Here is a 144,179-nt window from a genome sequence, read left to right on the forward strand (position 1 = left end):
ATTAACTTAGGAATTATCTTAAGAACCATAATCTTTCCACTTGACGAGATAATGCAGACCTGACCCACCTGGAATCAAGAATTCGCCTTACTTCATACTCCCAATACCCTTCCAAACCCACCTCAATTATGTCTTGAGGTCCCCTCAATTTTTTTTTAAAAGAGAAGAATGGAAAGAATTATTGATTTCCAGGCAATAAGAAGTTGCAACTTAACTTACAGGATTTAAAATTTTAATAATTTTATAAGGACCTACAAAAGGTTGTCCACTACTATTAACAATGACTCTATGGATTTAAACTGTGCCAACAAGTCTTTTTGTAAATACCTTGCTTGTTCTTTATTGCCTGTGAGCGGCGCTATTGCTGGCCGCTCACCAGGCATCACGTGACCCCGGCTGCTGCCGGCTCCGACATTCGCTGATGTCACATCAACTTCCGGCTGCAGTCGGACGTGAGCAAGTTACGCCCTCCCCATTGATTGATGGGCCGTGGTCGGGGTTTCACCGCACATCACAGCCCAGCATCCACCGCGTGCTTTCCTTCTCTGCTTTAGTTGGGAAAGAGCAATAAAAAATTGAATTGCACTCGGACCAATGTTAGTGAATGAATGACATCTCATCTGCGATTTGTTTTTTCTCAGCTGAAATCGGGCTGAGAAAAATTTCACAGCATGCTGCGATTTGCCACGTATCTCGGACGAGAAAAAATCGCACAGCGCTCAGACCATGCGAGTGCCCTCCGATTTTCACTCACCCGTCTCTTTAAAAGCCGCCAATTCATCAGCCGCATACAGTTACAATACATCGGTACCCGACAATTTAGAACAGAAAGAATAGCTATACACATAGAATAGATAGAAAGGTGTCAGTCATGTATATAATTAGTACAATGACAGTGCTGGTTACTGTACTTGTCATTTATTGTTAAATTAAAGGATTTATTTAAAAAAAAATTGGTGTGTCGTCCCCCGTAATTTTATAGTCTAACAGAGGTTAAGCAGACGGCTGGGGCAGATTTTTGAAGCCTGGGAAGGGGGTAATGCCCACGGAGCTTCCCAGGCTACTAATATCAGCCCCCCAGCTGAATACTTAGCCTTTACTAGCTATTAAAATGGTGGATCCCCAAAAAATGATTTGGGGTCCCCCTATTTAACAGCTAGCAAAGGCTAGGCAGACTGTTGGGGACTGATATTTCTAGCCTTGGAGGGGGCCAATATTCATGGCCCCTTCCTAGGCTATTAACAGCAGCCCTCAGCCGCTGCAGAAGTGGCACTTAGCCTCCGCTCTGCCCACTGCTCTGTAGCGGTGGCAGTGGGGTAATAGGGCTGGGGTTGATGTCAGCTTATAATGCCAGCTGACATCAAGCCCAGGTTAGTAATGGAGAGGCGTCTATAAGATGCCCCCATTACTAACACCATGGTGAAAGTGATATGTGAAATAACTACAACACCATGCATAAAATATTTTATTTGGAATAAACACAGAGACCTTCTATTGTTCTAAATTAAACCCTACTTACCATAATGCCCATTCCAGATGAAGCCAATGTCCCCTGCAATGAAAGTTAACTAATAAAGCAACCTCATCCTTACCTAACTAGAAACACTAGCGATCTTAGGCCACCGTCCCACTATCAGTATTTGGTCAGTATTCGGTCAGTATTTTTTCTCAGGAGTGGGAGCCAAAACCAGGTGAGGAACAATCAGAGAAAAGGTATAATGGAAACAAGTCACCAATTCCTGCATTTATCCCCCATTCCTGATAAAAAATACTGACCGAATACTGATAGTGGGGCCGGGGCGTTAGAATAAAAAACTGCATTGTATTGACATCAGGGGTATAGATTTGAGTAACTAACTCAAAACCAACGAGGAATAAAGTGCAGATTTTTGGAGGCACATGATACAATATATACAGTTGAAACCAGAAGTTTACATACACTATATAAAAAGACACATCTACATGTTTTTCTCAATATCTGACATGAAATCAGAATAAATCTTTCCCGCTTTAGGTCATTTAGAATTACCATCATTTTTTATATTTGCCAAATGCCAGAATAATGAGAGAGAGAGAATGTTTTAAGGCATTTTTATTATTTACTGCAAAGTCAAAAATTTCCATACATTTCATTAGTATTTGGTACCATAGACCTTAAACTGAATGACTTGGGTCAAACGTTTGGGGTATCCTTCCACAAGCTTCTCACAATAGTTGGTTGGAATTTGGGCCCATTCCTGCTGACAAAACTGATGTAACTGATCCAGGTTTGTAGGTCGCCTTGCTCGCACCTGCCTTTTCAGCATTGCCCATAAAATTTCAATAGGATTGAGATCAGGGCTTTGTGATGGCCACTCCAAAACATTGACTTTTTATCCTTAAGCCACTTTGTTACCATTTTGGCAGTATGCTTCGGGTCATTGTCCTTTTGGAAGACCCATTTCCACCCAAGCTTTAACTTCTTGGCTGATGTCTTGAGATGTTGCTTCAGTATTGCCACATAATCTTGTTTGCTAATGAAGCCATCTATTTTGTGAAGTGCACCAGTCCCTCCTGCAGCAAAACAACCCCACAACATGATGCTGTCCCCCCTATGTTTCACAGTTGGGATGGTGTTCTTAGTAGTGTTGAGCGAGTATGTTCTATTAACCCTTTTGCTGAATATGCTCGGGCCAAGCTCCGAGTATTTATAGCTGCTCGGTGATATGGTTGAATCGCTCCCGTGTGCATGATTTGCAACTGTTTAATAGTTTTATTACATATGAGGAATGACTATTTCTTACACATTCCTCACATGTAATAAAACTGTCAAACAGTTGCAAATCATGCACACGGGAGCGATTCAACCATATCACCGAGCAGCTATAAATACTCGGAGCTCGGCCCGAGCATACTCGGACAGAACATACTCGCTCAACACTAGTTCTTAGGCTTCCAAGCTTCTCCCTTTTTCCTCCCAACGTAACAATAGTCATTATGCCCAAAAAGTTGAATTTTAGTTTCATCAGACCACAGAACGTCTCCAGAAATTAAGGTCTTTGTTCCTGTGTGCATTTGCAAACATTAAACTGACTTTTTAATGTTTCTTTTGGAGTAATGGCTTCTTCCTGGCAGAGTGGCCTTTCAGCCCATGTTGATATAGTACTCGTTTCACTGTGATAATTGACACAATCTTACCAGCTTCTGCCATCCTTTTCACAAGGTCTTTTGCTTTTGTTCTTGGGTTGCATTGCACATGTCGAACCAAAGCACGTTCATCGCTGGGAAACAGAACCCATCTCCTTCCTGAGTGGTATGATGGCTGGACATTCCCATCTTGTTTGTACTTGCGTATAATTATTTGTACAGATGAACGAAGCACCTTCAGATATCTTGAAATTGTACCCAAGGATGAGCCAGACTTGTGAAAGTCCACAATTCTCTTTCTGATATCTTGGCTGATTTCTTTAGACTTTCCCATGATGCTGCACAAAGACGCAGTGTGTTTCAGGTGTGCATTAAAATACATCCACAGGTGTGTCTCAGAAGCTTCCAAACACATGACATCATCATATAGGCAGTCCAGAATTGTTTAAAGGCATAGTAATCTTAGTGTATGTAAACTTTTGACTTTGCAGTAAGTAATAAAAATGCCTTAAAACATTCTCTCTCATTATTCTGGCATTTGGCAAATATTAAAAATTATGGTAATTATGGTAATCCTAATTGACCTAAAACGGGAAAGGTTTATTCTGATTTCATGTCAGATATTGAGAAAAATATCATATGTCTTTTTATATAATGTATGTAAACTTCTGGTTTCAACTGTAAATACACCGACTCTGCTAAAGGACAATATGTCCCAGCAGTCCCAAAAAACGTCCACCAATGAGGACACAGCAAACATGGCCAGCAATGTAACTCAAGTACCACAACGTCACCATAAGTAAGAAATGATTATATCTGCCTAAAAAGCAAACTATACGGGCGGCCTGGATGAACGGATCTGCCGGCACCATACTGGAACAACTGGTCCCAGGAGTCCCAGCTGACGAACCATTGCTACCAGTGCAGCAGACATGGCAGGTGAGTGGAATGAATGGAAAGAATTGTAAAACAACAAAAGCCAACGATCCAATGGACCGGCCGTCTACACTACTGCGATAGATACAGATGGAAATATATACAATTGGAAAGAACAGATAGAAATATATAAAGCTTTCATAAAGGAGTTTTATCGTCTGTTACTAAACGCATTGCCAGATAATTATTAGGAGAAAATACAAGTGTGAATGGTGTATCAGATAGTGATTCACAGGAAGCAGATGCATCAATTACAAAAGAAAACTGAACGTGTGCACAGGGTGCGACTGGGAGATACATATAGTGAATCACAACTGATCATTAAACATTATGTAAATTGTATGTCCACATTCCTGAATAAGGAAACACATTGTTTTGATGTAAAATTGAAGTTAAACCTGCATCGCCAAGCCGAAAAACAAGGAAATATTAGTAGATGAAAAACATCATTTTTGAAGTTCACGCCATGGTGGTACTTTGTGTTTAGAGTCAGGATCCAATAGGCTTCCCTCAGGGCCGGCTGCTTTTGCCAGCTGTCACCACGGGCCACAAGATCAACCTTTTCGAGTCCGAAAAATGATTAACATGAAGTATCCTGTTTATATATTATGGTAACATGTTTGGCCGCACCAGAATACCCTGCGTTGTTGATGATATTGTTGATGTGTTCGGCGATCCTCTTCTTCAGTTTACGTGTGGTATAGCCAATATACTGAAGCTGACGGCTACTGCAGAATATACCGTATACCACGTGACTAGTCTCACAATTTATGTCTCCTCGCAAGATTTTGACCTTTTTCAAACAATAAGAGATGTAAATCGCTTTACACGGTTATTAACAGTTACAAAACATTTCTTCAATGAGTCTGAAGAGTCTTCCACTCCTAATTACATGACGGCAGAGATTATGGAGCATAATGATGCTACACTTAGTCGTTGAACAGACTGTCTTACTAACTTTGTCTTCGTTACAGGATCCAGATTTTTCTTTGAATAAACCACAAGATCGAGGAATTAACATCATCCCATCTAACCCTGCATACTATCCTCTGCAATCCAGGGTTCTATCTTTAGTTTTATTTCAAATGCTAGTTGAAAACAACCTTAAAAAAATTACATGGTGGTATCTGTAATATGAAGTATAATAGTAATTTTGATATGCTCCAGCGGTTAGAGAACTTCAACAAAATGTTAGTATAACCATCCAGCAATCAGACAAAGGTGGATATGTTGTGGTATTGGACACTGAATTGTATTGTAACATGGCTCTTTCCATCCTCAGTGACACAAACACCTACACCACCTTAAGATGTGATCCTACTAATGCATTTAAATCTGAGTTACCAGAATGTCTGTGTCAAGGATTCCACACGATCCCGTTTACTCATAGAGACCACCCACTGTGATCTCTGGAGTGAACAGTTCTCTGCAGCCCCCTATTGTCTGGACAATTGCACGATTGGCCGACAATCAATATAGGCTGCTGCAGGCTGTTCTCACTACGTAGGTATTGGCAAGCTAGCAGTGAGCGTACGGCGTACACACCACCTTCCAACACATGGAATATATGTATGCACCCTTGTACGATCGCTGTCGCCTCACAATAACCCAAGAAAGATTATTCTTTACCACCACCAATCTGTTTTTCCGGACGATTGGACGCCTTATAGTTAGCGTGTAGCTTCAGAGGAGGAACGAGTACAGAGCAAAAGAAACAGAACTATTAAATGTTATATTTAAAGAAGTTGTCCACTACCCGCACCCGGCACCCTTGCCAATCGACTGTGGTGACGGCGGCTGTCAGTGCTTGCCTGTGGTGCTTGGCCGTCCATCTGTAGTGGCCGCCGCAGGGTACTGCACATCCACCTCCCATTGAATTGAATAGGAGGCGGATGTGCAGTAACAAGCGCCAGCCACTACAGCTTGAAGGCCAAGCACCGCAGGTAAGCACTTCCTGCCCCTGGCACCGATCACAGCTGATTGGCGGGGGTGCCGGGTGCGGGACCCCTGCTGATCATACATTGATGCCCTATTCTAAGGATAGAGCTTCAATGTGAAAGTAGTGGACAACCCCTTTAAACCAAAGGGAGGCAATGTTTATGAAAAAAATCTACAAAATATTTTACAAAGGGGGACAATACCATACAGCATATACAGTTACACAAAATAAAAGGGATTAATAGAAGAACTTATTATACCAATCACAGAGACGATTCAGTTTAGCTGAAGGAGAGCACTTTGATTGATTTGGCCATTTCAGTGAACGTGATCCCTGCTTACATGAAAGTATGTATCTCCCAGCATGAGCATAGATCAATAATCAGCTTGATCTTTTATGCCAAAGTAGGCCCTGCCCACACACTCCCTGTGATGACATCATGTGGGCTGGTCGCCGCCCTTCATGGTTTTATTAAATCTCTAATTTCTGTGATATCTCCTCGCTCCATGATCGCAGAAGTTAGCGAATGATGCCATCTTTTTTATTGCGATTTTACCTTTCCTTAGAGATCAAACATGATGCTGTTGGTTATCTATGCACTGTTGAGTTACAGCTCACCGGCAGGGCTCACAGATATGGAAAAATGTGCATACTGTTCCTTATTTAGCCCCGCCACTAAAAATATATGTCCTATCACAATCGGAAATATAGAAATGCCGCTATTCCATATTTCATTTCAGTGCCTCAGAGTCTGGAGATCGAACTCATGTGCAGCTGGGACTGTCCCGGCTATTGTAAGGAGTGTGATAGATTCCCTTTGAAGCCTTAACGAGATATTTATTATCTCTTTCAGGTGTCATACTTGTTATTTCTGATCAAATGCACAACTCATTCAGTCTCTGGCCCATATGTTCAAAGGTGTCTTTTTGTCACACGTCTCCTTTACCAGGAGCTCCATTTAGTATGGTAATTAGCTTGGATAATTAAGTTTGTCACTTCTTTTGTACACTACTATTTTGCATAGAAGCAGCTTTTTAGATTGCAAGCTCTTCTTACTCCAAATGGGATAGGGGAGGTGGGGCGGCTGAACAGTTTGGAGGGAGAGATTTGAGAGATTTTTAATATTTCCTGACAGTCTGGATATAGCAGACTCGGTATTTTGAACCCTAAATTATGAAAACGGTTGATTCCTGAATACCCTATTATTCCTATTTTCCACGGGCTCCCTAAGGTTTACAAATGGTTTTCCTCCCTCCGCTCAGACCAATAGTTTCTGGTATTGGATCCCTGAACGAGAACCTTGGTGAGTGGTTGGATGGTCATCTCCAACTACTCATTATTAAAACTCCAGTTTTTTGAAGGACACTTCTACTGTCCTTAAGGTTTTCGATCATTTCAAATGCCATCCTAACTATTCGTTTGCTACATGTGATATGGTCAACTGATACTCATCCATACCTCACAATACAGCTATGGTGGCTATTGCATACCATTGGGAGAGGTATAGTGCCTATTCGCCAGTCCTCAAACATTTTATTTTATTATTATTGGATTACCTGTTAAAAACATATTTTTTTCATATTTGGTACTAAATTTTATTTACAGACATAGGGGGCACCGATGGGTCCCAAGTTCTCCCCATCTTTAGCAATACTTTTTATAGCCTGGTGGGAAGAAATTTACATTTTATTTCTATTAATAATACATTCTCTACTCATTTGGTTTGGTTTTCCATATATGTGGATGATGTACTCCTTGTCTACCAGGGAGACACATCCACATATTCTGAGTTTGTTTCTTACATCAATTCAAACAATTGTAACATCCGTTTTCCTTCTAGCCAGCTGTCCATCCATGTCTCGTTTTTGGATATTGAATTGCATGGTAACACAGTCACCGGTAGGGTTGATACTTCTTTACACCGTAAAGACACTGGTGGTAACACCATTCTGTTGGCATCCAGTTCTCAACCCAAGCACACGACCAATGCAATCCCCAGAGGCGAATATACCAGGGCCAGGAGAATCTGCTCCAATGATGACACTTTTACCAGTGAAGGAAAAATCATAACTGACAGGTTATTAGATAGAGGCGATGATAAATCTAACATCCGTCATACAGGTGAGGAACACTCCACGCAGGGATTTATTGTACGGCACCAATAATATTTGGAAACGGTCTTCTCCTTAGAATATTGTATTTTCCACTCAGAACAGTAGACAGTTTAACACTATAAAGAATATTATTCTGAAATACTTGCCGGTTATTAACCAGGACAAATGTCCCCGAACTATTTTGGATGGGGGGTGTCAAGTAGTTGCTAAGAGAGGAAGAACCCTTGGGAATATGTTGTCTCCAGTATGCTGCGTAATACCAGAACACCTTCTACATGGCTCTCGGTTTCCGGTTTCTTTAAATGTGCATTAAATAGATGCAGCGTATGTGGCTTTACTGACAATAGAGAACAGGAATTCCCCTCTATGTGCATTTCATCTCATTTATCCTATCCAATCAAATCCTTTATAAATAGTGAGACCAGTCACGTGGTATACGGTATATTCTGCTGTAGCTTCAGCTTCAGTATATTGGTTATACCACACGTAAACTGAAGAAGAGGATGGCCGAACACATCAACAATATCACCAACAACAACTCGGGGTATTCTGGTGCGGCCAAACATTTTACCATAATACATAAAGGGGACTCCTCGTGTTCATCATTTTTCAGACTCGAAAAGGTCAATTTTGCAGCCCGTGGTGGCAGCTGGAAAAAGCAGCCGGCCCTGAGGGAGGCGTATTGGATCTTGACTTTAAACACAAAGTACCACCATGGCGTGAACTTCAAAAATTATTTGTTTTCATCTATGAACATTTTCCTCATTTTTCGGCTTGGCGATGTATATTTAATTTCAATTTTACATCAAAATAATGTGTTTCCTTATTCAGGAATGTGGACATTTAATCTATATAATGTCTAATGATCATCTGTGATTCACTATATGTATCTCCCAGTCGCACCCTGTGCACACGTTCAGTTTTCTTCTGTAAATAATGTATCTGCTTCCTGTGAATCACTATCTGATTCACCATTCACACTTGTTTTTTCTCCTAATAATTATCTGGCAATGCGTTTAGTAAGAGACGATAAAACTCCCTTATGGACTTTGTATATATTTCCATCTGTGTCTGTCGCAGTAGTGTAGACGGCCGCTCCATTGGATCGTTGGCTTTTGTTGTTTTACAATTGTTCGCATTCATTCCACTCACCCGCGGCCAGGTTGCAGCATTCAGTTGTATTGTCAGCCATGTCTGCTGCATTGGTAGCAATGGTTCGTCAGTCAGGACTCCTGGGACCAGTTGTTCCTCAGAGGTTCCAGTAAGGTGCTGGCAGATCCGTTCATCCAGGCCGCCGGTATAGATTGCTATAATCATTTTACTTACTGGTGGTGACGTTGTGGTATCTGAGTTGCATCGCTGGCCATGCTCGTCGAGTCCGCATTGGTGGACGTTTTGCTGGGACATGTTGTCCTTTAATGTTTCCATCACAGAGTCGGTGTATTTGGATGTAGTATCATGTGCCCCTATAAACCGCACTTTATTCCTCGTTGGCTTGGAGTTAGTTACTCTAATCTATACCGCTGATGTCAATACAATGCAGTGTTTTCTTCTAACATTGCTGGTTCTTCTAGTTCATTCTTTGGTGTAACATGGCGTTTGGCACTTGTGTTGCAGTGTTGGCCGTGTCTGCTGTGTTCGTAGTTGTAGATGGCTTTCTGGGATTGCTGGGACATGTTGGTCCTCGGTGTCTTCGGCGGGATATCGGTGGTTTCGTGTGTGGTGGTATGTGCCTCTTTGAGCCGCACTGCTTCTCTTGGTAGTTGTGAGTTAGTCAGCTAGGACTCCTGGTGTTAATACAATCTGCCCTTTTTCTTTCCTAAGATCGCTGGTTTATTTAGTCCATTTTTGAGTGTGGCAGGGTGTTTGCTTTTCTTTGGTATCCAGTTGTGTGGTTTTTGGGCTGGTGTTAGATGGTGCTGTGTTTCCCTGCGGTAGTCTTTTTGTTTTTATTTAATATATCTATGTCATTCATGTCAGCTTATAACGCCATGTACTCACATTATGTGTATGCGAACACCTGATACCTCAGTATTGATTAATTAATTCATTATCCAGTCAATGGACATTGTTCTTTAAGATATATAGCAGCATTTATGTCTTACCTCTGACATCCTATGACTAAGGGTGCGTTCTGCACCTGAAACGCATCAGATTTCCTGAGGTTTCTGAATTTATTTCCATGATTTAACTTTTTTCTTCAAATATTTTTTTTTCCCTTTTATGAGTCCTGGTAAGATGTGCCGGTTCTACTTTTTTTTTCTCCATTCATGGTCTGTAATCACCGATGGGTGCGGCACCCACAGGATTTCTCCAGCTGAAGTCATTCCTTCTCTCAACATAGTAAGCCTCCACCTCCCCTCCTTCCCCATCCATTGTCTTTTCTCTCAGTCTATCATGCCGAGTCTAATGGTCAAACGGAAAGAATGAACCAGGAAATAGAGCAGTATTAGGGATGATTTGTCTCCTCTAATCAGGAAGAACGGGTGGAATTTCTGCCTCTTACCGAGCGTGCTCTAAATAAACATTCCTCTAAGGTTATCGGGACTTTGCCTTTTTTTTTAGCTGCGGTAGTTTTCATGCAGTGTTTGGGAATTTTTCAGGATTACAGTCCTCCATGCCAGAAGAGGAGAGATTTTGTTCCCAATTAATTAAAGAGGTTGTCCACTACTATTAACATTGCCCCTATGGATTTATATAGTGGCAACAAGTCTTTTTGTAAATACATTGCTTGTTCTTTATTGCCTGTAGGCGGCGCTATCACCAGGCATCACGTGACCCTGGCTGCAGCCGGCTCCGACATCCGCTGATGTCACGTCAAGTTCCGGCTGCAGTCGGGCGTGAGCAAGTGACACACTCCCCCTTGATTGATGAGCTGTGGACAGGATTTCACCGCACGTCACAGCCCAGAATCCACTGCGTGCTTTACCAACGAAAGCAGAGAGGGAAAATCCGTGACACCAGAACCACCACACCTATGAGGGGCAATTATTCTGCATGGAGGACTTTGTGGGGCCCATTATACTGTATGGAAAGCTATGTGGGGCCTATTATACTGTATGGAGGACTATGTGGGGCCCATTATTCTGTATGGAGGACTATGTAGGGCCCATTATCCTGTAAACTGGTTGTCCGACGACTTTGTCCACGTTTTTCATTTTGGCCCTCTGCATGTTTTGAGTTTTATATCCCTGATGTAGAGAGTCAGTCTGGGTAATGTACATGGAAATGGCAATAATGGAAAGCTGCTAATTGGAGTTTGCCACAAGCCTCCTAATATAGCTGAACATGAAGAGGATGATATGCTGCAACAAATTAAAAAGGCAACAAAAACAAGTCATGGTCAAAAGTGTTGGATCCCTTGAAATTGTTCCAGAAATGAAGTAATTCTCCCAGAAAATTATTGCAATTACACATTTTGTTATACTTGTTTATTTCCTTTGTGTGTATTGGAACAACACAAGAAAATAGAGAAAAAAGGCAAATTGAACATAATTTCACACAAAACCACATAAAATAGGCCGGACACAATTGTTGGCACCTTGCCAAACTTGTGGGTAAATAACTTAGTTTCAAGCATGTGAAGCTTCTTCAAATGCAATTGTGGCAAGTAACAGGTGTGGGCAATATGAAGATGACACCTAAAACCAGATAAAAAAGGGAGAAGTTGATTCAATCTTTGCATTGTGTGCATATGTGTGGCACACTAAGCATGGAGAAAACAGAAAAAGAAGAAGAGAACTGTCTGAGGAGTTAAGAACCAAAATTGTTGAAAAATATCAACAATTTCAAGGTCCATCTTCAGAGATCCAGATGTTCCTTTGTCCATGGTGCGCAACATAATTAATACATTTACAACCTATACAGTCAAATATGGTGGAGGTTCAAAGATGTTTAGGAATTGGTTTGCTGCCTATGGCACTAGGTGCCTTGACTATGTGCAGGGCATCATGAAATCTGAAGATTAGCAAAGGATTTTGGGTCACAATGTAGTGCCTAGTGTCAGAAAGCAGTGTTTGTGTGCTAGGTCATCAGTCTTACAGCATGACAATGACCCCAAACATACTTCAAGAAGCACCCAGAAATGGATGGAAACAAAGTGCTGGAGAGTTCTGACCCTCAATGAGCCAGGATCTAAATCCCATTGAACACCTGTGGAGAGATCTTAAAATTGCTGTTTGGAGAAAAATATTACAATTTGAGAGTCATCAGTGGTTGATACCATCTTTTCAGTTAGCCATTAAAAGGTAAGAAATTTCAAGCTTTCGAGACTACTCAAGTCGGTTCATCAGTCATAGTATAACACAAAATCTGAAGAGTCACATATTTATACACAAGTGGGCACAGGAATAATGCAATAGATGAGACAAGTGACATGAAGCAGAACTATCAGTATGGGAAACGGAGAAGCAGTTGTGGCCGTAAATATTGGAAAAATTCAAATATCAGGAGTATGAAAGTTTTATTGTCCTGTGATTGAGGTCTGGCCCATGATTGTGATGCCCTCAAACGGTCTGAGGAGCACATTCCTTAGTTGATGTAAAGACATAAATCCATGAGACACATTCATTCCTGCTCTGAGTGTGTCAAAGGTTGTCATAACTTTGTCTCTCTGAGATTTGAAGTTACCTTTTAATACAAGTAATTTCATGTCCATGAATGTTTGGCCACAAGTAGATCTATTCTTTTTTCTTTTATTGTGTGGCGATGAGAATTCATCCTTGTTCTAAGTTTTTGCCCTGTCTCCCCTACATACAGACCCCCAGTTGGACATTTGGTACACATAATTAAGTACACTACATTAGATTTGATGTAGCTGAAAGTACCTGGGATCTTGTGGTCCTGATGTGAGTTGGGAATCTTTATCTTGTCCATGGTCATTATAAATGGACAGGTTTTACAGTTACAGTTGGTGAGGATGAATGCTGTAAGTTTCACCACAAAGGTGAAACTATCCTCCCAGTCAGTTTGCTTTCCCTCCCAGTATCTTTTCATTCTAACAATGTTAGGTTTCTGGGAGATTATACTTGTTCCTTTTATTTTTGGTTCTCCTTAGCTTGCCTTCTTTGCCCTATATGAATGTGTTTTTGTTTCTCACTCAGGGTTTTCATATTTTACTTCATACTTTCCTTTCCCCTTGGTGACAGTGTGTTGCGGCCTCCCCTCTGGTTCCTCAGGAGGTACGAGAAACTCAACGGCCTATTAGGGAGTTAGGTCCGTGGTGGCATTTTTAGTTGTACAGCTAGTGCCTTTTAAGTCGGTACATAGACTAGTTGGGTGTAGTTGTGGCACTCTCCCCTATGTGGGTTCTCCAGTGGCTATCAAGATACGCTTTCTGGTTAAAACATTTCCCACATTTTGAACATGAAAAAGGCTTCTCCCCTGTGTGAGCTCTCTGATGTTTGATAAGAGTTGATTTCACTGTAAAACATTTCCCACATTCTGAACATGAAAAAGGCTTCTCTCCTGTGTGAGTTCTCTGATGTGTGATAAGAGTTGATTTCTCTGTAAAACATTTCCCACATTCTGAACATGAAAAAGGCTTCTCGCCTGTGTGAGTCCTCTGATGTGCGATAAGAGCTGATTTGTTTGTAAAAGATTTCCTACATTCTGAACAGGAAAATGGCTTCTCCCCTGTGTGAGTTCTCTGATGTATATTAAGTTGTGATTTCTGAACAAAACATTTCCCACAATCTGAACATGAAAATGGCTTCTCCCCTGTGTGAGTTCTCTGGTGCCTAACAAGATCTGATTTCTGATTAAAACATCTCCCACACTTGGAACAAGAAAATCTATTCTCTGCTGTGTGAATTTTTTGATGTTTAAGAAAAGACTTTTTGAGGGGAAAACTATTTGTATATTCTGGATGTGAAAATGGCTTCTTTGCTTTAGGAGCAATTTGTTTTTTAATGCTTATTTTGTGACTTTGATTTTCCTTAGTAGTCAGTAATGAATCAGAAGACAGGATCTGTTTCAAATGATCAGATGACAGATCTTTGCTGTGAAGGAATGATGGTTTATCTGGAGTAATGGCATTCAGTTCAATTGTATCCTGTGAGATCTCAAAATCATCTGATTTAAAAATTGAAGATGTCAGCTGTCCCTCTGATCTCCTGGTACAGTCATCTGCAAAGAATAAAACCAATTATTATTTATTAATAAAAAATCCTTGAATTTTATATTTTTGAACATTTGTACTTATACTGTCTGTAAAAAAGGCAAGTTATATAAAAAAAATTGAATTATTCACCAGGACAATAACAGTTCACAGTCTAATAGAAAACCTCATAGGATGAACCAGTGGATCGTAGTGTTCAACTGTTTGTTCATTCTGTCTCCAAAATATGGAATAAAAAGCCGCCAATGTTATGTAGGTGAAAATAATACCAATAAAAACTTCTAATCATCTCACAAAAAACAAGTCCCCACTCAGGTCCATCATCTGTCAATGGAAAACCAGAGGTTTCCACATTATTAGTGGCTCAAAGGCTCTTGAAAAGCAACATGGCTTCCATAAACCAATCCAGCAATATCCGCTCCCCCAAAGTCAGATCTCCCCCTCGCTTATGAGCTTTGCAGTAGTTTATGTGCCTAAATCACATTTAGCCTCCATGTATTTGGCATTACTATAGTGAGAAGAACCCACTTAATTGATGGTGTGTGTCTCCTGGAGCACAATCTGGGTACTATGTGTTCGATAATAAAATGGCATATTAGCAATTTTCACTCTCCAACATCCACTGCGTGCTAATTTCTGGAAAGTGGCTGTGGAGTCAAAATAGTCACTACTCCTATAGATTATTTCACCGAGTTTTATAATTTCCAAAATCGAGTCACTTTATGGGGATTTCTACTGCTCTGGTTTTCTGACATTTTGTCATATTAGGGCTTCTGCAAAAGGTGTATACCATCTCGTCTGGGACGTCTACTTCTCCTCCTGCTTCGACTTGTGTGACGTCTGCTTTTGTCACCAGGCGCCGCCTTATTCATTCTGCAGGCGGCGCTGGTGATGGAGGAGACGTCAGAACCAAAAGCTCTGGGCGGTGCAGGCTCTGTCCAGCCACTAAGATTAGAATTGCTGGGACCAGTAGTACCATCCAGTCTGGCAGTATGGGTGTGTGTGCTGTCCAGCTGGAGTAATCTGCTCCCTGCTTCAGCCATTTGGAAAGCACCGCACCCTACTAAAGCTGGAAGCATATTGCTGGAAGCTGCCAGATACAGCCTTGTTCTCCTCTGGTTCAATCCTCTGTGCTCAGCTCCCGGCTTGTGTATTTGTTTCCTGCTGTGACCCCGGCCCGTTTACTGACTACTCGTGTCTTCTAATTTTGGATTTTCTCTATCTTCTTGGTTCTGACCCGGCTACCTGACTATTTTTCTTCCCATCTCACTCCACAGAACAGCAGGTAACACCATGGCCCAAGCCTAGGGGTCTCTGTGTAAGTCCAGATCCATGTAGAGGGGTTAAACAAGTGTTTCCCAAACCCCATCCTCACGGCCCCCCACAGGTCATGTTTTCAGGATCTCCATAGTATTGCACTGGTGAGAGAAATCCTGATGCCTTGATGATACTTCAATCACCTGTGTAATACTAAGGAGATCCTGAAAACATGACCTGTGGGGGGCCGTGAGGATGAGGTTTGGGAAACAGTGGGTTAAACGGTGATGAGCAAAGTAATTTGTGAAATCTGTAAACAGGGTAGATAGTGCCAAGCCTATTCTTGGTGGCCATTTTTTGATCTTCCAGGTGACCATGAACAGTGCCCCCAATACATTGTGTCTGCGAACTATCCCAGCAAAATCTGCATTCAAATAGCTAAATGGCGCTCCTCCCCTTCTTAACCTGCCATGTGCCCAGATAATAGTGTACAACCGTATATAGGGGATTGTCAGATTCAAGAGAAGTTGGAAAATAATTTGTAAGGTCCATTTGTTTCCTATTATCCTTTGTGAAGAATTCCAAAGTTATCACCACATAAAGTGACACACGTCAGATTTGAAAAATGGCCCTGATTAGGAACACAAAACTGGCTGCAGTAAGGGGTTAAATCAGAGGATTACTGAAGTCAAAAACTGTGACTATAGACAATAACACATCTACTGAAATGATCAAACTCAACAGTCTTCATCAGAGAAAAATGGGTAACTAGTGGTGAAACCTCTCTGGGGTAATTAGAGTATGGAGCTCGGTGGCTCTTGGCAATCTAAACCAGGGCTGGAGCCAACACATCTCCTGCAGGCGTGAATAAATGTATATTACAGCCATCAGCCACGCACAGCTTAGAGATATATCATGGCACAGGTGTAATGTTTTCTGTATAGTTTATCACAATCCTGTTTGAAGTTAGTTGGTTTTAAAAGAAATTGAAAAGTCAGGATAAAGGGAAACTCTGTTGTTATTGTACAGAAATTCACACTTGGCCTCACTGCACATTTAATGTTGTAGATCATAAAAGTGAAGTTTGGCCAGAAAGACTGGGCCTGGTCTTGTAGGGACCATATGAGCACATTCAGCAGCACAGAAGGGAGAGAAGGTAGATTCATCCAATAAGATATCAGGGTTCTAGGAAGCCAACAGCATCATTACCCTCCACTTTCTCTTACAGGTCCATCATAGTATTTTTCTTCAAGTGATTTTCTAACTTGTCATCACATTCTACGTACGCTGTCATTTGGCTTTGTAGTTTACAGATCTGGGCAGGTAACGGTCAGCGTCTTCTAATCCCAGGGGGCAGGTGGATCCTCCAGGTTGTAAGTTGTATAAAAAAAAAAGGGCTTTTCACAATTTCTCAAAGTAAATTGAACATTTTCGGATGGAGGAGAATGTTATGCTCCAGCGGCAAAATGGTGATCACACGATTGTCATATGGCCGGACTACACAACCGATAAAGCAGCCACAGCTGGTGTCTGAGAAGAATCTGTGACTTCTCTGCATTTAGTGGTCACTACTCACCTGGGTAGTCATATGTAGGAATCTCCTCTTTACACTGCTCATCACCCCTCACATATATCTCTGTAGTATTAATATGGGTCAGATCTTCACCCTGAAACAAATATTGTAAAAGTCACAGACAGATGGAGAAGTCCCATCTATGATCAGCTCTAATCCTGCCATCTCCACCGTTCTCACTACACAAGTATAAAACACATAATACTGGTGGATAAAACAAGACTGAGCACAAGACCTTCACAAACGTCTACACATCATAGGGGAGATCTCATGACACCTTCTCTCCATCTACCTGATGATCCTGAGGAACATTGGGGTCTTCTTGTTTACAGTCCTGTGGAAGAGGACGGGGACATCTCTCTGGTGTTGTCCTCTTACTGGATAGATCTGGAGGAAACACATACAGGGACTGAATTCATTCTTTACATACAGATAATTATAGGTCGTGTGTATTTAGTCCTGTCTATTACCTGGTGATGTGAGGGGCTGGGGAACCTCCATCATGACGTCCTTGTACAGATCTTTGTGTCCTTCTAAATACTCCCACTCCTCCATGGAGAAATAGACAGCGACATCCTGACATCTTATAGGAACCTGACACATACAATGATACAGTCATCCCTCGATCCCGTCATAGCGTTACTGTATAATGTCCCAGCATTCCCAGCAGTGTCACCTCTCCAGTCAGCAGCTCAATCATCTTGTAGCTGAGTTCTAGGATCTTCTGGTCATTGATGTTCTCGTGTATCAGGGGGTGAGGTGGAGGCCCTGTGATTGGGCTCAGGGGTCTTCCCCATCCCTCAGACAAAGGGTCCTGACAGCGCTCACTAGAGGTCTTCTTCACTACTGTGTAATCCTGGTTATGGAGAGACACATTAATAAATCTCACTACAGACATTTCCAGAGTCCTCACCTCTCCAGTTCTGTTCATCTGTTATTCCCATAGATAAGAATGATGTAATGTGACGTCATCAGAATCTCTCACCTCTCCAGTAAGCCGGAAGAGGATCTCTAGGGTGAGGTGTAATATCCTCTCCGCCATCGTGTCTGTGTCCATAACTATCTTTGATGGGTAAATCAGGAAAATTCTCTTATATAGATCTTCACTGAGAGGATCCGATATTTTAGGGACCTGAATGAGAAGAAGATGAGCCGATGTAGCATCATAAAAGTCCTGTGTAATAATACAATTACTGGAGATAATAAGGGGAAACATATGAGGAGATTTATTATTTTACAGTATTTAGTTTTTGTCTTTACATCTACTAATAAAACCTATATCTTAGGCCATAGATAACAAGAAATTTCTTACTCGGAGTCAGTAGCTGAATAAGTTTCTCATAGACTCACTGTCAGGGAAATATTGAGAAAATATTAACAATTTCTCCCAAACCCCTCTTCCCTCTCACCCCTCCCTTATCCACCATTTGGACCAATTGTTTCCATGCAATTTAACACACACACAGCAGAAGTCACTTGTAGACAAATGAAGCACAAAAGGTGCTACTGACCCACTTAACATACGAATGCATCTCCTCTTAGCACAGACCTGGGATAGATTGACACTTTCCAGCAGGGGCAGAGATTGAAGGAAAACTCATTTAGGCTTAAAAGGGGTTTAACACAAACTCCAGGATATCCGGAGCTGATACGAAATAAGAAATATTGGAAGTTCCATAACTCCGCTAATAATGGGACACATATTTTTAGTGGCAGGGTCAGCCAAGGAACAATAGGCTTATTTTTTCGTAGTTGTGAGCCCCTCCGGGGTGCAAAAGTAACAAAATAACAGACTGCAACTATGTCATATGTGGTCTCTAAAGGAAGGTAAATTCATAACTGAAAAAATGGTATTACTTCCGGGCTTCTGCGATCAACCAACAATAAGTTATCGCAAAAGCCAGATATCCTAATAAAAATATGGAGGCTGGAGACCAGCCCATGTAATGTCATCCTAGGATCTGTGTGGGCATGTCTCCCCTTAGGCATAAAAGAATCCACGGAGGATGGATGAGTATTCATTGCCAGGGGGGTATGGAGACTATAATAAACAGATCTTGTTCGATAACAGTCAAATCAATAAGTGGGGCGTCCCCCTCCAGTTAAACGGAATTGTCTCTGCAATATGTTTATTAAGCAAGTCTTCTTTAATCCTGTTTATATTGTGTACCTGTATATTCAGTACTGTATTGTCTCCTTTGTAAAATCCTCTATATTTTTCATAACACTGCCTTCATTTTGGATTAAATATAAAATGTAATAGTCCTGTTTCTCTTGCTCTGTAATCGTTCCCTCCCCCGAAGCCATAAACGCTACCAGAGTGCAGGTGTCAAACCAGGCCTGTATTATATTTCAAATCTGGATGGTGGTGGCAGCGAATAATAATAATTGGGTTATCGTGAAGCTGACAGTGACTGTACGGGGGCGTATATACATATCCCGACAGAGTGACGGCAATGGTGAGAGATTGTGTGATCTTCCCGGTGTCGTCTCTTTGCGAGTTCCTGACACTCACCTTCCATAACGCTAATTCTCGTCTCATTTTCCGACACTGGAATTGGCATTCGCAATACTGCAGGAGATATTCATTACAAGTGACATGAGAAACAACTACTTCATGATGAGGCAACATCTTCTACTACGGCTCTAAAACCATATTTGGCCAGAGTCCGTCACTGACTACTGCACCACTGGCCGTCTATACGAATGTTTCCCGTCTTCCTCAGACTGTAATCTTTTAGCAAGTCAGATCTCATGTCTGATTCACACACAGAAGTTTGAGGCTTTTAAAAAAGCTGTTTTGCTTGCACAAACACCGCAGACAGAAATGATTTGATACTAAAGTCTCCATGTACAGTGTATTATGGGGTTTACTTCTGGCCTTAGGCTTTCCTATATTACAAGAAAAAACCCAGAAAAAAAGCAGAAATTAAAATGTTTCAAAAGAAAATTGGCACCAACAATTCTTGTAAAAAAAAAAAAAAAAAACATGCAAAAAGCAGAAGACACATTGTCACTTTTAAACATTCGTTTTTGTTCTCATACAAATTCTTTTGGGCACCAGAACATAGATGTACACCGCAGGGATGGCACAGCTGCAGCTGCAATAAAATCCCTGGCAGTTTAACCACTTGCTCCTGCAAAAAGCAAACATGGCATCTAAGAAGGTTTGACAGAGTTCGACTGATTGCCCCTCCTCCCCCAAGTGCTCAATAGTATGGGGCTGCCTAGTTCCTACAATACTAATGTCTAATAATGGTGTTTGGGCCTGCAATGTACGAATGTCTATTAGGCCGGGCCAAAGGAAGCATTCCATAAGTTACTTTTTAACGCCCCCAGACACATTAGACTAAAGCTGCATGATAGCACTGATTTCGAGGGGTTTGGTAAACTATACAATGTATTTGGAGGCCTCCCGACAGATGATGTCAGGGCAGAGAAGGATCTGGGATCCTGAATTTCAGAGGCTAAAATGTTTGTTCTTACTGTAGATAATCCTCCACTAGAAGAGTCTGGAGGTGACTCTCTCATACAGACCACAGGAAAGCTGGAATATTTCTGTGTATGGGAGAGTCTGGAGAGATAGCCGTCTGCCAAATGACCCTTCAGCCAACACTTATCTCATGTGTATGGGGCTGTTACTATTGCACAGGTAGTGATAGTACACAGCACTACAGTAGTACAGTGCATCATCTGAGCAATCAGAGGCTTCTGTGTTGTATGATCGCACTAAGGAGAGCTGTTTAAAAAAAGTTTATAAAAAAGGTTTAAAAAAGTTTTAAAGTGAAAATATCACAGTTTTAGCAAAAATAAATATTCATCACTATAGGGAAAATGGAGAGGGAGGTCAGCTCACTGTTTATTCAATGCACTTTGTCTGAAGATCACCGCATGGAGCCGCCCTGGTCAGGGACATTTCAAGGTTCAAGTAGAGAAAGGAGGAGAGATGGATTCTCCAGCATTGTCTATATTGTTAAAACTTCACATTTATTGTGAATTCATAAAACTGTTGTCTTCTAATACATGTTTATAGCGGATTTGACGTCCATCCCACATATTGCAGGTAACTCTCTATACACTCTATTAAATAGATGACCCCTATAGTGCTACAATTGATGAAATTGTGTATTGCAAATTGATGTCCCGTTAGGTTTTCTTCAAATGTGTCGGTTTTATTAACATAGTTGCATGTTTTACAGGATGTATGTCCACATTTATATATATACTAGCTATTGAGCCCGCTCCACGCCCGGGTGGCGAGCATTTTTATTGGTATATGGTCTCCCATGCTGGTATGTGCTGCCCCTATCCTTGTATTTGTGCTGCCCCTATCCTGTTCCCCCATCCTGTTATGTGCTGTCCTCATCCCAATCCTGGTATGCATGATACTCCTCATCCCCCAATCCTGGTGTGCACGGTACCCCTCATCCCCCAATGCTGGTATGCATGGTACCCCTCATCCCCCAATCCTGGTATGCATGGTACGCCTCATCCCCCAATCCTGGTATGCATGGTACCAATCATCCCCCAATCCTGGTATGCATGGTACCAATCATCCCCCAATCCTGGTATGCATGGCACCCCTCATCCCCAATCCTGGTATGCATAGCATCCCTCATCCCAATCCTGACATGCATGGCGCCCTTCATCCTGGTATGCATGGCTCCCTCATACCCAATCCTGGTATGCATGGTACCCCATCCCTCATCCCTATCCTGGTATGTATGGTACACCTCATCCTGATATGCATGGCACCCCTAATCCCTATCCTGGTATGCATGGTACCCCTCATCCCTATCCTGGTATACATGGCACCCCTCATCCGAATCCTGGTATACATGGCCCCCCAGATCCCTATCCTGGTATGCATGGTACCCCTTATCCCAAATCTCAGCCTCGGCCTGTCGCTCAGCAGCCTCTAGGTCAGCTTGGGCCTGTTGCTCAGCTCTCTCAGCCTCGGCCTGTCGCTCAGCATGTTAGAACTCTCCTGTTAGGTTTTTTTCTAGTTTGCTGATCACATGACCTTCTTTGCCTATTTAATTCTGCTCCACCCTTCTGGCCTTGCTGGACTTCATTGTAATTTCAACTCTTAAGCTAGCCTGGTGCTTTGTTACCTTACTCCGTCAGTTTAGCTAGGTCTCTTGACCTCTATTTTCTATGTTGTTTGTTTGTCCTTTTCTGCTACAATTTCTGCTAGGAGGTGTCCATCTTACTCCCAGTCCCTAGTTCTTGTAGGGATCCCTCCCTCACATCTATAGGTCTTCGTACAGACTAGCTGAGGACTTTAGCGGGTCTGATCGCAGGATCAGGTTCCCCGTTACATCGTAGGGATCAAGCTTAGTTCTATTGTAGGGACAGATCTCCTGTCTTTCCTTAGTGCTTGTAGCAGATCATAACACAGCAGCTTCTCGATCAGCTTGGGCCTGTTGCTCAGCTCTCTCAGCCTTGGCCTGTCGCTCAGCAGCTTCTCGATCAGCTTGGGCCTGTCGCTCAGCAGCTTCTCGATCAGCTTGGGCCTGTCGCTCAGCAGCTTCTCGATCAGCTTGGACCTGTCGCTCAGCAGCTTCTCGATCAGCTTGGGCCTGTCGCTCAGCAGCTTCTTGATCAGCTTGGGCCCGTCGCTCAGCAGCTTCTCGATCAGCTTGGGCCTGTCGCTCAGCAGCCTCTCGGTCAGCTTGGGCCTGTCGTTCAGCAGCTTCTTGATCAGCTTGGGCCTGTTGCTCAGCTCTCTCAGCCTCGGCCTGTCGCTCAGCAGCCTCTCGGTCAGCTTGGGCCTGTTGCTCAGCAGCCTCTCGGTCAGCTTGGGCCTGTTGCTCAGCTCTCTCAGCCTCGGCCTGTCGCTTAGCAGCTTCTCGATCAGCTTGGGCCTGTTGCTCAGCTCTCTCAGCCCGGCCTGTCGCTCAGCAGCTTCTCGATCAGCTTGGGCCTGTCGCTCAGCAGCTTCTCGATCAGCTTGGGCCTGTCGCTCAGCAGCTTCTCGATCAGCTTGGGCCTGTCGCTCAGCAGCTTCTCGATCAGCTTGGGCCTGTCGCTCAGCAGCTTCTCGATCAGCTTGGGCCTGTCGCTCAGCAGCTTCTCGATCAGCTTGGGCCTGTCGCTCAGCAGCTTCTCGATCAGCTTGGGCCTGTCGCTCAGCAGCTTCTCGATCAGCTTGGGCCTGTCGCTCAGCAGCTTCTCGATCAGCTTGGGCCTGTCGCTCAGCAGCCTCTCGATCAGCTTGGGCCTGTCGCTCAGCAGCCTTTCGGTCAGCTTGGGCCTGTTGCTCAGCTCTCTCAGCCTCGGCCTGTCGCTCAGCAGCTTCTTGATCAGCTTGGGCCTGTTGCTCAGCAGCTTCTTGATCAGCTTGGGCCTGTCGCTCAGCAGCTTCTCAATCAGCTTGGGCCTGTTGCTCAGCAGCCTCTCGGTCAGCTTGGGTTTGGGCCTGTTGCTCAGCTCTCTCAGCCTCGGCCTGTCACTCAGCAGCTTCTCGATCAGCTTGGGCCTGTTCCTCAGCTCTCTCAGCCTCAGCCTGTCGCTCAGCAGCTTCTCGATCAGCTTGGGCCTGTTGCTCAGCTCTCTCAGCCTCGGCCTGTTGCTCAGCAGCTTCTCGGTCAGCTTGGGCCTGTTGCTCAGCTCTCTCAGCCTCGGCCTGCCGCTCAGCAGCTTCTCGATCAGCTTGGGCCTGTTGCTCAGCTCTCTCAATCTCGGCCTGTCGCTCAGCAGCTTCTCGATCAGCTTGGGCCTGTTGCTCAGCTCTCTCAGCCTCGGCCTGTTGCTCAGCAGCTTCTCGATCAGCTTGGGCCTGTTGCTCAGCTCTCTCAGCCTCGGCCGGTCGCTCAGGAGCGTCTCGATCAGCCTCGGCCGGTTTCTTAGCAGCGTCTCGATCAGCTTGGGCCTGTCACTCAGCAGCCTCTCGGTCAGCTTGGGCCTGTTGCTCAGCTCTCTCAGCCTCGGCCTGTCACTCAGCAGCTTCTCGATCCCCTTGGGCCTGTCGCTCAGCTCTCTCTGCCTCGGCCTGTTGCTCAGCAGCCTCTCAGTCAGTTTGGGCCTGTCGCTCAGCTCTCTCAGCCTCGGCCTGTCACTCAGCAGCCTCTCAGTCAGCTTGGGCCTGTCGCTCAGCAGCAGCCTCTCGGTCAGCTTGGGCCCGTTGCTCTGCTCGTTCCTGGAATTTCAGGACCAGATGCAGTTATCCATCACAATCGTCTGCGGCGAGCAGCTCCAAGGTCATCTGCAGGTGCGGGTCCACACTACCCTGGCTGCGGGTCTGGCTGGCAATCACAGGTGGGACCCCTGCAGCAGCACCATCCGGGCCTTGGCTGGCCGCCCCCATCATCTGAGCTCTGCTGTCGGACGGGCTCTGTAGCACCTTGCAACAGTTCAGCAATCATTTGGTGCCTGGTCTTGCCCATGGGGTCAATCTGTCTCAGCTCACAGAGAGCAGTGAGAGTCTCCTTTGACTGTTGGTGATACCAGGGCTCTTCACGTGTAGCCATCATTGCTAAATAAAAGATAGGACAGAAAAATAAGAGAAGGGGAGGGGATGCAACTGCTACACGTACAGTAATGTCCCAAATAAAAAAATATTAAGATACTCACTCTTATTTCTTAAAAATCTGCACAGAATTCTCGCAAGAACCATGTAAGTTTTCAGTGACAGGAATGATTGCTCAGTCCAACCACTGATGTTCTGAAATATCCCACCGCTTGCCACCAATTTGTCAGGGTTCCGCAGTGACGACACAGGGGCGATCACACAATATATGACCGGTGTCGTCACTCTGTCAGGATTTCGTCAGGGAGTGGCGAGCACACGATCCCGACTACCCACTACGTAGGTATCGGCAAGAGACCAGTGAGCGTATGGCATCACACCGCCGGATTCCAATGCATGGAATATATGTATATGCCCCTGTACAGTCACTGTCAGCTTCACGATAGTCCAATTAATATTATTCGCTGCCAACACCGTCCAAATTTGAAATATAATACAGGCCTGGGCAGACGCCTGCATTCTGGTAGCGTATGGCTTTGTGGGAGGGAACAATTACAGCACAAAAGAGACAGAACTATTACATTTTATATTTAATCCAAAAGGGAGGCAGTGTTTTGAAATATATACAAGATTTCACAAAAGGGGACAATGCAATACATTACCAGTTACACAAAATAAACAGGATTAAAGAAGACTTATTATAACGATCGCTGAGATGATTCAATATGTAGGTGGAGGGGAGACACTCAGCAGGATCCGTTGCTATAATAAATATATACTCCTCCAATGAATACTACTCCAACCTCAGCAGATTCTTTTATGCTGCTGAAGGGAAAGACCAACCCACACACACACCCTGAGTTGACATCACGGGGGCTGGTCTGCAGCCTTCATAGTTTTATTATATATGTGTTTTTTGTGAGAACTTATCGTGGGTTGATCGTAGAGGCCCGAAAGTGATACAATTTTTTCTGTTATGATTTTACCTTTCTCCAGAGACCTCAAACGGTATAGCTGTGATCTGTTCTTTTGGGACTTTTGCGCCACAGCCCCCCAGAGGGGCCTACAGAGACAGGAAAATATCCATATCGCTCCCTAGCTGATCCTGTCACTAAAAATATGGGTCCCATGATTATCAGAATTATGAAACCTTAGTTATTCCATATTTTGTTTTGACTCCGAAATCCTGCAGTCTTTGTTAAACCCCTTTTGAGCCTAAACTAGCCATTTCCTCTTTCCTTCCATCTCTGCTCCTCTGCTGGAAGGTGTCAATCTATCCCAGGTCTGTGCTGAGAGGAGATGTATTCGTATGTAAAGTAGAATAGGCTACTGAGCTTCTTGTACTGTTATTTGCATACCAACAGCAGCGTGGAGTATCAGCTCTCCTCTGGTGACAAATGGTGGATAAGGGAAGGATGAAGAGGCGTTTCAGGGACAGAGAGAAATTCTTAATACTTTCTCAATATTTCCCTCACAGAAACTATGCACTAAATGGTCCCTAAGTGACCGACCCTTTCTGAAAGTTATTGTAGGAGTAGATCCTACAGCACCTTCAGGTCCGGTTCAGCAACAAGTATATCCCAGTGTTTTCTGAGGATATGAAAGATACAGTCACTCTGATTGTCATAAGTTTTTCTTACTCGTGTTGTCCAATCTTTTTCTTGGTCTCTTGGTTAGGTATGGAGGAGTGTCTGTCTCTCCCATTTTTCTGCAAACGATGATGCGGAATCCAACATGTACCAGGAGTACCCTTTTTTGATTAGTACATCCAGGAACGGCAACTGGTAATAATTAAACTCTGATATAAATCTCAGGCCCACTCTATAGATATTGAGTTCCCTGACAAATTCAAAAGATTGTTCACTTGTCCCTGACCAGATGATAAAAATGTAGTCAATATATTTGTACCATACCCCAATATATGGATGCCACCACTTATGATCATCCCTGAATATTGTGGATTCCTCCCATCAGTCCAGGGATAGGTTAGCGTACAAGGGGCACAGGGGCTCCCCATCGCAGTACCCTGAGCTGGTGGAACTACTTCCTGTCAGAAAGAAAGAAGTTATGAGTAATAGCGAATTTTAGAAGATCCTCCATGAAGTCATTATGTCTGATACACTCTATTGACCGAGGTTTCAAGAAATGTCTTACTCCTCTGATACCATCCTCATGTGGTCTATTACTGTACAAAGCCTCGATATCTAGTAATGCCTGCTCCCCTACATGCATGTACACATGCTCGAGGGTATACATGTAGGGGAGCAGGCAAAGGGAAAACCATTTTCCAGAGGGATTATTCCAACTGCAGGACCTCAGACGGTACTATGGGAGCATTATACTGTGTGGGGGGCATCATACATCCTGCATAAGGGGCATAATGGGAGCATTATACTGTGTGGGGGGCATCATACATCCTGCATAAGGGGCATAATGGGGGCATTACACTGTGTGGGGGCATCATACATCCTGCATAAGAGGCATAATGGGGGCATTACACTGTGTGGGGGCATCATACATCCTGCATAAGGGGCATAATAGGGGCATTACACTGTGTGGGGGCATCATACATCCTGTATAAGGGGCATAATGGGGGCATTACACTGTGTGGGGGCATCATACATACTGCATAAGGGGCATAATGGGGGCATTACACTGTGTGGGGGCATCATACATACTGCATAAGGGGCATAATGGGGGCATTACACTGTGTGGGGGCATCATACATACTGCATGTAACATACCTGGCGGCGTCCTTGCATAGTGGTCCATCTCCCACTGTGCAAGAGCGCGCACTTGATCTCCTGTCCAGAATGTCTCTCTGGCTTCCCTCCATGCTGTCTGTTTGTGTCTGTTTCTGCTGCTTAAGGGCGGCGCCCGATCACTTCCTGCTTTTTGTACCTGCTGTGGGTCACACCTCTTGTGCGTCCTCAGCCTATTGCTGTCTGTCACCTGGTATATAGCTCAGCTGCGGCCTTCTATCCCTGCCTGAGCATAGTGTTTCTTTCAGTGTGTGCTTGCACTCTGAAGGTGCCAGGTCCCGTTCTGTGTTCTCTTGTCTGCCTATCCTGGAGGCTGTATTTCCAGGCCTGTCTGAACACGCTCCTAGCCTGTTCCTCCTGCCTTCTAGGGGCCGATTACCTAGACCTGTTCCTGTATCTTGTCTGACCTGTCTGAACACGCTCCTAGCCTGTTCCTCTCGCCTTCTAGGGGCTGATTACCTAGACCCGCTCCTGTATCTTGTCTGTCCTGTCTGAACACGCTCCTTGCCTGTTCGTCCTGCCTCTCTGGGGGCCGTATTCCCAGACCCGCTCCTGTATCCCGCTGCAGTGTCGGTCTCCTCCGTACACTCAGTTCCAGTCTGAACTCTCTCCTATCCTTTACCTGTTTTGCCTCTATGTCCGTTCCCTTCCTTTTTCTGCAGAGTCTGAACTCGTACCTAACTCCTGCTTGTTGTCTCTGTACTCCCGTTTGTGAGTTTGTGGTCCACTCGCTACTTCACTGCAAGTACCCTGTGGGTGTCTGGCTCTGCCTTTCCCTTCCTGTCTGTTCCGTGTGAACAGAGCCCTGTCCCCCCTACTCAGCCTAGCCTGCTCTGACTCCTTTGCTCACCGCTCCGGCGGTTCTAGCCTGCTCTGACTCCTTTGCTCACCGCTCCGGCGGTTCTAGTCTGCTGTCTCCTTTGCTTACCGCTCCGGCGGTTCTAGCCTGCTCTGACTCCTTGCTCACTGCTCCGGCAGTCCTGTCCTGCCCTGCTTCTGCCCACTGCTCCGGCAGTCCTGTCCTGCCCTGCTTCTGCTCACTGCTCCGGCAGTCCTGTCCTGCCCTGCTTCTGCCCGCTGCTCCGGCAGTCCTGTCCTGCCCTGCTTCTGCCCGCTGCTCCGGCAGTCCTGTCCTGCCCTGCTTCTGCCCGCTGCTCCGGCAGTCCTGTCCTGCCCTGCTTCTGCCCGCTGCTCCGGCAGTCCTGTCCTGCCCTGCTTGTGCTCGCTGCTCCTGCAGCCCCGTCCTGCTCTGTTCTTGCCCACCGCTTCGGGCGTTCCCTCTCTGCTGTGGTTGTCTACCGCATCTGCGGTTCTGTGACCCAGTCTGCACTGGGTCTTAACCTTTCTGTGCTCCAGCCCGTCCTTTCGGCCAGTACCTCCCTGCCTGCATACTCGCCTATATCCACCAGTCTGTGCCAGCCTAACCTGCCTGTTCCTGAGTCCCAGTGTGTACTGGGTCCTATCCCGCCTGTGTTCCTACCTGCTAGTGCCTCCCTGTCTGCACTCTAGCTGTGCTTGCCTGTACCCCTCTACCTGTATTGTTCCTGAGTCCCAGTGTGTACTGGGTCCTATCCCGCCTGTGTTCCTACCTGCTAGTGCCTCCCTGTCTGCACTCTAGCTGCGCTTGCCTTTACCCGCCTGCCTGCATACCAGTCGTGCCTGCCTATACCCTCCAGTCTGTGCGCCAGCCTAACCAGCCTGATCCAGTAATCCCTGTGTGGGTCAACCCCCGTGTCCGGAGTTTGACCTGGAGTAGCACCTGGTCCCTCTGCCCGGTTTCTCCCTGGTGCACTGGCGTCGTATGCCGTCGTGCCATCTTGGTCGGATCGGCCAGATACTTAGTCACGCCCCTCCAGGCACTCTCCGGTTCATGGTCCAGTGGAATCACTACAATCACACGCACACGCCGCTCAGCCCGGGCGTGTGCATAACACTGCATAAGGGGCATAATGGGGGCATTACACTGTGTGGGGGCATCATACATCCTGCATAAGGGGCATAATGGGGGCATCATACATACTACATAAGGGGCATAATGGGGGCATTACACTGTGTGGGGTCATCATACATCCTGCATAAGGGGCATAATGGGGGCATTACACTGTGTGGGAGCATCATACATACTGAATAAGGGGCATAATGGAGGCATTACACTGTGTGGGAGCATCATACTGCATAAGGGGCATAATGGGGGCATTACACTGTGTGGGGGCATCATATATACTGGATAAGGGGCATAACTGGGGCATTACACTGTGTGGGGGCATCATACATACTGCATAAGGGGCATAACGGGGGCATTACACTGTGTGGAGGCATCATACATACTGCATAAGGGGCATAATGGGGGCATTACACTGTGTGGAGGCATCATACATACTGCATAAGGGGCATAATGGGGGCATTACACTGTGTGGGGGCATCATACATACTGCATAAGGGGCATAATGGGGGCATTACACTATGGGGGCATCATACATACTACATAAGGGGCATAATGGGGGCATTACATTGTATGGGGGCATCATACATCCTGCATAAGGGGCATAATGGGGGCATTACACTGTGTGGGGGCTTCATACATACTGAATAAGGGGCATAATGGAGGCATTACACTGTGTGGGGGGCATCATACATCCTGCATAAGGGGCATAATGGGGGCATTACACTGTGGGGGCATAATGGGGGCATTACACTGTGTGGGGGCATCATACATCCTGCATAAGGGGCATTACACTGTGTGGGGGGCATCATACATCCTGCATAAGGGGCATAATGGGGGCATCATACATACTACATAAGGGGCATAATGGGGGCATTACACTGTGTGGGGTCATCATACATCCTGCATAAGGGGCATAATGGGGGCATTCCACTGTGGGGGGCATCATACATACTGCATAAGGGGCATAATGGGGGCATTACACTGTGGGGGGCATCATACATACTGCATAAGGGGTATAATGGGGGCATTACACTGTGGGGCCAGTAAAGGGGTCCTGTACTATGAGAACAATACGTTTCCTCCCTTCCTGTCTCCATAGTTGGGTCGTATGTATCTATTACAGGAAACAGAACAAAAACCTTATGATTCTTATAAAGGGGCAACACAAGACCCCAAAAGAGTCTCGGTGCTGAAGGGGTTAATGCCCCCTGTGCCCAGTAATGGGGTCTCCACATACCTCCACCTGCAGAGCCGCCACCACATATATGGCTGCTCTGTGCGCACAGGAGCTGTGATGAGGTCACAGGAGGGGAGGAGTCAGGGGTCACATGATCAGGGCCTCAGTGGATGCAGGATAGTTATGGGCAGTCTGGCTCTTTTTGGCTCAATAAACGTCTCTTCTTGCAAATAGTGCTGCTTTTCCCATGGCTATTACTCCAGTCATTTCACTTTAAAGCCTGTGCCCCATTATACACCTGTACAGGTGTCTAGTGAAGCATTAACCCCTTAAGCCCCGAGGGTGGTTTGCACGTTAATGACCAGGCCAATTTTTACAATTTTGACCACTGTCACTTTATGAGGTAATTACTCTGGAACGCTTCAACGGATCCCCCTGAATCTGAGACTGTTTTTTCGTGACATATTGTACTTCATGATTGTGGAAAAATTTCTTCGATATCACTTGCGTTTATTTGTGAAAAAAATGGAAATTTGGCAAAAATTTTGAAAATTTTGCAATTTTCAAAATTTGAATTTTTATACCCTTAAATCAGAGAGATATGTCACATAAAAGAGTTAATAAATAACATTTCCCACATGTCTACTTTACATCAGCACAATTCTGGAACCAAAATTTTTTTTTGTTAGGGAGCTATAAGGGTTAAAAGTTGACCAGCGATTTCTCATTTATCCAACAAAATTTACAAAACCATTTTTTTAGGGACCACATCACATTTGAAGTCACTTTGAGGGGTCTTTATGACAGAAAATACCCAAAAGTGACACCATTCTAAAAACTGCACTCCTCAAGGTCCTCAAAACCACATTCAAGAACTTTATTAACCCTTCAGGTGCTTCACAGGAGTTTTTTGAATGTGGAAGAAAAAAATGAACATTTAACTTTTTTCACAAAAATGTTACTTTAGACCCAATTTTTTTTATTTTCACAGCGGTAACAAGAAAAAATGGACCCCAAAACTTGTTGTGCAATTTCCCCTGGGCACGCAGATACCAATATTTGGGGAAAAAACACTGTTTGGGCGCACGGCAGGGCTCGGAAGGGAAGGAGCGCCATTTGACTTTTTGATTGTAAAATTTGCTTGAATAATTAGCGGACGCCATGTTGTGTTTGGAGAGCCCCTGTGTGCCCAAACTTTGGAGCTCCACCACAAGTGACCCCATTTTGGAAACTAGACCCCCCAAGGCACCTTTCTAGATGCATAGTGAGCACTTGGAACCCCCAGGTGCTTCACAAATTGAATGGAAAATCGGCTCAAATTGTTAGCGGACACCACGTTGCGTTTGGAGAGTCCCTGTGTGCCCAAACATTGGAACTCCCCCACAAGTGTCCCCATTTTGGAAACTAGACCCCCCAAGGCACCTATCTAGATGCATAGTGAGCACTTGGAACCCCCAGGTGCTTCACAAATTGATTCGTAAAAATGAAAAAGTGAAAAAAAACACACTTTTTCATTTTTATGAATCAATTTGTGAAGCACCTGGGGTTCCAAGTGCTCACTATGAATCTAGATAGGTGCCTTGGGGGGTCTAGTTTCCAAAATGGGGTCACTTGTGGGGGAGCTCCAAAGTTTGGGCACACAGGGGCTCTCCAAACGCAACATGGCGTCCGCTAACAATTTGAGCCGATTTTCCATTCAATTTGTTAGCGGACACCATGTCGCGTTTGGAGAGCCCGTGATGTGCCTAAACAGTGGAGCTCCCCCACAAGTGTCCCCATTTTGGAAACTATACCCCGCAAGGATTTTATTAAGGTGTATAGTGAACATTTTGAACCCAGAGGTACTGCACAGAATTTGTTTACATTAGGTCATCATATTGAATAAGTTGTCATTATTCTTGAGCGCAAGTGCTCGCTACTTGAGTTTGCATCGGGTACTCAGGTATGCACCATGTACAGCGTGTGCTCGAGTGACATGCTCGAGTCCCTGCTCCGCATGTTTCACGGTTATTAGACACCCAAAAAAAAACATGCGGGGATCGCTCGTGCATGGCAGGCAATCCCCGTAAAGTTTTTTTGGCCGCGAAGCATATGGGGCAGAGACTCGAGCATGTCACTCAAATACCCACGATACTGAATGCATACCAGAGCACCCGATGCAAACTCAAGTAGCGAGCACTTGCGCTCAACACTAGTCGCCATATCGTCATCTTTTTTTCTTACTTTTGAAAAAAATCCCAACCCCAGCCCTAACCCTAGCCCTAACCATAGCACAACCCTAGCCCTAGCACAACCCTAGCCCCAGGACAACCCTAGCCCCAGCACAACCCTAGCCCCAGCACAACCCTAGCCCCAAACCCAGCCCTAACCCTAGCCCAATCCTAACCCAAGAGTTTATTTTTGACGCCGTTCCTTGTACGGTATAAGTGATTAGACGACTTTATTCTTCAGGTCGGTGTGATTACAGCAATGCCAGAATCATATGGAGTTTTTATGACTGACAGCTGTCACACACTAAAAGATGCATTTTTTGTAAAATCTAGTTTTTGCATCGCCATATTTTGAGAGCTATAATTTTTCCAGATTTTGGCAGACAGTCATGTGACGGCTCGTTTTTCGCGGGATGACTTGACGTTGTTATTGGTGCCATTTTCAGGCACGTGACATTTTTTGATCGCTTTCTATTCCGATTTTTGGGAGGCAGAATAAACAAAAACCAACAATTCAGGAATTGTTTTTTTTTTTTTTTTTATTCTTTTCCGCGTGTGGTAAAATTGATGAGGTAGCTTTATTCTTCGGGTCAGTACGTTTACAGCGGTACCACATTTGTATCATTTTTCTATGTTTTGGCGCTTATACACAATATTTTTTAGCATCGCTTTATTCTGAGAGCTATAACTTTTTTATTTTTCGGCTGATGGAGCTGTATGGCGGCTTGTTTTTTGCGGGACGAGATGACGTTTTCAGCGGTACAATTTTTATTTATATGCGTCTTTTTGATCGCGTGTTATTCCACTTTTTGTTTGGCGGTATGGTGATAAAGCATTGTTTTTTGCTTCGTTTTTTTTTTTTTTTACCGTGTTCACTGAAGGGGTTAACTAGTTGGACAGTTTTATAGGTCAGGTTGTTCCGGACGCGGCGATACCAAATATGTGTACTTTTATTTATTTATTTATTTTTTTATAATAATATTTATTGATGGGTACATTATATTTTTATTTTTGGTGGATTATTTTTTTTATTTTATTTTATTTTTTTTCCACTTTCAGACAGTTTATACACTTTATTACTTTGTCCCACTCTGGGACTTTCACTTTTTTTTCTCTGATCGCCTGCATGGCACAGGAATGCAGCACCATCCCTATGCCATGCAAGCTGTCAGCGGTGCACAGTGTGAAGATTGTTTGGAGATGCACTGCGCATGTCCAAACAATCTTCCTGCTGTCTGGTGACCCGGATGTTGTCATGACGACATCGGGTCGTCATGGCAACACCCGGGAAGCCTTTGCAGACTGCGCTGGAAGCCGGAAGAGGAGGTGAGTATCGGCGATCACCTCCCCTTGCCCCCGCAATGCCGCGATCGGCTGCGATCGAGTTCGATCGCAGCATCGCGGGGGTTAATGTGCTGGGAGCGGTGCAGGACCGCTCCCTGCACATAGTACCGGGTGTCAGCTGTGACAATCAGCTGACACCCGGCGGCGATCGCGCCCGCACAGCCTGAGTGCGCGCGTGATCGCCATGACGTACTAATACGGGTCTAGCTCTTAAGTCCCAGGGCACAGACGCGTATTAGTACGTCAGATGTTGTTAAGGGGTTAAAGACTGCTTTTTAGTATTGCCATTTTCTCAGATTGTAAGCTTCTGTGAACAGTAACTCACCCCTAGTCGGTATTGCTGACTTGTATTATTTTCTAATATCTGATATTTGTACATTTCATTTCCACATTAGTCGGTGCTGTGACATCTGCCGGTGTTGGAGAAGATTTGAATTCTTAAAAGTAAATACTTGGAGACCTGTTACAGGCTCTTACAGAGTAAGGCAATGTGCCCATGTGGCACCCCAGGTCTGGTCGCCACAGTGGCAGCAATGTCATGTCTGAGAGCAGGTGGGAGGTTCACTGGTTGAGGACAATTAGCATGCAGCACCTCCTGCCTCAGTCCAGGGAGGGGAGAAACCTGCCCTTTATGAACTGGATCTGGGGCGGGGTTAGACGCACAAGTGCCAGACAAGTTCCAGTAAGGTTGCAGTTAGGGACAGGTCAGCTGCAGGCTGAGGAGTCCCTGTAGGCAGAGGAGGAACACGAGGCCAGGAGGGGAGCTAGAAGAGCTCATCCTGGATAGAGACTTAGAAAGCCAGACACTGGAGTCCGAGGCTGTGAGGGTTATAAGCCCAGCAGCAGAAAACCACCACGCAGGGGACTTCAAGTCCTCTGGCCCAAGGAAGTTAGGAGGCTCAGCCACACGAGAGGGACCACTACTGCCCCAGAGGGGTGAGAAGTACGGAAGGCACGAGTCGCCAGTCATACGGGTGAGAATAACATGGTACACTCAGAGACGTGGGCTACCACCACACTACAGCAGGATAGCCAAGAAAGAGTGAAGTCAGCAAGGTAGGCCTACAAACTCCCCCTGACCAGCGGGATTTACCAGTTGCTCTCAGACTGACCAGGCCTCCATTGTTAACCTGTATTCCGGATGGGTCCCTTAATACCACCAGCAGTAAAGACCCTGAATTGCATGACAGACTCTGTGTGGTTACTGCTGCTCCCGTGCACCATCACCCCCAACATCCCTATTTACTGCCCTGAGGCTATACTCCTCCCGTGGGGAGTTATACTATTCTCTGCTGCACTCACAACACCAGCCTCAGCGGTCTGCCCTGCAGCGGCGGTTCACTCTGACTGCAATCCACGGGTGGTGTAGTCGGACATTCAACATATAGACTGCCATTTGGGTTGACCACCCTGAGCCACGGGACCGGGTCCCCGCCACACGAGGACTATAACCCCCAGCACCCGCAATGGGTCCGGTTCTGGGTATCCCCACACACACACGGCCCAGGGGGTGCGTCACCCACGACGCAGAAATGCTCAGGATTTTTTCCTGAGCGTTTCTGCATCTCCGTGGCAGAAAAAAACGCATGCAGATTGTACATGCGTTTTCCTGCCAGGGACAAGCGGAAGTGAAGCGTTCTTTACATGCGTTTTCCGCATGCGGGTTGACAAGCGCTTTCCAAACGATTTTAGCATCACTTGGAAAGTGTTTAACTTGGTCACACTATATAAATCCATGCAAACAGCATGGATTTATATAGTGTGACCCGAGAGAATGTAAAAAAATAAATATATACTTACGCTCCGATGGCAAGCGCTGGCTTGCTTCACCGTCCCGGCTGCCGACAGCGGTGGATTGAAGGACCTGCCGACGTCAGCGCAGGTCCTTCATTACATCGCGAAGTGCCAGGAAACAAGAAGGAGTGCACCGCGGGCCGCCAGAAGGTAAGTATATATTTATTTTTTATTTTATTCTTTTTTAACAGATTTTTTAATGGTACCTGGGTGTGGATGAGACTCTCCTCTACTCTACACCCGGGTACCATCCGCACATTAAAACGCGCCAATTACGCAAGTACAGATGCAGTCTTGCGGAATTGGCGCGTTCTAATGCAAGTCAATGGCAGCGAAAACGCAGCACTTCCGCAAAATAATTGGTAGTGCTGCGTTTTTTCCGCAATGATAATCCGCAGCGGAAATTTCTGCACCATGTGCACAGCAATGCGGATTATCATTGAGGAACATGGCATGCCTTCTACCATGTGTTTTTTAAGCGTTTCTGCAGCAATTTTGCCGTTGCGGAAATGCTTAAAAAACGCATCGTAGGCACAAAGCCTAACTGATATCTGCACCGCACACATACAGATTAGTATGGAAGCAAAGCTTATTAAATAGTAAAATTAGTTTATTTCAACGTCGTGAAACAAAAATGTCTAAATGCTACAAACTTTTAATGCTGGTTCTGCACAACACTACAATTCCCAGCAAGTCAAACAATCTAGCTGCAACACTGGTTACATACTAACTTTAGTTACAGTAATAATCATGGAGGTAGTATTGCAGGTAGAACTGGTTTATAGAGGTGTCCACGACTTTAACATTGAAAGCCTTAGGATCAATGTCTGTTCTGTGGTGACGCGAAACCTGGCACCCGATCAGCTGTTCTGGAGGGAACTGAAACCTATTTGTATTAGGCAGGAATTAGTGGCGCGATGGACGATACAGCGCTATGGCGTAAATCAATAGGAGTGTATAGGATCAGCAGCGGGGGGGGGGGGGGGGGGTACGGGAAGAGAATACACACCTTAATGGGGTAAGGACTACTGAAATTAAAGGTGATTCGTTATATGACGGGATGTAATAAATGATACAGCTCCCCTATATACTGTCTAGATCAATTCCTAAAAGTTTTCAAGATCTCTGCTTTTCGTCAGTGAATAGGACCCTTCATTGTTGCCCCGCACCTGTCCGGACAGGGCACAAAGGGGTTAAACAAGCCCCCACCGACATCCAACTCTGGGCTGGGAGGGGACACGTGATGTATGGATATCCTCCCTCTACCTGCAATCATCTTAGTAGAACTACAGATCCCAGCAATTATATAAAGAACTACAGATCCCAGCAATTATATAAAGAACTACAGATCCCAGCAATTATATAAAGAACTACAGATCCTAGCAATTATATAAAGAACTACAGATCCCAGCAATTATATAAAGAACTACAGATCCTAGCAATTATATAAAGAACTACAGATCCCAGCAATTATATAAAGAACTACAGATCCTAGCAATTATATAAAGAACTACAGATCCCAGCAATCGTACAGATACAGAAGTACAGATCCCAGCAATTATATAAAGAACTACAGATCCCAGCAATTATAAAAAGAACTATAGATCCCAGCAATTATAAAAAGATCTACAGATCCCAGCAATTATAAAAAGATCTACAGATCCCAGCAAGTATATAGAGAACTACAGATCCCAGCAACCATACAGATACAGAACTACAGATTCCAAAAATTATTTGGCTGTAGAACTACAGATCCCGGCAAATCCTGCCACTTTAAGGCTCGTGAAACTACAACTCCCAGCATGTCCTTTCCTGACAACTATGCTGGGAGTTGTAGTTTCGCCCCACAGATGCCAGTAGCTCAGCTGTGGGACCCGTGTGAGGCACATGCCCAGTGCCAGCCACAAAGCAGAGAGCATAGTGGTGGGGGTCTCTGGGGGTCTTGTCATCCTCTTGTACAGTAGCCGCAGGCTATGGGGCAGTGGGTGAGTCAGAGCCCCGCCTCCATCTCCGGGTGCAGTGTCAGTGTGCAGTGCGGGGGCCGCAGCTGTCAGTTTCCGGGGGTCAGGCGGATCCAGGACACAAGACACTTCTCCACCTGCAGGAGGCCAGACTTCAATCACCTGTGCTCATGTGGGAGGAGCCCAGTCACAAAGCATCATGGTAACCCGGCTCTCCTCCTCCTCCTCCTCCTCCTCCCAGTCCACAGTCAGGAAGAAGCGAAGCAGCTGAAAAGCAATAAAGCGGGAAAAAACAATCTGTCTCTGTGGCTCAGCTCCCAGTGGTGAGCGGCTCTGTGCCTCTGATCGTTCACGAACAACACATCACTAATGTGGAGTCTCCATTACTCCCTATCAGAATTCACACTGTGCGTCTATTTTGTGTCTGTTTTTCTTGCTCCATACACCTCGTACACGCGCGGCTCCGCTCCGTACACCTCGTACACGCGCGGCTCCGCTCCGTACGCCTCGTACACGCGCGGCTCCGCTCCGTACACCTCGTACACGCGCGGCTCCGTACACACGCGGCTCCGCTCCATACACCTCGTACACACACGGCTCTGCTCCGTACACCTCGTACACACACGGCTCTGCTCCGTACACCTCGTACACGCGCGGCTCTGCTCCGTACACCTCGTACAGGCGCGGCTCCGCTCCGCACACCTCGTACACGCGCGGCTCCGCTCCGCACGCCTCGTACACGCGCGGCTCCGCTCCGTACGCCTCGTACACGCGCGGCTCCGCTCCGTACGCCTCGTACACGCGCGGCTCCGCACACCTCGTACACGCGTGGCTCTGCTCCGTACACCTCGTACACGCGCGGTTCTGCTCCGTACACCTCGTACACGCGCGGCTCTGCTCCGTACACCTCGTACACGCGCGGCTCTGCTCCGTACACCTCGTACACGTGCGGCTCTGCTCCGTACACGCACGACTCTGCTCCGTACACCTCGTACACGCGCGACTCTGCTCCGTACACCTCGTACACGCGCGACTCTGCTCCGTACACCTCGTACACGCGCGACTCTGCTCCGTACACCTCGTACACGCGCGACTCTGCTCCGTACACGCGCGACTCTGCTCCGTACACGCGCGACTCTGCTCCGTACACGCGCGACTCTGCTCCGTACACGCGCGACTCTGCTCCGTACACGCGCGACTCTGCTCCGTACACGCGCGACTCTGCTCCGTACACGCGCGACTCTGCTCCGTACACGCGCGACTCTGCTCCGTACACGCGCGACTCTGCTCCGTACACGCGCGACTCTGCTCCGTACACGCGCGACTCTGCTCCGTACACGCGCGACTCTGCTCCGTACACGCGCGACTCTGCTCCGTACACGCGCGACTCTGCTCCGTACACGCGCGACTCTGCTCCGTACACGCGCGACTCTGCTCCGTACACGCGCGACTCTGCTCCGTACACGCGCGACTCTGCTCCGTACACGCGCGACTCTGCTCCGTACACGCGCGACTCTGCTCCGTACACGCGCGACTCTGCTCCGTACACGCGCGACTCTGCTCCGTACACGCGCGACTCTGCTCCGTACACGCGCGACTCTGCTCCGTACACGCGCGACTCTGCTCCGTACACGCGCGACTCTGCTCCGTACACGCGCGACTCTGCTCCGTACACGCGCGACTCTGCTCCGTACACGCGCGACTCTGCTCCGTACACGCGCGACTCTGCTCCGTACACGCGCGACTCTGCTCCGTACACGCGCGACTCTGCTCCGTACACGCGCGACTCTGCTCTGTACACCTCGTACACGCGCGACTCTGCTCTGTACACCTCGTACACGCGCGACTCTGCTCTGTACACCTCGTACACGCGCGACTCTGCTCCGTACACCTCGTACACGCGCGACTCTGCTCCGTACACCTCGTACACGCGCGACTCTGCTCCGTACACCTCGTACACGCGCGACTCTGCTCCGTACACCTCGTACACGCGCGACTCTGCTCCGTACACCTCGTACACGCGCGACTCTGCTCCGTACACCTCGTACACGCGCGACTCTGCTCCGTACACCTCGTACACGCGCGACTCTGCTCCGTACACCTCGTACACGCGCGACTCTGCTCCGTACACCTCGTACACGCGCGACTCTGCTCCGTACACCTGCGACTCTGCTCCGTACACCTCGTACACGCGCGACTCTGCTCCGTACACGCGCGACTCTGCTCCGTACACCTCGTACACGCGCGACTCTGCTCCGTACACGCGCGACTCTGCTCCGTACACCTCGTACACGCGCGACTCTGCTCCGTACACCTCGTACACGCGCGGCTCTGCTCCGTACACCTCGTACACGCGCGGCTCTGCTCCGTACACGCGCGGCTCTGCTCCGTACACGCGCGGCTCTGCTCCGTACACGCGCGGCTCTGCTCCGTACACCTCGTACACGCGCGGCTCTGCTCCGTACACCTCGTACACGCGCGGCTCTGCTCCGTACACCTCGTACACGCGCGGCTCTGCTCCGTACACCTCGTACACGCGCGACTCTGCTCCGTACACCTCGTACACGCGCGACTCTGCTCCGTACACCTCGTACACGCGCGGCTCCGCTCCGTACACCTCGTACACGCGCGGCTCCGCTCCGTACACCTCGTACACGCGCGGCTCCGCTCCGTACACCTCGTACACGCGCGGCTCCGCTCCGTACGCCTCGTACACGCGCGGCTCCGCTCCGTACGCCTCGTACACACGCGGCTCCGCTCCGTACGCCTCGTACACACGCGGCTCCGCTCCGTACGCCTCGTACACACGCGGCTCCGTACGCCTCGTACACGCGCGGCTCTGCTCCGTACGCCTCGTACACGCGCGGCTCTGCTCCGTACGCCTCGTACACGCGCGGCTCTGCTCCGTACGCCTCGTACACGCGCGGCTCTGCTCCGTACGCCTCGTACACGCGCGGCTCTGCTCCGTACGCCTCGTACACGCGCGGCTCCGCTCCGTACGCCTCGTACAGGCGCGGCTCCGCTCCGCACGCCTCGTACAGGCGCGGCTCCGCTCCGTACGCCTCGTACACGCGCGGCTCCGCTCCGTACGCCTCGTACACGCGCGGCTCCGCTCCGTACGCCTCGTACACGCGCGGCTCCGCTCCGTACACCTCGTACACGCGTGGCTCCGCTCCGTACACCTCGTACACGCGCGGCTCCGCTCCGTACACCTCGTACACGCGCGGCTCCGCTCCGTACACCTCGTACACGCGCGGCTCCGCTCCGTACACCTCGTACACGCGCGGCTCCGCTCCGTACACCTCGTACACGCGCGGCTCCGCTCCGTACACCTCGTACACACGCGGCTCCGCTCCGTACACCTCGTACACACGCGGCTCCGTACACCTCGTACACACACAGCTCTGCTCCGTACGCCTCGTACACGCGCGGCTCTGCTCCGTACGCCTCGTACACGCGCGGCTCTGCTCCGTACGCCTCGTACACGCGCGGCTCTGCTCCGTACGCCTCGTACACGCGCGGCTCTGCTCCGTACGCCTCGTACACGCGCGGCTCCGCTCCGTACACCTCGTACAGGCGCGGCTCCGCTCCGCACACCTCGTACACGCGCGGCTCCGCTCCGTACGCCTCGTACACGCGCGGCTCCGCTCCGTACGCCTCGTACACGCGCGGCTCCGCTCCGTACACCTTGTACACGCGCGGCTCCGCTCCGTACACCTCGTACACGCGCGGCTCCGCTCCATACACCTCGTACACACGCGGCTCCGCTCCGTACACCTCGTACACACGCGGCTCCGTACACCTCGTACACACACAGCTCTGCTCCGTACGCCTCGTACACACGCGGCTCTGCTCCGTACGCCTCGTACACGCGCGGCTCTGCTCCGTACGCCTCGTACATGCGCGGCTCTGCTCCGTACGCCTCGTACACGCGCGGCTCTGCTCCGTACGCCTCGTACACGCGCGGCTCTGCTCCGTACACCTCGTACACGCGCGGCTCCGCTCCGTACACCTCGTACAGGCGCGGCTCCGCTCCGCACACCTCGTACACGCGCGGCTCCGCTCCGCACGCCTCGTACACGCGCGGCTCCGCTCCGTACACCTCGTACACGCGCGGCTCCGCTCCGTACACCTCGTACACGCGCGGCTCCGCTCCGTACACCTCGTACACGCGCGGCTCTGCTCCGTACACCTCGTACACGCGCGGCTCTGCTCCGTGCACCTCGTACACGCGCGGCTCTGCTCCGTACACCTCGTACACGCGCGGCTCTGCTCCGTACACCTCGTACACGCGCGACTCTGCTCCGTACACCTCGTACACGCGCGACTCTGCTCCGTACACCTCGTACACGCGCGACTCTGCTCCGTACACCTCGTACACGCGCGACTCTGCTCCGTACACCTCGTACACGCGCGACTCTGCTCCGTACACCTCGTACACGCGCGACTCTGCTCCGTACACCTCGTACACGCGCGACTCTGCTCCGTACACCTCGTACACGCGCGACTCCGCTCCGTACACCTCGTACACGCGCGGCTCCGCTCCATACACCTCGTACACACGCGGCTCCGCTCCGTACACCTCGTACACACGCGGCTCCGTACACCTCGTACACACACAGCTCTGCTCCGTACGCCTCGTACACACACGGCTCTGCTCCGTACGCCTCGTACACGCGCGGCTCTGCTCCGTATGCCTCGTACACGCGCGGCTCTGCTCCGTACGCCTCGTACACGCGCGGCTCTGCTCCGTACGCCTCGTACACGCGCGGCTCTGCTCCGTACGCCTCGTACACGCGCGGCTCTGCTCCGTACACCTCGTACACGCGCGGCTCCGCTCCGTACACCTCGTACAAACGCGGCTCCGCTCCGTACACCTCGTACAAACGCGGCTCTGCTCCGTACGCCTCGTACACACACGGCTCCGTACACCTCGTACACACGCGGCTCTGCTCCGTACGCCTCGTACACGCGCGTCTCTGCTCCGTACGCCTCGTACACGCGCGGCTCCGCTCCGTACGCCTCGTACACGCGCGGCTCCGCTCCGTACGCCTCGTACACGCGCGGCTCCGCTCCGTACGCCTCGTACACGCGCGGCTCCGCTCCGTACGCCTCGTACACGCGCGGCTCCGCTCCGTACGCCTCGTACACGCGCGGCTCCGCTGCGTACGCCTCGTACACGCGCGGTTCCGCTCCGTACGCCTCGTACACGCGCGGCTCCGCTCCGTACGCCTCGTACACGCGCGGCTCCGCTCCGTACGCCTCGTACACGCGCGGCTCCGCTCCGTACGCCTCGTACACGCGCGGCTCCGCTCCGTACGCCTCGTACACGCGCGGCTCCGCTCCGTACGCCTCGTACACACGCAGCTCCGGACACCTCGTACACACAAGGCTCTGCTCCGTACACCTCGTACACACGCGGCTCTGCTCCGTACACCTCGTACACGCGCGGCTCTGCTCCGTACACCTCGTACACACGCGGCTCTGCTCTGTACACCTCGTACACGCGCGGCTCTGCTCTGTACACCTCGTACACGCGCGGCTCTGCTCCGTACACCTCGTACACGCGCGGCTCCGTACACACGCGGCTCCGCTCCATACACCTCGTACACACACGGCTCTGCTCCGTACACCTCGTACACACGCGGCTCTGCACCATACACCTCGTACACACGCGGCTCTGCTCCGTACACCTCGTACACACGCGGCTCCGCTCCGCACACCTCGTACACGTGCGGCTCCGCTCCGTATGCCTCGTACACGCGCGGCTCCGCTCCGTACGCCTCGTACACGCGCGGCTCCGCTCCGTACACCTCGTACAAACGCGGCTCTGCTCCGTACGCCTCGTACACACACGGCTCCGTACACCTCGTACACACGCGGCTCTGCTCCGTACGCCTCGTACACGCGCGGCTCTGCTCCGTACGCCTCGTACACGCGCGGCTCCGCTCCGTACGCCTCGTACACGCGCGGCTCCGCTCCGTACGCCTCGTACACGCGCGGCTCCGCTCCGTACGCCTCGTACACGCGCGACTCCGCTCCGTACGCCTCGTACACGCGCGGCTCCGCTGCGTACGCCTCGTACACGCGCGATTCCGCTCCGTACGCCTCGTACACGCGCGGTTCCGCTCCGTACGCCTCGTACACGCGCGGCTCCGCTCCGTACGCCTCGTACACGCGCGGCTCCGCTCCGTACGCCTCGTACACGCGCGGCTCCGCTCCGTACGCCTCGTACACGCGCGGCTCCGCTCCGTACGCCTCGTACACGCGCGGCTCCGCTCCGTACGCCTCGTACACGCGCGGCTCCGCTCCGTACGCCTCGTACACGCGCGGCTCCGCTCCGTACGCCTCGTACACACGCAGCTCCGGACACCTCGTACACACAAGGCTCTGCTCCGTACACACGCGGCTCTGCTCCGTACACCTCGTACACGCGCGGCTCTGCTCCGTACACCTCGTACACACGCGGCTCTGCTCTGTACACCTCGTACACGCGCGGCTCTGCTCTGTACACCTCGTACACGCGCGGCTCTGCTCCGTACACCTCGTACACGCGCGGCTCCGTACACACGCGGCTCCGCTCCATACACCTCGTACACACACGGCTCTGCTCCGTACACCTCGTACACACGCGGCTCTGCTCCGTACGCCTCGTACACACGCGGCTCCATACACCTCGTACACGCGCGGCTCTGCTCCGTACGCCTCGTACACGCGCGGCTCCGCTCCGTACGCCTCGTACACGCGCGGCTCCGCTCCGTACGCCTCGTACACGCGCGGCTCCGCTCCGTACGCCTCGTACACGCGCGGCTCCGCTCCCTACGCCTCGTACACGCGCGGCTCCGCTCCCTACGCCTCGTACACGCGCGGCTCCGCTCCCTACGCCTCGTACACGCGCGGCTCCGCTCCCTACGCCTCGTACACGCGCGGCTCCGCTCCCTACGCCTCGTACACGCGCGGCTCCGCTCCCTACGCCTCGTACACGCGCGGCTCCGCTCCCTACGCCTCGTACACGCGCGGCTCTGCAGGTGGAGGTATGTGGAGATCCCCCATTACTGGGCGCAGGGGGCATTAACCCCTTCAGCACGGAGACTCTTTTGGGGTCTCTGTGTGGTGTGAACAGTGAGGTAACAGCTGTGGACAGAATGCGGCTTAGCTGGTTCCCGTCCACATTAGATCCATTCAGACAACTGCAGGATGAAGGACAGAAGCCCAGAGAAGTCCTCACACAACACCATTATTCCTCTCCTAGTTCCGTCCAACACAATAATTGCTGCTGGTACGCAGCCACTAAACATGCTTGGATTGCGCGCCATACACAGTAATGCGGTAGCCATGTTGGATACTGGCATTACTGTGATTGGCCGGTCGTATTGGGTCTTACAGCAGTGTTCCCCAACTCCAGTCCTCAAGGCCCACCAACAGGTCATGTTTTCAGGATTTCACTGGTGATAATTACATCACCTGAGCAATACTAAGGAAATCCTGAAAACATAACCTGTTGGTGGGCCTTGAGGACTGGAGTTGGGGAACACTGTCTTATAGAACCTCTTCTAACACCGACAATTGCACATCAGAACTTTTATCTCCGAGAAATGTCTGGTCACGGTGGTCTCACCAAACTTCTGCTCTTTTTCAATTTTTTTTTGCAGCGGCCGCAATGGATTTCATCCTAGACTCATAGAGCTGAATAGAGGACGATGTTCCTTCAGTCTGATTGTAATTGATCGTGATGTTTGTCCAGCGTCCACTTTACCACAAGAGCACTTTAACGAGTAAGGCTGCGTTCACACATTGTGTATTTTTGTGCGCGCTTTTTGAAAATACGCAATGTGCTTTGTGTCTGCCAGCAAAGTGAATGGGAAATTCACTTTGCCGTTCAGACACTGTAATTTTACGCAGCGGGAAAGCGCAGCTGCGTAAAGAATTGGCATGTCAATTCTTTACGCAGCTGCGTCCTGCGCTTTCTCACTATTGTGCCCTTTATAAGCGATGGAATTACGCAGTGGTGTTCACACACTGCGTAATTCCATCTCTTTTTTACGGAGGCGCAGGATGGATACTCACCTACCTGATGTCAGGGGAGAGGCGTCCGGTCCGCTCCAATCCCGCGCTTCCAGCATCTGCCGGTGAGCCGATCAGCTGTTAGCTAACCGGCTTGTAACCGGCTGATTGTCACGTGACCTGCTTGTAATCAGCTGATCGCTTCACGGCAGATGCTGCAAGCGCGGGACGGAGCAGACGCGTCTCTCATCCATCGGGTAGGTGAGTATCCATAGGCTGTACATACACTGCTAGGGTCACACACACGACACATAGACACACACGGCACACAGACACAGACAGTACACACACGACACACAGACACAGACAGTACACTGAAATGAAGTGTGACATTACACGTGTCACCCTTCATTTTCACACTGCGTTTTTTGCTGCGCTTTTTTACGCAGTGTGTGAATGGAGGTGCTTTTTTTACCTGCGTAAAAAAACGCAGGTAAAAAAAGCAGGAAAATACGCAGCGTAAAAAAACAGGGAAATACGTAATGTGTGAACGCAGCCTAAATCCCACCAGAACTGTAGCAGGTAAAAAACCACCAATATCCACAGGTGTCCCATCTAATTGGTGGGAAAACTATCACCTTTAATAATCCTCCAACAGTTCTGGCATAACAAGCACAGAAAAGTGCATGAAGGAGATGTCATAGTCAGCAATTCAACTTGTGTTCCATCCATACAAGACTAGAGAATACAACATCTACACATTCTATCTCCTGATATGTTTTCCCTCATTGTCTTCAGTAATTGTATTATTACACAGGATTTTTATGATGTTACATTGGCTCATCGTCTTCCTATTCAGGTCTCTACAATATCGGATCCTCTCAGTGGAGATCTTCTATATAACAGAATTTTTCTGAATCATCCATCCCATCAAGGATGGATATGGACAGAGACAAGATGGCGGAGAGGATATTACACCTCACCCTAGAGATCCGCTACCAGCTTACTGGAGAGGTGAGAGATTCTGATGACGTCACATTACATCATTCTTATCTATGGGAATAACAGATGAACAGAACTGGAGAGGTGAGGACTCTGGAAATGTCTGTAGTGAGATTTATTAATGTGTCTCTCCATAACCAGGATTACACAGTAGTGAAGAAGACCTCTAGTGAGCGCTGTCAGGACCCTGTGTCTGAGGGGTGGGGAAGACCCCTGAGCCCAATCACAGGGCCTCCACCTCACCCACTGATACATGAGGACATCAATGACCAAAAGATCCTAGAACTCATCTACAAGATGATTGAGCTGCTGACTGGAGAGGTGACACTACTGGGAATGCTGGGACATTATACAGTAACGCTATGAAGGGATCGGGGGGATGACTGTATCATTGTATGTGTCAGGTTCCTATAAGATGTCAGGATGTCGCTCTCTATTTCTCTATGGAGGAGTGGGAGTATTTAGAAGGACACAAAGATCTGTACAAGGACGTCATGATGGACGGCTGTGAAGGTCTTGTGCTCAGTCTTGTTTTATCCACCAGTATTATGTGTTTTATACTTGTGTAATGAGAACGGTGGAGATGGCAGGATTAGAGCTGATCATAGATGTGACTTCTCCATCTGTCTGTGACTTTTACAATATTTGTTTCAGGGTGAAGATCTGACCCATATTAATACTACAGAGACATATGTGAGGGATGATGAGCGGTGTAAAGAGGAGATTTCTACATTTGACTACCCAGGTGAGTAGTGACCACTAAATGCTGAGAAGTCACAGATTCTTCTCAGAAACCGGCTGTGGCTGCTTTATCGGTGGTGTAGTCCGGCCGTATCACAATCATGTGATCACCATTTTGCCTCCAGACCACAACTTTCTCCTCCACCCAAAACTGTTCAAATGACTTTGGGCATTGAAAGCCCTTTTCTGTAGAACTTACAAGCTGGAGGATCCACCTCCCCCCGGGATTAGAAGATGCTGACCGTTACCTGCCCAAGTTTGTGAACTATAAAGCCAAATGACACCGCACGTAGAATGTGCTGACAAGTTAAAAAATCACTTGAAGAAAAACATTATGATGGGCCTGTAAGAGAAAGCGGTGGGTAATGATCTATTGGCTTCCTAGAATCCTGATATCTTCTAGGATGAATCTACCTTCTCTCCCTTCTGTGCTGCTGAATGTGCTCATATGGTCCCTACAAGACCAGGTCCAGTCTTTATGACCAAACTTCACTTTTATGATTTGTTATTGTCTATAGTCACAGTTTTTGACTACAGTATTTTGTGCCCAAAATACTCTGCTTTAACCCCTTCCTGCAGCCAGTTTTGTGTTCCTATCTGGGCCCATTTTTCGAATCTGACGTGTGTCACTTTATATGGTGATAACTTTGGAATTCTTCACAAAAGATAATAGGAAACAAATGGACCTTACAAATTATTTTCCAACTTCTCTTGAATCCAACAATACCCTATATACAGTTGTACACTACTGTCTGGGCACATGGCAGGTTAAGAAGGGAAGGAGCGACATTTAGCTATATGAATGCAAATCTTGCTGGAATAGTGTGCAGACACAATGTATTGGGGGCACTGTTCATGGTCACCTGGCAGCTCAAAAGATGGTCACCAGGCTTGGTGCTATCTACTCCATTTTCTTAGTGTTATCTTACGCTCTATTCTTAGTGGCTGGATAGAGCCTGCGTCGCCCAGAGCTTCTGGTTCTGACTTCTCCACCATTACCAGCGACGCCTGCAGAATGAATAAGGTGTCTGGTGACAGAAGCAGACTTCACGGGAGCAGATCCCAGAGAAGATGGGACACCCCATTTGCAGAATCCCTAATATGACAAAATGGCAGAAAACCAGAGCAGTAGAAATCCCCATAAAGTGACTCCATTTTTTAAACTATAACCCTCAATGAATTAATCTATAGAAGTAGTGACTATTTTGACTCCACATGCACTTTACAGAAATTATCTCGCAGTGGATGTTGGAGAATGAATCTTGTACATTTGCCATTTTATTACCCAACACATAGTGCCCAGATTGTGCTCCAGGAGACACACACCGTAAATTAAGTGGGTTCTTCTCACTATACTAATGCCAAATACATGGATCCTAAATGTGGTTTGGGCACACTGCAAGGCTTTGAAGTGAGGGGGAGATTTGACTTTGGTAGAGCGGATATTGCTGGATTGGTTTATGGAAGCCATGTTGCTTTTCAAGAGCCTTTGAGATACTATTAATGTGGAAACCTGTTTTTTCACCGACAGATGAATGACTTGAGTGGGGACTTGTTTTTTATGAGATGAGTAGAAGTTTTTATTGGCATTATTTTAGCTTACATAATATTGGTGGCTTTTTATTCCATATTTGGGAGGCAGAATGAACAAATAGTTGAACACTACGCTTTACTGGTTCATTATATGAGGTTTTCTATTAAACTGTGATCTGTCAGTGTCTTAGTGAATAATTCCATATTTTTGCATAACTTGCTGTTTTTACGGACAGTTTAAGTAGAAATGTCATAATATATAAAATTCAACGATATTTTATTCTAAAATAATAATTGGTTTTATTCTTGGCAGATGACTGCACCAGGAGATCAGAGGAACAGCCGACATCTTCAATTTTTAAATCAGATGATCTTAAGATCCCACAATATACAATTGAAGTGAATGCCATTACTCCAGATATACCATCATCGCTTCACAGCAAAGATTTGTCATCTGATCGTTTGAAACAGGTCCTGTCTTCTGATTCATTACCGACTACTAAGGAAAATCAAAGTCACAAAATAAGCATTAAAAAACGAACTGATCATAAAGCAAATAAGTCATTTTCAAGTTCAGAATATGGAAATAGTTTTCCCTTCGAAACGTCCTTTCTTAAACTTGAACAATTTCACACAGCAGAGAATAGATTTTTTTGTTCCAAGTGTGAGAAATGTTATAACCAGAAATCAGATCTTGTAAGACACCAGAAAACTCACACAGGGGAGAAGCCATTTTCATGTTCAGAATGTGGGAAATGGTTTAACCAAAAATCAAATCTTAATTGCCATCAGAGAACCCACACAGGGGAGAAGCCTTTTTCATGTTCAGAATGTGGGAAATGTTTTAATGATAAATCAGCTTTGGCTAAGCACCAGAGAACCCACACCGGAGAGAAGCCTTTTTCATGTTCAGAATGTGGGAAATGTTTTAGCAATAACTCATATTTTGTTAAACACCAGAGAATTCACACAGGGGAGAAGCCTTTTTCATGTTCTCAATGTGGGAAATGGTTTACACGGAAATCAACTCTTAATAAACATCGGAGAAGTCACACAGGGGAGAAGGCTTTTTCATGATCAGAATGTTGGATATGTTTTAATATAAAAATGTAAAAAAACTTTTTAAAGGGGTTGCCCACTACTAGGACAATCTCTTGTCATTCCTCATGTTTAACCTCGTTAACATAAAAACACTAATACTCACCTTCCTTGCCAGCTCCGTTGCGGCGGTGTCGGTATTCGTGTTCCCGGGGTTCGTAAGGTTGTTACATCACACGAGCCCTGTGCCCAATCAGCGCCAGCTTCACTGTCCCCAACTTGGACGTATTGAACATCAACAGGAAGCCAGGGGTTTGACTGCTCTCCGATTCCCTCTTAATGTTCGATTTGTCTGAAGTTGGGGACAGTGATGTCATCTTTTACTTTTTAAAAATTACAAAAAGTAAGATAGGCCCATGCAAAAGTTTGGGCACTGTGCATGGTTACTACCTAGTAGCCAGCCAAGAGTCTTTCAATTCTTGTTTGAGGGATTTTCATCCATTTTTCCTTGGAAAATTCTTCCAGTTCTGTGAGATTCCTGGGTCGTCTTGCATGCTCTGCGATTGTGAGGTCTAGGCACATATGTTCAATGGTGTTCATATCAGGGCAGTTGTGAAACCTTTATCTTGCGCCTTTTGAGGGGCAGTCTATTGTGGATTTTGAGTTCTATTTTAACCTCATCGTTCCACAGGACTTGTTTCCAAAATGCATCAGGCTTGTTTTATATGTTCTTTTGCATACTTCTGATGCTGAATTTTATGGCGAGGATGCAGGACAGGTTTTCTTCTGATGAATCTTCCTTGAAGGTGATATTTGTGCATGCGTCTCTGAACAGTAGAACAATGAACCACAACTCCTGAGCCTGCTAAATCTTTAGGAAGGTCTTTTGCAGTCAATCCGGGGTTCTGATTTGCCTTTCTAGCAATACTACTAGTAGTTCTTACTGTAATGTTGCTTGGTCTTTCAGACTTTATCTTGACCACCACTGTTCCTGTTAACTGTCATTTCTTAAGTGAGAAAAGGGCAACTAGAAAACACTATGCTATCTTCTTAAAGCCTCCTGCTTTGTGCGCCTCCACCATTTTCATTTTTGGTGTACTAGGCAGGTGCTTAGAAGTACCCATGGCTGATGTTTTTTAGCACAAGGTTAGAAAAGGCTGGGTTTTTATAAAGCTGTGAAATTTGCGTCTCCTGGCCTTTCCTAATGACGATAGTGAACAAGCTATAACTCTGACAGTCTAATTAAGGTCTGAAACCTTGGTCAAAGTTATCTGAGCACACAAATTTTCAAGGGTGCCCAAACTTTTGCATCAACGAATTTTCATTTTTGTAATTGTTAAATTGAAAAAAAATGACTATATACAGTATATATATTTTTGCCTAAAACACAAAGGAAATCTGTCATCTTTTACTTTAGCCCTTTAAGAGATTAGAATAAGTCATTTTGACCAGGGGTGCACAAACTTTTGCATGCCACTGTATAGAAGTCTTTATATGGTAGATTATATTTCATTGTACATGAAGAGAAGGAGGTTGATTCCTCCTTTTCATACAAATCTCCAATTGATTTAATACCCAAAAGTTACCAATTTTTAAGTTCAAGATCTGGATTGCATTGCTCTAAAGTTTCTATAGGCGCTTTTATAGAGCGCGGTTAGCATAGAACTTATTTTGTTAGTCAGTACACCCCATACCTCTAATGCTGCATCTACCTTCAGTGATATACAGATTTTGTTTGTTGAGGTTCAAGATGTATGAATAAAAGGAAGATGGGATATTGAATGTTCCTACTAAGTGTCTTTCAATTGTTAAGTAATATAAGGGATTTCATATAGCATGCACACAAACAGTTGTCTTCACATGAGTATGATCAGCTCACCCGCCAAAGGACCCGACACGTGTTTCACCACAGCTTCGTCTGTGGTGAAACACGTGTCGGGTCCCTTGGTAAGTGACCTGATCATACTCATGTGAAGATAACTTTGTGCATGCTAAAAAGAAAAGAGATGCACTGCAAACCACTCAAAATACCAAAAGAGTGATTCCTACCTGTCGTAGAGAAAATGGTAGTCCAAATGAAGGATATACGCGTGCAGCTTCCAGGGGTCCTTTGAAGAAGTCACAACTGCAACTAGAGGTGATGGACAAGGGCCAAAGTCTGTAGAACAAGCCGTGAGTGTTGCAGAAAATGGGTTCAAACAGCGTATTAATGCCGGAAATAGAGGGGTGCAAAGACTCTCAGAGACTCGGGCTTTCAGGTACATGCAGCCGTTGCACTAGCTGGATACAGGGATGAAGATCATGGGTGAAATCCCTGACGAAGGAGGCCGTGACATCGGAAACGCGTTGGATAAGCGCTGGATGTTTTCCCCTCAGTGGAATCCCCCAGCTGTTGTGACGTCACACAAATACCAAGCGCTCACATCCTTGTTTATCAGCGGTCCTGCAGGTGTGACCGGCCGGCACACTGATCAGGCTGTCTGCAGTCCTTCTCACCCATGATCTTCATCCCTGTATCCACCTAGTGCAACAGCTGCAAGTACCTGAAAGCCCGAGTCTCTGAGAGTCTTTGCAGCCCTCTATCTCGCAGCCCTCTATAATACGCTGTTTGAACCCATTTTCTGCAGCACTCACGGCTCGTTGTACAGACTCCGGCCCTTGTCCATCACCTCTAGTTGCAGTTGTGACTTCTTCAAAGGACCCCTGGAAGCTGCACGCGTATATCTTCATTTGGACTACCATTTTCTCTATGACGGGTAGGAATCACTCTCTTGGTATTTTATGAGTGGTTTGCAGCACATCTCTTTTCTTTTTATCATTTCATTATTATTTGCACCCGGGCATACGGTGCTTTGAGATTGCGGCTCTTTGCCTATCTGATCGTACTATAGTACTGTTTGTGCATGCTATATGAAATCCCTTATATCACTTAAAGGGGTTTTCCAACAAACAAAAGTTCATTTTAGAAATTGTCTGTGTCTGACCGTGTACGGAACATACCTCAGCTCCTGGGCGGGGGAGGAAGGAAAAGACAATACAGACATTACAGCAGGGGATCACAGAGGATTCATTTTGTGAGGTAAAATATTGTTTAAAAGCACTCAGTGAACTGTTTTACCTCACAAAATGAATCCTCTGCGATCCCCTGCTGTAATGTCTGTATAGTCTTTTCCTTCCTCCCCCACCCGGGAGATGTGGTATGCTCCGTTCACGGTCAGACAATTTTTAAAATGAACTTTTGTTTGTGGGAAAACCCCTTTAAGACATCGTTAATCACTATGGACCACTAATTGGTTTGCTCTGCCTAAATACGTTTTTATCTTTTACTACTGAAGAAAAGTTATTTTTGAGCATTAATAGACTTGCACATTGACCTGTACGTTATGGTTACCTACACTTGTTGGCTCCATGCACACTTGTACTTATATTTACTTTGGCTCGCTCACTCACCCATTATTGCTTTTTGTTGTTTGCCCCTTTCTGTGCCTGGATTTCTTTGAATTGTATTGTATTATGATTTTCTTTCAACTTTATCTAATAAAATCCATGTTTTGATTACAGACATTGTTGCACCTTTGTTCCTGGCACATTCCCTTTTTTCTTTGGGGTTATATTCTTGCTTTGTGCCTATGGGAACCCCTAACTCAACTATTATATTCGGGTTAGATGAGACCTATCCGATTTATTCTATTCAATGGTATCACCATCATATGTGTACTTTTATTGTTTTTATTTTCATAATATTTATTTATGAGTACAGTATATTTTTATTTTTTGGGCATTATTTTTCTTCATTTTTTTTCTTCACTTTTTGACACTTTTTTTTTTACTTGTTCACTATGTCCCACTATGGGACTTTCACTTTTGGCAGCCTGATTGCTTATATAGCATATAGATGCAGCAGCATCTCTGCTATATACAGTAAAGCCTGTTAGTGCTGCATGCAGAAGTTACTTTGGTCACGCACTGCGCATGACCAAGGTAATTTCTTGTCTTCTGGTGACCTGGATGTTGTCATGACAACACCGGATCACTATGACAACATCCGGGACCCAGCAGAGACGGCGCAGGACGTGGGAGAGGAGGTAAGTAATGGTGCTTGCTCCCGGAATGCTGCGATTGACTTTGATTGCAGCATTTCGGGGGTTAACGTGACAGCAGTAATGTTTGACCGCTCCTGGCACATAGCACCGGGTGTCAGCTGTGACAATCAGCTGACACACGGCGGCGATCGCCCCGCAGCGCTTGAGCGCGGGCGCGATCGCATTATGCGTATTAGTACGTAGCTGGTCCATAAGTCCCAGGGCGCAGCTAGGTACTATTACTGACGTCGTTGGAAAGGGGTTAAAGAACAGTAACTGCCAGTTGGATCATTATCAGGGTGCGTTCACACAGTGTGATTTGTTGCAGAAAAGTCCCTACCAGTAGACCTGCACTAAGTCGTTCAGATCTTGCTGACAATTGTTCTGTCTTCAGCAGTACCTGTTAAAAACAACAACAAAAACATCCATGATATTCGCTTATTATACAGCCAAGGTGTTAGGTCCTTCCAGTCCTCCGTGTTTTCCGGCCTTCCATGTGCCCCATGCAGCCTGATTAATTGCAGAGATCATATGGGATGAAACATTTTTTACAGTTTTATTGTAAAGTGACATAAGTTTCTTTTGGCTGAGGGTCTGACTGGTGGTACCCCCACTGTTCCATAGGGCAGGCTCTGGAAGAGGTCATGCTACATATTTTACAGAGGGGTAAAAATACTCCTCTTAGCAATTTTGATGAGTATGTTTAGCCAACATGATTTGCAGTAACTCAAATCTATAGTACATGGATAGGTATACATAATACTAAGATCTCACTATTAAGGGAAACCGTATCGTATAAACAAAGCTTACAAATGGTCCTCATTAAATATTTCAATTTGCAACCCATCCTTTTCACGTGTCAGGGTGGGTTGCAGACTTAAGAAACAGCTCAAGAAATGCAACAATTGTCAGAGGAGCAGCGCGGGGTAATTGTTGAACAACCATACGTCACTCGGCCACTGGGCAGGGCTGTGACATGAGAACAAATATAACCTCCCCGCTGACTGAGCACAACAGGGTTTTTTTCTCTCCAGACTCAGTTCTACATGCGCAGTCCGTCGCCATTCCCTGTTGTAACGCCATCAGGCAGACAGAGCAGAACGGGTATACAGTTAAGCATAGAGGAGGATGAAGCAGAAGAAAAACCCCTGTTGTGCTCAGTCAGCGGGAGGATTTATTTTTTCTCATGTCACAGCTCTTTGGCTGTGTGAGGTTTGTTTGTTCATGACGCAGCTTCTCTGAAAGTTGAGACACTTCTCAAGCTGTGTTTCTTCATTCTGCAACCCATCCTGACACGTGGCTAGGACAGACTGCACTTTGAAATATGTGACAAAGGCCATCTTTATGACATTGCTGGAGAACCCCTGGAGAACAGTTTTATTGTTTTGGCATATTTGAATGCTGTATCACCCCATGCATTAAAAGGAGAACAAAGAACTAGTTTGAAGCTGCGATTAGTTATCACCTAATCCTTAACCCCGTCATGACATTTGACGTACCTATACATCATGGTCGGATGGGGTTCCCGACTGATGTTGTATAGGTACGACATGGCTATCATGCGTGGCACAGAAGCTGTGACAGCGTGATCGCTGCCGGGGTCTTGGCTACATGATAGCCAAGCCACAATTCTCATAGCCAGGTGCAGTGCCTGCACCTAGTGGTTTAACCCACTAAATGCTGCGATCGATATCAATCGCAATATTTAGTAGGCTAGGAGAGGTAAGGGATTCCCTCTCCTGTCCAATTATTGCCCCCAGAATGTCATCGAGAGGGCCCTATGGTTATCAATCAACCCGAGGTCGTCATGATGACATCCAGTCTGCCAGCAACAGTGGTCTGCTTAGATGATGCCAGTAGCATGGGTAACTATCCTCCTAAACGTGCCTCTCTTGGGCTATAAGCCTACAATTTTAAGTGGGCAGGTAGAAACCAACACTAATTAAAAGCACCCTTGGGCTGATGGGTGGAGTGCAGAGTCAGAAAAGGAGGCAGTCAAAACCTCCATGGTAAACTGCAAGAAAACAAAAAACCTGACCAGCACCTCCATAGAGTGTGAACAGGTGCACGCTGCATTGACTGCATAACATATAATAAGAAAGCACAGCAGCACACTGTAAGGGTCAAGACATATGCAAACACTGAGAACAGAAGAGCTAAACTGCATTATTGCTAAATAAAATGTACTTACAAAAAGGTTCTTAGGCTTATAGCCCAAAAGAAGCATGTTTAGGAGGATAGTTACCCATCATGCGGAGGTCACCTTGCAGTGGTTGATGGGCATACATAAATTTGCCAATTTATGTGCCAAGAACCTTCATTTTTTTGTAAGATACCAGTAGCATGGTCTAAGAGACTTATGTCAGTGTAACCCTGGTGTGATGCATTGCAGTGATGGTGCATAAAATTCTGTGACACACCTCTGGTGTCAATATGATCACTGCACCCATAGATGTCTTCATTGAGAGTTGTCGTTTATAAATGGGATCACTTTAGGGAGGGGGGGGGGGTCTATGAAAGAGTTAAGCTAGCACCAGGACACGTTCATCCAGGGCAGACATCCTCAGGAGAGATTTGCTGCAGGATCAGCGGTGCCAATACCCAGAGTCCATGTATATGCAGTAAGTGAATAGAAGAATGGTAGCACTCACCATAGGTATGTGGGATCTGCAATCTTTATTTGGATAAAGACATAAAGGAGAAGTGGTGCAGGAGGAGTGTGGAGGAGAACGTTACTGGACTACGGCCATTTCACGTTTGATTGTGCTCCTACAGGTCCACTGTACATTATACGGATGTAGACCCGTAGAAGCAAAATCAAGCGTGAAACGTCCGTAGTCCAGTAACGTTCTCCCCCGCACTCCTCCTGCACCACTGTTCCTTTATGTCTTTATCCAAATAAATATTGCAGATCCCGCATACTTATGGTGAGTGCTACCATTCTTCTATTCACTTAAGGGGGATTCTGCTGTTCTGGGACCTCAGGGGCTCTGCCAATGTGAGATGACACCCACAAACCATAACAGAAAAATCTGCACTGTAAAATGGCGTTCCTTCACTTCTGAGCTATGCACTGTGCCTCAAAAGTAGTTTTCGACCACGTATGGGGTATTGACGTATTCAGGAGAAATTGCATAATAAATTGTATTGTTTGTTTTCTCCCATTACAAACTTAGGGCCAAAGTAACATTTTAGTGGAAAAATGGTAATATTTCTTTTGCTCAGCTCAATGTTATACAATTCTGTGAATCGCCTGAGAGTTAAAAATGCTCACTACTCCCTTAGATGAATTCCTCTAGAGGTGTAGTTTACAAAATGGGGTCACCTGAGGGGGTTTCTGCTGTTTTGGAATGTCAGGGGCTCTTCAAATGAGACATGGCGTCTACTACCTATTCCAGCCAAAATGGCGTTCCTTCCCTTCCGAGCCAATGCATTAGTTTTCCACCACATATGGGTTAACAGCTTACTCAGAAGAAATTGCACAAACAATTTTGGAGTCAATTTTCTCCTGTAACTTTTGTGAAAATAAAAAAATTGGGGCTAAAAACCTTTTAAGTGGGGAAAATTAGTTTTTTTTTTATCACGCCTCATGAAGCACATTGGGGTTCAAGGTGCTCACCACACATTGGAAAAATGAGAAATTGATGATAAACTTTTAACCCTTCTAACTTCCTAACATAAAAAATTATGTTTCAATAATGGTGTTGATGGAAAGTAGACATGTGGGATATGTTATTTAATTAACTATTTTGTGTCGCAGAACTCTTAGGTTTAATGGCATAAAAATTAAAAGTTTGAAAATTGTGAAACTTTCTCCAAATTTCTGATATTTTCACAAATAAAAGCAAAAAATGTCGTCCTAAATTTACCACTAACATGAAGAACAATTTGTCAAGAAAAATCAATCTCAGAATCAATGGGATCCGCTGAAGCTCCAGAGCTATTACCTCATAAAGTGATACTGCTCAGGAAGGTGAACAAACAGGCTCTGGGGAGAAAGGGTTAATAGGACTTACAGGAGGAACCGGTCCAGAAAGCAGAAGATCCATCAAGTACCTGCCACATACAATATTCTGTGATAGAACTAGAAGAGAAATAATGGCGTTGTGTGAGGACTTCTCTGGGCTTCTGTCCTTCATCCTGCAGTCGTCTGAATGGATCTAATGTGGACGGGAACCAGCTAAGCCGCATTCTGCCCACAGCTGTTATCTCACTGTTCACACCACACAGAGACCCCAAAAGAGTCTCCGTGCTGAAGGGGTTAATGCCCCCCTGCGCCCAGTAATGGGGAATCTCCACATACCTCCACCTGCAGAGCCGGTGGAGAAACTTCTCCGCAGTCAGTGACATTTCCGGCATTATTTGCCCCTCACTACTGGCACAATTACCCCGCGCCGCCTTTTCTACAGTTTTATGTGCGGAATGTAACGTGGGATTTTCCTGCTTGGAGACAAACAGATGACACATGAGGTGATTATTACCAGTTACCGGATGTCTACTATATGGCGGCATATGATTGTGCTATCGACTTCATACCAGGAGCTAAAAGGCAAAAATATCGTTTGTTTAACCTCTTCCAGGGAGGGAGGCCTTGAAAAACTATATTCAGAAGAGTCCGGCTAAGGGCTCATACCCATATGTGTGAAAAAAAAATTCTGTATTCTGGACCGATATACGCAGTATGCTGCGATTTTTTTCTCAGTCCGATTTCAGCTGAGAAAAAAAACACAGATGAGATGTACCTCACAGATTAACATTGGTCAGAGTGCAATCCGATTTATTATCGGATTGCTCTCGTCCGTTTTTCTTGCATAGGGCTCATACTCATCTCGTGAAAAATGGATGAGTGAAATCAGATAAAAAATCGGATTGCACTCTGACCAATGTTAATCTACGAGTCCCTGCTCATCTATGATTTTTTTCTCAGCTGGAATCTGGATGAGAAATAAATCGAAGCATGCTGCGTTTTGCCACATATATCGGACAAGACTCGCCAATGCAAGTCAATGAGTGCGAGAAAAAAAAAATGGCACACGGACCATCCATATGGCATCCAATTTTTACGGATACATTACCATTCTGTACCACAGAACACTGTAAATGGTCCTGTAAATGATTGTAGAATAATAGTTGCAGAGAAATAAAATGCATTGCATACGGATGTCATACGGATGCTAGGTGTGAAAAATCGCATTGTCCTCTCATGAAAATCGCATGACACATCCTATTTTTCGGTCCAGATATCGAAACGTTTTTTTCACACATATGGGTATGAGCCCTAAGGGTCATATACGGCCATCCACCTCTCCAGTCACAGAGGGGTGGGTGAAGATCTTAGGCAGCGCATTCAGGATGCTAAGGAAGGTTTACTTATGAACAAGCTTTATGTACTGCCCTCTTTACGTGTAGATCTTCTTAATGAAGAACAGGATTCCGTTTTAGCTGGGCACGCGGGTTCGTCTGCCACTTGGAGATCTCTTTCTAGGTCCTTTCGGTGGCAGAATGCTCTTAAGAATATTGGAGAGTATGTTTGGAAATGCAAAGTCTGTTCCAAGGCTAAAGCCTCTCATCAAGCTCAGTAGGTTATCTCTTCCCTAACGATGTTTCGTTGCAGCCCTGGACCCACTTGTCCATGGACTTTGTCAATGATTTGCTTAACTCTGGTGGTATTACTGTCGTGTGGGTGGTGGTGGAACGTTTGAGCAAAAAGGTTCTTTTGGTCCCGCTTCAAAAGTTGCCAACTGCTAGGATCTTAGCAACTTTGTTCATTTCTCATATCGTTAAATTTCATGGTGTTCCCAAAAACATAATTTTGGATTGAGGGGTTCAGTTTCTGGCTAGTTTTTGATCCAGATTTGATAGCATGCTGTTTTTTTCTCTCAGTCTATCATACCGAGACTAATGGTCAACCAGAAGGATGAACCAGGAAATAGAGCAGTATTAGTGATGTTTTGTCTCCTCTAATCAGGAAGACTGGGTGGAATTTCTGCCCCTTATAGAGTGTGCTCTAAATAACCGTTCCTCAAAAGCTACCGGGACCTTGCCCTTTTTTTTAGCTGCTGTAGTTTTAATCCAGTGTTTGGGAATATTTCAGGATTACAATAATCCCTGGCAGAGGAGGAGAGATTTTGTCCCCAACTAATTAAGGTCTGGAGGGAAGACAAAGGGTATTTTTTGGTAGCTAGTGGCCAGGCCAAAAGTGGTGCTAACCACAGACGTAGGAATGCTTCTATCTTTAGGGTGGGGGATTTTGTGTGGTTGTCCTCAAAATATCTGCGCTTAAAGTTCACATCTAGAAAGTTTGAACTTAAATTTCTGAGGTTCTTATAAAATTATTACAAATTTAAATCCAGTGACAGTTAAGTTGCAACTTCTTATTACCTGAAAAATCATAATTCTTTCCACTCTTCTCTTTTAAAAAAAATTGAGGAGACCTCAAGACATAAATGAGGTTGATTTGGAAGGGTGTCAGGAGTATGAGGTAGAGCGAGTTCTTAGTTCCAGGTGGGTCAGGCGCTGTCTGCACTATCTCGTTAAGTGAAAAGATTATGGTCCTTACGGTTGCTCCCACATTAATATAGGGGATCTTCCTGCGATCAGATAAACAGATTATTGGGTGGGGCTGGGGAAAACCCAGCAGTCATGGTACACATTGGTTCCAATGACAAACTTAGAGGAAGGTGGAAGGTCACAGGGAATTAGGAGAGAAGCTGAAGTACAGGACCTCTAAGGTAGTGTTTGCAGAAATACAGCCGATTCCATTAGCGTCACTAGAAAGTTAGCGGGAACTTAAGGAGATAAATAAGTGGCAGGATAAAGGGTTTGGGTTCATGGAGAACTGGGCCTACTTCTGTCGGCTACAGGCTCTACGATAGGGACAGGCTTCACCTCAACTGGGAGGGTGCAGATGTGCTGCAGTGAAAAAATGGTCAGATGGATGGAGGAGCTTTTAAACTAGGATCTGGGGGGAGGGAGGGCAGTTGTGCAAATAAGGGGATAGACTAGACAGAAAGAGAGAGACAGTAGGGGTCAATGAGGATTTAGGGGGCTGGGACATTCAAGGAAAGTAAGGAGGCAAGTAGGAGTAATAAATAGTTAATAGTATTAATAGTATTAAATGTCTGCTGGCAAATGCAAGAGGTCTTGCAAACAAAATTAATGAATTAAGAGACTCTAATGTCAGCCACAGATTACGATGTGGTGGGCATTATGGAAACCTGTCTGGAAAGTCATGACTGAGTGACAAACATAGAGGATTACACTACATTCAAAAGGTTAGGAAAGAAAAAAAGGTAGAGGGGTGGGTATTTTCATTAAATCCAACTTAAGACCTCAAACTCAATGATGACATGGGGGGGAGCTTAGACAATGTAGAGTCAGTATGGGTAAATGTATATGGAAATGCCAATAATGTAACGCTGCTAATTGGAGTTTGCTACAAGCCTTCTAATATAACTGAACATGAAAAGGATGAAATGCTGCAACAAAAACAAGTCATGGTCAAAGTGTTGGCTCCCTTGAAATTGATCCAGAAAATGAAGTAATTCTCCCAGAAAATTATTGCAATTACACATATTTTGTTATACATGTTTATTTCCTTTATATGTATGGGAACAACACAAAAAAAAACAGATAAAAAAAAAGGCTAAGTGAACATAATTTCACACAAAACCACCAAAACTGGGCCGGTCAAAATTGTTGGCATCTTTTGTCAAAATTGTGGGGTGTGGGTAAACAACTTCATTTCAAGCATGTGAAACTCATTCAAACTCAATTGTGGCAAGTAACAGGTGTGGGCAACATGAAAATCACACCTGAAACCAGATAAAAAGGGAGAAGCTGATTCAATCTTTGCATTGTGTTCATGCTTGTGCCACACTAAGCACGGAGAACAGAAAGAGAAGAAGAGAACTGTTTGAGGACTTGAGAACTAAAATTGTTCTAATCTTGAAATTCTTGATATTTTTCAAGTCCATCTCCAGAGATCCGGATGTTTCTTTGGCCATGGTGCACAACATAATCAATACATTTACAACCCATGTTACTGTAGCTAATCTCCCTGGATGTGGACAGAAGAGAAAAATTGACGAAAGGTTGCAATGCAGGATAGTCCAGATGGTGAATAAGTAGCCCCACCAAAGTTCCAAAAAAATTCAAGCTGTCTTGCATGCTCAGGGTGCATCAGTGCCAACATGAACTAACCGCTAACATTTGAATTAAATGAAACGCTATGGCAGGAGAATAAGGAGGACCCCACTGCTGACACAGAGGCATAAAAAAGCTACACTGCAGTTTGCCAAAATGTACATGAGTAAGCCGAAACCCTTCTGGGGAAGCGTCTTGTGGACAGAGGAGACCAATATAGAGCTTTTCGGTAAAGCACATCGTTCTACTGTTTAAACAGAATGAAGCATACAAAGAAAAGATCACAGTAACTACAGTGGAATATGGTGGAGGTTCAAAGATGTTTTGGAGTTGTTTTGCGGCCTCTGGCATTGGGTGCCTTCACTGTGTGCAAGTCATCATGAAATCTGAAGATTACCAAAGGATTTTGCGTGGCAATGTAGTGCCTAGTGTCAGAAAGCTGGGTTTGCGTTCTAGGTCATGGGTTGCCAGCATGGCAATGACCCCAAACATACATCAAGAAGCACCCAGAAATGGATGGAAACAAAGTGCTGGAGAGTTGTGAAGTGACCGCAAATGAGCTTGGATCTAAATCCCATTGAACACCTGTGGAGAAATCTTAAAATTGCTGTTTGGAGAAAAATATTAAAATTTGAGAGTCTCCAGTAGTTGATACCTTTGGCTAACTGAAAAGATGGTAACAAGTTGCAAAATTTCAAGACTACTCAGGTCTCTTCTTCAGACATAGTATAACACATCATCTGAAGTGTCACATATTTATACACAACAGGGCACAGGAATAATGCAATAGATAAGACAAGTGGCGTGAAGCAGAACTATTAGTATGGGAGAGGGAGAAGCAGTTGTGTCCATGAATATTGGAACAGTTCATTGATAAGGAGTGTGAAAGTTTTATTGTCCTGTGATTGAGGTCTGGTCCATGATTGCGATGCCCCAAAACGGTCTGAGGAGCACACTCCTTAGTTAATGTAGAAAGACATAAATCCATGCGACACATTAACTCCTGCTCTGTGAGTGTGTCAAAGATTGTCATAAGTTTGTAATTCCACATTTTTCTGTCTCTCTGAGATTTGAAGTTACCTTTTAATACAAGTAATTTCATGTCCATGATGCTGTGATCAGGGATAAAAAATGTTTGGCCACAGGTAGATCTAATCTTTTTTCTTTTATTATGTGGCGATGAGAATTCATCCTTGTTCTAAGTTTTTGCCCTGTCTGCCCTACGTACAGACCCCCAGCTGGACATTTGGTACATATAATTAAGTACACTACATTAGATGTGATGCAGCTGAAAGTGCCTGGGATCTTGTGGTTGTCTCCTGATTTGAGTTGGGAATCTTTATCTTGTCAGTGGTCATTATAAATAGACAGGTTTTACATTTTTTCTGGCTGCAGGGAAAAGTTCCTGTAGCTGTTGGAGAGGACAGGGAGTTTCTGATGATGATGCTTCTTAGATTTGTGGGCTGCCTAAATCACAGAAGTGGGGGGTCTGGAAATACAGATTGTAATCGGCATCTTTTTGTAATAATGGTTGTAATTTCCATGCAGCTCCCATTAGCATCTCCAGATTTGGATTGTAGGCGACTACTAGAGACTCCAGATTGCTTTCTTGTTTAGTTTTGAAATGTAGGAGATGATTCCTAGATATTCTGGTGGCTCTTGCAATCTGGTTTACAATTGTTCTTGTATGGTAGTCCTCATTCAAAAAGGCCTTTCTGAGGCCACCAAGGTGTTAATTTCAGTACAGGAGTAGTTGAGTGTTAAGTTGATGGTGAGATGAAATTGATTAAAGTGTTCATGGAACGTCTTAAGCTGTTGCTGAGATTCTGTCCAGATGATTAAAATATCGTCAATGTAACAGTAGTAGGCAAGAGGCCTGATGGGACATGAGGACAAGAAGTCACTATAAAGCTTGGCCACAAAAAGATTTGCATACTGTGGAGCCATTTTACTTCCCATTTCTGTACCAGTCTCCTATAGATAAATGTTATCAAATTCAAATAATTGTGGGTGAGGATGAATTTTGTAAGTTTCACCGCAAAGGTGAAACAATCCTCCTTGTCTGTTTTCTTTCCCTCCCAGTACCTTTTCTTTCTACCACGGTTAGGTTTCTGGGAAGTTATACTTGTTCCTTTTATTTTTGGTTCTCATTAGCTTGCCTTCTGTGCCCTATATGAATGTGTCTTAGTTTCTCACTCAGGGTTTTCATATCTTCACACTTTTCTTTCCCCTTGTTGACAGTGTGTTGCGGCCTCCCCTCTGATTCCTTAGGAGGTAAGAGAAACTCCTCAACGACTTATTAGGGAGTTAGGTCTGAGGTGTTATTTTTAGTTGTGCAGCTAGGGCCTGTCTGTACAGAGACTAATTGGGTGTAGTTGCTGCATTCTTCCCTGTGTGGGTTCTCTGGTGGCTATCAAGATGTGCTTTCTGGTTAAAACATTTCCCAAATTTTGAACATGAAAAATGCTTCTCTGCCCGACTCTCCTGAATCTCTTTTGCTCTTTATGATCCCAACTAGTCTCACCAAATACAAAAGGTCTTTAGTAAGCTACCTTATACAGGCTGCTAAGAATATCATTCCTCGTCACTGGAAAAGTACTTCTCCACCTACTCTGGAGGAGTGGTTCTGTGACATAGCTCTTCTAAATAGGATGGAACATTTGATTGCCCGATCCCCCACTGGTTGTGATAGATACTGTGAGACTTGGAGAGACTGGATTGAATTCCAGGAATCCGATGCCTACCGTCTTACATCACACTGATGTGACCCAACCTTTTCTCTGGTGCGTTTCTTCTCTGTCCGGATTGTGCTCTGCATTGGTTCTTGCCTGGCTGCACTACGTATGGTTTCCATTGGATTTTAGTAATAATTGTAATACTGATGGCCTAAAATGTTCCCAGCCTTCCCTTTTCTTCCTATAACTTGATGTTTTATTGGACATTATACTTATATTCTATGATATACTGATGCAGATATTGTCCTGGTTATTCTCTTTTTTTTTGTATTTTTGTAATTGAAAATTATTTAACCTTTCAATAAAAATTGAATTTTGAAAAAGGCTTCTCCCCTGTGTGACTTCTCTGATGTTTATTAAGAGTTGCTTTCCGCGTAAAATATTTCCCACATTCTGAACATGAAAAAGGCTTCTCCCCTGTGTGAGTTCTGTAGTGTTCAACAAGATTGCATTTCTGTTTAAAATGTTTACCACATTCTGAACATGAAAAAGGCTTATCCCCTGTGTGAGTTCTCTGGTGTATAACAAGACTGTATTTCTGTATAAAATGTTTACCACATTCTGAACATGAAAAAGGCTTCTCCCCTGTGTGAGTTCTCTGGTGTATAACAAAACTGTATTTCTGTTTAAAATGTTTACCACATTCTGAACATGAAAAAGGCTTCTCCCCTGTGTGACTTCTCTGATGTTTATTAAGAGTTGCTTTTCGTGTAAAATATTTCCCACATTCTGAACATGAAAAAGGCTTCTCCTCTGTATGAGTTATCTGGTGTATAACAAGACCGTATTTCTGTTTAAAATGTTTACCACATTCTGAACATGAAAAAGGCTTCTCCCCTGTGTGACTTCTCTGATGTTTATTAAGAGCTGCTTTTCGTGTAAAACATTTCCCACATTCTGAACATGAAAAAGGCTTCTCCCCTGTGTGGGTTCCCTGGTGTTTAACAAGATCTGATTTCTTGTTAAAATATTTCCTACACTTGGAACAAGAAAATCTATTCTCGGCTGTGTGAATTTTTTGATGGTTAGGAAAAGATTTTTCGAGAGGAAAACTATTTCCATATTCTAAAAATGTCTTCTTTGCTTTAGGAGCAGTTTGTTTTTTAATGCTTAATTTGTGACTATAATTTTCCTTAGTAGTTGGTAATGAATCAGAAGACAGGACCTGTTTCAAAGGATCAGATGACAAATCTTTGCTGTGAAGAGATGATGGTATATCTGGAGTAATGGCATTCAATTCAATTGTATCCTGTGGGATCTCAAGATCTTCTGATTTAAAAATTGAAGATGTCAGCATTACCTCTGATCTCCAGGTACAGTTATCTGCTAAGATAAAAATCTATTATTTTTCAATAAAATATCCTTGGATTTTATTTTTTTACATTTCTACTTAAACTGTCTATAATAATGGCAAGTTATGTACCGTATTTTTCGGACTATAAGACGCAACGGACCATAAGACGCACCTAGGTTTTAGAGGAGGAAAATAAAAAAATAAAAATTTAAGCATAAAATGTGGTCATGATGCACTTTTAAGGGGGAGGGGGGTCTTCTGCTGACACTGGTACAGGGGTAATGTCCCCCAATTCTGACAATATCCCCCATCCTGGTATATATGCCGCCCCTTCCTTTTATACGTGGTCCCCATCCCCATCCTGGTATGCCTGGCATCCCTCCATCCTGGTATGCATGGCACCCCTCATCCTTATCCTGGTATGCATGGCACCCCTCATCCCTATCCTGATATGCATGGCACCCCTCATCCCTGTCCTAGTATGCATGGTACCCCTCATCCCTGTCCTGGTATGCAAGGCACCCCTCATCCCTGTCCTGGTATGCATGGCACCCATCATCCCTATCCTGGTATGCATGGCACCCATCATCCCTATCCTGGTATGCATGGCACCCTTCATCCCGGTCCTGGTATGCATGGCACCCCTCATCCCTGTCCTGGTATGCATGGCACCCCTCATCCCTGTCTTGGCATGCATGGCACCCCTCATCCCTGTCCTAGTATGCATGGAACCCCTCATCCCTGTCCTGGTATGCATGGCACCCCTAATCCCTATCCTGGTATGCATGGCACCCCTCATCCCTGTCCTGGTATGCATGGCACCCCTCATCCCTGTCCTGGTATGCATGGCACCCCTCATCCCTGTCCTGGTATGCATGGCACCCCTCATCCCTGTCCTGGTATGCATGGCACCCCCAATCCCTGTCCAGGTATGCATGGCACCCTTAATCCCTGCCCAAATATGCATGGCACCCCTAATCCCCATCATGCTGCACATTAAAAAAAAATAAACACTCCTACTCACCTCTCTTCTCTCTCCTCCAGCGCTGCGTCCTGTCTGCCTGCACTGATCTCTCCATGTGAGCCGTGCATGACGTCACTGCCATGCACGGCTCACAAGGAGAGATTAGCTGCTGGAAGTCACTGCTTCCCACGCCGGGACTGTGTGCACGGGGAGCAGTGAATTCACTCTCCTTCATAGCCGGCACATAGCGGAACCGCGCTGCGGCTGCTGGCTATCTCCTGTGCCCGCTCATTAAAGGGAATGAATATTCACCCCTTCCCCATGCCCATGGGCGTGGAGAGAGGTTGAATATTCATGCCCTTTAACAGCGGGCATAGGAGAAAAAAAGGAGGAAAAAAGTGCGTCTTATAGTCCGAAAAATACATTGAATTAATTATTCACCAAGACACTGACATTTCAAAATCTAATAGAAAACCTCATAGGATGAACCAGTAGAGCGTGGTTTTCAACTGTTTGTTCATTCTGCCTCCCAAATATGGAATAAAAAGCCACCAAGTTATGTAGGCAACAATAATACCAATTAAAACTTCTACTCATCTCACAAACAACAAGCCCCACTCAGGTCCATCGTCTGTAAATGGAAAAAAAATCATAGTTACCGGTAACAGGATTTTACAGAGCCCATGATAGCACCACCTGAGAGATGGTATCCGCCCACCCAGGACAGGAAACCTGCTGAATAAAAAAGGCGGTACCTCTCCTCCACATCAGTTTTGTTTTAGAGCATGAGAGAACCTCCAGACAGTCTGTTAGTACACAACTACCACCAATAAAACATTTCTCACTATACACCCATATATAGAGAACACCATAAGTGATAAAAAAAGGGGGGGCATATAAGGGTGCTGTTATGGGCTCTGTAAAATCCCGTTACCGGTAGGTAACTATGATTTTTTTCCCCTTCTCCTATGATAGCACCACCTGAGAGATTTATATAGAACAGACACCTTAGGGATGGATCACCACTTGCAACACCTTTCTCCCAAAGGATAGATCAGCAGATGAAGAAAGATCAAGCCGGTAATGGTTATAAAAGGTAGAAGGAGATTACCATGTTGCTGCCTTACATATGTTATCAATGGACACTTCTGCCTTCTCAGCCCAGGAGGCTGCACCAGCTCTGTGGAATGGCCCTTCAGGTTCTCTGAAACTGGCACATTACTAGGGAAATATGCTAAGCTAACGGCGTCCCTGATCCAGCTAACTATAGTTCCCCTTGTAACTTTAAGCTCCCTGGAAGGAGACAAATAAGGCATCACTTCTCCAAGGCCTTGTTACCTCCAAATACTGAACCAAAACCAGTCTAACATCTAGAGTATGAAGCCTCTGTTCCCCTAAATCTGTTGGGTTAGGATACAATGAGGGGAGAATGATCTCCTGTGTTCTGTGGAATTTGGAGGCCACCTTCGGAAAATAGGCTGGGTCTGGTATTAATGTAACTCCATCTACAGTGACCTGTGTAAAAGGATGATTTACTGACAGAGCTTGTAAGTCACTAACTCTACGGGCTGATGTTAGCGCTATCAGTATCACTGTGTTCAGAGTGAGAGTTCTTTCTGTCACGCTTCCTAAGTGCTCAAAAAGGAGACTTAGTCAGGGCTTCCAGGACCAGGTTTAGATCCCAGGGAGGCATTCTCGGGGTAGCAATAGGTCTGGATCTATTGCACGCCTTTTTAAACCTGATAACCCATCTATCTGCTGCCAAATTATAGTTATATAAAGCTCTAAGCGCTGATACTTGCACCTAAAGGGTACTGGTAGCCAACCCCATATCTAAGACCCTTTGAAGAAATTCCAGAATAGCTTTATAGGAATTTTAACCTTAGCTGACTGCGCCGAAATAGATAGGAATTTTGACCATGTCCTACAATAGATCTTAGTCGTCACACTGCTTTTGAGCAGAGTAGTTACTAGACCTAGGGAAAACCTTCCTGGATTAGTAACGACCTTTCAAACTCCAGGCCATCAAATGCCCAACCTCTGATGATGGAAGCTTGGGCCTTGCTTGAGGAGATCTGGAGTATCTGGAAGGACCCATGGATCTGACTGGGACATCCTCTTTATCCAGGTGAACCAGGGTCTCTTGGGCCAGAATGGGGCGATTAGTATGACCCTTGCCTGCTCCTCTCGGATCTTCCTCAAAATCGTTGGCATTAACATTAGTGGGGGGAAAGCATAGGCTAGGCCAAAGCTCCAGGGTATTTGTAATGCATCTAATGCATAGGGTCTTTCTTTTGGATTTAAGGAGCAGAAGATCCTTGTTTTTCTGTTTCGTTTGTTTGCGAAAAGATCTATTTCTGATTGACCCCAGCGATCCACAATTTGCTGGAATACTGTTGGATTCAGCTCCCATTCGCCCTGATTCAGTATATTCTGACTCAGAAAATCTGATCTTTAGTTTTCTTTGCCTCTTATATGCAGAGCCGAGAGCATAAATTGATGTTGTTCTGCAAACTACAGAATCTGCTCTTTCACTAACAGGAGAGGTCGGGATCTCGTGCCCCCCTGATGATTTACATAAGCGACTGTTGTACTGTTGTCTGACATAATTAGGATATGTTGTCCCTGTAGTTGGGAACTGAACTTCATCACTGCATTCTTTATCGCCGACAGCTACTTCATGTTTTGAGAAGGCTTTCTCACTGTCCGACCAGATTCCTTGTATTACACGATCTCCCAGATGTGCTCCCAGTCATCTGAGCTTGAGTCCGCTGTAATTATGTCCCTGACCTGATACGACCAGGGAACTCTCTGTGACAGGTTCTCCCGATCCAGCCACCATGCGATTGAGCTGATGGCTGTATTGGAAAGTGTCATCTTCCTGTCCAAGTGTCCCCCTGAGTTGTTTCTCCGCTGCTAGGATATCTTGCTGCAGATATCGGGAGTGTATCTGAGCCCACTGGACTGCTGGGATACATGATGTCATTGTACCTAAAAGAGACATTGCTTTCCTTAGGGTCATGGATGGATTCCTGACTACTCCTTAGTCTAAGGACATAATTCTGTTTTTCTTGTCTTCTGGTAGCAGACAAGTCTATCCCTCTGAGTCCAAGATAAGCCCTAAAAAAGACGGAACCTTCCGACGCTCCAGGCTTGACTTCTCTAGATTCAGTATCCATCCAAGATTGATCAGGCTGACTCTGACTCTTGTCAATGTGAGTTTTCAATGCTCTCTTGATCTGCATACTACCAGGAAGTCGTCCAGATAAGGGACATTCTGGAGGTCATGCGCCATGACCTCCAGAATGATCTTCGTAAAGATTCTCGGCGCCATGGAGAGGCCAAAGGGCAGAGCTGTGAACTGAAATTGCCTCACACGATTGATGATATATACAGCTACTCTCAGATACTGCTGGTATCCTGTATGGATTGGGAAGTGGTAATAGGCGTCCTTCAGGTCGAGGACACTCATAACAACCCGGGAACAACACCTTTATGGCTAATATTATAGATTCCATTTTGAAGGGTCTGTAGATTAGAAAGTTGTTTAGGCCCTTCAAGTTGATTATGGTTCTAAAGGAGCCATCCGGCTTCTTTATCAGAAACAGGGGCGAATAGAATCCTTTCCCCTGCTTGCTTATCAGTCTCTCTCAGAACCTTCTTTTCCACTGGTTTTAATACCTCTTGCTCCAGGGATGTTTGCTCTCTGGGCCTCCTGGGAGACGAAATCTCTGGGCCTCCTGGGAGACGAAAGGTCTGCAGGGGAATGGATCTGAATTCCAGTCTCAGTCCTGTCTTTATAATCCCTAATATCCAGGCACTGGATGTAATTTTTTCCCAGGTAGGCAGGAAGTGGGACAGTCTTCCTCCTACCTGGGGAGGCCCATCACTTAGGGGTTTTTCTGTTCTCAGAGGAAGGACCTCCGAACATGAAGCCTTCACTCCTTGTCCTTCCATCTGCCCTGGTCTCTGAAAAATTTACCTATGCTATACCTCCTTTTACAAAAGGAAGTCTTGTACTGAGGCATCAACACACTGGAAAACCTGTGTTTCTTATCTGGCTTTATCCAGTATGTCATCCAGAGCTTTGCCAAAAAGAAACTCCCCTTCACACGGGATTGAACAGTTTCATCTTAGACTGTACATCACCTGACCAGCTCTTGAGCCACAGAGCTCTGCGAGCTGCGATGGATAAATTCGCTGATCTGGCGGCCAGCCTTACTGAATCTGCCGACGCGTCCGCGAGGAAAGCAGCCGCCCCCTGCATTAGCGGAAGACTGGCCAGGATTTTTTCCCTTGGAATGTCCCCTTTAATCTGGTCTTCTAGATGCTGAAACCAGACCATCATTGACCTGGCTGTGCAAGTGGCTGCGACTTCCGGTTTCAATGCTCCCGCTGGTCCCTCCCAGGTTTGTTTTAATAAGGTTTCCGCTTTTTTTATCAAGAGGATCCTTGAAAGCTCCTAAATCCTCAAACGGCAGGGTGGATTTTTTTTAGAGAATTTTGATACTGTCACGTCAATTTTTGGGGTTTTATCTCACCTGGTTGATTCTTCTTCCTCAAACGGGTATCTTCTCTTTGAAGGTGATGGTAACTGCCCTCTCCCATCAGGTCTTTTCTATTCCCTGTCGATAAACGATCCTCTCATTGACAGGGAATGTGCGCCTCTTCTTCTGATCCAGACCCCCAATCATGATGTCCTGAACAGTACTAGGGGTCTTGGTATCGGCTATGCCCATAGTTGTTCTGATGGCTTTAATCAGCTTATCCGTGGTTTGCACTGGAAAACATGGCCTACGTCCTGTATTGCTATCTGAGGAAGATGATGATGATGAGGATGACGAGTAGGTAGGAGAGGAAACAGACTTCCCCTTGCCCTGGAATACTACAGAATTTCTGAGTCTGATGTATGACATCTCAGCTTCCTACTCTTTTTACGTATAACCAACGTCTTTAGGGAGTCCCTAACCTCCGTCTGGATTAAAGATTTTAAATCCATAGCAAAATTAGGTGTTTCCTCTGATATGGTTTCTTGGATACAACTCGGGCTAAGCTTTTTAGTATAAGTGTTGGGAAAATTAACCCTGCACAGCGCACACTCCATGTTATTCCTCTTGGCACTACACTTTTTGGGTTTTTCCTAGTAGAAAAAATACATAGAAAAAAGGGACCCATCTACTATGGTGAACTTTCACATAGATCACTCACTACTCTGCCGTTCAGGGTACCGGAGATTGAGGCTGGATCAATTCATATGATCGCTCCCGGCTGGAGGTGGTGGACTCGCGACCTGCCCTGCTCCTCTGGCTGGTCTTGCTGCCGCTTGTCTGACTGACACTGCTGTGGCCTTGATGGAGCTGCTGTTGCTGCTGAGGCTGCTTTGGTGGCTTCTGCTGCTTCTGCTCTGGTGACTGCGGCTCTTGCCGCAGGGCGCTTCACTTCCTGACACACGCCCTGCGTGTGCGCAGCCCCATGGACCAGCATTCCGGCGCGCAACGTCAGCAGGGTGCGCCGGAAACTAACATGCGCTCTGCGTGTGTGTAGTCCTGGTCCCGGCACGCTACGTTAGCAGGGCGCCTCGGAACCTCTTGACACGTGCCCTGCATGTGCACAACCCCGGAAGTCCCACTTGCCAGCGCGCTTAGCCACAGGGTGCATAATACCACTGCACTCCCGCGTGTACCCTTGGTGGGCGGATACCCTCTCTCAGGTGGTGAAAAAGGGAAAAAAAACAGAGGTTTCCATAAAGGCTCTTGAAAAGCAACATGGCTTCCATAACCCAATCCAGCAATATCCGATCTCCCAAAGTCAAATCTCCCCCTTGCTTCTGAGCCTTGCAGTGCGCCCAAACCACATTTAGCATCTATGTATTTGACATTACTATAGTGAGAAGAACCCACTTAATTTACGGTGTGTGTCTCCTGGAGCACAATCTGGGCACTATGTGTTGGGCAATAAAATGGCATAATTGCAATTTTCACTCTCCAACATCCACTGCATTCTAATATCCGGAAAGTGCCAGTAGAATCAAAATAGTCACTACCCCTTTAGATTAATTCCCTGAGGGTTAAAAATTACACAATGGAGCAATGGAGTCACTTTATGTGGATTTCACTGTGCTGCCCTGCTTAGTACTGCAGCCTGGGGTCCTGGGCTCAAATGCCACCAAGGACAACATCTGCAAGGAGTTTGTATGTTCTCCCCGTGTTTCTCTGGTTTCCTCCCACACTTCAAAGACATACTACTGATAGGGAATTTAGATTGTGAGCCCCAATGGGGACAGCGATGATAATGTATGTAAATCGCTGAGGAATATGTTGGCGCTATATATATATATATATATATATAAAGAAAATAAAGATTATTACTGCTCTGGTTTTCTGTTATTACGTCATATTAGGGCTTCTGCAAATGGTGGGTCCCATCTCCTCTGGGATCTGCTCCCCGACGTCTGCTTCTCTCACCAGAAGCCGCCTTATTCATCCTGCAGGCGGCGCTGGTGATGGAGGAGACGTCAGAACCAGAAGCTCTGTATGGCGAAGGCTCTGTCCAGCCACTAAGATTAGGGTGCCTGGGACCTGTAGTACCATCCAGTCTGGCAGTATGGGTGTGTGCTGTCCAGCTGGAGTAATCTGCTCCCTGCTTCAGCCAACTGGAGAGCACCGCACCCTACTAAAGCTGGAAGCATATTGCTGGAAGCTGCCAGATACAGCCTTGTTCTCCTCTGGGTCAGTCCTCTGTGCTCAGCTCCCGGCTTGTGTATTTGTTTCCTGTTGTGACCTCGGCCCGTTTACTGACTACTCTTGTGTCTTCTGATTTTGTATTTTCTCTGCTCTCCTGGTTCTGACCCGAATACCTGACTATTCTTCATCCCATCTCACTCCACAGAACAGCAGGTAACACTGTGGCCCAAGCCTAGGGGTCTCTGTGTAACGCCAGATCCATGTAGAGGGGGTTAAAGGGTGATGAGCAAAACTGTGAGTATAGACAATAACACATCTCCTGAAATGATCAAACTCAAGAGTCTTCATCAGTAAAAAATGAGTAACTAATGGTGAAACCTCTCTGGGGTAATTATAGTATGCGGCTTGGTGGCTCTTGGCAATCTAAATTATTGTAAGGTCTAATAAATATTTTCTATCACATGAGATTAAAGAAAAAAATATACTTTTATTAAAGAGAACTATTTATAATAGTGCAGAGCTGAAAATGTCTTAATTTTAGATCTCGGGCATCTGGGAGAGTCAATGGAGACCTTTTTTTTAAAGGCTACCAAGGAGTTACAGAGTCACATAAGTGAGGCCGGCCGATCCAAACACAATCAAACTATCATACAGAATGAACCTGGAAAAAATAACTTATTTTTTTATTCTATGTTACATCCTCAACAACAACATATGTATGAGAGGAGAACTACAAACTAAATAGGAGTTGCACTCATTTGTGGTGGACCATTGGAGCTACTATGAGTCCTGACCAGAAGAGTAGAGAAAGTATTAGCGCCCCAATTTCAGGAGAGATTGTGCAGTAATCTGAATTCCTTAGGATTGAAAATATAATGTAATTTATGACGTGGAGTGAATCCATGAAACCAGGACTCGAGCCAACACATCTCCTGCAGGCAGGAATAAATGTATATTACAGCCATCAGCCACGCACAGCTTAGAGATATATCATGGCACAGGTGTAATGTTTTCTGTATAGTTTATCACAATCCTGTTTGAAGTTAGTCGGTTTTAGAAGAAATTGAAAACTCAATATAAAGGGAGACTCTACTGTTATTGTACAGAAATTCACACTTGGCCTCACTGCACATTTAATGTTGTAGATCATAAAAGTGACGTTTGGCCAGAAAGACTGAACCTGGTCTTGTAGGAACCATATGAGCATATTCAGCAGAACAGAAGGGAGAGAAGGTAGATTCATCCAATAAGATATCAGGGATCTAGGAAGCCAACACCATCATTACCCTCCGCTTTCTCTTACAGGCTCATCATAATATTTTTCTTCAAGTGATTTTCTAACTTGTCAGCACATTCTTCATATGCTGTCATTTGGCTTTGTAGTTAATAATAATAATCTTTTTATTTATTTATTTTTTGTAGTTTACAGATCTGCGCAGGTCACGGTCAGCGTCTCCTAATCCCAGGGGGTAGGTGGATTGTCGAGGTTGTAAGTTCTATAGAAAAGGGCTTTCAATGTCCAAAATGATTTGAATAGTTTTGGGTGGAGGAGAATGTTGTGGCCTAGAGGCAAAATGATGATCACACGATTGTGATACGGCCGGACTACACCACTGATAAAGCTGCCACAGCCGGTGACTGAGAAGAATCTGTGACTTCTCTGCATTTAGTGGTTACTACTCACCTGGGTAGTCATATGTAGGAATCTCCTCTTTACACCGCTCATCACCCCTCACATATGTCTCTGTAGTATTAATATGGGTCAGATCTTCACCCTGAAACAAATATTGTAAAAGTCAAAGACAGATGGAGAAGTCCCATCTATGATCAGCTCTAATCCTGCCATCTCCACCGTTCTCATTACAATAGTCTATAATATAACCGGGGATGCGTATCTCTGTCTTAAGCCTCGATAGACTGCGCATGCGCGACGCGCAGTCTGGCTCCAGACAGAATCAGGCATCCAGCCGTTACAGGTAAGAGGAGTGTATGGCTCCGGAGATCGCGATATGCGTAGGCACTGAACACATACCACAATCTCCGGCGCCATACTTACCTGATCGGGAGGAGCGTTGCTGCAGCGCCTCTCTTCTTCGGAGATGGGGCTGGAGTGAGGCGTCGGATTGGCGCATGAGCGTAGTGCTATCCGGCGCCATTTTACTGAAGACACATTTACAGTGTGCGTTCAGCAAAATGGCGCCAGACAACGCAGTGCTCCGGTGACACACTCCTTCCCCGGCCTCCGGCAGAACAGGGCGCAGAAGAGCTGGAGCACAGAGAAGAAAGGTGAGTATAACTGTTTATTTTTTTGTATGTGTGTACAGTGTGAAAGGAATGAGGGGGCCACAAATATCAGGATTGGGGGGTGAGGGGGCCACACATATCAGGATTGGGGGGTGAGGGGACCTTGCATACCAGGATGAGGGGTACCACACATACCAGGATTGCAGGGTGAGGGGACCATGCATACCAGGATTGGGGGGTGAGGGGTACCACGCATACCAGGATGTGGGGGTGAGGGGTGCCATGCATACAAGGATTTGTGGGTGAGGGGTGCCATGCGTACCAGGATAGGATGGTGGGGACAGGATGGGGGCAGCACAAATACCAAGAGGGGGGCAGCACATACCAGCATGGGAGACCATATACCAATAAAAATGCTCACCACCTGGGCGTAGAATGGGTTCAATAGCTAGTATAAAACATATAATACTGGTGGATAAAACAAGACTGAGCACAAGACCTTCACAGCAGTCTACACATCATAGGGGAGATCTCATGACACCTTCTCTCCATCTACCTGATGATCCTGAGGAACATTGGGGTCTTCTTGTTTACAGTCCTGTGGAAGAAGAGGACGGGGACATCTCTCTGGTGTTGTTCTCTTACTGGATAAATCTGGAGGAAACACATACAGGGACTGAATTCATTCTTTACATACAGATAATTATAGGCCGTGTGTATTTAGTCCTGTCTATTACCTGGTGATGTGAGGGGCTGGGGAACCTCCATCATGACGTCCTTGTACAGATCTTTGTGTCCTTCTAAATACTCCCACTCCTCCATGGAAAAATAGACAGCGACATCCTGACATCTTAAAGGAACCTGACACATACAATGATAATGTCATCCCCCGATCCCTTCATATTGTTACTGTATAATGTCCCAGCATTCCCAGCAGTGTCACCTCTCCAGTCAGCAGCTCAATCATCTTGTAGGCGAGTTCTAGGATCTTCTGGTCATTGATGTCCTCATGTATCAGGGGGTGAGATGGAGGTCCTGTGATTGGGCTCAGGGGTCTTTTCCATCCCTCAGACACAGGGTCCTGACAGCGCTCACTAGAGGTCTTCTTCACTACTGTGTAATCCTGGTTATGGAGAGACACATTAATAAATCTCCCTCCAGACATTTCCAGAGTCCTCACCTCTCCAGTTCTGTCCATCTGTTATTCCCATAGATAAGAATGATGTAATGGGACGTCATCAGAATCTCTCACCTCTCCAGTAATCCGGAAGAGGATCTCTAGGGTGAGGTGTAATATCCTCTCTGCCATCTTGTCTCTGTCCATATCCATCTTTGATGGGTCAATAAGGATAATTCTCTTATATAGAAGATCTTCACTGAGAGGATCCGATATTGTAGGGACCTGAATGAGAAGATGATGAGCCGATGTAACATCATAAAAATCCTGTGTAATAATACAATTACTGGAGATAATAAGTGGAAATGTGGTGGGCCACTGGGGAGGCGCCAGATGTTGCAGAAGGGCCAGCTGGGGTATGTAGTCTCAAAGGCAGCAGATAATGATGTCACAGTAGTTGAAGTGGGTCGCTGGACCCCTAAACACTTCCCTAGTGTCCACAAAAATTGTCAAAAGCGGGAGGTGGCACTTGTGGATGGTATAGGACCCCCAGGGGGCACTCCTGTAGTTGTGGTGTCTGGGTGCAAGTTTGGAGTGCCCGTGATGTTTGTGCAATCACAAGCAGCCAGACACGCAGGTGAACTTGTAAACATAACAATTTTACTGAAGGAGGTAACGGGGTACAGTCTCTCTTGAAGGCAAAGTTTACAGTATTTTGTGCATATGAAAGTAATGGTTCTCTCCTCATGAGACAAGCGAGGTTATGGCCTCTCAGGGCGGCTGGAGCAGAGTCCTCTTCACTTGCTAGTAGAGGAAATGCTATGCGCAGTCTAAGAAATATTACACTGATGGAGGGACCTTCACAGATTGGCTCTCCGTGGAAACACACTAAAGTCTGGGTGTGCTCACAGTTTTTAGCCCACCGTTCCCTTTCGCAGGGGGTAGGTTTAAACAAAAAGTCGGTGGTGTGGCAGCCACGTGGATCTAGTCCCGGCTAGAAGCAAACAGGATAACCAGCGTGCAGGAGAGCACACGAACAAAGTTATCTCTCCTGACTGGAAAACGCTTGTCGTCTTTTTGGGAAGGAGATTTTGTGGAGAAAATGTCCCGCCAGCGTGGACTGGCATGGAAACTCTTCTGTGAGAAATAGTGTCTGTCTCCTGTATCTTCATTAGGCAGCTTGAACCCCCCACTACTGATTTGTACCAGTGCTCAGTCAGTGTGTGAGCCCTGAGCTGGGAGACTCCTCACAGCCATTTCTATGGCAGCTTATTGTGAGGAGAATCACTTAACTTTCATATACACACATTGGCCAGTAGATGGCAGGAAAGTCCAATTTACAATGCAATGTATTATATCTGCTAACTCACAGTGCCCACACTGGAACAAGTCTACTATCACACTACAACTGTCTCATTTAGCAGCAGAACGTGTACCGGGATGCCACAGAAACATATGAGGAGATATATTATTTTACAGTACCGTATTTTTCGGACTATAAGATGCACCTAGGTTTTAGAGGAAGAAAATAGAAAAAAAAATGTAAGCAAAAAATGTGTTGACATTGCTGACACTGGTATAGGGGTAATGTCCCCCAATTCTAACAATATCCCCCATCTTGGTATATATGCCCCCCTTCCTTTTATACGTGGCCCCCATCCACATCCTGGTATGCATGGCACCCCTCCATCCTGGTATGCATGGCACCCCTCATCCCTATCCTGGCATGCATGGCACCCCCCATCCCTGTCCTGGCATGCATGGCACCCCCCATCCCTGTCCTGGCATGCATGGCACCCTCCATCCCTGTCCTGGCATGCATGATACCCCCCATCCCTATTCTGGCATGCATGGCATCCCCCATCCCTGTCCTGGCATGCATGGCACCCCCCATCCCTGTCCTGGTATGCATGGCACCCCCCTCATCCCTGTCCTGGTATGAATGGCACCCCCCTCATCCCTGTCCTGGTATGCATGGCACCCCTCATCCCTGTCCTGATATGCATGGCACCCCTCATCCCTGTCCTGCCATGCATGGCACCCTCCATTCCTTTCCTGCCATGCATGGCACCCCTCATCCTTATCCTGGAATGTATAGCCCCTCATCCTTATCCTGGTAAGTATGGCCCCCTCATCCTTATCCTGGTAAGTATGGCCCCCTCATCCTTATCCTGGTATGTATGGCCCCCTCAGCCTTATCTTGTTATGTATGGCCCCCTCATCTTAATCCTGTTATGTATGGCCCCCTCATCTTAATCCTGTTATGTATGGCCCCCTCATCTTAATCCTGTTATGTATGGCTCCCTCATCTTAATCCTGTTATGTATGGCTCCCTCATCTTTATCCTGTTATGTATGGCCCCCTCATCTTTATCCTGTTATGTATGGCCAACTCATCTTTATCCTGTTATGTATGGCCCCCTCATCTTTATCCTGTTATGTATGGCCCCCTCATATTTATCCTGTTATGTATGGCCCCCTCATCTTTATCCTGTTATGTATGGCCCCCTCATCCTTATCCTGGTATGTATGGCCCCCTCATCCTTATCCTGGTATGTATGGCCCCCTCATCCTTATCCTGGTATGTATGGCCCCCTCATCCTTATCCTGGTATGTATGGCCCCCTCATCCTTATCCTGGTATGTATGGCCCCCTCATCCTTATCCTGGTATGTATGGCCCCCTCATCCTTATCCTGGTATGCATGGTCCCCCTAATCCCCATCATGCTGCACATAAAAAAATAAAATAAAACACTCCTACTCACCTTTCTTCTCTCCTCCAGCGCTGTGTCCTGTCTGCCCCACTGATCTTACCATGTGAGCCACGCCTGCCATCACTACCATGCACGGCTCACAAGGAGACATCAGCTGCCGGAAGTCACTGCTCCCCATGCCAGGACTGTGTGAGCGAGGAGCAGTGACTTCATGCTCCTTAATAGCCGGCACACAGCTGCAGCGCGGCTCCTGCTGGGAGATCGCGAGTGCCCACTATTAAAGGGCATGAATATTCACCCCCTCTCCACGACCATGAGCATAGAGAGAGGTTAAATATTCATTTATGCTCCCATGGGCGTGGGGAGCACTGAATATTCATTTTCTTTAGCAGCGGGGACAGTGTAGGCTGCAGCAGGCGGCTGCTGCCTCCTGTGCCCCACTCCTCCGCCGCTACCGCTCCCCCCCACACATCATATATATGCCCCCCTCATCCCCCAACATTCGGACTATAAGACGCACCTTTCATTTTCCTCCAAAACTTTGGAGGAAAAAAGTGCATCTTATAGTCCGAAAAATACGGTATTTAGTTTTCTTCTTTACGTCTAGTAAAAAAACCTATATATTTTAGGCCACAGACAACAAGTAGTTTCTTCATCGGAGTCTGCAGCTGAACACGTTTCTCAAAGACTCATCTTCCATAAAGCTAATTCTCGTCTCATTTACCGACACTGGAATGGACATTATCAATACTGCAGGAGATATTCATTACACGTGACATGAGAAATAACTACTTCATGATGAGGATGACATCTTCATCTTCTGCTACAGCTCTAGAAACATATTTAGCCAGAGTGCTTCACTGACTACATCACCACCGGTCGTCTATATGAATGTTTCCCGTCTTCCCTGCACTGTAATCTTCCATCACATTAGATCTCACGTATGATTCACACACAGAAGTTTGAGGCTTTGACACATGGTAAAGTTTTTAATATTAGACAAAGTAGGACTATCCCGAATAGGTTCACCTTGCCATGGTAGCTTTCATGCTATTTTTGATCATCAAATACAGTGTTACTAAGAACCCTATTTTATTTAAATGCACTTTTGCTTTTTATTTATTTATTTCTTTACAGCAGGGTTTATGATCATTTTTCTTCTTGTAGTTTTTTTCTGATTAATGTCTATTGTAAACATGCATTTTTTATGTGCTGCATGTATACCAATTTAAACCAAGCTCAAATTCTTGTTTTTCTCATGGGCACAATAGTGGCCGGGTGGGCTGCCGCTATGGATAATACGCCTCTAACTATACAACTACGATGTAGTAAAAATCTCAAAGGTTCTGGATTTATTAGTATCTGCACCAAGAATGGGGCTAAGTGAATATTTATTAATCAGCCCTGGGGTAGTCAGTGGAGTGGATGAAACAATATTGTGGGTGTAGGGGGCAGTACTGTGGGAAAACCTCCCTAAAGTAAAATCTTAAACATTTATTAAATATATTCATTAAAAACTGGACTAACAGCACATATGTTCTTAAAACTAGCAAAATTACAAGCTGAATGGCTTGTTGTGGATGTATATAAACAGATCTAAACAATGATGCTGCTGAATAATTGATACAGTCACTACCTAACCCTATCCTGTACCTAAACTAAGCTTATACTGCCTAGCTGACGAGGTTGGCACCCTCAACAATGGTGACCCCGCTCACTGGTGACTGTACCACAGAAGCCCTTGTGATCACTTGCTGTTTTTGTAAGTTTGCCCACTGACAAAGACATGAACAGTCTATAATTTTAAGGGTAGGTTAATTTTAACATTGACAGATAGAATATCCAAAAAAAAGTCAAGAAAATCACATTGTATAAATTAGATAAATTTATTTGCATTTTGCAGTGAGAAATAAGTATTTGATCCCCTACAAACCATTATGAGTTCTGGCTCCTACAGGCCAGTTAGACGCTCCTAATCAACTCGTTACCTGCATTAAAAACAGCTGTCTAACATAGTCACATGTATAAAAGACTCCTGTCCACAGACTCAATCAGTCAGACTCTAACCTCTACAACATGGGCAAGACCAACGAGCTTTCTAAGGATGTCAGGGACAAGATCATAGACCTGCAGAAAGCTGGAATGGGCTACAAAACCGTAAGTAAGATGCTGGGTGAGAAGGAGACAACTGTTGGTGCAATAGTAAGAAAATGGAAGAAATACAAAATGACTCTCAATCGACATCTATCTGGGGCACCATTCAAAATCTCACCTCGTGGGGTATCCTTGATCATGAGGAAGGTGAGAAATCATCCTAAAACTACACAGGTGAACTTGTTAATGATCTCCAAGAAAACCATTGGTAACACATTACGCCTTAAAGGTTTAAAATCTAGCAGCGCCCGCAAGGTCCCCCTGCTCAAGGAGGCACATGGCAAACTTCAGACAGGCCTGCACAATGAACACCTGGATGATTCTGAGTTATTGGGAGAAGGTGCTGTGGTCAGATGAGACAAAAATTGAGCTCCTTGGCATTAACTCAACTCGGTGTGTTTGGAGGAAGAGAAATTCTGCCTATGACCCAAAGAACACCGTCCCCACTGTCAAGCATGGAGGTGTTTTGGGGGTGTTTCTCTGCTAAGGGCACAGGACGACTTCACCGCATCAATGGGAGAATGGATGAAGCCATGTGCCATAAAATCCTGAGTGACAACCTCTTTCCCTCTGCCAGGACATTAAAAATGGGTCGTGGCTGGGTCTTCCATCAAGACAATGACCCAAAACATACAGCCAAGGCAACAAAGGAGTGGCTTAAAAAGAAGCACATTAAGGTCATGGAGTGGCCTAGCCAGTCTCCAGACCTTAATCTCATTGAGAACTTATGGAGGGAGTTGACGCTCCGAGTTGCCAAGTGACAGCCTCAAAATCTGAATGATTTAGAGATGATCTAGAAAGAGGAGTGGACCAAAATTCCTCCTTACATGTGCGCAAACCTCATCATCAACTACAAAAAAAGTATGACTGCTGTGCTTGCCAACAAGGGTTTTGCCACCAAGTACTAAGTGTTGTTTGCAAGAGGAACCAAATACTTATTTGTCACTACAAAATGAAAATAAATGTTTCTAATTTATACAATGTGATTTTTATTGGATATTCTATCTCTCAATGTTAAAATTAACCTACCCTTAAAATTACAGACTGTTCATGTCTTTGTCAGTGGGCAAACTTACAAAAACAGCAAGGGATCAAATAATTATTTCCTTCTCTGTATGCATGTTTTTCTCAATATCTGAAATGAAATCAGAATAAACCTTTCCTGTTTTAGGTCAATTAGTATTACCATAATTTTTAATATTTGTTAAATGCCAGAATAATGAGAGAGAATGTTTTAAGGCATAATTATTACTTGCTGCAAAGTCAAAAGTTTACATACACTAATATTACTATGCCTTTAAACAATTCTGGACTGCCCATATGATCATATTGTTACGGGTCCAGGTGGTGGAACCTCTGTGCTGAGATACGAGGAGGGACCAGAGGGGCGTAACTAAGTGCCTAACCGGACCGACCCTGGCTACACGGTGGCTTAATCGACTCCGTGAACCAAGGAGGGACCAGGAAGGTGGACCAGGTGCCACACTGGGACCGACCTCGAGTGAGAGCAGGCAACTCCCACGGGACTGATAGCCAAAGCCGACAGGCACGAGAGAGGAGCATGGCTGACATACAATGCAGGTAAATGGGCAGGCTTGGCTGGCAGACTGACAGGCGGACACGGCTGATAGGCAGGCAGCACTGGGATCTGAGGGCTGGAGAGAGTGTTTAGAACACAAACCACAACTTTGCACAGGCACGTCCATTTTGGAGGAGGTGCCTTAAATAGGGGCAGTCTTCTGGCCATTGGCCGGGGACTTTTTAGGACGGGGCATGCGGCCCCTTTCAGAGGGAGGGAGCAGGGGGCACCGGACTGTAGCCGCGGTGGTGAGTGGATCGACGTCTCTGCCGGGCAGGAACCAGAGATGCCGATGCTACATATATCATGTGTTTGGAAGCTTCCAATAGGTTTTTTGGCAACATCTTAGTTATTTAGAGACACACCCGTGGATGTATTTTAATGCACACCTGAAACACACTGCTTCTTTGTGTAGCATCATGAGCCAAGATATCAGGAAGAGAATTGTGGACTTGCACAAGTCCAGCTCGTCCTTGGGTACAATTTCAAGATACCTGAGGGTGCCTCGTTCATCTGTACAAACAAATATACGCAAGTACAAACAAGATGGGAATGTCCAGCCATCATACCGCTCAGGAAGTAGGCGGGTTCTGTGTCCCAGAGATGAACGTGCTTTTGGTCTGATATGTGCATATCAACCAAAGGACAAAAGCAAGCGACCTTGTGAAGATGATGGCGGAAGCTGGTATGACTGTGTCAATATCCACAGTGAAACGAGTGCTGTATCAACATTGGCTGAAAGGCCACTCTGCCAGGAAGAAGCCATTACTCCAAAAGAAACATAAAAAAGACATATTAATGTTGGCAAATGCACACAGGAACAAATACCTTAATTTTTGGAGGCATGTCCTGTGATTTGATTAAACTAAAATTTGGGCATAATTACCATTGTTACATTTGGAGGAAAAAGGGAGAAGCTGAGAAGCCTAAGAACACCATCCCAACTGTGAAACACGGGGGTGACAGCATCATGTTGTGGAGTTGTTTTGCTGCAGGAGGGACTGATGAACATCACAAAATAGATGGCATCATGAGAACAAAATATAATTTGACAATACTGAAGCAACATCTCAAGACATTAGCCAGGAAGTTAAAGCTTGGGCGAAAAAGGGTCTTCCAAATGGACAATGACCCGAAGCATACTGCCAAAATGGTAACAAAGTGGCTGCCAAAGTCAATGTTTTGGAGTAGCCATCACAAACCCTGATCTCAATCCTATTGAAAATTTATGGGCAAAGCTGAAAAGGCAGGTGCGAGCAAGGCGACCTCCAATCTGGATCAGTTACACCAGTTTTGTCAGGAGGAAAGGGCCCAAATTCCAACCGAACTAATGTAAGAAGCTTGTGCAAGGATATCCCAAATGCTTGACCCAAATCATTCAGTTTAACCCCTATACCTTCCAGGGTGGTTTGCACGTTAATGACCAGGCCAATTTTTACAATTCTGACCACTGTCACTTTATGAGGTAAGAACTCCCTGATTAAGAGATTGTTTTTTCATGACATATTGTACTTCATGACAGTGGTAAAATTTCTTCTATATCACTTGCGTTTATTTGTGAAAAAAAATGGAAATTTGGGGAAAGTTTTGAAAATTTCACAATTTTCAAACTTTGAATTTTCATGCCCTTACATCAGAGAGATATGTTACACAAAATAGTTAATAAATAACATTTCCCATATGTCTACTTTACATCAGCACGATTTTGGAAACAATTTTTTTTTTTGTTAGGGAGCTATAAGGGTTAAAAGTTGACCAGCGATTTCTCATTTTTACAATAAAATTTACAAAACCATTTTTTAGGGGCCACATCACATTTGAAGTCACTTTGAGGGGTCTTTATGACAGAAAATACCCAAAAGTGACACCATTCTAAAAACTACATCCCTCAAGGTGCTCAAAACCACATTCAAGAACTTTATTAACCCTTCACGTGCTTCACAGCAATTAATTGAACGTGAAAGGAAAAAATGAACATTTAACTCTTTTTCACTAAAATTTGAGTTTAACCCCCAATTTTTTTTTATTTTCACACGTGTACCAGGAGAAATTGGAAACCAAAAGTTATTGTGCAATTTCTCCCGAGTACGCTGATACCCCATGTGTTGGAGAAAACTACTGTTTGGGTGCACTGCAGGGCTCGGAAGGGAAGGAGTGACACTTTGGAATGCAGACTTTGATGGAATGGTCTGAGGGCGTCATGTCACGTTCTCAGAGCCCCTGATGTGCCTAAACAGTGGAAATGGCCAACAAGTGCCCCCTTTTGGAACGGATACCCGATATGTGAATGTTATAATGTAGTGTCATACGTCAGTTGTGTAGGACAACCTGACGAACACTACACAACTGATGTATGACAACCTGACGAACTCTGTCAGTTGTGTAGTGTTTGTCAGGTTGTCATACGTCAGAAATTAATTTAGTAGTCCATGGAAGTATGGTACCTTTTGAAGCATTTTTTCATGCACAGGCCAGGTTTGTCGGGGAAGGTGTCACATTGATAAATGGTGTCCTTGCGTATTCACCTTTTATAAACACACTCAGCACTTCTTTTTTTACTTCCCTCACAGAGGAAAAAAAGGTATCTGCCCCGGGACATGCTGGTCTGATACAATTCTAGGACCTTCAGTTCCGGAAGTACTGGGGCCCGCTCCGTCACCAGTGCAAAATATCAGGGCCTTGATAACTACCTCCTGGAACTGAAGGTACAACGTAGAAGTCTGGCCTGCACATTGTGACAGAAGGAAAGCGTTGTGCATTGCCATCTGTACAATGTGCACGGCCAACTTCCTGTACCACACCTTGGCCTTTCTTAAAGTACTACTGTACGGCTGGAGGACTTGATCAGAGAGATCAACTCCCCCCCATGTACTTGTTGTACCCCACTACACAGTCTGGTTTGACGACCTGTGTAGTGGAACCTTGTACAGTGCTGAGGGTGCTGCCATCACCATGTATGGTGGTCAAGAAAAGGACATCCCTCTTGTCCTTGACCACCAGAGGTTGGTCGAAACATTGGGAACTGCTCTCACCCCTTCTGAGCAGCTTCCCAATTAGCATCTTTGGGAGGCCTCTCTATTTTTGCAGACAGTATTGGAGGCTGCGGTACGTCGTGCAGAGAGGGACTTGAAGAGAGGGACACTGGTATAAAAGTTATCCACGTACAAGTGATAACCTTTATCCAGCAGTGGGTGCACCAAGTCCCACACAATTTTCCCACTCACTCCCAGAACAGGGGGGCATTCAGGGGATTCAATCCGAGAGTCCTTCCGTTCATAAACGCTAAACTTGTGAGTGTACCCTGAGGTACTCTCACAAAGTTTATACAGCTTGATTCCATACCTGGCCTTCTTACTGGGCAGGTACTGCCGGAATCCAAGCCGCTCCATAAAAGCCATTAAGGACTCATCCACGCAGATGTCCCAAGCAAACTTGTTGTTGAAGTGGACGATGACCGGTCGAACTTTGAAAAGATGATCAAAGTTCGGGTCATTGCGTGCCGGACACCTTGCATTATCGATGTAATGCAAGAACTTGTGGATGGCCTGAAAACGTTTCCGGGTCATGACCATTTGTAACACTGGAGTGTTATAGAAAACGTCAAACTCCAATATCGCCAAAGTTCTGGCTTCTTCAGGATCCCCATATGAAGACCAGGCCCCAAAACGTCATTATTTCTACTGCATCTACAGGAGACCAGTTAGAAAATGATGAAGAGGGGTTTTGTTCCAAAAATTGATGAGTGTATATTTAGTTTGGCCCACCAAGAGGTTTACAAGATCCTCAGAGAAAAAGACTTTGAAAAAGTCTAGTTCTGTGAGGCCGGTGGTGTCAAACTTGATTCCTGATTCCGCCACAAAATCAGGAATCAGTGGCTCATAATTTTTGGGGGCCGAGATCCACATGGGGTCAGTAGTGGGGGGGGCACTGGTTCATCTTTTCTCCTGGGTCGTCTGAGTGGCGGTTCAGCAGAACCTGAAGGACTCCCGCTTTCCCGACTCCATGTTTTAAAATTGTGAATAAAGAATAAAGGATCTTCACATTCAATGGCTGGCTGGAGTGCCACCTTCTGTCTGATAACAGGATATCAAAGGAAAAATCTTTCTTTGGGCAGAGCACCTGCTGATTAGCGATCCCTGGCTATTTGTGACTGACGCTCACTGGACTGCACAAAGGTATGCGATTGGAATAAGTGCTGGTTTTTCATTTTCTATTTATTTGACCTGAGAAGGAAGTGGAAGAGGAGGAGGAAGAGGAGGATAATGAGGAGTCAGAAAAATAAAGAAAGGTGGGATCCTCGCCCTCGCTGTCAGTGTCGGAGGCAAGAAAAGGGTATTTTCCTCCTCCGCTGAATAGTGAGTTTGGGATGAGCGGGACATTTTTTTTTTAGTTATGTATGTGGTGCCTGTGTGTCAGTACTTTATTTAGAGTGTGTGTATGTGTGTCAATGTGCTTGGTGTGAACTTTTTTTTCTGAAAAAAAAAAGAGAAAAAAGGAACTACCGTAGGTGGTGCAAACAGCGAGCACTAGTGTGGATAGGTGAACTATGTCACCAATCAACTCTCGGCAGCTGCTGGGTGTGCGCGCGGATGTGGTGCAAAGGACGAGGTTGCGTAAAACACCGAGCACGAGTGCTGATCAGTGATCTGTGGTCACTGATCAGCGCTCGGCTGCTGCAGGAAGCGCAAAAAAAAAACAAAAACGGACAACAGTCGAGCGATGAAGTGATGATCAGCACTTGGTGGCAGAAAGGGGGATGGGAAGGGTGACAGGGGGATTGGGGTGGATGAGAAGGGATCAAAAAATCCTACTTACAGTTGTCGACTTTCAGATGTCGTCTATCAGATGTCTTCTGTAAGATGTCTTCTGGAGCAGGAGCGGCGATTGTGGTGTCACAGGCTTCTGTGGCCCAGCACGGCGCAAAATCGGACAGCGCGACCGCCCTCTAGAAAAGAAAAAAGGTTAGTTGAAAAAAAGGCAAAGTAGGGAGCACGAGTGCTGATCAGTGAATTGCGTCACCGATCAACTCTCGGTGGCTGCTGGATGTACGCACAGAGGTGGTACAAAGTGAGGGGGGGGGGGGGCGGAGAAAGAATTGACAGGGATGAAAAAAATTAATTGAAAAGCAGCAAGCACGACATTGATCAGTGACGTAGTCACTGGTCAGCGCTCGGCCGCTGCAGAACGCACAAAAAATAAAAAAATGGGGGCAGGGTGGGTAAAAAGGGGGAGGGGGGTTGGGGTGGATGAGGGGAGAACAGGGATGGACTTACCAAAGTCTTCTCTGTTCTTCTTTCAGCAGCAGGTTCTGGAGCAAGATCTGCAGCAGCAGGAGACCCAGGACGCAGGAGACCCAGGACCCAGGAGACCGCAGCAGAACGCCGGAGCAGCTGCAACTGGAGCAGGTGAGAAGAAGGTCTTGTGGTGTCACAGGTGCTCCTGTGGTAACACAAGGCCCAGCACAGAGGTGATCAAACGTGACCGCTCTGTATGTCACCAGCCGGTCACCTCCCGGTCAGGCACTCTGGTTGGCGCGATCGATGATGACATTGATCGCACCAATCAGAGATGGCTAAGGCCTGGGCAGCATCACAGGGGGTCACAGGGAGGTGACAGGCAGGTGACAAGCCGGTCACCGCCCTGTGACCGCCTTTTCACCTGTGTTCAGGTACTCTGATTGAAGCGATCGATGTCATCAACGATCGCTCCAATCAGAGCTCTCTGGGGCCTCTGCTGACATCACAAGGGGTCATGGGGCGGTGACAGGTAGATCACAAGCTGGTCACCGCCCCGTGACCGCCCAGTCACCGCACGGTCGCGGTATGATCGGTGCGATCGATGTGACTGGCGATCACACCGATCATAGCGGGTTGGGGAGAGGGCTGGGGTCTCTTAGCAACAGCCTAGGATCGATGCTCTTATGAACACCGATCCTAGGCTGCACATCACTGTTTCCAGCAATCTGATTGCCGGAAACAGTGAGAAATGCTGTGATTGGCTGTTCAATTCTGAACAGCCAATCACAGCGATCGTGTGTGGGTGGGGGGGGGGGCGGCGCAAACACCCCGGGATGAGGGCGCCATATACCCTGAAGTAAGATGGCGCCGGAGATTTAATGCGATCACCGCGACTTTGGTCGAGGGACCGCATTAAAGCTAGGACATACTAATATGTATTAGGCTCTTAAGTCCCAGGGCACAGATACGTATTAGTATACCTTGGGCTACAAAGGGGTTAACGGCAATGGTACCAAATACTAATTAAATGTATGTAAACTTTTGACTTTGCAGTAAGTAATAAAGATGCCTTAAAACATTCTCTCTCTCTCATTATTTTGGCATTTGGCAAATATTAAAAATTATGATAATCCTAATTGACCTAAAACGGGAAAGGTTTATTCTGATTTCATGTCAGATATTGAGAAAAACATGCAGATGTGTCTTTTTATATAGTGTATGTAAACTTGTGGTTTCAACTGTATATAATACACTGATACATTAAATAGAACCAGATACGTATCAAGGTATATATAAAGGAAATGGTATGGTACACAGAATGTTTCAATAATCCGCCTCAACGCGTTTCCCCAACAGGTTCATCAGGAGGCTTAATACAGGGATGATAATTCATGATGTTCAGCATAGTGTGCCTAATAGCCAGGTGTCCATGTATAAATATCCCAATTCATCCAAAACACCTCCCAGACTAGGAGACCCATTCCCATTCCTAGAGGTGAATTGTCATAGGATATATAGAATGGAGTCTGGCAACAATAATGTACTGCGCCTGCGCTACTTCTCATGCACTAGAGGTCCGATAATGTCCATCCCCTAGTGTGCATGTCGGGAAGTGACGTGCTTTACACTGAAACACCAAATAAACTGATTGCCACCGCCCCACTGGCATCTGTGACTGCGCATTCCCATAGTTATGCGTTCTATGCCGGAACATATCTAGGATCATTGTCTGCGATTGCGTATGCCCGGATGTCTGCGTTCCACACCGGAGCACATATGGTATTGGACTGTATTCCATCTCTGAAAAATCCTCTGTCTGAGATCATCATCATGGGAGACTAAAAACAAGTTGCGAAGACACTGGTGGGTCCCTCCTGCCAACACCAAACAATATATCCATGGGGCCAGGTGATTTCTTTGTCCTCTCCTGGTCTCCCCAAAATGTATCCATGGTCTCTCTGATGGTCAAATGGAGGAGATCTGTATCTTTCCAGTCAGGGCCGATACCGTTAGAATAGAATCATTTAGAATAGAACGCTGTGCCTCTTTGGATAATGCCATGCAACCCATCTGCTGTCCTGAAGGATGTCTCTCATTCTCTTTGTAAAGTCTTTCTCCAATCTCTGTTTCAAGTGTGACTGCTACAGAAACACATGTCCCTTCTGCTTCTCTGGGCTCAGCCCCCTGAATGGCAGAACTGCTCTCACCCCCACCCCCCCCCAAGCTAAGTGTGTATTAGTGGAGGTATCTTTCTCAGGTGACCTCATCAACTGGGTCTACATGTGAGACTCCCTGAGGTAAAGGCTCCACCGGATCTTCTTTCAACACTTACACAATGGGCCTGGACAATTTCTTGAACAATGGTTAGAGGCTACTGAGATAATAATAAGATTAGTGGAATACTGGACACTTTACAAGTTAAATTAGTGTACATAAACTGACGAGCAAGCAGAACATTAGTAAAACACAGCCAGCAATCTCTAATAAAACACAATAATGTATTTGTCTTGGATTAACAAATCTAATCGTCTGGCTAATTAAGATTTTACGCTGTATCGTCACACAAGTATTGCACATTCTCCCATCATGCAATAGGCATGTAGATCTATTTCATCACTACACAAAATATGAGATGATGATAGCCCACAGTATATTCCTAAATGGTCAAATTTGACCCCTATTGCATAATTAGAGATCTACAAGGATCACCACACTTGTTAATTACTAAATAGTATATATAGGATATAACTGATGAGAAATAATTCTGATATAGAAGCTCAGATATCTCGATGAAGTACAACAATATGTGAACCCCATTTACAGGGAACGGAGTAGCAATGGTTAGAGTATAAAACCCAAAAATGTAATCCAGAATGGGACTGTATTCACACAAAACAGGCACAGGAAATTTGCTTATTGAGTCCCTTAGGGGTTTATGAATCAAGTCTGGAAATTCACTTACTTTCCTTTTTGAGGACACATCTATTGAGATCACCTCCTCTCACATTGGGTTTAAACTCAATGATACAAATGGAGAGGTCTCTGGTTTCACCTCAATGTGCACTGTTTATGTGTCTCACTAATAGGGTGTCTAGACCATGGAGTATATCTCCCAAGTGCTCCCCACCCTCCTCCTAGATTGCCTCTTGGTCATGCATACATAATCTAGGGGGCAGGTGCATGTGGCCACATATACAAGTCCTGAAGTTTTTCAGTTGAAATAATCCCTCTAGCTCTGGAAAAAGGTTTTACCTGTAGAGGAACTCGAGATGAAATTGGATGAGACCATGTAAATCTATGTACAATATCCTCCACATTTAAAGAAACAGCAGATTCTTCTATCCAACCAAGTCCCCTTGCACTAAACGGTCCCTAACTGACCGACCCTTTCTGAAAGTTATTGTGTGAGTAGATCACACAGCACCCCCAGGTCCGGGTTGACTACAAGTACACCCTAGTGTTTTCTGAGGATATTAAAGATATGGTCATTCTGATTGTCCTAAGTTCCTATTACTCGTGTTATCCCAGCTTTTTCTTGGTCTCTTGGTTAGGTATGAAGGAGTATATATACTGTATACTGTATATAAAGTCTGTATACTTTTTCCATGAATCTGGTGTTCATGTCTATTTACGGTATATTAAAATCTGAGATATTAGAGCAGTTTTTTCTCAACCATAAAAATTGGCCCGTGGATATGTTTTTTTTAATTTTTTTATTTGGAGGATGGGGTTGTGGCTTTCCCACTTCAATAGTTTATTAGTGCTCGTAGGTTTTTTGTAGATGAGTGTCCCTAGGGTCCCATCCCCTTCTTTCTTAATTAGAACATCCAGGAAAGGCAACTGTCATAATTAAACTCTGATATAAATCTCAGGCCCACTCTATTGATGTTGAGTTCTCTGACAAATTCAAGAAACTTTTCACTCGTCTCTGACCAGATGATAAAAATGTCGTCAATATATCTATACTATGCCCCAGTATATGGATGCCACCACTTATGATCATCCCTGAATATTGTGGTTTCCTCCCACCAGCCCAGGAATAGGTTAGCATACGAGGGTACACAGGGGCACCCCATCACAGTACCGCTGAGCTCGGGGGAAGTACTTCCTGTCAAAAAGGAAGAAGTTATGAGTAAGGCTATGTGACCACGATGCAGAAATGCTAAGGATTTTTCCTGAGTGTTTCTGCATCTCCCCTGGCAGAAAAAAAGCATGCGGATTGTACATGCGTTTTTCCTCCCAGGGACATGTGCATGTGAAGCTTTCTTTACATGCATTTCCGCATGCGGGTTGACAAGCGCTTTCCAAGCGATTTTAGCATCATAGAATCATAGAATGCTAGAGTTGGAAGGGACCTCCTGGGTCATCTGGTCCAACCCCCTGCTCAAAGCAGGATTCACTAAATCATCTCAGACAGATGTCTGTCCAGCCTCTGTTTGAAGACGTCCATTGAAGGGGAACTCACCACCTCTCGTGGCAGCCTGTTCCACTCATTAATCACCCTAACTGTCAAAAAGTTTTTTCTAATATCTAATCTGTGTCTCCTCCCATTTAGTTTCATCCCATTGCTTCTAGTCTTTCCTTGTGCAACTGAGAATAAAGATGATCCTTCTACAATGTGACAGCCCTTAAGATATTTGTAGACAGCTATTAAGTCTCCTCTCAGTCTTCTTTTTTGCAAGCTAAACATTCCCAAATCCTGCAACCGTTCCTCATAGGACATGGTTTGCAGACCAGTCACCATTCTGGTCGCTCTTCTCTGAACTTGCTCCAGTTTGTCTATGTCTTTTTTAAAATGTGGTGCCCAAAACTGTACACAGTATTCCAGATGAGGTCTGACCAAAGAGGAGTAAAGACCGATAATGACTTCACGTGATCTAGACTGTATGCTTCTGTTAATACATCCCAGAATTGTATTTGCCTTTTTTGCTGCTGCATCACACTGTTGACTCATGTTCAGTCTATGATCTATTAGTATACCTAAGTCTTTTTCACATATACTGTTGCTTAGCTCTATTTCTCCCATTCTGTATATGTTTTTTTCATTTTTATTGCCCAGATGTAGTACTTTGCATTTTTCCCTGTTAAAAACCATTCTGTTGGTTGCTGCCCACTGCTCCAGTTTATTTAGGTCTTTTTGAATCCTCTCTCTCTCTTCTCTAGTATTAGCTATCCCTCCTAGCTTTGTGTCATCAGCAAATTTAATCAGTTTACCCTCAATTCCTTCATCTAAATCATTGATAAAGATGTTGAACAATACTGATCCCGGGACGGAGCCCTGTGGTACCCCACTTGAGACATTCATCCAGCTGGATGTGAAGCCATTTACAACCACCCTTTGAGTCCGATCACTAAGCCAGTTATGAATCCACCTAACAGTTGCCTGGTCCATTGCATACTTGGTCATTTTTTCAATAAGGATGGTGTGAGATACTTTGTAAAATGCTTTGCTGAAGTCAAGATATACTATATCTACCGCATTTCCCTGATCCACCCAGTCAGTGATTCTGTCATAGAAGGAAATTAAGTTAGTCTGACATGACTTGTTAGTTACAAACCCATGCTGACTCTGGTTAATCACTTCATTCTTATCCATGTACTTACATACATGTTGTTTAATAATTTGTTCAAAGATCTTTCCTGGTATAGAAGTCAGACTCACCGGCCTATAGTTCCCTGGGTCCACCTTCTTCCCCTTTTTGAAGATAGGAACAACATTTGCTCTTCTCCAGTCTTCTGGGACTTCTCCTGTTCTCCAAGAATTTTCAAAGATTATGGAGAGTGGTTCTAAAATTTCTTCTACGATCTCCTTCAGTACTCTGGGGTGTAATTCATCTGGACCTGGAGACTTGAACTCATTTATGTTAGCTAAATATTCCCTCACAATCTTTCTGTTTACAGATAACTTGGATTCTTCTATTCCTTTAAAAGGACAGTGAAGATCAGTTGATGTTACATTTTCTTTCTGAGAGAAAACAGATGCAAAATAGGAATTAAAAAGTTCGGCCTTCTCAACATCCTCTCTTACCATTTCTCCATTTTCATCCTGTAAAAATCCTATAGCATCTTTGACTTTTCTTTTACTTTTGACATACCCCCAAAATCCTTTTTTATTGCTTTTGACATCTCTTGCAAGCCTTAATTCATTGTCAGCTTTAGCTAACCTGATACGTGCCCTGCAGGATCTGCAGACTGCATTATAATCTTCTTTAGATATGCCTCCCTCTTTCCATTTAATAAACATTTCTTTCTTTCTTTTTAGCATGTGTTTAAGTTCTGTGTTCATCCATCCTGGTTTCCTTAAATGCTTCCCATTCTTCCTACTTTTCGGGATTGTTAACGATTGTGCTTTGAGAATCTCATTTTTAAAAATTTCCCATCCTTCCTGGACATTTTTGTCCTTAAGGACATCCAGCCATTGGATCCCTCCTATTCTCTTTCTGAGTCTCTTAAAATCTGCCTTTCTAAAATCTAACCTTGAAGTTTGAGTCTTCACATGTCTTCCTCCTCTAGTTATCCAAAATTCTATAATAGCATGATCGCTGCCTCCTAGGGTCCCAGCCACCTTTACCTCCTCAACCATTTCCTCCCTGTTTATAAGGATTAGATCCAAAATAGCAGATCCCCTTGTTTTCTCCCCTACCTTTTGGAAGATAAAGTTGTCAGCAAGAGAGGATAAGAATTTGCTTGACCTGTTAGTTTTACTCGAGAGAGATTCCCAACAAATGTCTGGATAGTTGAAATCTCCCATGACCACTACGTCATATTTTTTGGAGAACTTGGTCATTTGATGCATAAGGAGTTCATCCATATCTTCAGCTTGCCCAGGTGGCCTGTAGTAAATGCCTACAATGGTGTCCTTTCCGTTGTTCTCTCCTTGTATTCTTACCCAAACAGTTTCCACAGAACTCCCAGTCTCTGAAGCTTCAATCTCTGTGCAGATATACGCTTTTCTAACATACAATGTGACACCTCCTCCTCGTTTATCAAGTCTGTTTCTTGCAAATAAGTTGTATCCTTTTAGCCTTTTATTCCAATCATGTGTATCGTCCCACCAAGTTTCAGTGATTCCAATGACATCATATTCCTTTTCCTGCGTTAGTAGTTCCAATTCTCCTTGTTTGTTGCCCATGCTTTGTGCATTTGTATAAAAACATTTTAGTTTGTGATTGGCTTCTCTTCCTCCCATATTTTTATTATTTAAATTGTTTTGTCTTTGTTCTTCCTTTCCACTTCCAGTAGCAGAGATCTCAATAGTATTTGTCAGCTGTATGGCTTTTTCTGGCCTTTTGCTTCCCTTCCCACATTGTTCTAGTTTAAAGCTCTCCTGATGAGTGTAGCAAGGCGACTTCCAAATACATGTTTTCCAGTCTTGGTAAGGTGCACCCCATCTCTAGCAAGTAGTCCATCGTATAGGTAATTCATTCCGTGATCCAGAAATCCAAATCCTTGTTGACGGCACCATCGACGTAGCCAGTTGTTCACCTGTAGAATCTTATTCCACCTCATTGTTCCATGGCCATCCACTGGGAGGATGGATGAGAAGACCACCTGCGCTCCCAATTCTTTCACTTTCTTGCCTAAGTCTTCAAAGTCACTGCAGATGGTTTCCAGGTCCTTTCTTGCGGTGTCATTTGTCCCCACATGTATTAGCAGGAATGGGTAGTGATCTGTAGGTCTGAAAAGTCTTGATATCCTGTCAGACACATCTTTAATTTTTGCTCCTAGAAGACAGCACATTTCTCTTGAGGTTATGTCTGGTCTGCAGATAGCGGCCTCTGTTCCTCTTAACAGGGAATCCCCCATGACCACCACTCTCCGTTTTTTCTTCACAACATTCTTCTTTCTCCATCCAGGAGGATTCTGAGGGCTTACAAGGTTATTCATTGCTGGCAAAGTCATATCTTGCTGTATTTCTTCATGGTTCTCCTGCGAGAGAGCCTGGTACTGGTTCCTGAGCATTATGGGTGCTGACTGCCTCTCGATCCTCCTGCTTCTGTGGGTCACATGCTTCCATTCCTCTGTTTCCTCAGGAGCATCACTTGGAAAGTGCTTGTCAACTTGGTCACACTATATAAATCCATGCAAACGTCAGCATCGCGTGACCCGTCACATGACTATGACATCAGCGCAGGTCCTTCAGTCCACCGCAATCTTTCGGCAAGGGAGGACGAGCGCAGCGGGGGCCGTCAGAAGGTAAATATAACATTTATTTTATTCTTTTTTTTACAGGTTCTATGGTACCCGGGTCTGGAGGAGAGTCTCATACATACTGCATAAGGGGCATTACACTGTGGGGGGAATCATACATACTGCATAAGGGGCATTACACTGTGTGGGGGCATCATACATCCTGCATAAGGGTCCCAATGGGTGCATTACACTGTGTGGGGGCATCATACATACTGCATAAGAGGCATAATGGGGGCATTACACTGTGTGGGGGCATCATACATACTGCATAAGGGGCATTACACTGTGTGGGGGCATCATACATACTGCATAAGGGGCATAATGGGGGCATTACACTGTGTGGGTGGCATAATGGGGGCATTACACTGTGTGGGGGCATCATACATACAACATAAGGGGCATAATGGGGGCATTACACTGTGTGGGGGTATCATACATACAACATAAGGGGCATAATGGGGGCATTACACTGTGTGGGGGCATCATACATACTGCATAAGGGGCATAATGGGAGCATTACACTGTGTGGGGGCATCATACATCCTGCATTAGAGGCATAATGGGGGCATTACACTGTGTGGGGGCATCATACATCCTACATTAGAGGCATAATGGGGGCATTACACTGTGTGGGGGCATCATACATCCTGCATAAGGGGCATAATGGGGGCATTACACTGTGTGGGGGCATCATACATCCTGCATTAGAGGCATAATGGGGGCATTACAATGTGTGGGGGCATCATACATCCTACATTAGAGGCATAATGGGGGCATTACACTGTGTGGGGGCATCATACATCCTGCATAAGGGGCATAATGGGGGCATTACACTGTGTGGGGGCATCATACATCCTGTATAAGGGGCATAATGGGGGCATTACACTGTGGGGGCATCATACATCCTGCATAAGGGGCATAATGGGGGCATTACACTGTGTGGGGGCATCATACATCCTGCAAAGGGGCATAATGGGAGCATTACACTGTGGGGGGCATCATACATCCTGCATAAGGGGCATAATGGGGGCATTACACTGTGTGGGGGCATCATACATCCTGCATAAGGGGCATAATGGGGGCATTATACTGTGCGAGGGCATCATACATCCTGCATAAGGGGCATAATGGGGGCATTACACTGTGGGGCAGTAAAGGGGCTCTGTACTATGAGAACAATACGTTTCCTCCCTTCCTGTCTCCATAGTTGGGTCGTCTGTATCTATTACAGGAAACAGAACAACAACCTTATGATTCTTATAAGAGTCTCCATGCTGAAGGGGTTAATGCCCCCTGCGCCCAGTAATGGGGGTCTCCACATACCTCCACCTGCAGAGCCGCCACCACATATATGGCTGCTCTGTGCGCACAGGAGCTGTGATGAGGTCACAGGAGGGGAGGAGTCAGGGGTCACATGATCAGGGGCCTCAGTGGATGCAGGACTCTGCTGTGCTGGTTGTCATGGTGCTGGATGAGCTGAAGTTTATGTGTGGGGTCAGGAGGGGTTTACAGTGTGGATGTAGCAGAGCCGCGTGTGTACGAGGTGTACAGAGCAGAGCCGGGTGTGTACGAGGTGTACGGAGCAGAGCCGCGTGTGTACGAGGTGTACAGAGCAGAGCCGGGTGTGTATGAGGTGTACGGAGCAGAGCCGCGTGTGTACGAGGCGTACGGAGCGGAGCCGTGTGTACGAGGCGTACGGAGCAGAGCCGTGTGTGTACGAGGCGTACGGAGCGGAGCCGCGTGTGTACGAGGTGTACGGAGCGAAGCCGCGCATGTACTAGGTGTACGGAGCGGAGCCGCGCGTGTACGAGGCGTACGGAGCGGAGTCACGCGTGTACGAGGCGTACGGAGCGGAGCTGCGCGTGTACGAGGCGTACGGAGAGGAGCTGCGCGTGTACGAGGCGTACGGAGCAGAGTCGTGTGTGTACGAGGCGTGCGGAGCGTTGCCGTGTGTGTACGGAGAAGAGCCGTGTGTGTACGAGGTGTATGGAGCGTAGCCCTGTGTGTACGGAGAAGAGCCGTGTGTGTACGAGGTGTATGGAGCGTAGCCCTGTGTGTACGGAGCAGAGTCGTGTGTGTACGGAGCGGAGCAGTGTGTGTACGGAGCCGCGCGTGTACGAGGTGTATGGAGCGGAGCTGTGTGTGTGCGGAGTGGAGCCGTGATTATAATCAGCTTTTGGGGGCTAAATGGTTTACTAACCTTCACCTTAGAGGGGCTTATTACAATTTGATTTGTACCAAGAAGGGTGATGAGTGGAAAACAGCGTTTTTATCGTCTGAGGGTTTATTCGATAATCTTGTTCTGCCATTTGGATTCTCCAATGCACCAGCAGGATTTCACAACTTTCTGAATGATATTTCTCTGATTACATTGGGAGATTTCTTGTGATTTATCTTGATTACATATATTTTTTTCTCGTGATTTGGATTCTCACCAGGAACATGTCCGTGTTTCTCCTCCAGAACTTATATCCTCCATTCTACCTAAAGGCATTGTGGTTTCTGTCGTATCCTTGGAGTTGGAAACTGAGATCCATAAAGTCCTGTTGTTGGCTCCTTCCACCACTTCTGGGTCCAAATTATTTGTAGCTGTGTATCTAAGATTGCGTCTGTTGCAGTAGTTTCATGATTCCATCTTGAGTGATCATCCTGGGGTCACAGCTATGCAGAAAGTTATTGCTAGGCTTTTTGGTGGTGTAATGCAGCAGCTGGCTAGCATTACTGTAAATGGTCCAGGATGTGTTTACCGGACCATGTATCTTCCCCTTTAACTGACTGGTCACATGACTGTGACATCATACAGGTCCTGTATGCACAGTAAAGCTCTGTACACGTGACTGGGACAGCAGACAGGACCTATACACAGCTGACTGATCACATGACTTGTGACATCAGCAAGGTCCTGTCAGTATGTGGCTGTCTGTGCACGGCATATATAAACCCTGCTTAATTTGAGACAGGTGTGTTCGGTGTGAGAGGCGTGAGGCCTTTTCCCCATGTGTGTGGGATACCGTGATACCGTGAAGCCTGGCAGCCTGAAAGGTCGAGACTTGATCCTGTGTGGATGCTAGTGGCCTTGGAAGGCAGCGGCTTTGTAGTGAAGCCTGGTACCTGAAAGGTCGAGCCTGGATCCTGTGTGGATGTGAGTGGCCTTTGAGGGAGAGCCGGTTTGAGTAAGAGTCCTCAAAGGCAGAGCCTGGATCCTGTGTGGATGTCAGTGGCCTTTGAGGGAACGACGGCTGGAGACCCCCACCTGGGAAGCCGCAGAGCCACAGTGGTGGCAGAGTAACGGACTGAGACAGCAAAGGTAATACCCGGTGCTATATGGACATTGTGATATGAACATTGCTACTTTATTACCTTGCCGTAAGCTGTACCCTGGAGCAAGTGGGCCGGTGTGCCACTTGGCTCATGAATTGTTTGTGTGTAAACCTGCCGGTGGCGGACTAAGATGAACTGTGTGTGAACAGCGGTTTATGAAGTGCCATAATAAACTGCAACACTGTGTGAAAAACGTAAAGACATTGCACGTGTGCACTTATTGACGCAGCGAAGCGAGTTACCCCCAGTATGATGATGAGCGCTGCCTTACATATGGTGGAGAATGCGGGCAATGGCAGCCTGGTTGCTAGCGGCAACGACACCCCGGTTGCTAGGGGCAACGGCACAGGATGACGAGTGTGGATAAAGCATCTTGCGGCAACTCGGCGGGGTTGTGAAGATTGGCGCCGCACTCGAACCTGGTTTGCTGTGGCTCGGCGGGGCTCACGAAGTATAAAGCATCTTGCGGCAACTCGGCGGGGTTGTGAAGATTCTCATCGCACTCAAATCCGGTTTTTGCGGGGGCTTGGTGGGGCCACGAAAATTTTTCCGGGAGAGCGGTGAAGTGCTAGTGTGAACAGCGTACCGCGATGGCTGTGAGCAAAGCAGCAGATCTGTCTGGAGCTGTTGAGCGGTTGAAGGGCCGGTTGGGACCGGAGCAGGTATTTGGGAAACTTTTACTGGACATGGTACAGGAACCGCAGGAGCTGTGGGCACCATATGGAATGGTGGCAGTGGACCATTCTATGGACTCTCCGGGGGCGCCAGTGTTGTCCCAGAGTGCCCGGGGAGGTGGTAAGAGATGTTGTGAACTGAGTCCTAAGACTACTGCTGATTTTTTGTGTAAAAATTACCCTGCCGGTGTGGTTGTTAAAAAGGGGGCGGAGTCTAAAAAAGGCGGGTTTTCACAAGAGTGTGGAGTGTAGAAAACTGAAAATAAAAATAAAGAGAGGGTAGTACTGTGTGGATCCTCCATTAGAGGTGGAAGAGGAGGTGACGTTGCCAGTAGCAACGTACGGTACCGAGTCAGAAGGATCTGACAGCCCTGAAAGGGGAGGCGGCCAATCGTGACCAAGAGCTGGAACCTATCGGCGAGCAGGGTCAGAGTGACGGGCAGCAATTATGTAGAAACCTGGGGAACGTGTCCTCCTCAGACCAGTTTATCCTGGAGTCTGAACAGCAGAAAATACTCCAGCTTATGAAGAACTTACAACGAGGAAATTAACCAGTGGAAGGAAATTTTCTACGCAATTAAGGAGGACCGCCGCAAAATCCAGGAAGAGGTTTTGCAGTTGAAGCTTGAGAAGGAGGCGCGGCAGAATGGTGTTTCTGAACGCGAACAAATCTTAGAACGACTGCGCAAACAGTTCAACCAGGAGCTGTGTGACTCCAAGAAGGTGTGTGGTGAACGCAGTAGGGAACTGCAACAGAGTAAGAGAGATTATGAGGATCTCCTCAAGGTGAAGGAAAAATTAGAGGAGGATAAGGCGGGTGCAGAGCAAGTGTGCCAAGTGGTTGAGACCACTCTGCAAGACACCCGTGAGGAGAATGATGGTCTCCGGGGAAAGACCCTAGATCTGGAAGCTCAGGTGAAGGAGCTACAGATCTCCTGTGATACTCTCCAGAGAGCGGAGACGTGCCTTAAAGAAACAGTCAGCAAGATGGAAGCTGAGCGGGAAAAGATGGAGCAGTCCGTCGGAGAAGCCACAGACAAGGGCCAGGAGTTGGCCGCTGGTGAGGGGAGGTGTGAAGCAGATACCTCCTCGAGTGATGCGAGCTTGGATGATTCGGTGGAAGTAAGAGCCGAGATCAGGGAGCTCAAGGAGTTTCTACAAACCCAGTGGATGCAAGAGAAGCGTGAGAGACTGGCTATTGAGAGCCGAGTGGGCACATTGGAGATGGAGAGGTCTGAGAGAGCTCTGCTGCTGGAAGAGCATTTGAAGCAGGAAGAGCTTCAGAGACGGGCCGCTGAGAGGCGAGTAACTGAGCTGGAAGGAGAAGTTTTAGAGCTCAAAGGTTGCCTAGCAAAGTGTCACGTGGTGAACGAGGTCTCCTTGGAGAAGGGAAAAGGCAAACAAGTTGCACTTACTCCCTTAGACCATGAGAAGGTGGACCTGAGGAGAGCTAAGAGTATGGTGTTGGAAGATAAAGGTGAAGTGGAGGTGGTCAAGATGAAAAGTTGTGAAGTGGTAGCTGTAAGTCAGCTCAGGGGAAGCATCCAGGGTGAAGAAGCTGGAAATCAGTTGTCCCTGAAACCTGAGCTGGTTGATCGTCTGGAAACCACTGGTGAGACCGAAACGTCTCGGTACAAGTGCCTCGTAGATGTACCCGAAGACTTGAGGGAAGAATGCACCCGTGAGTTCGTGGATGAGGAGTTTAAGAAAGCCGTGGGAGCCTGTAAGGTGTACCTGACCTCAGAAGCTAAACAGCTGGTGGTCCTGTCCACGACCGAAGTCACAGTGAAGAGGGTGGCTATCCTAAGTGACATGCACTGGCGATGTATTCGCACGAAGCGGTTTCTCCGGTTGAAGACGGAACAAGCCGTTAGGCAACTGGAGCTTAGGAGAAAAGCTCACAGTATGCGTGAAGAGGTCATCCGGGTGCCTCATGTTCTGGTGAGAAAGCTCATTGGGAGAAGCGGTCGAGCCATGCAGATGATGGTCAAGAAGTCTGGTGTGGTGAAAGTAAGCAGTCCACGTGATCATCGGGACTGGATACCAGACGAAGACGGCATGGTGTCCTTCTCCACTGTAGGAACAGAAGAAAGCCTAGAATATATACGCATGCTGATTGAGTACCGAGTGACCTACCTGCAGGAGGTAGAACAATTAAATCTCGCTAGACTGCGAGTAGATAGACCGCATCATCTGAGCAGCAGAAGATGGAAGCCGTCTAGAAATAGTGAGACCCGACAGAGAAAGGGCCCCCTAAATAACAGAACAGCTACAGCTGAAGTTAGGGACCTTTCAAGATGTCCTGAGAGTAGTGGGCGTGGGTTTAGAGGTAGTGAGACCTCCAGTAACTCAGGTTTGAGCAGCCCATACAAACGACCCAATAGAGGACGGGACAGTACGGAGTCGAACCGGACCTTAGATACCAGGGCATGTGAGTCACGCTGCTGTATTGACAGCTGGGAGCGGGGAAGACCTGACAAGGTTACAACTGACCGCTGGGAGCGGGGGAGACCTGACAAAGTTACGACCTGGAAAGGTGACCTGACGAATTCAGTGACAGTGACAAATGGTAGGTCCCTAAGGAATGGGCTAATGTCATTGACTAAGGTTACAGGGGCTGAGTAGCACAATTGTAAAGTTCATGGTCTCTGTGAGCTGGGGGTTATAATGTTATGGTGTATATTATGTGTTCAACCCCCCACAAGTTTGAACAGAGGGGGGGGGATATGTAATGCAGCAGCTGGCTAGCATTACTGTAAATGGTCCAGGATGTGTTTACCGGACCATGTATCTTCCCCTTTAACTGACTGGTCACATGACTGTGACATCACATAGGTCCTGTATGCACAGTAATGCTCTGTACACGTGACTGGGACAGCACACAGGACCTATACACACAGCTGACTGATCACATGACTGTGACATCAGCAAGGTCCTGTCAGTATGTGGCTGTCTGTGCACGGCATATATAAACCCTGCTTAATTTGAGACAGGTGTGAGAGGCGTGAGGCCTGTTCCCCATGTGTGTGGGATACCGTGATACCGTGAAGCCTGGCAGCCTGAAAGGTCGAGACATGATCCTGTGTGGATGCTAGTGGCCTTGGAAGGCAGCGGCTTTGTAGTGAAGCCTGGTACCTAAAAGGTCGAGCCTGGATCCTGTGTGGATGTCAGTGGCCTTTGAGGGAGAGCCGGCTTGAGTAAGAGTCCTGAAAGGCAGAGCCTGGATCCTGTGTGGATGTCAGTGGCCTTTGAGGGAACGACGGCTGGAGACCCCCACCTGGGAAGCCGCAGAGCCACAGTGGTGGCAGAGTAACGGACTGAGACAGCTATACCCGGCAAAGGTAATACCCGGTGCTATATGGACATTGTGATATGAACATTGCTACTTTATTACCTTGCCGTAAGCTGTACCCTGGAGCAAGTGGGCCGGTGTGCCACTTGGCTCATGAATTGTTTGTGTGTAAACCTGCCGGTGGCGGACTAAGATGAACTGTGTGTGAACAGCGGTTTATGAAGTGCCATAATAAACTGCAACACTGTGTGAAAAACGTAAAGACATTGCACGTGTGCATTGATTGACGCAGCGAAGCGAGTTACCCCCAGTATGATGACGAGCGCTGCCTTACAGGTGGCTATCTATGAATAATGATATTAAAGGTTTTGTATCCGCTTGTGAAGTTTGTGCACACGCTAAAGTCTGTCATAACTGGCCGGCCGGTAATTGGCTCCATTGCTAATTCCTGGAAGACAGTGAACTCATCTGTCCATGGATTTCATCATGGATTTGCCTCTGTGTGGTGAGAAGACTGTTATTTGGGTGGTGGTTGACTGATTCAGTAAACAGGCTCATTTTGTTCCTTTGTCAGGGTTACCTAATGCTGAGACCCTCTCCAGGTTGTTTATTCGTCATGTTGTGAGATTGCATGGCATTCCTCTTAACATTGTTTCTGATAGGGGAGTGCAATTTTCTTCCAAATTCTGGAGAGCGTTTTGTAAAACACTGGGGATCGACTTGTCATGTTCCTGTGCCTACCACCCTAAAACCAATGGTCAGACAAAGGATAAATCAATCTTTGGAACAAATTTTAAGGTGTTTTGTTGCGGCTCAGCAGGAGGACTGGTCTTCATTCTTACCTATTGCTGATTTCGCCTTTAAGAGTCAGATCAATCAGTCCATTGGAACCTCACTGTTTTTTGCAATTATGGTTTTCATCCCCATTTTGGTGTATTTTATAAGATAAGTTCTGAATGTCCTACGGTGGAGATCGCTATACAGAAAGTTGGGGATGTTACATACAGTACAGACCAAAAGTTTGGACACACCTTCTCATTTAAAGATTTTTCTGTATTTTCTTGACTATGAAAATTGTACAATCACACTGAAGGCATCAAAACTATGAATTAACACATGTGGAATTATATACTTAACAAAAAAGTGTGAAACAACTGAAAATATGTTTTATATTCTAAGTTCTTCAAAGTAGCCACCTTTTGCTTTGATGACTTCTTTGCACACTCTTGGCCTTCTCTTCATGAGCTTCAAGAAGTAGTCACCGGAAATGGTCTTCCAACAATCTTGAAGGAGTTCCCAGAGATGCTTAGCACTTGTTGGCCCTTTTGCCTTCACTCTGCGGTCCAGCTCACCCCAAACCATCTCGATTGGGTTCAGGTCTGGTGACTGTGGAGGCCAGGTCATCTGGCGTAGCACCCCATCACTCTCCTTCTTGGTCAAATAGCCCTTACACAGCCTGAAGGTGTGTTTGGGGTTATTGTCCTGTTGAAAAATAAATGATGGTCCAACTAAACGCAAACCGGATGGAATAGCATGCCGCTGCAAGATGCTGCGGTAGCCATGCTGGTTCAGTATGCCTTCAATTTTGAATAAATCCCCAACAGTGTCACCAGCAAAGCACCCCCACACGATCACACCTCCTCCTCCATGCTTCACGGTGGGAACCAGGCATGTAGAGTCCATCCATTCACCTTTTCTGCGTCTCACAAAGACACGGTGGTTGGAACCAAAGATCTCAAATTTGGACTCATCAGACCAAAGCACAGATTTCCACTGGTCTAATGTCCATTCCTTGTGTTCTTTGGCCCAAACAAGTCTCTTCTGCTTGTTGCCTGTCCTTAGCAGTGGTTTCCTAGCAGCTATTTTACCATGAAGGCCTGCTGCACAAAGTCTCCTCTTAACAGTTGTTGTAGAGATGAGTCTGCTGCTAGAACTCTGTGTGGCATTGACCTGGTCTCTAATCTGAGCTGCTGTTAACCTGCAATTTCTGAGGCTGGTGACTCGGATAAACTTATCCTCAGAAGCAGGGGTGACTCTTAGTCTTCCTTTCCTGGGGCGGTCCTCATGTGAGCAAGTTTCTTTGTAGCGCTTGATGGTTTTTGCAACTCCACTTGGGGACACTTTCAAAGTTTGCCCAATTTTTTGAACTACTGGCCTTCATTTCTTAAAGTAATGATGGCCACTCGTTTTTCTTTACTTATCTGCTTTTTTCTTGCCATAATACAAATTCTAACAGTCTATTCAGTAGGACTATCAGCTGTGTATCCACCAGGCTTCTGCACAACACAACTGATGGTCCCAACCCTATTTATAAGGCAAGAAATCCCACTTATTAAACCTGACAGGGCACACCTGTGAAGTGAAAACCATTTCCGGTGACTACCTCTTGAAGCTCATCAAGAGAATGCCGAGAGTGTGCAAAGCAGTCATCAAAGCAAAAGGTGGCTACTTTGAGGAACCTAGAATATAAGACATATTTTCAGTTGTTTCACACATTTTTGTTAAGTATATAATTCCACATGTGTTAATTCAACAGTTTTGATGCCTTCAGTGTGAATGTACAATTTTCATAGTCATGAAAATACAGAAAAATCTTTAAATGAGAAGGTGTGTCCAAACTTTTGGTCTGTGCTGTATGTTGAAAAAAGACCTAAGTCCATCAAGCTCAACCTTTCTCCACCAATTATACATTTGTTGTCACTAAATTATCTATAACCCACAATGTTATGTGTACTGAGGAAATCATCCAGCTCTTTTTTAAATGTTGTTATAGTGTCTGCCATTACCACCTCTTATAGTAAAGCGTTCCACAGTCTGACTGCTCTAACTATAAAGAGCCCTTTCCTGTTTGCCGGAATGATCATCCTGCCACCCGTAATGAGTGCCCACTAGTCCTTAGCATCTTTGGAAGGAATAAGTCAGCTAGAGATAGTCACCATTGTGCTGTCCAGAGACCCCCGAGCATACCGTAGGTATAAGAGTAGATCAACGGCATACAATGGGTCCCATATTTAAATAAATTTATCTAAGACGTTTTACTAATTACTGCAGCAAGAACTTCAATTGCTATTGCAAACAGTAAGGAAGACAGGGGGCATCCTTGTCTTGTACCTCTGTGCAACAAAAATTGATTAGTGATAGAGCCATTCGCTCTTATTTTGGTCTTTGGGTCTGAATAAAGCAATTGCACCCATTATATAAATTTGTCACCAAAGCCCATCTGCCTCAGAGTAGCCCACAAGTATTGCCATTCTACACTGTCAAAGGCCTTGGTGGCGTCCAAAGACAGGATCACCCTTTGACCAATATTATCAGCCCTTGCTTGCATATTAATATAAAGTTTTCCGAGATTGATCGTGGTGGACATATTGGGCATAAACCCAGACTGACCCGGATGTATTATTGAGATCACTTTTCAAAGTCTGTTTGCTAGTACCAGGGTCGCCTCCAGGTTTTCGTGGGTCCCGGGGCGCAAGAGTCTCGGTGGGCCCCTTTAACACATACGACAATTCATGATACACAGATAAGAAATATAAATATAGTACACTGCCAAAGATTTCATTTCTTACATTACATGTGTGATATTTATTGTAAATTCTACAATATCTCGAAACCGGCAAATCCTCGTAGCGCACAGTGTGTGCCCTGGGGGGAGTCAAACGTTTTCATTTTAGACCGGACAATATAATCCTCCATATAGTATAATGGATCCCAAATATTGTTCCTTACAGAATAATCGACCCACATAATGCTCCATACAGAATAATGGGCCTCATATAATGCTCCAAACAGAATAACGGACCCTATATAATGCTCCATACAGAATAATGGACCCCCATATAATGCCCCATATAGTACTCCATACAGAATAATGGGTCCCATATAATGCTGTATACAGAATAATGGACTACATATAATGCTCCATACAGAATAATGGACTCCATATAATGCCCCATACAGAATAATAGGCCTTATATAATGCTCCATACAGAATAATGAGCCCCATATAATGCTTCATACAGAATAATGGGCCTCATATAATGCTCCATACAGACTAATGGACCCCAAATATTGCTCCTTACACAATAATGGACCCACACAATGCTCCATACAGAATAATGGGCCTGATATAATGCTCCATACAGAATAACGGACCCCATATAATGCTCCATACAGAATAATGGACCCCCATATATTGCTCCATGCAGAATAATGGACCCCATATATTGCTCCATACAGAATAATGTACCCCATACAATGCTCCATACAGAATAATGGGCCTCATATAATGCTACATACAGACTAATGGACTCCAAATATGGTTCCTTACAGAATAATGGACCCACATAATACTCCATACAGAATAATGTACCCCATATAATGCTCCATACAGAAGAATGTACCCCATATAATGCTCCATACAGAATAATGGGGCTCATATAATGCTCCATACAGACTAATGGACCCCAAATATTGTTCCTTACAGAATGGACCCCAAATATTGTTCCTTACAGAATAATGGACCCATATAATGCTCCTTACAGAATAATGGGCCTCATATAATGCTCCAAACAGAATAACGGACCCTATATATTGCTCCATGCGGAATAATGGACCCCATATATTGCTCCATGCGGAATAATGGACCCCATATATTGCTCCATACAGAATAATGGACCCCATATAATGCCCTATACAGAATAATGGACCCCATGTATTGCTCCATACAGAATAATGGGCATAATATAATGCTCCATACAGAATAATGTACCCCATATATTGCTCCATACAGAATAATGGACCCCATATATTGCTCCATACAGAATAATGGACCCGATATAATGCTCCATACAGAATAATGGACCCGATATAATGCTCCATAGAGAATAATGGACCCCATATATTGCTCCATACAGAATAATGGGCGCATATAATGCTCCATACAGAATAATGGACCTCATATAATGCTCCATACAGAATAATGGACCCCATATATTGCTCCATACAGAATAATGGACCCCATATAATGCCCCATACAGAATAATGGACCCCATGTATTGCTCCATACGGAATAATGGGCATAATATAATGCTCCATACAGAATAATGGACCCCATATAATGCTCCATACAGAATAATGAACCCTATATAATACTAAATACAGAATAATGGGCCACATATATTGCTCCATACAGAAAAATTGGCCCCATATAATGCTCCATACAGAATAGGCCCCATATAATGCTCCCTACATGATGGGCCCCATATCATGCTCCATACAAGATAGGCACAATATAATGCTATATACATGATGGGCCCCATATAATGTTCCATGCAAGATGGGCCCCATATAATGCTGTGTACATGAAAAAAAAATCAAATACTTCCCTCTCCTCATTCCTTGCTGGCTGCAGCTCCGGACTCTTCAGCGTCGCCATCTTCCTACTCTCTGCCCTGTGATGCTCATAGCAGAGGGTGCGCTGATGTCATTGCTCCCTCTGACTTGAGACGTCACAAGTCAGCAGACGCGGAAGAAGCAAGAGCTGCGGGGAACAGGGAAAGGTAAGTATTCCAAGTGCCGGCACCCCGAGCAAGCGCGGGGGCCGACTCGCGGGCATTGGCACTGGGCTCCCCCGACTCACTGGCCCCATAGAGCGCCAATGTCCCTGACTGTGAGTGGGCCCGCCCCGCTGGCTCAGGGCTGACGCCGGCCATGGTTAGCAGCTTGGGAAGAAGTTGACTTTACTGTTAAAAGAGAGATGGGTCTATAGGATGCCGGCAAGCTAGGGTCCTTGCCTTGTTTAAGTAACACCATAATAATGGCTTCCTGCATGAATGTGGGCATTCATGCAGGAAGCCATACAATTGCCTTCTGCTCTGTTAGCCTCATACCTTCCTCTATCCCAGTGAGAGTCAGGTATATTATAGGGGATTTGTGAAAAGCTGGAAATAATAGTGAGAATTTTATGTATGACTCTACTGGAATATGGTGGTGGTATGTAAATAGATTATTAATAGAGATTTAGTAATTAACTTACAGAACAAACATATCTAGTGACCCTCTGTATCTATTATCACTGTAAGACGCTCACATTGTGCACTAGGGTGTACTAATATTCTGACTCCCCGAGAGTATGGAGAGTGCGTGGAGTGATGGTCAACTGTAACCTCTTCTTGTTTAGTAGATGAAGTTTCTCAGAGTTTAGATGTGTTTCTTGCAGACAAATAAGAGCAGGTTTTTCCTTTTAAAGATACTGAAAGATCACCTGTCTTTTAACACTAAAAGAAAGACCCCTTACATTCCAGCTATTTGCACTGACCCCACCATATTTAATGTAGAAAATATGTTGTTTCTAGTGTTGAGCGAGCATGCTCGACACTGCTCAATACTCGCCCGAGCATCTCACTACTCGGGATGTTCAGCGAGCACCGAGCATTTTCGGGTTACTAGGGCGGGAGCTCGGGTCTCCGCCCTGCATGTTTGCCGCTCTTTACAGAGCCAATGAACATGCAGGGATTGCCAGCCTGTCACTGTAATGCAGCAGCCATGTTGGTTGTGGGCATTACAGTGATTGGCTGGCCGCACAGCGTCACCTCGAGTATTTAAAACCGGGCGCCGCCATCTTGGACACAGTCGCTCCATATCAGACAGTGTAGGGAGAGTGCTGCTGAGCTACAGAAAGATTTATACTGCGAAATAGGTAGTGTAGGGTCTCTAAACCCTGCAAAATCAAGCAAATAGTAATTCTGAGGACCAATATCCAGCCCAGATATCAGGCAGGCTGTATAGGAAACGCAGTGGTTATGCCAACAAACACTCCATTACAGTCCTGGGTGCTGCTGCTGCTCAAATTGCTAGACTTAGCCCCAGGTCTCAGGAAAAATCCTTTTTTTTTTTTCATCTAAATCCTTTTTTTTTTTTTTTTTCCCTCAGTCAGACTGTACAGAAACCCGTCTTATTAACCTTTTGGTATTCCCCCCCCCAAAAAAAAAATTGAGTGTGTCTGTGAGCGTTCAGACACAAATATATGTGTTTAAAAGAGTCTGGTTTCGGCCCGATAACTAGAATTGTGGTTTTGCAGTTCCACGGTTCAAATCTCTGCATTATCCACTTTTTTGCCTTTTTTCCATAAAAAAAAAACGTTTGAGTGTCTCACTGACTGTTCAGACACAAATATATCTATTTAAAAAAGTCTGGTGTAGGCCAGGAAATTAGAACTGTGGTTTTCCTCTTCCACGGTTCTAATCTCCTTTTTATTACCCTTTTGCCATTGATAGTGCGAGTGTAAGCTATTTTACTTCATTTACAATGGACAAGGCGCGTGGCAAGGGACGTGGAACTGGACGTTCTGATGATGGTGCATGCAGAGGACGGGGCCGTGGCCAAGGTGAAAATGTGCCACAACCAACAGCCACATGTTCTCAAACCCAGTTCTTGACCGAATTACTAGGGAAGCACACAACAGCACCACCATTGCGAATTGACCAGTGTGAACAGGTTATCAGTTGGATAGCAGATAATACTTCCAGTCACCTGGGCACCACACCCTCCTCTCTGTCTTCCACACGGTCAAGTGTTAGTAGCCGTGAGTCTCGACCGCATACTCCTCCTCACCCTGATGCTCCTTCCTCCCACCATGCCGAGTGTCGTCAGACAGCAACTGATCCCACAGTTGGACACTCTGAAGAGCTGTTCACTGGTCCATTTCCATATTTGGGCCCCTCACCTGTTCCGCTTGAAGTGGTGGAAGAGGAGATCCCATGTAGCGATGGCCAAATATTTGAACAGCCACGGCCACAGGAAGGCGACGCTGGCAATTTGTCACAAGAGGTGGACGATGACGAGACACAATTGCCACGAAGTGAGGAGGAGGACCGTGGTAAGGAAGAGGAGGAGGTGGTGGATGATCTAGTAACTGACCCAACGTGGCAGGAGGACACGCAGAGCGAGGCCAGCAGCACCCAGGGGGAGGGAGGCAGAGCACTCCAACAGGCAGGAAGAAGCAGTGTGGTGGCCGCAGACAGAAGGCGGGCAACAGCTCTCCGTAACACCAACACGAGGGACGTTGCCAGTACAAGCGGTAGGTCTTCCAGAGTCTGGAATTTTTTTAAAGACTCTGCTGATAACCCCAAAAAGGCCATTTGTACCACCTGCCAGGCCAGCATCAGCAGGGGTGACAAAACTACCAGCCTGACCACCACCAGCATGATCAGGCACATGTCAGCAAAGCACCCGACTTTGTGGGGCGAACCCCAGGGTCCACGACCAGTGTCAGCGGGTGTCACCACTGCTTCTTCCGCTGTTGTGCGTGTAAGAGAACCCCCGGTTGTGCGTGCAAGGCAATCCCCTGTCCATACTGCATGCAGAGATGCCCCCTCTTCTCAGTCTTCACTTGTTATGGCAGTTTCTCAAGAAACAGCATCAACGTCCACATCCCACCACAGCGTTCAGTTGTCCATATCCCAGACCTTTGAACGAAAGCGCAAATTCGCAGCCAACGCCCCACAGGCCACAGTCCTCAATTCGCACATTTCATGACTGCTTGCGTTGGAAATGCTGCCTTTTAGGCTGGTGGAGACGGAATCCTTCCGCAACCTTATGGCGGTGGCCGTCCCTCGGTACTCAGACACTATTTTGCCCGGTGTGCCATCCCCACACTACACAAGCACATGTTCCAAAACATCTGTGCCCTCAACAATGCAGTTACTGGGAGAGTCCACCTGACAATGGACACGTGGACAAGTGCTAGTGGCCAGGGACGGTACATCTCCCTGACGGCACACTGGGTAAACATAGTGGAAGCCGGGACCCAGTCGGACCTTGGGACGGAACACATCCTCCCCACACCGAGGATTGCAGGCCCTATGTCAGTCAGAGTTGCCCCCACAGTGTACAGCTCCTGAGCATCATCCTCCTCCTCGTGTTCAGCCTCTATCTCATATAACCACATCAGTTATAAGCTGGAAGCACTGCAGTACTTCCTCCGCCAAGCGGCAACAGACTGTGCTGAAACTCATAAGCTTAGGTGATAAACCTCCCCTGCTTGTGAGTTGTGGACAGCTTTGAAAAGGCCCCATTTCAAGTGCACGCTAGCAGTATGGTATTGCAGCCTGGGGGTGGGTTGGTGTTAGGCTGCACACTTATGCTTGCATTCCAAGAAAACAAAGCAGATGCTAACTTCTATCATCATCATCATGCTCCTCACCTTGGCACTCTCAACTCCCCTGATGGAGAAGCTAGGGCCCACCGGAGGAGTCTCTGGTTGTCTGGTGGGCTCGTCCAAAGCTGCCCTAAAGCAGGCCAGGCTAAGAAAAGTGTGGGGAAGGTTCCCGGGACAAATAGTGGTGGCTGGGGACTGAGTATGGAGACCTCGCCGCCGACGCAGCCATGAGGTAGTGGCCAGCTTTGGCCTCCTCCAAACTAAAAGGCCCCTTTTCAAGTGCAAGCTAGCAGTATAGTATTGCAGCCTGCGGTTGGGTGGGTGGTTGGCTGCATATTTACGCTTGCATTGCAAGGAATGGGGGAGGTACAATTGAACACTGCCCTGGAACAAGGACTTGCACGGGGATAGTTGCAAGGCTGCATCTTCTGATGCGGCAAGGATCACTTCTGATGGGCACACTTTTAGGCAGTGACCTGGGTGTCAGAGATGCTTCCAGGGGTCTGTTCCCATGTATTTTCAGCACTGTATGCATGTGTCACACAGCACATGGCCAGATAAAGTTGTAAAATGTTAAAATGACATTTCCCGGTGAATGCATTTATCACGGTTGAAAGCAATACAAAAGTGCAAAAACGCATAAAAAATGCTACTTGTGAACATAGCCCAAGGTGTGGAGGAGTACTTTTGTATTTGGTTATTTATTTTACCTTATACACAAGTCTTTACCCTGGAAAGGATGTTCCTTAACATATTTCACAGGAAAACAGTTTCAGTTTCATTTTTGAATGTTTTATTGTGAATCTGTAAAAGTGGCTTAATACCTCTGACCACATTGTTGACAGCAGTGACCTGGGGGTCAGAAATGCTTCCTCGGGTGATCCCCATGTCATATGAGCACTGTCACTATCGTTTTGGGTACTTTCTACAGACTGCCGGGGGTGCCGTCGCAAAAATGCTCGAGTCTCCCATAGACTAACATTGGGCTTGTTGCTCGGGTCGAGCACCCAAGTATCACAGTGAGCTCGGCCCGAGCTTCGAGCACCCGAGCATTTTAGTGCTCGCTCAACACTAGTCGTTTCCAATATCCTATCAGCAGAGCATTATGTTTTACATAGCTAGTTAAGCGCATATTACAAGATTTGTCAACAATATAAAACATACCCAAAAAAATAAATAGGACCTCCACCCATAAAACCCAAACCATAATAGTCAGATATAAAACACCTTTCTCCGGGTGAGAGACTGGGCGAAGTATTTCCATAGCTGTCGCTTTTAAAGTAGAAAAAATGGCGGCTCAGTCACTGTTGAACAAATGGGAGAATCTCGCCTAGAATTTAAGTCTCCTTGGGGGATAATTCAACCCCAATTAGACATAAGGACTGCGATATAATCATAATAGAACCTGAAGAAAAAACAACATTTATAAAGAACTGTCCAACAAGCAGGGACACACTTCTTCCCATATACTCACGGATCACTGTGTTTTTGAAGAATTAGTGTTTGTACCACAGGATCTACAACTTGTAACATCCTGAATGTGATCCCGGTGTATTTCATATTTGATCCTCTCATTCATATCCAGCCAGTGAAGGGTTTATGAATCTTGAATAAAGTGCACAGTACCTCGGGCTACCACCCTTAACTTGGCAGGGTAGATCATTGAATATCAGGATCTGGAGATATTTGTGGATACTTCCCACGCTGCTGGTTTATTGAAGACGTCAATTCAGAAAGGTTTATTAAATTGCTGTTTTTATTAAATGCGTTTCAAAGTGACAAGCACTTCTTCTTCAGGAGACAACCACATACAGACAAAATCCTGCAAGACAGTGTGAAGGCTTGAGGTTTGAATTAAGACACCAAATCAACACATGACTGTCTGAGTTGTGTCAAAGTTCACTGGATTGGCAGAAAATTACATTGATAAATAACAAAATTGTGTGCGTTTCAATTAAACAAAGAAATACTATACTATACTATAAAGCTATTCAACATTATTTAAGAATTGTATATATATAAGTTCAAATGTTCAAATAAAATAAATGTATTTATTTACTTATCCTAATAGCAGGAGTTGGGCTAGAACCTATGTCTCTATAGGGAAAACCACTGTGTCCTGTGTTCTTTACTCGTTAAGCCGCTATGTGTATTTAGGAATTAACAGAAGATTAAAAAGAAAAGCAAATCCAAGGGTAGGAGAAAAGTGTGTAAAGAACTTGTAGTTCATTGTATGTCAAAAAATTCTTGTTTTATTTTATTTAATGTCTTTTTGATGAGGTAAACTGCTCTTATCCGAATTCCTCTAAATGTTATTTTAGTTTATTATATTTGTTACAGGCCATTTGTCATGTTTCATATGTCAGAATATTATTTTGTGTGATTATACTGATATCAGTGTGTTTTATCAATTCCTGTATAATTTTATTAGAGGGAAAATAAATATCATTATAAATTAATTCCACGCTTCCTTTTTTAATTAATTAGTTTCTCATACAATGTGATGGTGAAATATGGGGAGAGAGTGTGGCTTACCTCTGTCCATGAATACGGCCGCTGGAGTAAATATATGGCCATGTGCTTAACTTGGAAGGATTTCATCTGCTGAGGGGTCACCTAGGTCAGCAGTGACGTCACGTGGGAATCCGGTCAGGGAGATCTTTCTTTTTTCAAGCCTTCGTTATCAGGGACTGTAGGTAATAGAGGACGGGGAACATCAGAGGAATCCCGTGCTTGCTACATGGATTCTCTCGAAATGTAAAACGGTAGTGACTCGAATTACAATGAGGGGAGTTTTATACTTTGAGAAAAAAAGACAATCACTTCATGGAGATCTAAATGCTTGATGTTCTGGGAGTTTGATAAAATTGTGACATCTAAAAAATATACACTACCGTTAAAAAGTTTGGTGTCACCCAGACAATTTTGTGTTTTCCATGAAAACTCATACTTTTATTTATCAAATGAGTTGCAAAACGATTAGAAAATATCGTCCAGACATTGACAAGGTTAGAAATAATGATTTTTATTTGAAAGAATAATTTTATCCTTCAAACTTTGCTTTAGTCACAGAATGCTCCTTTGCAGCAATTCCAGCATTGCAGACCTTTGGCATTCTAGCTGTTAATTTGCTGAGGTCATCTTGAGAAATTTCCCCCCATGCTTCCTGAAGCCCCACAAGTTGGATTGGCTTGATGGGCACAGCTCAATGGGGTTGAGATCTGGTGACTGCGCTGGCCACTCCATTACAGATAGAATACTAGCTGCCTGCTTCTTCCCTAAATAGTCCATGTATAATTTGGAGGTGTGCTTTGGGTCATTGTCCTGTAGTAGGATGAAATTTGGCTCCAATCAAGCGCTGTCCACAGGGTATGGCATGGCTTTGCAAAATTGAGTGATAGCCTTCCTTATTCAAAATCCCATTTACCTTGTACAAATCTCCCACTTTTCCAGCCCCAAAGCAACCCCAGACCATCACATTACCTCCACCATGCTTGACAGATGGCGTCAGGCACTCTTCCAGCATCTTTTCAGTTGTTCTGCGTCTCACAAATGTTCTTCTGTGTGATCCAAACACCTCAAACTTTGATTGGTCTGTCCATAAAACTTTTTTCCAATCTTCCTCTGTCTAATGTCTGTGTTCTTTTGCCCATATTAATCTTTCCCTTTTGTTAGCCAGTCTCCGATATGGCTTTTTCTTTGCCCTGAAGGCCAGCATCCCGCAGTCGCCTCTTCACTGCAGACGTTGACACTGTCGTTTTGCGTCTACTATTTAATGAAGCTGCCAGTTGAGGAGCTGTGAGGCATCGATTTCTCAAACTAGAGACTCTAATGTACTTATCTTGTTGCTCAGTTGTGCAGCGGGGCCTCTCACTTCTCTTTCTACTCTGGTTAGAGCCTGTTTGTGCTCTCCTCTGAAGGGAGTAGTACACACCGTTGGAGGAAATCTTCAGTTTCTAGGCAATTTCTCGCATGGAATAGCCTTCATTTCTAAGAACTAGAATAGACTGTTGAGTTTCACATGAAAGTTCTCTTTTTCTGGCCATTTTGAGAGTTTCATAGAACAAACAAATGTAATGCTCCAGATTCTCAACTAGCTCAAAGGAAGAAACCAAGAACAAGAAAAATACCCAAATAACTGAAAGTAGATGTATAAATCGCACAGTGCAAAAATAATAATAAATAATAAAGGGTATTTAGTTAACATAATTTTGATCAAAATAATGTGAAAGCCATCCCGCTACTTCACGGTAACCCTTATGGGACAGTCCTAACTCTAATATTAAAAACCTTACCATTTGTCAAGTGACATACATATGGACAAGGGCAGAGAGACTGATCCCTAGTATAAGCATAAACTGAGGCGAAATGAGCGTCTCAGCCCAGACAAAGGGCGGCCACACCCTTTTATATGCACTAAAGTATACTGACTGCAAAGAAAAAACCTGAAGGTCTGAACTGAAACGTAAGTTGATGTGCATGAAGGCCAGCATCGCGCAGTCGCCTCTTCACTGTAGACGTTGACACTGTCGTTTTGCGTCTACTATTTAATGAAGCTGCCAGTTGAGGAGCTGTGAGGCATCGATTTCTCAAACTAGAGATTCTAATGTACTTATCTTGTTGCTCAGTTGTGCAGCGGGGCCTCTCACTTCTCTTTCTACTCTGGTTAGAGCCTGTTTGTGCTCTCCTCTGAAGGGAGTAGTACACACCGTTGTAGGAAATCTTCAGTTTCTTGGCAATTTCTCGCATGGAATAGCCTTCATTTCTAAGAACAAGAATAGACTGTTGAGTTTCACATGAAAGTTCTCTTTTTCTGGCCATTTTGAGAGTTTCATAGAACAAACAAATGTAATGCTCCAGATTCTCAACTAGCTCAAAGGAAGGTCAATTTTATAGCTTCTCAAATCAGCCAAACCGTTTTCAGCTGGGCTAACATACTTGTGCAAGGGTTTTTCTAGGGTTTTCTAAACATCCATTAGCCTTCTTACACAGTTAGCAAACACAATGTACCATTAAAACACTGTAGTGGTGGTTGTTGGAAATGGGCCTGTATACACCTATGTAGATATTACAATAAAAACAAGACGTTTGTTAATGTGGTAAATGACTATTCTAGCTACAATGTATAGAGTGTATTTCTGATTCATTTAATGTTGGCTTCATTGAAAAAAAATGTGCTTTTCTTTAAAAAATAATGACATTTCTAAATGACCCCAAACTTTTAAACGGTAGTTTACATAGGATATTAAAAGATCATCATTGTACCATAATTATATATCATAATAAATCATAGCAAATGTATATAAAATAACTAAATATTAAAACCTGAAAGGTCGAGGGTTTTATCTAAAATAATTAATTTATATCAATTTGTTAATAAAACCATGTCACAGATCATGGATAATATTGTTGTAAATAGATATTACAATAAAATATCTTATTAAAAGACCATCTAAATTATTACAATTAATACTAATGTTAAGGGAGCTTCCACATCAGGCTTTCTATCTCCAAAATGACCATAGATGTAGATTTCTTAACATCTAAAGGAACAATTCAGACATTTCATTTAATCCGTGGGATTTCATACTGTTCAGTCTCTATATCCAGTAAATCTCCTTCCTGTTCAGTTTCTGAATGCGGTTCGGCCTATTAGCAGGAATATATTCAATTGGACTCCTTTTCATTTTCTATACTCATTATTGTGCTCTATTGTACAGTGTTGAGATAACCCATGTTTAAGGAAACCCCTACGATATTGTCTCTATGTGAATGAATTCTGCTGTGCAGTGGCTGAGTAGTTCTACGCACATATTGTTTATTACATATATATTGGATTACATAAATCACAAAGTCTGTGTTAGATGTTGCTTAACTGAAAATCTCTGTCCAATAGATGAGGAAAAACTATCGACACCGTGATCTATAGATAAACAACACAAACAATTCCTTGATCCACATTTGTATATACCATTAGGTTTATCTGATTAGGTATACTGTTTGAGGAGTATGATTTGAAGCAGCGAGGGGCCAAAATATTCTTTATTGTGGGCGCACTACGACAAGTGATCATGGGGTTTCTAGGTAGAGATTTTCCAAGAATAGGATCATTTTGTAATGTGTGCCAATATTTCTGAAAAATTTGGCGTATTTCTTTATGGCAGGAATTAAACTGGGTGATAAAATTGAATTCATATCCATTTACAGACTGATTTTTTCTTATTTTCTAGTAGTGCTTTCTGACCATATTTCTTTGAATTAGAATAGGCTCGTTTGATTAATCCATTTGGGTATCTCTGAGCTTCAAATCTCTCTTGCAAGATTTTGGCTTGTGTTATAAAATCAATGTCAACACTACAATTCTTCTCAATTCTTTTGAATTGATTTTGTGGATGTTATCCAGCCACTTCACATAATGGATATAAATAACTGTTTATGTCAACTTTTTAAGAAAAAGGTTTTCGTACATATGGAATATTCCTTTATAAATACATTTATATCCAAAAAATTGATATTTACAAAATCATATAGGGAAGAAGGAAATACCTCAATTATTAGAATTTATGTAGCAAAAAGGATTGCATGTTATTGTTACAATTGTCCCATATAAAGAACAGGTCATCAATGAACCTTTTATATAAAGTTATATACTTTTTCCATTTATTATTTTGAATAAAAATCTCCTCAAATACCCCTATGAATAGATTTGCGTAGGTTGGTGCGACCTTTGAACCCATCGCAGTGCCTCGCGTCTGATGGTAATGTTCACCTTCAAATGTAAAATAATTATTTTTTTAAATAAAGGATAGCCCTGTGTAGATGAAGGATTTGTCTACTGGACAATCTGACATCGGTCAAATATTTTTTGAAACATGTCAATCCGATATCATTTAATATATTTGAATATAAGATGATAGATCTAATGTGAGAAAAACATAATTCGGCTCCCATTGTATCTCTTGTAGAAGTTGAATTAGATGTGTAGAATCTTTTAGATCGTTAGGTAATTTTGACCCATGAATCTGCATTATTTTGTCAATATATTCTGACAGATTGCTCGTCAGAGATCCAATGCCTGATATTATAGGTCTTCCAGGGGGATTGGTAAGACTATTATGGATTTTTGGAAGGTGATAAAAGAAGGAAATAGTGGGATTTTTGATTAAGAGATTTTTTTTTTTCTTTTAGATTTAATATATTTTCCTCTATTGCTCTGTTGATCAAACTATTATTAATTAGCATCACTTTAGGTAAAGGGTCTGAAGGAATTGTCTGATAGTATTCCACATCTGATATTATCCTGTATGCTTCTCTGCAATAATCTGTGCAGTTTTGTATTACTATATCCCACCTTTATCAGCAGCTCTAATGACTAAGTTCTCATTATTACATAAGGATTGTAGGGCTTTTTTCTCAGATATTGAAAGATTATTTTTATTTTTTGTGGTGGGCCTCCTTTAATTGTAAGTTATTTTAATTTATCAAGAACTATATCTTGGAAGGTGCTAAAGTGATGTCCCTTACTCTCTATCGGATAAAAATGGGATTTTGTTTTTACATTCACATGAAATTGTAAATCAGTTTGTGATGAAGATAAAACAGGCTGTTCTCTCACTTTATTTATTGTAAAATGTATTTTCAGTCATTTTCCTCGTAAATACCTGAAGATTTAAAAAAAGACAAGTCTTTGGATTTGTTTGTGGGACAAAAGGAAAGTCCTTTTGATAACATTCATTTCTCATCATTTGATAAAAGTTAGTCCGACAGATTAAAAATATTTGTGGCCCCATGGATATGTTGTTTGGGGCTTGGGGTAGGTTTATTTTCCCTCTTTTCTTCCTCCTCGTGTTCCTCTAATAGGTTTTCTCTTTTCCCTGGTTTGGGGGAGAAGTATTGGTTAATTGCCCTTTCTTGGGGGACACAGCCCGGGGTAAAAAAGGTACCAGACCTTTAGTACCAGTTGTGGTATTGTCCACTATGATAATATTGCTTGTTTTTTTAGTAGAGAAAACAATGTCTGATGTAGTGTCATATACTGAGAGGTCCAGTAGTGGAGTAGAAGTGGGATCAGAGAATTTGATTAGAGATTCAATTTCATTAGGTGGAATTAGACTTATTTAATTTATTGCCTCTAGTTGTCTCAGTTTTATTTTCTACTTACACAAGCACTTTCCCTTTCTTCATTCATTTATTCTATTTGTAGTCTAATGTTGTCTAGATGTTTTTTTTTCATTAAGAACCAAAATGAAGGTAGAGGTTTTCCATTCAGAAGATGGAAGTATTGTATTTGAATTTTGTATAGGAGGATAGTTTGTCAAATTTGTTCTCCTGCTTACAGTAATTTTTGTAGATTCAACTGATGCAATTGATAAAGGTTCAATTCTATTTGGTAGCACTTTCTCAATTATTTTGTTATTTGTTATCTTCGGTTCGATCTTAATATTTTCATTTTTTTTTATTTTTTTTTTGTATCAATACATTCATTAGCCTTGTCTTTTAGTTGTATAGGTAGAGAAATTTTAGATTTTTTTTTGATCACTCAGGGCACACTTTGTGTTTCTTTCTTTTTTATAATACGATAATGATCCCTGTCTCTTTGCAGTTTTTTCGATTTATTCATTATTGGCTCATGGTCTAATTGTAATATGGATGTGATAGTTTTAGAATTTTTTTTTTTTTTATATTCTGGATGAGATTCAAACCTTAAGGCTATGTGCCCACGCTGCGGAAATTAAGCAGAAATTTTCTGCTTCATTTCTGCATGTCCTCTATCGGATAAACACATGTGGAATTCCGCACGCGTTTATCGTACGTTTATCGCACGATTTCCACATGCGGAATTGCCTTGCGTTTTTTCTTGCACTGAAAAGGCAATTCCGCTTGGGGAAACGTAAAATTAATGAACATGCTGTTGATTTTTCCCGACAGCAAAAACGCTGTGGAAAAATCCGCAGCATGGGCATTGAACCTGCGGAATCCCCTTGGGGACCATGGGGGGGCAGATTACATAGCGTTTACCAAGCGTATACGCTGCGGAAATTCCGCAGCATATCCGCTTGAAATTCGCTACGTGGGCACATAGCCTAATAGGTCCTTGTGGTAAAACAGCTTTTTATCTTAATCAGCCAGAAGTCTACATTTGTTAAGCTAAGAGAAATCCACTATTGTGTTGACTTGTGAATGTATGTGTATTTCTGTGGCTGGTCAAGAAGGACATATGATTATTTGCATAAAGCTGAATGTTGAAAACTCTTAGTTTTTAAACAATGATATTTGTTATTATGCTAATTGCATATTTACTAAAGCCATCTAGATGTTGATTTACAAGAGCCCACTGCTATACCAACTTTATAAAATGATTAAATGCTCAAACAATGAAACATGAGCCCTGTGGAATAATACCCTCCCTAATCCTTGACCTGTGGATGCATACGTGAAAGGACAACTGTAACTATTTAAGGGACATATGCCTCTGTAGCAGTGAGAATTGAAAGAGAGAATCAAAAATCAGTCAGAGTTTTCAGGGCATCAGCTTGGTAGCATGGCTCAATCCAGAAAGACACAGATTTGGATTCTACATGATTCCAGCCTAAGGATGAATGGCCCTGACTGGAAGGATACGGAGCTGCTCCATTGACCATCAGAGAACCCATGGATACATTTGTGGAGACCAGGTTGGGACGATGAAGTCACCTGGCCCCATGGATATGTTGTTAGGGGCTGCCAGGTGGGACCCTCGGGTCGCCTGGAACCCATGGAAACTCTCGGAGAGGCCAGGGTGGGACCCTTGGGTCTCCTGGCCTTGTACCTCGATGGACTGTCAGCTTCCTAAGCTGGCTGCTACTTCCTCTCTGAGGACGCCCGCCAAAAGCGGGGGCCACTGGTTGAGGTAGTTGGCCCTGGAAGTCCCAAAATCACAGTTCTATCCCTGACGAGTCAGCAGAAGGACAAGACTGTGTAATGTTGTACCATCTTAGGTATTTGTTGGGACTGTTCTGTTTAATGTCCGTTTGGTGGTTCAATAAAATATTGTCACACTGCTTTACCCTCACACTGTGTTGTCTGAGTAGTATTATGCCAACAGAATACCCCAGGTCTTCACAGTCCTTAGCTAAATATAGAACTTTTTCAGTTGCAGTTTCACACAATTGTGTTCTCTTTTTATGTAAACATGTTAACATTAGAGATGAGCGTTGTTCTACTCGAACTGTTCGCCAATCTCAAATTCGAGCTGTTTTGGGCGGTGTTCGAGCCGTTCAGCGAACACGAACAATTTGAGAAAAATTTGGCTGTTCGAGGTTATGTTCGATAACTGTTCGTGCACCAAAATCATAACTGGATTTTTTCTCAGTAATGATGAAAATTAATGTTAATACGCAGTTTGAGTGTACAGCGGGGTGGGGGGAGGGGCAGGGGATGGATCTCTGCAGGAACAATGAAGATCTCCATTTTTTTTTTCTCTTTCCCGCATTTACAGTGGGGAGGTGCAATCTGTCAGCCTATCAGCAGTGCACACACGGAGCGAAGTGCTTTTTTTCACACAAGCAAGGGCATGTGTCATTGGCAGTGTATGTCACATGTCCTTGCCCTATAAGACCAAGCCATTTTCCCCGTCGCCACCATTTTCTCACTGCTGCAGCTGCGTGTTAGACGGCACCGCTGTTGCTGTGTGCGCTATACCTTGTTAATTTCAAGCCAATTTTCGCACAAATCTACAGATAGCTTGGGAGTAGGGAATAGTTGTGATTGCAGTCCTTTTAAGGACTAGGTTACAGCATTTCCTATGACTTTTATCAGGGAGGTCTGTGCTCTTAAATAGATAGGTTGTGGGAGTAAAGACTAATTGTAATTGGAGTCCTTTTCAGGACTAGGTTACATCAGTTCCTATCAGTTTTTGCCAGGCAGGTCTGTGCCAGTGCTGTGCAAGTTTTTTTCACAGCATTTGGCTGAATCTAGCAAAGCTAATCCTTTTTGGCCTATTGCAGAGTGTGTTAGTCAGTGGAGTAGCCTATCTGTGTTGCAAGATATACCACCTGTGTATAGAATACCAATTTTTTTACTGCACCTAGTGAAGTAAAATCTTTTGGGCATAGCATCATTCTATTAGTCCATCTATACTGACCTCCATCAGGTTGCAAATTGAATATAATTTTTTTCTGCATCTAGCTCTGAAAAAATATTGGGCCTCTAGCTGTGTGTGGGACTTGTTGTATTAGTCCATCTATACTGACCTCCATCAGGTTGCAAACTGAATATATTTTTTTCTGCATCTACCTCTGAAAAGATATTGGGCTTCTAGCTGTGTGTGGGACTTGTTGTATTAGTCCATCTATACTGACCTCCATCAGGTTGCAAATTAAAAATATTTTTTATCTGCATCTACAGTACCTCTGAAAAAATATTTGGGCTTCTAGCTGTGTGTGGGACTTGTTCTATTAGTCCATCTATACTGACCTCCATCAGGTTGCAAATTGAATATAATTTTTATCTGCATCTAGCTCTGAAAAAATATTTGGCCTTCTAGCAGTGTGTGGGACTTTCTCTATTAGTCCATCTATACTGACCTCCATCAGGTTGCAAATTAAAAATAATTTTTATCTGCATCTACAGTACCTCTGAAAAAATATTTGGGCTTCTAGCTGTGTGTGGGACTTGTTCTATTAGTCCATCTATACTGACCTCCATCAGGTTGCAAATTGAATATAATTTTTATCTGCATCTAGCTCTGAAAAAATATTTGGCCTTCTAGCAGTGTGTGGGACTTTCTCTATTAGTCCATCTATACTGACCTCCATCAGGTTGCAAATTAAAAATAATTTTTTTCTGCATCTACCTCTGAAAAAATATTGGGCTTCTAGCTGTGTGTGGGACTTGTTGTATTAGTCCATCTATACTGACCTCCATCAGGTTGCAAACTGAATATATTTTTTTCTGCATCTACCTCTGAAAAAATATTGGGCTTCTAGCTGTGTGTGGGACTTGTTCTATTAATCCATCTATACAGACCTCCATCAGGTTGCAAACTGAATATATTTTTTTCTGCATCTACCTCTGAAAAAATATTTGGCCTTCTAGCAGTGTGTGGGACTCATTGTATTAGGCCATCTATACCAAGCTCCACCAGCTTTGAAATTAATAATAATTTTTAGCTGCATCTAGCCCTGAAAATAATTTTTCCCAATAGTGGTAGCAATAGAAATATGGGGCGCGCGCCTGGCTAACAAAAATATACGCTTCATAACACAAAACACCAGCCTAGCGCACTGCATTAATAAGATGGCATCATCGTCTCTCCCAGTGCTAGGCCTACTACGCAGGCTAGTATTCCTGTGCCTAAAACACAATGTATAGGTCCGCGCTAGCCACTATGCTGAGGGGTATAAAGCTGCTGCTAACGCTTTATAACAATTCAATTGGCAGATTTTCACAGAGCTCTTCCACAATGCCCACCCATCGGGACAACAGTTGCCCACCTTCCCTATGGGATCTAGTGGCGAATAGTTGATGCCATTAATCAGAGCGTCAGTTGCCCCGTCGACGTGCAAGCATACGGTAAGGCATGGGAAGAGTGGACACGACTAGTAGCAGGCAGACGGGTTGACCAATGTGAACAAGCCAGATCACAAGTCGCCATAGAATTTCTCCACCAGCTAATGATGAGGGGCATATCAGGGGCGTCAGCGCAGCGGTGTCTGACCGGAGTAGCATTTCACTTCCAACTACTGAATTGGGGAGATGTGACAAAGATTCATCATCAGACAATCCATAAAAGGGTGGAAAACGGGTCAGCCAAGTCAGGAATGTAGACGTCCCGTCCCGTGTCACTAAAACTGATTTCTCACATCTTATCCCTAACACCATTAACATGACACTCACAATTTGAAGCAACACTAATGTCTACTGCATTTGTGATCGCCTTCTTCGGGGCGCTATGTATAAGCGAATTAGTCCCTCAATCCAAAATTACCACCAGTGGACGCTTATTACACCAGGAAGTAGTCATAGCCAATAATGCAATACGTGTACGCATACACCAATCGAAAACTGTTCCAGCGGGCAGGGGTACTTGGGTACTTCTACAACCCACAAACGGTACACTGAGTCGGGTAACAATAGTAAAAACATATCTAACCATCAGATCACAAAGTAATTTCTTCGTATCACACATTGATGGAACGCCATTATCAAGATACCTGTTCCAAGCTATATTTAATAAATGCATAACATTGGCAGGGAACCACCCCAAAGATTACGGGACACACTCATTCCGCATAGGTGCGGCCACGGAAGCAGCAAGAGCAGGACTGTCAGAAACGGAAGTTCAGAGGATAGGGAGATGGCGATCCACGTGTTTGGCGAGATACATAAGACCGGACTTGTTATCCTAACGTGGTTTGTTTCTTTTACAGGTGACGCTAAGCCAACAGTGTGAGTGATAGGCCACTCGTATATATATTGGGCACAAAAAAGGGCGAAAGTCCGCCCAGGCGGGAGGAAATTAGAGTTTCATAACACATATTTCAACTGGAGAGGTATTAGAGGCCTGCTATGGCCACAGGTACTAATGGAGGTAATCAAGGTAGGGAGAGAGGCAAGAGGTCCGGTCATCTTAGTTATACAGGCCGGGGGAAACAACCTAGGTCATCACAAGAGCGCATAACTAATGGCAATAATGAAACTAGACACTGAGCGCTTCAGAGAATTTTTCACAAAATTAGCTATAGTATGGTCAGAGATTGTGCCGATAGCGGTATGGCAAGGTGCGCGAGACATCACTGCCATCGAATGGACAAGGCGGGTAATAAATATTCGGATGGCAAAATTTAGAAGAGACAGAGGCGGTGTAGTGATACGACACCGACAACTGGAAGGAGATAAAGCAGGCCTCATACGGCCCGACGGTGTTCACTTAATAGATATTGGACTGGACATATTCCTGTCAGGACTCCAGGACGGAGTGGAACAAGCGTTAAGAGTGATGGGTGGGGGTCAGAGTCCTGCATACGAGTACGCTGGATCCTCCGTGGCCTGGAAATAGAAAGGACATGTTGGAGAGTTACACTTGTTGGCCAACTTGCCGGAGTGGGGACCCAGGGCATGCTGCAACAAGCTGAATTATTTTAGAAATAAAATGCCTTTCTAATGGAATGAGTATAAAGAGTTAATAAAGCTGTGACCGATCCTCACCCATCCAGTTGTAAGAGTTACATTATTGGGTTGTCCATGAAAGGGGGGCGGTAGGGGGGCTGAGCATCTGGGTTTGGTTGGGGGTCCCCACAGTCTGCCTAGGCTAGATTAATTTAAAAATTCTTATTAGATACACAGCCGGTGCAGCTTGCTTCGCAGCTGGGCTACTACGCCCAAAGTATTGCCTAGGCTAGATGCAGTTAAAAATTCTACGCTGACTAGCAGACACTGAAGATTTGGAGCAGACCTCTGAGTAAACAGCTCTTCAGACTCAACCATCTGTGTTACCCCAAGCCATAGTGTATGTAGTTTCTTACAGTTAAAAGGGGGGGGTGCGACCCAACCCACCTGGAATTGACGATGCCAACGTCACGTAAGACACAGCAAGGGGACTCCCAAAATTGTGGCACAGACACCACTTAACCCTAGAACGCATACCTGTGGCCTTGCAGGCCCGCCCAGTTAATTGTTTTCTATTTTCTGCAAGATTGCTTTAGTTAGAATTTTGAAACTCTAGGTATTCTTCATGTATATAGTTGTTTGTCATTTGAGTTTGAGTTATTCCATGTTATTTGCACACGGGCCTAAAGGGCCCCAGGTATGTGAAAGTGTAGATTTTTATGGTCATGCGTTCTAGGGTTAAGTGGCATCAATTGCCCCACTGTTGCTTAAAACGGTTGGTGAGGTGATTTTACCAAATCCCCAAGCTTTTAGTCTCCCAAGGATGACACAGGGGTAGAAATGTCCTTGCGAATCCATGATTTGATCATCTTTATGAACGTGAGTCTGTCTACATTCTCAGTGGACAGCCGCGTGCGCTTATCTGTCAGCACACCACCAGCAGCGCTGAACACACGTTCAGAGAGAACGCTGGCTGCATGGCATGACAAGATCTCCAAGGCGTGAGTGGCGAGCTCCGGCGATTTTTCAAGATTGGAATACCAAAATGAGCAAGGGTCCAGTGACACAGTCATGGCTTCGATGTTCACTTGGAGATTCTCCTGTACCATCCTCTCTAGGCATTGATTATGTGTCAGACTTCTTGTCTCCTGTGGCCTTGCAAAGGATGGGCTAAAAAAGTGGTGAAACGATTCCACAAAATTGCTGTTACCAGCAGATACTGTGTTACTGTTACTGTTTGAGTGATGAAGACTCGACAGTCCCACCGTTGGCAAGTTAGAACTGTGAGATTCACTACGTGCACCACTGGTGTTTTGTGGAAAAGCACATGTAAGATTCTGCAACAGATACTCCTGCATTCGTCAATACCTTTTTATGGCAGGAATTATTTCGGCAAATATACTTTTGTACCGGGGATCTAAGAGTGTGGCAACCCAGTAGTTGGGATTACTTCGAATTCTGACAATCCGGGGGTCATGTTGCAGGTAATGCAGCAAGAAGGCACTCATGTGTCTTGCGCATCCAGAAGGACCAAGTCCTTGTTGTGTTGGTAGCGAGGTAAGAATCATGCTTCCTTCCTCTGCCCTCTCCCTCCATCCTCGCACAACAGAAATGTGATCAAGGTCTCCCTCATCTGATGAGTCTTCCATGCCCATTGCCAGTTCGTCCTCCACTTCTTCCTCGGCTCCTGCACCTTCCTCAACAGTTTGGCTGCTACCATGCGCCCTGGTTAATCCCTCTCCCCCACCCTCCCATGCATGCCGCCTTGGTGCTGCCAACCGTCTGGACCTTGGAGATGTTATCCCTTCCGCATACGACGACTCCTCTACTTCCTCCACCTCCTCTTGTCCCACCACCTGACTCCGAATTCTGTTTAACATGTGCTCCAGCATGTAAATCACCGTAATAGTCATGCTGATAATGGCATCGTCAGCACTAAACATCTTCGTCGCCATTTCAAGACTGTGCAGAAGGGTGCATAGGTCCCTGATCTGAGACCACTCCTCCAGCGTGATTTGCCCCACCTCTGGATCTCGTTGGCCCAGGCTATACGTCAGAACGTATTGCACCAGGGCTTGTCGGTGCTGCCACAGTCGCTGCAACATGTGCAGAGTTGAATTCCACCGTGTCGGCACATCGCATTTCAGCCGGTGAACTGGCAGGCCCAACGACTTCTGTAGAGATGTAAGTCGTTGAACTGCGGGATGCGAACGGCGGAAGTGAGCACACAGCGACCGTGCACTCTGCAGAAGGCCATCTAGTCCGGGATAGTGGGCTAAAAATTGCTGGACAACCAGGTTCAACACGTGAGCCATACAAGGCACGTGTGTGACATTGCCCCGGCGAAGTGCCGCACCCAGGTTTGCAGCATTGTCGCACATGGCCTTCCCTGGTTGCAGGTCCAGTGGAGACAACCTTTCATGAAACTGGGTCTCCAGAGCTGACCAAAACTCCTCAGCTGTGTGACTCACATTTCCCAGACATTTCAAAGTAAACACTGATGCGTTGAGCCCTGCTGCCAGCATAGTAAGGAGGTGTGCAGGATTCCTTCTGCGCAGTTAGAAAGCAGGTGGCATTACCAGACAGGCTTTGGGTGCAGGTGGAGGACCGAGAGGAGGTTGAGGAGGCAGAAGCAGTGGAGGAAGTTCGAGATAAAGAGGATTAACACACAACTCGTGGGGACGGTAAGACTTGGACAGCAGCCCCTTGTCCTGCTGTCACCATAGTTACCCAGTGCCCAGTCAGCGACATGTAACGCCCCTGTCCATGCCTTCTCGTCCAAGTGTCTGTGGTGAAATGCACCCTGTCACACACAGAGTTTCTCAAAGAAGCGGTGATGTTGTGTGCGACATGCTAGTGGAGCGCAGGCACACCTTTTTTTGAGAAGTAGTGCCGACTGGGCATTTGGTACTGGGGCACTGTGACGGACATAAGGTCTTGAAAATCCTCTGTGTCCTCCAGGTGGAAAGGCAGCATTTCTGTAGCCAACAGCTTGCAGATGGTGAAATTCAACCTCTTAGCTTTCTCATGGCTAGGAGGAAATGGTCTTTTACTTTTCCACATCTGAGGGACCGAGGGCTGGCTGTTGTGCTTAGACGGTGTTGAGTAGGGTGTCCCCGGCAACTGCCGGTCTGTGAGGAAGATGCAGGCGGACATGTTAGGTTGCCTTGATCCAAAGGTGGTGCTCTCGATGTCGGAGAGCGCTCAACACTAGCAGGTGTTTCCACTTCCCAATGAACTGACGACCTGCCAATCACACTGGCTGTTGCGGGTAAAGAGGTGGCAGGTCTGCGTCCAAAAACATGTGTGACTGCTGTCCCCCCAGTCACAGAGGATGAAGAGGCTGCAGATGCACAAGATGGGGCAGACGGTGGTTGGCCCAGCCGGCTAGGCCGCATTGTAGCACAGTGAGCTTCCCACTGCAACTTATGCTTCATATCCATGTGACGGTACATGCATGAAGTACTCAAACTATGTATTTTTTGGCCTCTACTTAGCTTTTGCTGACAAATATTACAGATAACACGAGTTGGGTCATCCTTATCGATCTGAATAAATGCCCAGGCTATGCAAGGCTTAGAGCCCATGTGACCTGAAGAGCCACTACGACTTGTGGTCAGAGGCAGAGTTGTGGTTGAGGATGCAGTTGTTGACGTGCTTCCAGTACTCCGTCTCTGTTCAGGAAGGCGCAACCTAACCTCGTCGTCAATAGCATCTGTGATGCCCCGCTGCGCTTGGTATCACAGATCCTACAAGAGTGCATTGATGGAATCCTCCACAAGAGGCCCCCATAAACATTCACACATCTCCACCTTCCACCTCAGACCAGCAGAGGGAGCCCGTTAGGGATATAAATAGGGAAGGTGGAGCTAGGCAGTTCAGTTCCTCTGAAGAGTTCCTGCAGTAGAGAAGCCTAAGAGAGGTCAGTCTGCAGTGGAGCTCAGTCTAGTCTAGAGAACGCAGTTAATAGTTCAGCAGTGGAGCACGAGGCTCCTGCTTGCTAGATTCAGGGAGCCCAGATAGAGCTTAAGGTGTGCCGGTGCCGTAAGATCAGTGAAGCGCGGCAAGCTGCCGTTAGTGTGTATAGCCTAGTGAGGGCCCGAGTAGGCCGAAGGCGAGTGGCGAGTTAGTACATAAGGGGCAGAGGAGCTTAACCAGCTCACCCCGAAGCATTTACCGGACACAGGATCCGAGCTTACCGGTATCTCTATGACCCAGTAAGGCATAACCGGAATCCCTGGAGAACTACAAGTCCCAGGATCGCTAAGGTGCTGATATGTAACAGAGCCAGGAGACGCTTAGGCCCCGCATACTGGGAGCGTGAACTCCAAGAGAAGGCCCTACCACAAGGTCAGCCAGCGCAGAACAGAGACAAAGTTAGGCCTAGCTCCAGGCAGGTCAGAAACTTACTACGCAGAGGCAAGAAACAGGAGGCCCTACACCCGCTCATTGGGGAGGATCCTGATATGCACCCTTCACCCTACAGTGCTCCGGGATGTGCCTGAATTTCCACCAGTAAAAGGTACTGAAGTGACTACCGTGTCCGTTCCCGTTCTTGCTCTGACCCAGCTGGGTCTCGCCTGTCCTGCATTCCCCCTGCATACGCTGCCCTGAGACCTAGCTCCACCTGTGGGGAGCTATACCATCGAGCTGCCTTATCACCGGCCTCAGTGGACTGCTGCAGCGCTGGTGCTTGTCACCAGATACCACAGGTGGCGTCATGAACTCTTATAAAATTAACAATTATCCACCCTTTTAAAGAGAGACCCCAGGGTACGGGCCAGGGAGCCGACCACCGCGACATCCCCAAGGCCAGGCAAATGCCCGGGTACCGAGTCATCCCCATCCCCAGGGCTAGTCACATCCTCCTCCACCTCCTCTGCTGACCTCATCGACTGTCTGACTGTGGGTTGACAGTAAGTGGGATCTCCAACCTCGTCATCATCACCCTGTGTGTTATCACACCCGTCACCCTCAGAGCCAACCTCTTCCTGCCCTGACCGAAAAGTTGTCGCTCCAATCAGGTATTTGAGTCTCATCATCGTCTTCATCATTGTCTCCACCAACAGGAGTTACAGTTTGGGAACAAGGGTCTACATTATGCTCAGAACCTTCTTCATCTGGTCCTGGATCCAACTTATAAAGATTCTGGGCATCGGATCAGATCATTTCCTCATCTGGATTAACAGAAGCTCTGGAGCAGACCTCCGTTTCCCAGGCTATAGTATGAGTAAACAGCTGGGCAGACTCAGCCATCTGTGTTACCCCATACTCAGACGGGCAGCTGGAGACTTGGGAGCTGTGAGGAAGCAAGTGCGATTGGGGTGACACCTCTGAGGACTGGAGTATTTGTGATGTTGAAATTGAGGTGATTGAGAGCCCACTTGAAGGAGCACTTGATATCCGTTGAAGCACCTGCTGTTTTTGTGCCTCATCTAGAATTTGTAGCGATGGGCGTGTCCGTAAGAATGGGATCGTATCACATTGTCCACGAAAAGAAGTCGACATCTTAGTTTGGCTGGAAGATGGTCTTTCTTCTGCAGATGTTACTCCCCCCCCCCCCCCCACCGTGGTGGGCCTCGACCCACCGGCGGACAGGCACCAGTATTGGGATAGGGGGGCTGGCCGTCAGGGTCCACCGCGGCTCTGGCACAAACCCGGCGACACAGAGGTGGCACAGGCAGGAACGGACTGGCCGTGTCGGCTTCTCACTTTTTGGATTTTAGAAGGGCATGACATACCTATATCTGTGTCTCCCCCTCCTTTTACTCCTCCACCTCTTTTCTTTTCGCATGACTATATGTACTTGTCACTTTTCCATGTGTTAGTTGTGTCTTCTGAGCAGTTTGTCAGCTTTTGGACACCTTTGAAGGTGTTTTCTATGTGTTTCTGTGTTTTTGTTTGCCTGCCATTGGTTTTAACGGTGTTCGAAGGTGGTCGACGAACAGTTCGACGAACAGTTCGGCGAACACACGGGTGTTCGACGAACCGAACTCGAACACTACGGGGGTGGCTCAACACTAGTTAACATAATGTGCAGACAATTATTTAGAGTTCCATTCAAGTGTAAACGTATTGTCATTAGGAAATGTTTGTAGAGCTGTCCATGTCCATAATGGATCCTCCATTTTGTCTAATAGTTTGTAACCCTTGATGATAGTCGATTGTAAAAGTATTCCATGATGTAGATATATAGATAATGCCCTCTGCAGCCGGGCTCTCCTTTGACAATTTCCAGACCGGGAGACGATTCCAATGTACTGCTGCTGTATCCAAGATAAAACACTAGGGAGAAAGTAGCGCAAATAGGGCCTTACCCAACAAACATTTAAGATTATTTGTATCAGATTGTGCTAACCTGATCCGTATTCTTTTCTTGGCGTTTTAAGTTTGATGTTCAGCTGCTGCAGATTCATGGGTTTGTCAAAACCGATGAATATCAGGATCTGGAGAAGTTTGTGGATAATTCTCGTGCTGCTGGTTTATTGCAGACGTCAATTCAGAAAGGTTTATTAAATATAATAATTGAATATGGAACATGCAGATCTCTCAGATGTTTTTTGATATCAATGAATCTGGCTCTTTGTTTCAGTCCTTCTATAGAATAATCTGGAAAGATCTAGATTTTGGACCCATTGATTGTTACATCTGGGTGATCCCTTGCCTGTCGCAGGATAATATCTTTGTACCGGTAGTGTAAAACTTTAGCCAGCACAGGTCTTTGTGGAAGCCCAGGAGGAAGATGAGCACCCTATGACCTCGTTCTACAGCTTATAGGAGGGTTAAGGTTTCAAGCCTGATTATTAATTTCAGCCAGTTTTCAAAGAATTCAGTAGGAAAGGCGCCTTCTATTTTTTCAGGCACACCAATAAGTGGTATATCATTGAGCCTTGACCTATTTTCAAGATCATCTGTTTCTGCCAGCAGTGCTGATATTTGCTGTTCTGCAAGCCTGTTCTATCTCATCTTTAAGACCACCAAAATGTACATTGAAAGCAGATGGAGAGAATTTACAATGTACCACTGCAATGAAAATGTCTTTAACCCCTTAACAACATTAGATGTACGAATACGCGTCTGTGCCCTGGGACTTAAGAGCCAGACCTGTATTAGTACGTCATGGCGATCGCGCGCGCGCACACAGGCTGTGTGGGCGCGATCGCTGCCGGGTGTCAGCTGATTGTCACAGCTGACACCCGCTGATTATCACAGCTGACACCCGGTACTATGTGCAGGGAGCGGTCACGCACCGCTCCCAGAACATTAACCCCTGTGATGCTGCGATCAAAGTCGATCGCAGCATTGCGGTGGCAAGGGGAGGTGATCGCAGATACTCAACTCCTCTTCCGGCTTCCAGCGCTGTCTGCCATGGCTTCCAGGATGTTGCCATGACGACCCGATGTCATCATGACAACATCCGGATTGCCAGACAGCAGGAAGATTTTTTGGACATGCGCAGTGCATCTCCAAACAATCTTCTCCCTAACCCCTTCAGTGAACATGGTAAAAAAAATAAATAAAAAACGAAGCAAAAAACAATGCTTTATCACCATACCGCCAAACAAAAAATGGAATAACACGCGATCAAAAAGACAAATATAAATAAAAATGGTACCGCTGAAAATGTCATCTCGTCCCGCAAAAAACAAGCTGCCATACAGCTCCATCAGCTGAAAAATAAAAAAGTTATAGCTCTCAGAATAAAGCGATGCTAAAAAATATTTTTTTCTATAAAATTACTTTTATTATGTAAAAGTGCAAAACATAGAAAAACGATATAAATGTGGTACCGCTGTAAACGTACTGACCCGAAGAATAAAGCTGCCTTATCAATTTTACCACACGCGGAACAGAATAAAAAAAAACAAAAAAACAATTCCTGAATTGTTGGTTTTTGTTTATTCTGCCTCCCAAAAATCAGAATAGAAAGCAATCAAAAAATGTCACGTGCCTGAAAATGGCACCAATAATGAAGTCAACTCATCCCGCAAAAAACAAGCCGTCAAATGACTGTCTGCCAAAATCTAGAAAAATTATAGCTCTCAAAATATGGCGATGCAAAAACTAGATTTTACAAAAAATGCGTCTTTTAGTGTGTGACAGCTGTCAGTCATAAAAACCCCATATGATTCTGGTATCGCTGTAGTCTCACCGACCCGAAGAATAAGGTTGTCTAATCACTTATACTGCAGGAGGAACGGCGTAAAAAATAAACTCTCAGGTTAGGGTTGTGCTACGGTTAGGGTTGTGCTACGGTTAGGATTGTGCTACGGTTAGGATTGAGGTTAGGGTTGGGGTTAGGGTTGTGGTGGGGTTGGGATTTTTTTCAAAAGTAAGAAAAAAAGATGACGATATGGTGACTACTGTTGAGCGCAAGTGCTCGCTACTTGAGTTTGCATCGGGTGTTCTGGTATGCATTGAGTATCGTGGGTATTTGAGTGACATGCTCGAGTCTCCACCTCATATGCTTCGCGGCCAAAAAAACTTTGCGGGGATTGCCTGCCATGCACGAGCGATCCCCGCATGTTTTTTTTTGGGTGTTTAATAACCGTGAAACATCCGGGCGGGGACTCTCCAAATGCAACATGGTGTCCGCTAACAAATTGAATGGAAAAATCGGCTCAAATTGTTAGCGGACACCATGTTGCGTTTGGAGAGCCCCTGCGTGCCCAAACATTGGAGCTCCCCCACAAGTGACCCCATTTTGGAAACGAGACCCCCCAAGGCACCTATCTAGATGCATAGTGAGCACTTGGAACCCCCAGGTGCTTCACAAATTGATTTGTAAAAATGAAAAAGTGTTTTTTTTTTCACTTTTTCATTTTTGCTTTCTGTGTGAGTGGGATAGTCGTGCAAGAGAATATTGCTACAAAAAAAGGGACTGGCCTCTCTGACATTCACTTCAGCAAGGGAGTAAATTGTCCTGAATCCATAAGTTGAGGACCCACCTAGGCAATGGTGGCAACAAAATCTTATCAAGTTGGGCCTAATGAAGAACTTTGTAAAGGCTATGGATAAAAAATTAAAAGCATTCATGCATCTGATTGATAACTTTCCAAGGTTAAGTGAAGCAAATATAAAAGAAGGAGTCTTTATTGGACTTCAGATTCATAAGCTTCTTCAAGATGAGGAGTTTTTTCATTCGTTGCAGGGCAAGGAAAAAGCAGTATGGTTTACATTTGCATTTGTGGTAACTAACTTTTTGGGAAACTCGAGCAGATACAGTAACTATGAAGAGTTGGGTGTTATTTCTCCTCAAAACATATAAGGATCATGGCTGTAACATGTCCTTAATGATTAATTTCTTACATTCTGGACTTTTCTTACACCAAACTGTGGAGTAGTGAGAGATGAGGATGGTGAGAGATGTAACCAAGATATTGCAGCTATAGAGAAAAAGATATCAAGGAAAATGAAATCCATCAATGCTTGCAAATTACTGTTGCATAATTTTAAGAGATGATTTGATACAGGAGTACAAGAAACAAGCAAAAAACAGTTGTCACTGAATGAGGACTAATTTTGTAGTGCAATTTCTGTAACGGTTTAAAATTCGCAATAGGGATTAGACAGGTTTTAGTTACTTGAATTGTTTCTAAGTTTCCTCTAAATAAATATCAGAAAATTGGCATAATAAAATATTCTGCATCGGTATATTTACAAAAATAATGTTTCAAAGTACTGAAACTTTTATCCTTAATTATATGTAGCAGTAAAAGGAAAACTCATTGTCCAATTTGAATTCAGGAGGTCAAACTCATTAAGAAATGGCACAGTTCATAACGGAACCTAACAACTTTTAAAAATAGGTAAAACAGTGTTACATGATCTGAAAGGTCCATGAGCTAGGTTCTTCAGCTGCTCAGTCAGGACGTGCTGCCTCTGCATAGGTCCCAGTACCTTCCTCTCCTCTTTTGCACCAATCAGTTAGATAGGTGTGGGGCTTGAGGAGAGAGCAGTTCTCTCACTGATCAGGAAGGACACGGTCTCATTGTTCTCGGCCACAGGAAGCTATCTCCAGTCTATAGGACGCACTCACTTATTAGCAAGATTTTTTTTTGCTAAAGGTAAGTCTTTTCAAGTAAAAGATTTTCCACATTAAGGATATAAAAAAGGCTTCTCCCCTCTGTGACTTCTCTGATGTCTATCAAGATGCGCTTTCCGATTAAAAAATTTCACACATTCTGAACAGGAAAAAGGCTTCTCCCCTGTGTGAGTTCTCTGGTGACTAAGAAGATTTGATTTCTGGTTAAAACATTTCCCACATTCTGTACATAAAAAAGGCTTTTCCTCTGTGTGAGTTATCTGATGTTTAACAAGAGCTGATTTGCTGTTAAAACATTTCCCACATTCTGAACATGAAAAAGGCTTCTCCCCTGTGTGAGTTCTCTGATGTGTAACAAGATCTGATTTCTGGTTAAAACATTTCCCACATTCTGAACATGAAAAAGGCATCTTTCCTGTGTGAATTCTCTGATGTCTATCAAGATGCGCTTTCCGGTTAAAACATTTTCCACATTCTGAACATGAAAAAGGCTTTTCCCCTGTGTGAATTATCTGATGTTTGATAAGACTTGATTTCTCTGTAAAATATTTACCACATTCTGAACATGAAAAAGGCTTCTCCCCTGTGTGAGTTCTCTGATGTGTAACAAGATCTGATTTCTGGTTAAAACATTTCTCACATTCTGAACATGAAAAAGGCTTCTCCCCTGTGTGAGTTCTCTGATGTCTATCAAGATGCGCTTTCCGGAAAAAAAATTTCCCACACTCTGAACATGAAAAAGGCTTCTCCCCTGTGTGAATTCTCTGATGTCTGATAAAACTTGAATTATCTGTAAAACATTTTCCACATTCTGAACAAGAAAATGGCTTCTCTCCTGTGTGAGTTCTCTGGTGGTTAACAAGATTTGATTTCCCTGTAAAACATTTCTCACATTCTGAACATGAAAAAGGCTTCTCTCCTGTGCGAGTTCTCTGGTGGTTAACAAGATTTGATTTCCCTGTAAAACATTTCTCACATTCTGAACATGAAAAAGGCTTCTTCCCTGTGTGAGTTCTTTGGTGACTAAGAAGACTTGCTTTCTTGTTAAAACATTTCATACACTTGAAACAAGGAAATCTATTCTTTGCTGTGTGAATTTTTTGATGTTTAAGAAAAAACTTTTTGAGGGGAAAACTATTTCCATATTCTGACCGTGAAAATGGCTTCTTAGCTTTAGGAGCAGTTAGTTTTTTAATGCTTATTTTATGACTTTGATTTTCCTTAGTAGTCGGTAATGAATCGGAAGATAGGACCTGTTTCAAAGGATCAGATGACACATCTTTGCTGGGAAGGGATGATGGTATATTTGGAGTAATAGCATTCTCTTCAATTGTATCCTGTGAGATCTCCAGCTCATCTGATTTGAAAATTGAAGATGTCAGCTGTCCCTCTGATCTCCTAGTACAGTCATCTGCTAAGTAAAAAAAATATTATATTTGAATAAAATATTCTTGAAATTCATATTTTTGAACATTTCTACTTAATCTGTTGGTACAAATGGCAAGTTATGTAAAAATATTGAATTATTCACCAAGATAATGACAGTTCACAGTCTAATAGAAAACCTCATAGCATGAACAAGTAGAGTTTGGTGTTCAACTGTTTGTTCATTCTGCCTCCCAAATATGAAATATGCGAAAATGATACCAATAAAAATTTCTACTCATCTCACAAAAAACAAGCCTCCACTCAGGTCCATCATCTGTCAACGGAAAAACAGAGGTTTCCACATCATTAGTGGCTCAAAAACTCTTGAAAAGAAACATGGCTTCCATAAACTAATCCAGCAAAATCTGCTCTTCCAAAGTCAAATATGCTCCCTACTTAACTCAAATGGAAAGCACCACACCCTACTAAAGCTCATGCATAATGCTGGAAGCTGCCTGATACAGCCTTGTTCTCCGCTGGTTAAGTCTTCTGGGTTCAGCTCCCATGTTGTGTATTTTCTTCTTAGTTTCTTCTTGTGATCCCAGCTCGTTTACTGACTACTATTGTGTCTTCTGATTTTGTATATTCTCTGCCCTCCTTGTTCTGATCCGGCCACCTGACTATTCTTCTTGTCATCTCACACCACAGAACAGCAGGCAACACCAAGTCCAAGCCTAGGGGTCTCTGTGTAAATCCAGATCCATGTAGAGGGGTTAAAGGGTGATGGGCAAAACTTTGACTATAGACAATAACACATCTAATGAAAAGATCGAAAAAAAAAAGTAACTAGTGGTGAAACCTCTCTGGGATAATTAGAGTATGCTTCTTGGTAGCTCCAGGCAATTTAAACTATAGTAAGGGCCAATATTTTCTGTCAGATGAGTATCAAGAAGAAATATACATTTAATGAGAACTTTTTATAATAGTGCAGAGCTGAGATGTCTTAAATTTAGAACTCGGGCATTTGGAAGAGGCAATGGAGACCTTTGTTGAATGACTACCAGGGAGTTACAGACTCACATATGTGAGGCCGGCCGATCCCACCACAATCAAACTATCATACAGAATGAACAGGTAAAAAAAAAAGACAGGATAAAAAAATACATTACATCCCCAACAAGAATGTATGTTTGGGGGGTGGGGGGGGGGGACTCCAACACTAAGCCAGAGTTGCACTTAATTTATGGTAGACTGTTGGAGATACTATGAGTCCTGACCAGAAGAGTAGAGAAAGTATTAGTGCCACCCATTTCAGGATAAATTGCATCTAAATTCTTTAGGATCGATAATGTTATGTAATTTATGATGTGGAGTGAATCCATGAAACCAGGGCTCGAGCCAACACATCTCCTGCAGGCGTGAATAAATGTATATTACAGCCATCAGCCACGCACAGCTTAGAGATATATCATGGCACAGGTGTAATGTTTTTTGTATAATTTATCTATTTGAAGTTATTTGGTTTAAAAAGAAATTGAAAAGTCAGGATAAAGGGAAACTCTGTTGTTATTATACAGAAATTCACACTTGGTCCTCACCGCACGTTTAATGTTGCCGATCATAAAAGCGAGGTTTGGTCATAAAGACTGGACCTGGTCTTGTAGGGACCATATGAGCACATTCAGCAACACAGAATGGAGAGAAGGTAGATTAATCTAATAAGATATCAGGATTCTAGGAAGCCAACAGCATCATTACCCTCCACTTTCTCTTACAGGCTCATCATAATATTTTTCTTTAAGTGATTTTCTAACTTGTCAGCACTTTCTACATATGCTGTCATTTAGCTTTGTAGTTTACAGATCTGGGCAGGTAAAAGTCAGGATCTTCTAATTTCAGTTGGTAGTTGGATCTTCCAGGTTGTAAGTTCTATAGAAAAGGGCTTTCAATGTCCAAAGTCATTTGTACAATTTTTGGTGGAAGAAAAGGTTTTGGCCTAGATGCAAAATGGTGGTCACACGATTGTGATATGGCCAGCCTACATGACCAGTAAACCAGAAGAATCTGTGACCTCTCTTCATTTAGTGGTCACTACTCACCTGGGTCGTCATATGTAGGAATCTCCTCTTTACACCGCTCATCACCCCTTTCATATGTCTCTATAGTATTAATATGGGTCAGATCTTCACCCTGAAAAAAAATATTGTCCAAGTCACAGACAGTTGGAGAAGTCCCATCTATGATCAGCTCTAATCCTGCCATCTCCACTGTTCTCATTACACAAGTATAAAACATATAATACTGGTGGATAAAACAAGACAAATAGGGGAGATCTCGTGACACCTTCTCTCCATCTACCTGATGATCCTGAGGAACATTGGGATCTTCTTGTTTACAGTCCTGTGGAAGAAGAGGACGGGGACATCTCTCTGGTGTTGTCCTCTTACTGGATAGATCTGGAGGAAACACATACAGGAACTGAATTCATTCTTTACATACAGATAATTATAGGTCGTGTGTATTTAGTCCTGTCTATTACCTGGTGATGTGAGGGGCTGGAGAACCTCTAGCATGATGTCCTTGTACAGATCTTTGTGTCCTTGTAAATACTCCCACTCATTCATGGAGAAATAGACGGTGACGTCCTGACACCTTATAGGAATCTGACACATACAATGACAGTCATCCCCCAATCCCTTCATAGCTATACTATAAAATGTCTCAGCATTCCCAGCAATGTCACCTCTCCAGTCAGCAGCTCAATCATCTTGTAGGCGAGTTCTAGGATCTTCTGGTCATTGATGTCCTCATGTATCAGGGGGTGAGGTGGAGGCCCTGTGATTGGGCTCAGGGTTCTTCCCAATCCCTCAGACACAGGGTCCTGACAGCGCTCACTAGAGGTCTTCTTCACTACTGTGTAATCCTGGTTATGTAGAGACACATTCATAAATCTCACTACAGATATTTCCAGAGTCCTCACCTCTCCAGTTCTGTCTGTTATTCCCATAGATAAGAATGATGTAATGTGACGTCATCAGAATCTCTCACCTCTCCAGTAAGCCGGAAGAGGATCTCTAGGATGAGGTGTAATATCCCCTCCACCATCTTGTCTCTGTCCATATCCATCTTTGATGGGTAAATCAGGAAAATTCTCTTATATAGAATATCTTCACTGAGAGGATCCGATATTGTAGAGACCTGAATGAGAAGATGAGCGATGTAACATCAAAAAATCCTGTGTAATAATACAATTACTGGAGATAATAAGGGAAACATTTGAGATTTATTTTTTACAGTGTTTAGATTTCTTCTTTACATCTAGTAATAAAACCTATATATTTTAGGCCACAGACAACAAGCAGTTGCTTCCTTGGAGTCTGCAGCTGAATACGTTTCTCATAGACTCATCTTCCTTATTGCTAATTCTCGTCTCATTTACTGACACTGGAATCGGCATTAGCAATACTGCAGGAGATATTCATTACACGTGGCATGAGAAATAACTATTTCATGATGAGGACGACATCTTCATCTTCTACTACCGTTCTATTAACATATTTAGCCAGAGTCTGTCACAAACTACATCCCCAACGGCCGTCTATATGTTTCCTGTCTTCACCAGACTGTCATCTTCTAACAAGTTAGAGCTCAGGTCTGATTCACACACAGAAGTTTGAGGCATATATAAAAGTTTCTTTGTTTGCACAAATACCGTGGACAGAAATTATTTGGTAGCAGTCTCACTAAGACGGGAGTTATTTGATGCCAAAGTCTCCATGTACAGTCTTTTATGGAGTCTATTTCTGGCCTTAGGCTGTCCTATATTACAAGAAAAACTCCATAAAAAAGCAGATATTAACATTTTGTTAATTATTTTAAAACAAATGTTTAACATGTTAAAAAGTAACTCTTTTGGGCATCAGAACATAGATGTACAGGCAGGGATGGCACAGGTGCGGCTGCTACACAAACCCTGGCAGTTTAACTACTTGCTGCTGTCAAGGGCAAACATGGCATCTAAGAAGGTTTGACAGAGTTCCACTGAATGCCCCTCCTCTCTCAAGTACTTGATAGTATGGGGATGCCTAGTTACTACGATACTTAAATAACCAATAATGGTGTCTGGGCCTGTAATGTAGAAAAGTCTATTAGGCCAGGCCAGAGGCAATGTCCAATAAGTTACTTTTTAATGCCCCCATACACATTAGACTAAAGTTGCATGAAAGCACTGATTTCCGGGGTTTGGTAGACTATATACATTATTTGGGGGCCTCCCGACAGATGGTGTCAGGGCAGAGAAGGATCTGGCATCCTGAATTTCAGAGGCTAATCCGTTTGTTCTTCCTGTGGATAATCCTCCAATAGAGGAGTCTGGAGGCGACTCTCTCATACAGACCACAGAAAAGCTGGAATATTGGTGCATATGGGGGAGTCGGGAGAGATAACCGTCTGCCAAATGACCGCTCAGCCAACACTTATCTTGTGTATGGGGCCGTTAGTATTACATACATACATACATACAGATGACACCTATCGGGCAGCAATATTCCCTTATTCCCTTGTTCTCCTGTGTGCCCATCTAGCTCAGAATGAGGGCTCACAGACAGTATGATTGCCCCCCTAATTCCTGATATTTAAAAAAAAAACAACAAAAAAAAAACACCACACACACACACACACACACACACACACACACAAACGGCTGAATGGTGGATCAGGGACCCTTCAACTCCCTGACTCCCTATTCTATTCAATGGTATCACCATCATGGGAATGTGGATATCACTGAAATTGTGATGATGGGTAAGGAGAGCGTGCTTGGTGCCGAGCCGTCTCAGTTCATGGGCACCATACAGGCCGCATGGGCGACCGCTATGGATGATACGGTCTTGCCAACTATTGTGTGGAAAATATCTCATAGATACTGGGTTCATTATTATCTGCACCAAGAATGGGGCTAAGTGAGTATTTATTCATTAGCTGTGGGGCAATACTGTGGGAACACCCCCCTAAAATAAAATATTAAACCTTTTTTAAATATATGAA

General features: G+C 45.2%; 3 protein-coding genes across 4 annotated transcripts; 1 reads left to right on the forward strand and 2 right to left on the reverse strand.

Moving 5' to 3' along the window:
• Positions 1–12,815: 12,815 nt before the first annotated feature.
• Positions 12,816–80,143, reverse strand: LOC141191676 (uncharacterized). Its single transcript, XM_073661620.1, has 8 exons — positions 80,123–80,143; positions 77,445–77,594; positions 77,136–77,315; positions 76,930–77,053; positions 76,749–76,846; positions 75,633–75,723; positions 65,331–66,333; positions 12,816–13,907 (listed from the first exon to the last, which is right to left on the reverse strand). The coding sequence occupies exons 1-8, from the start codon at positions 80,141–80,143 to the stop codon at positions 13,385–13,387; spliced, it is 2,190 nt and encodes a 729-aa protein (XP_073517721.1). The 3' UTR covers positions 12,816–13,384.
• Positions 37,832–51,919, forward strand: LOC141191635 (uncharacterized). The gene is made up of 4 exons (XM_073661572.1): positions 37,832–38,050; positions 46,591–46,817; positions 47,388–47,478; positions 49,321–51,919. The coding sequence occupies exons 2-4, from the start codon at positions 46,800–46,802 to the stop codon at positions 50,082–50,084; spliced, it is 873 nt and encodes a 290-aa protein (XP_073517673.1). The 5' UTR covers positions 37,832–38,050; positions 46,591–46,799; the 3' UTR covers positions 50,085–51,919.
• Positions 80,144–137,747: 57,604 nt separating the features above from the next.
• Positions 137,748–141,899, reverse strand: LOC141191631 (uncharacterized). Of its 2 annotated transcripts, none has more exons than XM_073661567.1 (4): positions 141,673–141,899; positions 141,492–141,589; positions 141,233–141,323; positions 137,748–139,179 (listed from the first exon to the last, which is right to left on the reverse strand). In XM_073661567.1, the coding sequence occupies exons 1-4, from the start codon at positions 141,833–141,835 to the stop codon at positions 137,819–137,821; spliced, it is 1,713 nt and encodes a 570-aa protein (XP_073517668.1). In that variant the 5' UTR covers positions 141,836–141,899; the 3' UTR covers positions 137,748–137,818. The 2 variants fall into 2 exon arrangements, with proteins under 2 accessions (XP_073517668.1, XP_073517669.1); XM_073661568.1 differs by having other exon boundaries at positions 137,749–139,176.
• Positions 141,900–144,179: the final 2,280 nt, after the last annotated feature.

The sequence above is a fragment of the Phyllobates terribilis genome, unplaced genomic scaffold (assembly GCF_046119375.1).
Source record: "Phyllobates terribilis strain yellow unplaced genomic scaffold, ASM4611937v1 Scaffold_49__1_contigs__length_9717188, whole genome shotgun sequence".
NCBI classification, from domain to species: domain Eukaryota; kingdom Metazoa; phylum Chordata; class Amphibia; order Anura; family Dendrobatidae; genus Phyllobates; species Phyllobates terribilis.

Bases quoted from the DNA above. Each gene is read 5' to 3' on its own strand.
- LOC141191676 (XM_073661620.1), bottom strand. From the start codon at position 80,143: ATGGCAGGCGTGGCTCACATG. The intron at 77,054-77,135 runs GTGACACTGCTG...TGTATGTGTCAG, and splicing joins TTGAGCTGCTGACTGGAGAG to GTTCCTTTAAGATGTCAGGA. The intron at 66,334-75,632 runs GTGAGTAGTAAC...TTTTTATCTTAG, and splicing joins TCCTACATATGACTACCCAG to CAGATAACTGTACCTGGAGA.
- LOC141191635 (XM_073661572.1), top strand. The intron at 47,479-49,320 runs GTGAGTAGTGAC...TATTCTTGGCAG, and splicing joins TTCTACATTTGACTACCCAG to ATGACTGCACCAGGAGATCA.
- LOC141191631 (XM_073661567.1), bottom strand. From the start codon at position 141,835: ATGAAGGGATTGGGGGATGACTGTCATTGTATGTGTCAGATTCCTATA. The intron at 141,324-141,491 runs GTAGATGGAGAG...ATTTTTTTTCAG, and splicing joins ATGTTCCTCAGGATCATCAG to GGTGAAGATCTGACCCATAT. The intron at 139,180-141,232 runs GTGAGTAGTGAC...TTTTTTACTTAG, and splicing joins TCCTACATATGACGACCCAG to CAGATGACTGTACTAGGAGA.